The sequence below is a fragment of the Myotis daubentonii genome, chromosome 16 (genome assembly GCF_963259705.1).
Source record: "Myotis daubentonii chromosome 16, mMyoDau2.1, whole genome shotgun sequence".
Classification (NCBI taxonomy): Eukaryota; Metazoa; Chordata; class Mammalia; order Chiroptera; family Vespertilionidae; genus Myotis; species Myotis daubentonii.
The window spans coordinates 9,431,395-9,575,573 of record NC_081855.1 but is presented as its reverse complement, the minus strand read 5'-3'; the positions used below and the strand labels follow the sequence as shown (position 1 = coordinate 9,575,573).

General features: G+C 46.0%; 2 protein-coding genes and 3 pseudogenes across 9 annotated transcripts; 4 read left to right on the top strand and 1 right to left on the bottom strand.

The window, feature by feature from the left end:
* Positions 1 to 67,961: 67,961 nt before the first annotated feature.
* On the bottom strand, positions 67,962 to 92,339 carry LOC132217978 (zinc finger protein 286A-like). Of its 8 annotated transcripts, none has more exons than XR_009449063.1 (7): positions 92,184 to 92,336; positions 91,612 to 91,767; positions 90,606 to 90,694; positions 77,611 to 77,725; positions 75,629 to 75,716; positions 75,412 to 75,504; positions 67,962 to 68,035 (listed from the first exon to the last, which is right to left on the bottom strand). XR_009449063.1 is itself a non-coding variant. In XM_059668561.1 (7 exons), exons 1-7 carry the CDS (start codon positions 92,239 to 92,241, stop codon positions 68,013 to 68,015), a joined length of 645 nt encoding a protein of 214 aa, XP_059524544.1. In that variant the 5' UTR covers positions 92,242 to 92,337; the 3' UTR covers positions 67,962 to 68,012. The 8 variants fall into 8 exon arrangements, 4 of the variants coding, with proteins under 4 accessions (XP_059524544.1, XP_059524547.1, XP_059524546.1 ...); XM_059668561.1 differs by having other exon boundaries at positions 75,629 to 75,739; positions 92,184 to 92,337; XR_009449064.1 differs by lacking the exon at positions 67,962 to 68,035 and adding an exon at positions 73,787 to 73,868.
* Positions 92,340 to 101,462: 9,123 nt separating this feature from the next.
* On the top strand, positions 101,463 to 101,805 carry LOC132219383 (cyclin-dependent kinase 2-associated protein 1-like; annotated as a pseudogene).
* A 3,802-nt stretch (positions 101,806 to 105,607) lies between these two features.
* On the top strand, positions 105,608 to 109,240 carry LOC132219382 (pre-mRNA cleavage complex 2 protein Pcf11-like). The gene is made up of 2 exons (XM_059671735.1): positions 105,608 to 108,950; positions 109,162 to 109,240. Exons 1-2 carry the CDS (start codon positions 105,614 to 105,616, stop codon positions 109,197 to 109,199), a joined length of 3,375 nt encoding a protein of 1,124 aa, XP_059527718.1. The 5' UTR covers positions 105,608 to 105,613; the 3' UTR covers positions 109,200 to 109,240.
* Positions 109,241 to 111,490: 2,250 nt separating this feature from the next.
* On the top strand, positions 111,491 to 112,120 carry LOC132218705 (mitochondrial coenzyme A diphosphatase NUDT8-like; annotated as a pseudogene).
* A 5,258-nt stretch (positions 112,121 to 117,378) lies between these two features.
* Positions 117,379 to 117,721, top strand: LOC132219381 (cyclin-dependent kinase 2-associated protein 1-like; annotated as a pseudogene).
* Positions 117,722 to 144,179: the final 26,458 nt, after the last annotated feature.

Sequence of the window (144,179 nt, the reverse complement as noted above, 5' to 3'; positions counted from 1 at the left end):
AGCCTGACTGGAAGGTGACCTCTGACTAGACACACCCGCAGCAGATCATCCTCAAGAAGACAGCAGACCTCGGCAGACTCCTTGTAATCCTCCTGCTGTTGCTGACTTACAGCCCTTGCATTATTAACAGACTAGTCCAATTTGTCAAGAAGTGTATAAAAGTAGATAAGTTGATAGTTCAGTCCATCTCATGATTGAGCCGGAAGTTCCAAGACAAGGGGGGAATGTAAGGACAGAACAGGACTGATAGCTGTGCCTTATCCCCTCTTCCAAGAAAAAGCCACAGAATGTATCAGTTACTCAACCTGCACTTATCTCAGCGAATGGGAAAGCGGTGGAAACTAGCCCAAGGCCAAGGGTATGCTAGCCACCCCCCTGTCTTTGTGTAATCAGACCCTAGCTGCACCCTGCCCTTGCCTCACTAGCCCCCCCCCGCCCTCAATCAACCAACCGGAATCAGCCAAATCAATGGTCAGAGTATGCCCCCACCCCCCGAGCCCAATCCCTATAAATTCTTTGTTCCCTTGGGACTCAGGGCTCTCTCTTACTTCCAGTAATGGAGGCAGGAGGAGCACCAAGTCCCAGGCTTGAATAAAAGACTCTATGCTTTTGCATTGGACTCAGCTCCCGAGTGGCCTGTCTTGGGTGATCTTGAAATCTCGGCATAACATATGTACCTTGGAAACAAGTTAAACCCAGAAAGACATTGGTTTGGGGGAAGAAATTGGAGAATGATTTGGAAATGGGCTTGTAATAGAATGACAATGGATTGAATAAGGAAGTCTGTGTGGCCAAAAGGCACAAGGCCAGAATCTTGGGTTAGGAATTAAGAGGAAAAGGGGGAGCATTTTATTAAGGTATTCTGACCTTATCCACTTCTTCGTCATCCAGTTGAGAAACTGACATCTAATTCACTTTAGGACTTGCAGTTTCTTCATCCATCCTTGTGTTTGGAGTCTTATTCCTTATATCCACTAGTTTACAATATCTTCTTAGTAACTTTGGCTATCTTGAGGCAAGAGACACTACTCAAAGGGTCCTGGCCTCAATATACTCTCTAGGTCAATGATGAGCCACTCACTACAGATCTCATTACACAAAATCAGTGGTTGCCATGGTGTGGCTTGACATCACAAAGCCTCAGCTTGACCATCCATAAGGGGCGGGGTTGGCAGAAGATGCAGAAATCTCAGATGCTCTGGTTTTAGAGAAGAGACCTTCCTCTTGCCTCCTAAAATTTTTCCCAAACTGACCTCTCTCATTTCCTCCAGTTCCATTATAGTCCAGCATATGGCAGGAGGTGGTGTTTCCTCTAAGACAATTTCCATACTCCCCCGTCATTTCAGTGGTCCATTCCACTATGTTCAGTTGCTACCATTTCCTAGGATTTTGAGTGTTGTTTTAATAGATGTTTTATTTTAGAAGAGTTCAAGATTTACAGAAAAATTGTGAAGATAATAACCATATACACCCTACCCAATTTCCCATATTACTAACATCTTACGTATGTATGGAGCAAATGTAACATGAAGTGAATCATCAGTGAAACAGGGTGAAACCTCACTTCTCTAGTATCTCCAATATCCAGCAATGCTGTTCTAGACCAAGTTGTTAAAGGAAAAACTGGACCAGTTGTGGCATAAAACTTCAGATCTTGAGCTGACCATCCTTTCAATAGTTTAACAATATTCAATAGTCTACCATGTAAAAAGGAAATCAAATTCATTATTATACACTGCCAGCACTAAAACAACACCCTGTTCCTCATGACTACGGCCACCATCATCCATCCCACCCCCCAAATCCAAAGCTAAATTAAACATCAGCTTCTTTTTTCCTTGCCAGTATGAGAAAGTGTTGAGAAAAAAATCCCCATTCAGACTTCTCCTTGTCCCTTATTCTAAATGGCTGGCTCATTATGGAATGGCTTGTCTGGTGCCACAACTAAAGAAATCTACATTACGCCCTTCTCACATGCCTGCCCCCTCCTTAAGTCCCTCCCCATCAGTGAAACAGAGTCAAACCTCACTTCTCTAGTATCTCCAATATCCAACAATGCTGTTCTCGACCATGATATTAAAGGAAAAACTATACCAGTTGTGGCATAAAACTTCACATCTTGAGCTGACCACCCTTTCAATAGTTTAACAATATTCAATAGTCTGCCATGTAAAAAGGAAAACAATTTCTTTATTATACACTACCAGCACTAACACAACTCCCTGTTCCTCATGACTGTGACCACCAACATCCATCCCACCCACCCCCAATACAAACATAAATTCACTTTTGGAATTGCAGTTTCTTCATCCATCCTTGTGTTTGGAGTCTTATTCCTTATCTCTACTAGTCTAAAATATCGTCTTATTAAGTTTTGCTATCTTGAGGCAACAGACACTACTAAAATAGTCCTGGCCTCTACATATACTCTTTAGGTTAATGAGGAGCCACTCCCTTAAGCTCAGGTGGCCCAAAATCAGTGGTTGCCATGGTGTGGCTTGACATCACAAAGCCTCAGCTTGACCATCCAGGACGGGTGGGAGTGGCAGAGGATGCAGAAATCTCAGACACTCTGGTTATAGAACGGAGACCTTCCTCTTAACTCCTAATATTTTTCCCAGAATGACCTCTCTCATTTCCTCTAGTTCCATTATAGTCCAGCATATGGCAGGGAGGTGGTGTTTCCTCTAAGACAATTCCCATACTTCCCCGTCATTTCAGTGGTCCATTCCACTATGTTCAGTTGCTACCATTTCCTAGGATTTTGAGTGTTGTTTTAATGGATGTTTTATTTTAGAATAGTTCCAGATTTCTTTAGTTGTGGCACCAGACAAGCCATTCCATAATGAGCCAGACACTTAGAATAAGGACAAGGAGAAGTCTGAATGGGGATTTTTTCTCAACACTTTCTCATACTGGCAAGGAAAAAAGAAGCTGATGTGAAAATAAAATTGTGAAGATAATAACCATGTACACCATACCCAATTTCCCTTATTAATAATATCTTACTTATGTATTGGGCAAATGTAACATGAAGTGAATCATCAGTGAAAAAGTTAGAGTGAAACCTCACTTCTCTAGTATCTCCAATATCCAGCAATGCTGTTCTAGACCAAGTTGTTAAAGGAAAAACTGGACCAGTTGTGGCATAAAACTTCAGATCTTGAGCTGACCATCCTTTCAATAGTTTAACAATATTCAATAGTCTGCCATGTAAAAAGGAAATCAAATTCATTATTATACACTGCCAGCACTAACACAACAGCATGTTCCTCATGACTGCGACCACCACCATCCATTCCCCCCCCCAATCCAAACCTAAATTAAAAATCAGCTTCTTTTTTCCTTGCCAGTATGAGAAAGTGTTGAGAAAAAATCCCCATTCAAACTTCTCCTTGTCCTTATTCTAAGTGTCTGGCTCATTATGGAATGGCTTGTCTGGTGCCACAACTAAAGAAATCTACATTACTCCCTTCTCACATGCCTGCCCCCTCCTTAGATCCCTCCGCATCAGTGGAACAGAGTCAAACCTCACTTCTCTAGTATCTCCAATATCCAACAATGCTGTTCTAGACCATAGTGTTAAAGGAAATACTGTACCAGTTGTGGCATAAAACTTCACATCTTGAGCTGACCATCCTTTCAATAGTTTAGCATGTTTAGGTTCATTTTTTTTGCCTGCAAAAAGTTAATATTTAAAGCTATCTAGACTGCATTATAAAATTTCCAAGAAGTCTCCTAATTAAAGCAAAAAAAGGGGGATAGTGGAAAAATATACTGGAAGAATACCATGTAAGGAAATAGATCCTGTAACTAAATTACATTTAGAGAAAAAATATTTTCATTTATAATGCTAATAGTGAGACACCCAGAAAAAACACACATTATGCCAGGGTAAGCCAGGGAAAGACCATGTGAAAGAAAAGACCCCAAGTAAGGTTTTTGTTTTTTTTTTCCTTTAACCTTTGGTCGAGAATATGTTTGCATACTTTCAGAGAACAGCTACAAGACCATGTGGATTCCTCTAACAACGGATCACAGAAAGCCAGCCACAAAGACAGAAGAGACAGTTCAGAGATGGAGATGGTGAAGACGCCTTGCCATGCTAGCAGTCAGCAGCTGTGCGTCCCTGCAGGGTGCCCAGGACCAAACCGGAGAGGACCAGACCTGCATTTGTCCACCATCCAGAACCAGCATTTCATTGCTGGCATGTACACATGAACTGTCGGACATTGAAACTTGGACTCAGAACTGTTGGACATTGATTTTGGGACTTAAACATTTTTTGTTCTTATATGTTTATTTCTCGTTTTTTAAGGAAAAAATAAGGGGGAGATGTGGGAAACTGTTTATTGCCTTCTCTATCTGATAAGCATAGACAGAGAACTCCCCGAAACCCCCGGAAGGCTGGGTGCCTTTGAAGCCCTAGCCAAGGTCTGAGCTATGCGCCACCTCTGTTTGTCCAGACAGTGGTAGCTGAAAGAACTCCCCCATTTTTTATTATGTAAATCCTTGCTGATGGGCTAGTCTGCCTGTTAATGGCAGGTCGCCTGCCTAAGGGCTACTCCAGATCAATAAAAGATTGGAGCAGCCTGAGCATGGGTGGAAGTCCTTCGGGACTTGGCCGCCTGGTCCCCCAATATTGCAAAATTATCTCGTGTCTTTTTCTCTCATTTGTTGTGTGGCTCCTCTTTCAGATACCGAGCCCTACTCCACGCAGAACGTGGAGGGAGTCTTACTCAACACTTGTGCTTTTAATTTAAACTTCATCATGAAAAATTCATGTCTACCTTAAGATAACATGACTCCATTTTACAACTGCACAAGTATTTCATTATGTATGCACAATAATGTCTTTTTCTCTGTTGTCTATTGATAGAAGTTGCCGTAATGCCAAAATTTTATGGTGAAAATGTTGTCATAAATTTACTATTACTCATATATTTCAACATTTACACTGTGTCTTGAATTCCTATAAAATAAGTTCAAAATGGAATTGTGTCAAAAAGATTGAATATTTTAATTTGTATAGATGCTCCAAATCAGGGGTCCTCAAACTTTTTAAACAGGGCCCTCAGACTGTTGGAGGGCCGGACTATAGTTTAAAAAAAAACTATGAACAAATTCCTATGCACACAGCGGTGGCAAAAACACCAGGCAGGCCGGATAAATGTTTTCAGCAGGACGCATGAAGCCCGCGGGCCATAGTTTGAGGACCCTTGCTCTCAATTATTCTCTAATAAGCTTGTCCCAATAAAATGTTTCCCTAAAATGTATGAGTGGCCATTTTTTCACACTCTTTCCAGTACTCAACTTTTCCTATTGCTCATCTGCAAGTGAAATTATTTTTCCTGAACTTGTCAAAGGAAAGTGTGGTTAAAGTTGTTTCCCTGGCTTCATAATTTAAAAGCTCCTGACTTTGTTGCTTTGACGCAGCGTTCAAAGTGTGGTAACATTTTCTGACCCCCTGTCTTGGTTTTCATTCCCCAATTTTACTTTTATTGTGACTTTCCTTTGCCCTGTTTCCCTGTCTTACTCAATTGGATTCTATTATCAGTAGCGTCTCCTCTTCCAAATTCATACCAGCATCCAAGACTTATGCATCTAAATTCCTTCCTGCCATCTCCCCTGCTCACCTCTCAGGAGTTCAAACTCTTCCCCATATTAACCCTTTATGGACCCTCCTGGAGGTCCCCTAGTTTAAAATGAAGGGTCATCCTTGATTTTACCCTACCTTGTAACTCCAGGACCCAGTCCACCATTGACATGTCATGATTTCATCTCCAAGTGGAGTTAGTTCTTTTCCTACCTTTCCTGCTCTTGTCCTAGTTAAGGCCACCCTCCCCATCTGCTGGGCCTCTGCTCTCTCTGCTTCTGATCTTGTCCTGTCTTCAACCTGTTCTACTCCCTGCAACCAGAGTGATCCATTCAACTTAAAACCAGCCATCCTACCCTACCTGCTTAAGACACTTTAATGACTTCTCATTGCCCTTAAAACACAAAACAGAATGACTCACTGCCTTGTTTTGCCCCATGGACCCCCCAGCCCCAACTAGTGTCTCTCACAGCTTCACTCACAAAACACCAACACTCACTTCCTTTCAGTCCTTGAGACACACTTTTTTCTCTTTGCAGATGTTCTTCCTTCTCTTTGCAAAGCTCTTCTCCCAACTCTCTGAGTATCAGACACTCTCAGCTGTTTGACTCAGCTTAAATGTCTCTCAGAGAAAACCTCCCTGACCATCTAATCTAAGACGTTGCCTTTTCTCACCCCCCACCCCCCCTCGCCCCCCGCCATGACTCTCTATTCCAGATTACTGATTCCTTGCAGCATTTATTGGTTTGTGGTTATTTTGTCCTGTCTGCTTGCTTTGAGGAGCTCTCTCCTATGCTGGTTTACAAAGTCCATGAGGGGAAGCAACCCAGCACCTGGCCCAATCCCACCATCATAGACAATTATATTCTTACTAGAGGCCCAGTGCACAAAAATTCCTGCATTGGCGGGGGTCGGGGGGGTGTCCCTCAGCACCACTTGTGCCCTCTCACAGTCTGGGACCCCTTGGGATATAACGTCCTGCTGGCTTAGTCCCACTCCTGGGTGGCAGAGGGCAAGCCCAATCCCTAGGTGCCTGCCCCACTCAAGGCAGGGTCGATGGGGAGGTTGCAGCACCACCCCCTGTCACCCACAGAGCAGGGAGGATCAGGGGGTTGTGGTGCCACTCCTGTCACATACAGTGCCGGCCGATCAGGGGGTTAGAGCACTGTCCCCTGTCACCCACAGAGAAGGGCCCAGCAGGGGTTTGGGAAGCTCTCCCTTGTCATGCACAGAGCAGGGCCAATGATGGGGTTGGGTAGCTCCCGCCGTCATGCACAGAGCAGGGCCGATCAGGGGGTTGGGGAGCTCCCCCCTGTCATACAAAGATCAGGGCCGATCAGGAGGTTTTGATGCCACCCTCAGTCACACTCAGGGTAGGGCCAATTGGGGGATTGGGGTGCCGCCCCCTGTCACACTCAAGGCATGGTCGATGGGGAGGTTGGGGCACCGCCACGTCACCCACAGAGCAGGGCCGATCAAGGGCTTGGGGCACTACCCCCTGTCACACTCAGGGCAGGGCCTATGGGGAGGTTGTGGCTCCACCCTGTCACACACAGAGCAAGGCCCATGGGGGACGGTTGGGGTGCCGTACCCTGTCACACAGAGCAGGGCCGATCAGGGGGTTGGGGCACCACAGCCTGTCACACACAGAGACGCAGGGTGATCAGGGGGTTGGGGAGCTCCCCCCTATCAGGCACAGAGCAGGGCCGATCAGGGGGTTGGGGTGCCTTCCCCTGTCACGAACAGAGCAGGGAGGATAGGGAGGTTGCGGCCCTGCCCCCGTCATATACAGAGCTGCAGGGCGATCAGGGGCTGCCCCCTGTCACGCTGCTCCAGGGGCCAGGAGCCCTCGCGGCTCCGCTGATCCAGGTGCTGGGAGGCATATTACCCTTTTACTATATAGGATAAAGGCCTGGTGCATGGGTGGGGGCTGGCTCATTTGCCCTGAAGGGTGTCCTGGATCAGGGTGGGGGTCCCCACTGGGGTGCCTGGGCAGTCTGGGTGAGGGGCTGAGGGCCATTTTCAGGCTGGCTGGTGACTGAAGGTCCCAACTTCTCCTTTTTTATTTTTTTTTTATTTTTGGATTTATGGCTGTCACTGGAGCTGAGAGCTGGCTTTAGCTGTGAGACCTCGCTGCTAAAAGCAGGTTTCTGGCTTTGTTTACTTTCTGTATTTGACACTTTGTGGCGACTCCAGCTCTGAGATGCCGGCTGACTGAAAACAGGTTTCTGGGGTTTTGTTTAGCTTCTACATTTGTAACAATGTTTCTTAGCAGCTCAGAGCACAGCAGCGGCAGGCGAGGAACATTGGAGTCCTCCATCACTGAAGCAAGCAAGCCTCCTGTTCGTATCAGTAGCCTGGCTGCTGGCCGCCATCTTGGCTGGCAGTTAATTTGCATATTGCCCTTATTAGCCAATGGGAAGGGTAGCGGAAGTATGGCTAATCACCATGTTTCTCTTTTATTAGATAGGAAGATAAATTTCTAGAACTAGAATTCAATCAAAAGCATGTCCTTCTTATTTCTTTTTTTTTTCTTTTTTTTTTTAATTTTTTTTTTTTATTGCTTAAAGTATTACAAAGGGTATTACATATGTATCCATTTTATCCCCCCGCCCTAGACAGTCCCCTAGCCTCCCCTATCACCCAGTGTCTTATGTCCATTGGTTATGCTTATATGCATGCATACAAGTCCTTTAGTTGATCTCTTACCCCCCTACCTCCTACTTATTTCTTTATTTTTTAAAGTCACAAAATGGCAATGTTGAATGTATATTTTTCTCCTTTTTGGTGTGTGTGAAAAAATACTCAGTAATATGAATACCGTGGTATTCAAGAATAACAGAGAGAGAGAGAGAGAGAGAGAGAGAGAGAGAGAGAGAGAGAGAGAGAGAGAGTGACTGTGTAGCATACTTCCAAGACTTTCAAGAAATGTAAAATTAAATTTACAATAAACTGGAAGAACAAATATAAGCAGTTTGGTATTTGCTTCAGTGACTAATCTTATCACAATGATTTCTAGCATAAAAGCAAACAGTTTCTGGGTCTCATGTATCTGCAATAATTTTCTGTATCATTTATGATTCTTATCCTTGCGTCTTGGAGAGATACCTTTCTCAATATTTGTGATTTAGCTCCAAAAAGTTTCTTTTGCTATTTCCTTAAGATATTAATTTTTAAAAAACAACAACTTGTTTATCTTCACCATGATTTCCAGTAATGAGTGCTGTGAGAATTAAACCTGTTTCCCAGATCAGATTGGCAGGGCTGCATGAACCTGACAGTTTCCATGAACTTGGGGAATGCAAGTTGAAACTATCTCCCTGGAGGACACTCTGGCAATATGTATAACAATGAAGTGTGCTGCCCTTTGAATGTACCGAGAAATCTGTCCAAAAGTGATGTGCAAAGACATTTACTGATCCATTGTCTGAATAGGAAAGACAGAAAGAAAGCTAAATATCATCATCACAATATTGATTAAAAATATATATGATGCAATCACAAAATGTAATAGCATGCAGCCATTAAAAATGATGAAAATATTTACAGAGTATGCTCACCAGCACATTGAGTGAATAAAAATAATTTAGTAAGAAAACAAAAATTGGAAGAATTTTGTTAACAAGACCTGGGTGATTTTTACTTCTTTTACAATTTATATTTAACTAGACGCCCGGTGCACGAAAATTTGTGCCCTCGGGGGGAAGGAAGGGCCCCTCAGCCAGGCCTGTGCCCTCTCGAAATGTGGGACCCCTCAGGAGATAACGCCCTGCTGGCTTAGGCCTGCTCCCAGGTGGCAGAGGGCAGGCCCAATCCCTAGGTGCAGCCCCTGGTCGGGCTCAGAGCAGGGACGATTGGGGAGTTGGGGCACCACCCCCTGTCATGCACAGAGCAGGGCGGATCGGGAGGATGCGATTCCACCCCCAGTCATGCTCATGGTAGGGCCGATTGGGGGATTGGGGCGCTGCCCGCTGTCACACTCAAGGCAGGGTTCATGGGGAGGTTGCAGCACCACCCCCTGTCACGCACAGAGCAGGGCCAATCCGGGGGTTGAGGAGCTTCCCCCTGTCACTCAGAGAGTAGGGCCGATAGGGGAGTTGGGGCACCGCCCCCTGTCACACACAGAGCAGGGCAGATCAGGGGGTTGGGGCACCGCCACTCTCACACTCAGGGCAGAGCCGATGGGGAGGTTATGGCTCTACCCCGTCACACACAGAGCAGGGCCAGTAGGGGGGGCAGGGGGCAGGGCACCGCACCCTGTCACACACAGAGCCGCAGGGTGATCAGAGGTTGGGGAGCTCCCTCGTATCAGGCACAGAGCAGGGCTGATCAGGAAGTTGGGGTGCCTTCCCCTGTCACAAACAGAGCAGGGCGGATAGGGAGGTTGTGGCCCCACCCCCTGTCACACACAGAGCCACAGGGCGATCAGGGGGTTTGGGCACCGCCCCCTGTCATGCTGATCCTGGTGCCGGGAGGCATATTACCCTTTTACTATATAGGAAAGAGGCCTGGTGCATGGGTGGGGCTGGCTGGTTTGCCCTGAAGGGTGTTCTGGATCAGGGTGGGGGTCCCCACTGGGGTGCCTGGCCAGCCTGGGTGAGGGGATGATGGCTGTTTTCAGCTGGTCACACACCCTTCAGGGTTGGGGTCCCCACTGGGGTGCCTGGCCAGCCTGGGTGAGGGGATGATGGCTGTTTGCAGCTGGTACACACCCTTCAGGGTTGGGGTCCCCACTGGGGTGCCTGGCCAGCCTGGGTGAGGGGCTGAGGGTTGTTTGCAGCTGGTCACACACTCTTCAGGGTGGGGGTCCCCACTGGGGTGCCTGGCCAGTCTGCGTGAGGGGCTGAGGGCTGCTTTCAGGCTGGCGGATGACGGAAGCTCCCAACCACTCCTTTCTTCCTTTTTTTTTTGTTTGAATTCTGGGCCATCTTTAGCTCTGAGGCTCCAGCTCTTAGGCCTCCGCTGCTGAAAGTAATTAATCGAAACAATGTATAACTCCAGCTCTGACTCCAGCTCTGAGATTCCAGCTCGCTGAAAGCTGGTTTCTGGGGGGTTTTTTTAGCTTCTATATTTGTTAAAATGTTTCAAACTGCAGGCTCAGAGCCTGGCAAGGCAGGCGGGCAATGTTGGAATCCTCCATCACGGAAGCAAGCAAGCCTAATGTTAGTTTCAAGCTGCCTGGCTGCCAGCCGCCATCTTGGCTGACAGTTAATTTGCATATCTCCCTCATTAGCCAATGGGAAGAGTAGCAGTCGTACGCCAATTACCATGTTTCTCTTTTATTAGATTAGATGATGTCGAGTGTTTCCTTCCACGACCCGCATGGAGTAGGGTTCGGTACCTGAAAGAGGAGCCGCACAACAAATGAGAGAAAAAGACACGAGATAATTTTGCAATATTTGAGGTCCAGGCGGGCAAGTCCAACTCAAGGAGAGGGACTTCCACCCATGCACAGGCTGCTCCAATCTTTTATTGATCTGGAGTAGCCCTTAGGGTAAGGAAGTTTCAATGACACACAGATCAGCAAACAATTTCCAGGAATAGACAAAAGTATCTGATTAACTCATCAATAGATTTCCAAGTGTAGGCAGAGTAACTGATTAGCTCATCAATAGATTTCTGAGTGTAGGCAGAGTAACTGATTAGCTCATCAATAGACTTCCGAGTGTATCTGATTAACAAGAATCAACAAGGATCTACATAAGTATCTAAGGAATTAAGGGAACTAAGGTGGGGATGCTTCAACTATTATTCCTAAATTAACTGAGTGGTTCCTAGATTAACTGGGTGGTGCACAGCCCTGACCTTTGCTAGGACTTTCAAGCCCTGACCTTTACTAGGACTTTCAAGGGCTACTAGCTTTTGGGGGGTCTCTGTCTAAACTCAGCTAGTGAAGACAATGAATGGACTCCGGCAAGATGATATTACAAAAATTCAAGAAAATCCAAATAGTAGAAAATAAACATATGTGGATACAAATTTAATATGGAAGTTAATGCAACAGATATCATAATAAAAAGGAAGTTTAGCACATACAAAAACACAGCTGTGGACCAACTTATTAATAAATGTGACTAAGAGGACTAAACATGAGCATATCTACTTCATTAGTTTATACTGGAACACAAGTATGGTTTAATATTAGGAGAGCGTTTAAAAGCGCTACGCCTATGCTCTACCCCCATGTTCACTGCAGCATTATTTACAATAGCCAAGATAAGGAAGTAACCTAAGTGCCCATCAACAAATGAATGGATAAAGATGATGTAGTGCACATGTACAAAGGAATCTTACTGGGCCATAAATAAGAAGGAAATCTTACCATTTGCAACAACATGGGTGGGTCTAGAACAGTGGTTCTCAACCTTGGCTGAGCATTAGAATCACCTGGGAATCTTTTAAAATCCTGATTTCTGGGCCTCATCCCCTAGAAATTTTGTTTCTTTGTTATGGGGTGGGGCCACAACATTAGTAACAAAGAAACGGGATTTCTGGAGGATGAGGCCTAGAAATCAGGATTTTAAAAAGATTCCCAGGTGATTCTAATGTGCAGCCAAGGTTGAGAACCACTGGTCTAGAAGCTATTATGCTAAGTGAACTAAGTCAGGCAGTGAAAGACAATTACCATAGAGTTTTATTTATATGTGGAATCAAAAAAACAAAACAAAACAAAAACAGACTTATAAAAAAAGAGAGAAAAGATGTGGTTACCAGAAGGGAGGGTGTGGAGTGGGTGAAAAGGGGAAGGGAAATATAGTCAATAATATTGTGATAAGTTTGCATGATGACAGATGGTTATATGAATTGGTGAGGTGATAAAATTGTCCACTCACTATATCATACACCAGAAACAATATAACCATATAAGATTGTATATCAACTATACTTAAATTAAAAATAAATTAAAAATAAATAAATAAGTTTCTCAGATGCTATAGGTTTGTTAAGAAATTAAACCTAGGGCACTAACTGATTTGCATCAGTGGATAGAGCGTCAGCCTGAGGACTGAAAGGTCATAGGTTTGATTCCGGTCAAGGTCATGTATGTGGTTGCGGGCACATCCCAGTAGGGGGTATGCAGGAGGCAGATGATCGATGTTTCTCTCTCATCGATGTTTCTAACTCTCTATCCCTCTTCCTTCCTCTCTGCAAAAAAATTAATAAAATATATTTTTTTAAAAAAAGAAATTAAACCTAGGAATGAATATTCTAAAATAAAAACCGTGTCTTTATAAAAGTTAATAAGGTGTACTAGGCACTGAAAAAGCATCTGATCAAAAATGCAACAGCCAAATCTGCTTATTAAAGTACTATTTTCAAATACAAATAGAAAGATAGTTGCTAAATGTCTTTCACTTAAAATCCGCTAAAAGTCCTCATTGCACTTGGAATAAATTTTACAGCCTGAGCAAGACTCTGTAGGCTCGGGGACCCCGTTGGCCTGCACAACTTCCTGTCCCACACTCTCCTCTTTACTCCAGCCACCCTGGCCCCTATGTCATTCCTTCACCCCAGTGGGCTCTTTCCCACCTCAGGCCTTTGCACACACGCCTCTCTGTCTGCAAGGCTCTTTGCTCAGGACTTCATAGGACTGACCTTTTTTCTCCTTTACATCTCACCCAAAAAAGACATCAACATGTGGAAAGTGTTCTCTATATCATGGAATTAAATAGAGTTTATGTATATAATCTCATTTTTTATTTTTAAAATTTTGATTCCACCTTCATTCGATTTTCAGAAGGAAAAGACACAGTAAAATATATTAATCATAAATACATTAAAATGTCTTGGGTAAGATCTGAAATATTGATCTAAAGTTTTCCCCTCAATAATTGAGCAGCTGCCCAGTGCTATTTGCTGCCAAAGGGCCCCCACAATAATCCACTGAGTCTCATGTGTGCTGCGCCCTGTTCCTAATGTCGCTGCCCAGCTCCCAATACCTGCTCACTCCAACACCAGGGCCGCACTGCTTGAGAGTCCTTCCTAATTGACAGAGCAAGTCCCCTTCCTATATTCTTTTCAACTGTTTCCTGATTTGTTTGCATATTTATTTGTAGATAAAATTTAGAAGAGTATTTGTTTCCCCAAAATCCTATTATAATTTTTACTTTAAACTAGAGGCCCAGCACGCTATTGAAATTGCGGGAGGAGGCACCCCGAGGGCTGCCACAGGAGTTGGACCTGACCTGCGCTGCAGGCAGCGGGACCCACACCTGACTTCTGCCCCAGGCACCCACTGCTCCCCTGCCTGTGTCCGCTCTGGCTCAGGCAGGCCCCCTGTGTCTGTCTCCATCTCTGTCCCTGGCCTCACCTGCACAGGCAACCTCCTCCTGTCTGGTCGTGACACTTTAAAGCAGTGGTTCTAAACATTCCTAATGCTGCAACCCTTTAATACAGTTCCTCATGTTGTGGTGACCCCCAACCATAAAATTATTTTTGTTGCTACTTCATAACTGTAATTTAGCTACTGTTATGAATCATAATGTAAATATCTGATATGCAGGATGTATTTTCATTGTTACAAATTGAACATAATTAAAGCATAGTGATTAATCACAAAAACAATATGTAATTATATATGTGTTTTCCAATGGTCTTAGGCGACCCCTGTGAATGGGTTGTTCAACCCCCAAAGGGGTCGCAACCCACAGGTTGAGAACCACTGCATTAAAGCTTCCTAGCCTAATCTGCATATTACATATATATGTAAATTTTAGATTAATTCAGGAGAGTATGTGCCTTTGCAATATTTTATCTTTCTATCCAGAAATGAGTAAGTCCATGCATTTATGATTAAATGGAGAAATAGAGCATTGGAAGGCCCTGGGCAATTCCTGTTAACATCTTACTGCTTTAGATTATTTTGTGGATGTTACACATGGTATTTCACCTAGATGATTGTTTACATACATATCTAACCTAATAATAGACAAACATGCAAATTGGTCATACCTTTGCTATGCCCACCAGCCAATCGGATGAGTATGCAAATTAACCAAACAAAGATGGCGGTTAATTTGCATACATAGGCACGGTGCTGGGAGTCCCCTGCCCAGGCCTAATGCCTCTGCCACAGGTGTTAGTCCTGGGCTGGGGTGGAGCCACTGATGGTGGGGAGCATGGGCAGAGCCAGCCATGGCGAGGAGCTGGAGGTCCCCTGCCCAGGCCTAATGACTTGGCCACAGGCATTAGGCCTGGGCAGGGGCGGAGCCAGCAATTGGTGTAACTACAGAGGAAACACCTTTTCTGACTGCTCATTGGCTAAGCTCCCTGTATGCTACTGGTAATATTCTTAATAACTTGCGTAATGAGAATCGAATAAGGTGATCTAAGGTTTTTTTACCACACTCCTGGAGAAAAAAAGAAAGGTCTGCTACTGGAGGGCTAAGAAATGTCATATCCTGCCCTAGCTGGTTTTGCTCAGTGGATAATGCCTCGGCCTGCCCACCACAGGGTCTGGGTTCAATTCTGACTAAGGGCATGTACCTAGGTTGCTGACTCCTCCCTGGCCTGGGCCCAGGTCACGGCTCATACAGGAAGCAAACAATCAAAGTGTTCCTCTCACTTTGATGTTTCCCTCTGTCTTTCGCTTTCTCTTCCACATTCTCTAAAATTCAATGGAAACATATCCTCAGGTGAGGATAAAAAAAGGAACAAAGAAAGAAATGTCATATCCTATGAAAGACACATCTTGAAAATGCCTAAAGAAAGTTGTCTTTTTTTCATGGTGAAGGGACTGGAGTCCGTGTTGATGAAAACACCTTGGTGGCTGTGGTAACTGGCAATGGCTGCAACAGCGGGGTGATGGGGCTGGTGCCTTCCCCTGATGAGCCCGGTCGCCTCCCACAAAGAAAGGCCAGACTGTGGCTGAGGCCCGCTGCCCAAGGGGAACAGGGAGCAGGCCTAAGCCATCAGTAGGATATGCCTGAGAGCTCGCAGTATGTGATACGGGGGAGGTTGGGCTGAGGGACCCCCCCCCCACTTCCAGTGCACAAACTTTCGTGCACAGGGCCTCTAGTGTATTTATAATAGTAATGGGCAATATATTTTAAGTGCCCACCATATGCCAACTCTTTGTGTTAAGCACTTTATTATTCAATTTTATCCTTGCAACTCATTTTTCACGTGTAAAGAACAAGACTTAAAGAACTCAGCTAACATACCTGAGGTTTTAATACAAGTGGCAGAGTCATTCTTAGCACTAAAACTTTTTTTTTGTCAATCCTCACCCAAGGACAAGGTTCCCTTGCCCAGACCAGGGCCAAGATCTAGCCTGCAACTGAGGTATGTACCTTGAATGGAATCAAACCCAAGAACTTTCAGTCCACTGGTTCCCACTTCTGTCTATTTCTCTCACTCACAGGCTGCTCTAATTTCATTGAAAACATCCAGAATTTTCTTCTGGTCACTAGTATAAATAATCTTATTAAACTCATTGAAGTCACATGTCCACATACAACCATCATCACTGTGGTCTAGCCAGTTAGATGTGCTGATACCTCCACTCTGGGGCCCTGAATAACACCCCCCAGAAACAGCTGGATGTGGAAATTGGCAGCTGTTAGAAAGGGGAAAATGGAAGTCATGTCCACCACAGGCCATTGTCAAATAAGTATTTGACTTCTAGTTTCCACTGTGACATATAAGACCTTGGAAGTCTTTACTTCCATCCTTACAAGAAAAAAAAAGATGAACGATCTGAAAAACAGGAGCTCTTGTTAAATCCATCTGAAATTAACTATGACTATGAAATTAACCTTTGCTCCTGCAAACCGCAGAGATTTTGGGCTCTGTGAGAACAATACAACCTAGCCTGTCTTCCCGATAAGACGGAAAACATGTTTTTTACTCAAAGTGAGAGACAAGATCAAAGAGCATGAGAAGAGAAGACAGATTCGACCACATCAAAATGCAATGCGCCTATTTGGCAAAACACATATCAAATGGAGACAAATGGCAAGGTAGAGAAACCATTTGCAAGTTACATGGCAAAAAGGTGATATCCACGACAATTCAGATTTGCTAACAATCCAATGGAAAAGAGGGCAAAAGGTCTCAAACTGAAATTCCAAAAGAAGGGATAGGCCAAAAGCATGTGAAAGATACTCAACTGCAGTTTAAACCAGAATGAAAAATTCAAATGAAAATATTGCTCTTTCTCACCCTGGACAGGGTGCCTCATCAATTGGTTGGAGAGCATCCCATACACCAAAAGGATGCAGGTTTGATTCCCGGTCAGGACACATACCTCGGATGTGGGTTCTGAAAATGTTGTGGAACTGGAGAGTGTTTGTGATGTTATGGAACAGTTGTGAAAAATTATGAATATACTCGATGTTGGAATTTACATTTTGAAGGATCATAAAGTTAAAATTTATAAAATATAAATTTATTTTTAATATAATATTACTAAGTTTTATTTCAAACACATTTTATTTTACTCGATAGTGTAAGAAAAATACCCTAACCTTCTAAGTATGTGCAAGATAAACACAAAAAGTTTTTTAATAGCTATTATTGGGAGGGGAAGTCCTCTCTGCTGAGGCAGCTGATACAGGCTGCCTCCCAGGACCTGGGACCACAGGCCTCCCAGGAGCTGAGGCAACTGGCTCACAAGCTGCAGGTGGGTCCACATCTGGAAGTTCAGTGACAGCTGTGCCTGGAGTCTGCTCTGGCTCAGGAGAGGGCACCAGAGTTGGCATTTCCTCCTTAGATATTTCTTCATCTTGCTCTGGAGCTGCTTCTGTAGATCCATGAAGAGAACATGTTACCACCATGACTGCCTTCTGTGTGCCTTCCAAGGAAGAAACCTCCCATCTCCATCACTGAAGTCTCAGTTCAAGCCCCCACCCCAGGACATCCTCCAGACTGCAGGCCATGGGGCACTGACCTGAGCGGCTCTGTGCTCCTGCCTAAGCCCAGCCTCTGGGAGTTCTTCTCTGAGTGGTGCAGCCACGTATCCTCCCCCTCACACACACCACCCACTCCTCCTCCTCCTGTGACTCCGCCTCAGTGGGCTCAGGTGCTCCAGTTGTGAGTGGAGATACTTGGCCTGGGTTGGCACGTCTGGGACTGGAAAGGTGACCTCTATGGAGGCTAAAAGCATGATCAGGCTGGGACATTCTGGCGGCTAATAAAAATCTTCAGGGTACTGGTCCAGCCAGATGCCCAAGATGCAGGAGATGTCCTTGGGGAGAGAGATAGACAGACAGCAGGTTCTGACGCCAGGCCTTTTTTCCCAATGGCCCTCCCAGAGCACCACTCAGAGAGCCTGGGGTCCTGTGCCTGCTGCTCCTGCCCATCCAGGAGCCAGACCTATCCCTTGCCCACATTCAACCTGGCAGTCCTGGAAGAAATGTGCATGGTCACCCAGGAGGGGCTGGCAGAAAGCCCTCCGAACTGAGAGCTCTGCATCAATGAGGGAACTGCCTGTCCTCTTCTTCAGGGGAACCAGACATGCTCTCTCAGTGTCCTTGTACCCTCCCAATGCCCTCCCATCCGAATGTCAACTCCATGAGGACAGGGAGGGCTGGTGTCTATTAAGTTCCTGTCACTCATTGGCACACAGTAGGTGCTCCAGGTATGGCTGACCAATGAGTGAACGAAGAAAATCCGTCTGCACCTCTGGTGTCTAGAGACCTCCTAAGACCTCAAACTTTGGCTCCTGCTCCTACGTACTGCCTAATTCACTAGCGGCCCTGTGGGGTTCTTCTCCTCTAACTGACAGGTAACTCCCATGGGTAGAGAGCAACAGCCAAGCTGCCACTGAGGAGGTTCTACCAGATTAGTGAGCATGGTCCCTGGGTAGGGGTGCAGACTGGGTTGGGATTAGAAGCAGAAGGGTGTGAATTTTCTGAGGGGATCACTCTGTCCACTGACCTCCCCACTCACCCCCTCCACCCATATCTACATGCACAGCTCCCTGAGTCCTGCTCTATTTCCTAGGAGAAGCCCTCAGACCGCTGCCCTCTTGCAGAAATCCCACCATGCGTGGGATCCAGGGTTCTGCCGGCACAAAGAATTCAGGTCCCATACTCCCTTCATGGCTCTGATCCAAAGCCAAATCACCTTTTCTGCTGGAACAGAGGTCCACTGTCCTCTTCACAACATGGGAAGATGCAGCCATAGGTAGAGGAGGCCAGGAGGACGTCATATCGGCTGTCCTATGGACACTAGGAGCCTGTGCAGCCTAGTGTGACTGAATCACTCTCGACTAGAAGGAAGCTCTGGAGTGCAGGCTTGGGTTCTGTTCTGTGCACTGGATCATCGTCAGTGCCTAGAGACGTGTCTGTACCTGGCAGGGCTTCTCGTATATTTGCTGAATGAATGAACCCAAACCATGCCCATCTCAGACAGCTGGATGAGTCTGAACTCCACCGCTCAACTCTGGGGTTTCTGATCTGGCTTCACCCAGGACTGGGACTCATCATGGATCTCCAATCTCTTTATCTAATGAGAAAAGTGCTTAGCCCTGAGCCCTGAGGAGAATCACAAATTTGGCAGAGACTTTGTCAACAGAATGAAAAAAATGTCCAATTGGCTAAAACACAGCCCCTCCAGCAGACCTCTTCACTGTCCAGGCACCCAGAGGCACCCCACTGAGACCCTACAATAACCCTATAGGGCCTCACATTCTGGGGAACAATCACTTAGAGACATGCAGTGACCTGAAGATTCACAGCAAACAAGTGGCCAAATGACCACTGTGCTGTGCAGGGGCAGGAGCTCACCTGATACATGGTGGATCCAACTCCTGTTGTAGCAAATGCTCTATTTCAACAAAGAAAGTGGGGACAAAAGTGGGGTCCCTGCCCAGGAAGGTGGGCATCAGTTATTTGCCCAGTTTGTCCAGTCAGTGTGCCCAGGTGGTCAGTACCACATTGGTCCTTGGTTTTTCTCTTCTGTTCTGCCTCATGAGGATGGAGTTTATTGGACAGGATGAGAGGGTAGTGCTGGGGCCACTGGGATGGTTGGCAGTGGGGCCCAAGGCTGGCTGACCAGCCTCTGTTTTCAGTCAGGTGTCCCCATGGGAGGCCAGCGCTGAGTCAGGCAGAAAGTGAAGCTGACTCACTCCCCGGGGAAGCGGAGTCCAGGCTTCCAGGAGGGGCAGGTGTTGACACTGAGAAGCTTTCTCAATGACAGTTTTTGGGTCCTGAAGACCATCACCTTTCAATGATTTCCCAGCTCAACACTGTTGACCTCCCACTTGCCAGAGCATTCTAGGTAATAAGCAGAGCAGTTGGGGGCTCCCTGTGGGCACCACCATGTTAGTTTCCAGGTTATGAGCTTATTCACACTGAAAGGGTTACACTTTGTGTCTCAAGTCTGTCTCGGTGCTAAACCGAAATGTGAACAGAAAAGCAGCTCATCCTTCCCGGGCTTGGCCAGGGCAGAGGGAAGGGTAGGGGACGGGCAGGATCAAAGGTGGGGTTGGAGCTTCCAACTATGCAGGCGGGGAAGTGCTGGACTTGGGAGCTCCACGCTGTTCCACTCCACAGCGTCAACAAGGACCCACAGTTGTCCTGCTGGTGCTTGGCCCTGCTGAACAGGCGGCTGATGCCCTCCAGGCACTGGCTCTGGTTCTCCAGTTCCTTGTCCTTGGTTTTCTTGGGAAAACACATCACCTTCTTGTTCTCCTTGTCCATGACCTGGAGGGCGTGGCTACAGCCTCACCACTGCTGGGCAGCCTGCTCACCTGGAGAAACTGGAGGGGAACTTGAGGGTGTTGTTGTTGGTAGCCTGGGCTTTGTTCTCAGAGTCTCCTTTTCTGTCTGTGGGCTGGGCTGCCATCCAGGAATCCACCCGCAGCCTCATCAGCTCAGCTCCAACACCCTGGCTCAGGGAAGACTCATCTCCTCTCACTGACGGGGAGGAGAGAAGGATGTGTGATGCCTCCTTGTTTGCCGCAGACCTTGATGGAGGGTGGACAACAGCACTCTAGAGCCCAAGCGGGCCGCATAATCTGAGTGTCCTGAGGCGACCCAGAACGGTCTCACAATACCAAGCTCCACAACCCCCACAAAGGGAATGATGTTCAAGGACTCCTCTTGGGCCTCTTCTGTTTGTAGCTGAGTGTGGCCTCCATGATGGGCAGTTGGTGGACAAATTGGCTCCTGTGACGCTCTGTGTGGTTCTCAACACCATGGGCAGCATGTCCTGCACTGCCCTCTGGGCCTCCTTGTAGAACAGGTCCCGCCTGGGCAGGTTCTGGATGAAGCTGTTGTAGCGGTAATGCACGGAGCCCAGGCACCTGGCCACAAGGTAGGAACGCAACTGGATGACCAGGAAGTGCATGTAGCCCAGCCAGGTGGTGAGAGGCATACGTTGTAGGGCAGCAGCTTCAGGAAAACCCATAACACGGTGCTTAAGTACTGCTGTGCCCCTGACACCACGATCATCACAGGCTGGGGGGCTGGGAATTATAGAGATGGCATCTTTGTTTCCAGGAGATGATGGTGCTGAAGGCTGCCTGGACCTCAGCCTTGGAGAAGGTGCACACCCCGGGCAGCATGTGTTGCTGCTGGACTCAGACGGGAACTGCCCCTGCCAGTCAGGGGCGTTGGGGAGGAGGATGTTGTGGGGCAGCTGGCTGTCAGAGATGAGGAAGTGTTTCAGCTGGTCATATACCGTCTCCCTGGGTATATGCAGCTGGCTCAGGGGGTGGGAGCAGTGCTTGTTGTCCAGGCTGTTGTCCCGCTTGTTTCTGGCTCTGCCACCTGCTGCTCCTTCAGGGATGTGCTCCAGGCCCAGCGGCCAACGTGCTCCCCCTGGGATCTGGTGGAAGCGATGAGGAGAGACTCGGTCTTGGTGATGCGCCCACTGGTGGCTTTGAGCTCATCTTCTCTGTCACATGGGTTGGACCTGGAGGCTCCTCCTGGTGCTGGCACTGTGGATTCTCTAGCACTCCATCTGAGAGCTGGGCACTGTGGATGCTCTAGCTGGGCTGGGACAGGCCTTCCAAGTATGGCCTGAGCCAGGGCTTCGGGGTCCTGAGGACACTCTCATGGGCCACTGTCACGGTTCTCTAGTGAGTCATACAGCAGATCTAGGTCCTCCTCCACCTCAGGCACATGCTCCGAAGACTCCTGCTCTGAATCCAGGACCTCCTCCCACTCTTGCACCCTGAGCAGCTACGCCCCAACTTTCTTGTTGGCATCTTGTTGCCTGGTCATGAGTGGCGATCTTACTACACTTTGGCGCTGCTTTTTGGGCTCCTCAAAGTGGAAGTCCTCCGCCTCTTGGTCCTGCCCATGCCCGGGATGATAGCTACCCTACTGATCTGAGAATATTTCGTACTTCACCTCTGAGTAATGAACCAGGGACTTGGACTTGGGGCCAGCCTTCTGGGTGCTGTCCTTGGGGTCTATGGGCTGGCTGGACAGGGAGGAGATGCTGACCTCAGCCATGTGGGCAGATTCCTCCATGTTGGTGCTATGGAGTCTCAGCATCTGGCCACCCTCAAGGGATCGCTACATCACCGCTGCCATGTCGATGGTGCCCGTGGCGAGTGTCCGGTAACCCAGAATGGTCTGGTTGTTAAGGTGCTGCTTCTGCTGCAGCATGATCTGTAAGTTGTTGCCTTTTCTCTTGAGAGAGTGAGGGTACTGTAGGGAGATGGTCAGCACCAGGTCGGTCTTCACTTGACCACTAGGGGGCAGCAGAATCTCCTCAGACCTCAAGTTGTTTTAGGGGCCCTGCATTTTTATAGTGATCACCACAGCCCTGAGCTCCTTCTCCAGCTTCTTGTAGATGAGCAGCTTGGTTAAGGTGAGGCTACACAGCCTGGGTACGCAGGTGGGGCTGGAGCATTCCACTTCCCAGGTGGAGAACAAGTTCATGGGCACCTGTGTGTTGAGTGCGGCGGGCATGCTTTCCTGCCCGCAGGCACCGAAATGGTGGTCTGATTTCTATCCTGTGTTGGGAGAGGGTTACATGCCACCAGAGGCAGTTCATAAACTGCCAGGTGGGTTGGGCACTCCAGCTCAGACTAAACCCCAAGCACTCAGTGATTGGTGGCAAGAGATGGGACAGGTAAGATTCCAGGGACCACATGCTAAACTGGCGGCGTGGCAAACTCAGAGACCTAACGTAAATGAAAAGGTTTGTCTGAACTTATAGTGTTGTTTGTTTGTTTGTTTGTTTGTTTGTTTGTTTTAAATAAAAGCAGCTTATGGTGGGTACTGGTGTCCTAGGCTGTCATCTTCCCTGAAAAAGTCAATCTTTATCTTAACTGAGCCTGCCTATTTTTTTAATAAATATTTATTGTTCAGATTATTACAGTGGTTCCTCTTTTTTCCCCCCATAACTCCCCTCCACCCGGTACCCACTCCACCCTCTGCCCTTACCCCATGCCCCCCTCCACTGCCCTCATCCATAGATGTACAATTTTTGTCCATTCTCTTCCCGCATCCCCCACACCCCTTACCCCCTCAGAATAGTCAGTCCACTCCCTCTCTATGCCCCTGATTCTATTATATTCACCAGCTTATTCTGTTCATCAGTATTTGTTCACTTGATTTTTAGATTCACTTGTTGATGTGTATTTGTTGTCCATAATTTGTATCTTTACCTTCTTCTTCTTTTTCTTCTTCTTCTTCTTCTTCTTCTTCTTCTTCTTCTTCTTCTTCTTCTTCTTCTTCTTCTTCTTCTTCTTCTTCTTCTTCTTCTGAAAGGATACCTTTCAGCACTTCATATAATACTGGTTTGGTGGTGATGAACTTCTTTGACTTTTTCTTATCTGTGAAGCTCTTTATCTGACCTTCAATTTTGAATGATAGCTTTGATGGGTAAAATAATCTTGGTTGTAGGTTCTTGCTATCCATCACTTTGAATATTTCTTGCCACTCCCTTCTGGCCTGCAAAGTTTCTGTTGAGGAATCAGCTGAGAGTTGTATGGGTACTCCCTTGTAGGTAACTGACTTTTTTTCTCTTGCTGCTTTATGATTCTCTCTTTGTCTTTTGCTCTTGGCATTTTAATGATGATGTGTCTTGGTGTGGTCCTCTTTGGATTCCTTTTGTTTGGGGTTCTCTGTGCTTCCTGGAATTATAAGTCTATTTCTTTCACCAGGTAGGGGAAGTTTCCTGTCATTATTTCTTCAAATAGATTTTCAATATCTTGCTCTCTCTTCTTCTGGCACCCCTGTAATTCGTATGTTGGTACGCTTGAAGTTGTCCTAGAGGCTCCTTACACTATCTTCATATTTTTGGATTCTTTTTTCTTTTTGCTTTTCCGGTTGGGTGTTTTTTGCTTCTTCGTATTTCAAATCTGTGACTTGATTCTTGCTATCCTCTAGTCTGCTGTTAGAACTCTGTATAATGTTCTTTATTTCAGTCAGTGTATGTTTAATTTCTAGGTGGTCCTTTTTCATAACCTCGCGGGTTTCACTAGATTTCTTGAGGGTCTCACTAAGTTTATCGGTGGTCTCACTAGACTTATTGTGGGTCTTACTAAATTTATTGGAAGTTTTTAGAAAATTCTTGAAAAACCATATAAGTTGGGTTTTGAGCTCTATATCCAGTAATTTGCTTTCCTCCATTTCTGTCATTTGTGACCTGTTTCTTTGTCTCCGCATTTTTATGCTCTCCTGTGTTGATAGAGTGTTCTTTCTGTGCTAGCTGTCCTATAGGGCCCAGTGGCTCAGCCTCCCCAATTACCGGAGGTGGACACTCTGGGTGCACCCCTTTGTGGGCTTTGTACACAGTCTTGTTGGAGTTAAGCCTTGGTTGTTGTAGGTATCACTGGGAGGAATTGACCTCCAGGCCAATTGGCTGTGAGAATCAGCTGTGTCTGCAGTGGGAGAACTTCTGTGTTGAAGACACCCTTATAGGGCAAGACTTGCTTCAGTGGGGCTTTGGTGCTCACTGAGTCTGTACCCTGAGTGTGTCCCTTATGGATCTGAGGAGTTGTAATCTGGATGGTCCCACTCTGACCACTGTGTACAATGGCTCTTGGATCTCTAAGGAGGTACTAATTTAGCCTCTGCCTGAGGCTGTCCAGCAGGAGACCAGCTGTGAAGCAATGCAAGCCACTGGGGGCCTTGGGCCTTCTTTTGGATATTCTGGCTTTCTCTGACCCAGCTGCAGTTTTTCAGGTAATTTTAGATTGCAAAGGGCCAGGCCTTTCATATGCAAAAGGCTCTGTGCACAGCTTGGGTGGGGCGGGGTATCAGGATCAACAGGGCAGAGCAAGCAGCTTTGGCTTCTCCTCAGTCCTGCCCTAAGAGGCCCCGCTTCTCAGTGTCCCAGTAATCACTGCAAGCACCTCTGATAGAAAGCCGCCCTCGAGTTCCGACTGATGCCAGACAGTACAGTGTCTCCTGTGTGAGTCTGGGTCCCCAGAGACTCACCTGGAACTGGAGTCAGGGCTGTAGGGAGATTGTGCCTCCCTCCCGATTGAAAAAGACAACCGAGTACTCAGTTGGCAGCCCTTTCCATGTGCACCTCCGTACCTCTGCACTTTACTTCCGCACCTCCTCTGAGTCTCAGTGTGCTTTTCTCTTTCTTTCTAGTTGTAGAATTTCCACTCAGCAGCATTCCTGTGGTTCTGGATGATGTTCATTTTGTCTTTTAGTTGTATTTTTGAAGTGTTTGTGCGAGGCAGCAATTTCCAGTGTTTACCTATGCCACCATCTTGATTTTTCCCTGTCTATTGTCTTTTTACATCTATAACAACATATTTTTGTAATGTCAAAGTAATTTTCCTTTTTATTTAGACACTCGGAGCACAGGCACTGCTCTGCTCTCTGCAGAGACCACACATCCCCTCATTGTTATTGAGTTCATTGTTGGCTGTTTACTGACCCATACACACCTAAGTGAAAGAAGTGCATGTCTATCATTTTACCTTTGTTCCAGGCCCAGAGATTTCCCTGCTGTGCTTTCTCCTGCTTCCCTCATCTATCAGCAATGAATTTCATGAAACCACACAAGTCTCCACTTTTGATTGTAATGTTTAAAATGAGGTGCAAAGCTCCATTCTCCGGAGCATAATTATCTCATTCCATTGAGATTTTGCTTCACTGCAATTGTCTACATTTTGGCTCAATAAACTCAGAAAAATTCTGCACAGGTTTCCATGTTTTCTAGATGGACAAGAGAAAAGGTTCTCGGCAGGCAGGGTAGACTTGGGAGTGAGTTATGATGTGACACATTGGTATCTTAGTCATTTCGTAGTAGAGAATGGACAACAGCTCCCTGTGTTACCAAGGTCACCCTGGGATTTCTGACAGAAAATCCCATTCAAAGATGGGAACACATAGGCTTTTCCTTGGGTGGGAGAGTCTGGATATGAGGACAAGTGGGTTGTTCAGGGCAGCGCCATTGACATGACAATAGGAGGGGGTCACATCCAGGTCCCACAGCAGTGAACAGCTGGATCGCCAGCCCTGATAACAGGTCCCCCCTTGGTAAGTAGTGCAGCCCAGGTTGGCCCTAGCTCCTGACCTGGAGGGACCATGGGGATGTGGTTCTCTGGGAAGCAAATGGCAAAGCAACAGACTTGGTATCTTCAGCCCCACGTCCTTTTGGGAAAAGCATCCCTATTAGTCATGATGATGTGTAAGAGTGGGAGAAGGTTTATAATGATTATCAGGCCAACATGGACACTGGGAGATGGGCATTAAAACAGGAAAGTCTGTACAAATAATACAAAAATACCCTTCACTGAGCGTGACATGAAATGGAGCAGGTCTCTCTTCTGATATTCCTAAAACTTTGTGGGCAGTGACTTTGCATCTCATCTGAAGGGGGCTGGACAGTGAGAGTGGGTTGTGGGGAGGATACAGGCCCCAGATTCCTTTGGAAATTGGACTCTAGAAGGGACCTAGGAGAGTGGCAGGACAGTTACTGGAAACCAGGGCTACCTTTGACTATATCGGATACTGGAGTCTGGGTCACCTCAGCATCTGCACTCACCCTGCAGGAGTACAGGACGCTGGAGGATGTATGGGGCACCTATGCCTCCTGCAGAGGCATGGAGGTGAGGACCCCATCTTTCAGGTCCTCTCAGTTCTCCTGTGAGGAACTCTGTAAAGACAGTTCCCAGTCACAAGGAGGAAAGCCTCAGAGCCCTGTTTTGCTGGTTCTCTACCCCTGTAATCCTCCACTGCAGACACACACACACACATAGTGTGGTCTGCTGAGATCTCCACTGCAGAGGAAAAGGTGTGACAGCCTGAGGGTTAGGATTCCCATTGGCACCAATAAGGGACCCCTCTAGAAGCCCATCTCCACATGCCTGCCCTGTCTTAGTGGGTAATCACAGCAGGACCTCTAGGTGATCCACTGCCCCCGAAAGCTGTCCCAGCCCCAGGGTTCTCCCTTCAGGTCCCTCTTCCCCAACACATGAAGGGGAGGGGATGTGGGCTGTGCAGGGATGGCACACAGAGGTGGCCTGGCCTGAATGGGTCTGACCCCGGCCACCTTGTGTTACCTGAGGCCAAATTCTAGGAAGTGGACACATACGTCAGGGATGAGGGTTGAACCAATGTCTGCACCTTCTGAAAAAAGCTCTCACTGCGGGGACTCCGGAAGCAAGAGCAACAATCACCGGGAACACAGCAAGAGAACATGTTGCACTGGCAAATGCCTCCTGGCAAGTGAGCTGCCTGTTGGGCTACATGTGGGTGCCTGGTTACGGGGTTTCAAGTTATATTGGATATTGACCTCATACCTGGTATTGTCTTCCCTGAGTCCCCTCATCTCATGACAGCTATGCAAGTAGTCCTGTGGGCTGCTGTCTGCAGACACCTCTTCTGCATGAAACACCTTATCTGTACACAGTGGCACCAGCACAGCCCTCTGCCCAGCCCCCTAGAAGCTCTGGGTGCAGCCAGGGACCCAGACTTGAGGAAACCTACCTGGGTGCAGACTCAATCCCTCATTCTTACCTTTTCTTGATCCTGGATCAGTCATTGTGCCTGTCAGGGCCCGTCTCTGTCCTGCCTGCACAATGGGTTATGGAGCAAGTGCTTCTTATGGCTGTTCAGGCTACTGTGGGGGAGGAGCTACAAAGTAGGAGGAGGACTATCACATGTAGGTATTGCCTCCAACCTCTTTTTCCTTCCTGTTGTCACCTCCTCTGTGTCTGCTTCTTTCTAATCCCTCCCAAAGTCATCACATCTAGAGTGAATGTTGTGTGTGTGAGTGTGTGTGTGTGTGTGTGTGTGTGCACATGACAGTGCTCCCTTTCTGGACCCCAGAACAAATCAGCCCCCACAAAGGGAGGAACAGGCAGAAGCTGCCCAGTATGTCAGGATTTCTAAAGTCCAGACCAACTCTGTGGGGAGGTGGCAGCCTTGGCCTGGAAGGTGTGAACATTCCTGAAGTTTGCACTCTGAATGTCATGTACCCTGGCCAATCCCCGCCTGACCAAGGGCTTCAGTTTCCCAACTATCCAATGAGGGTGTGATCCTCAACTACGTAAGCGTGAGCTGAGCATAAGGGGGCCCGGCTTTCTCCACTGCGGGTGGGTTGTGGACAGAGGTGCACTTACGTGATTCCAGATCTGGGCGCCTTTTCAGACAAATACTGTCTAGGCTACCAAGTGCTCACAGTCTCCCCTGTGCCATCTCCATATCAGCACACGATTCAAGCGGCACAGCCTTTTCCAGAGCCCCTGAGCAAACCTGGGGGCACCTAGGATCCCCTCTTTGAGGACACAACTGGGTTTTTCTCAGGCTCTACATTCTGACCTTCTGTGATCCGGGGCAAGGCATGGACCTCTCAGGTCACTGGCTCCCTCCTCAGTGACTCCCCATGGTCTTCACCTTCCTCATGTGGTGTGAATGTGTTCCCTCCCTTTCAATGTGGGTGCTCATAGTGACTCCATAGAAGACGGCAAAGGTATCCAACACGACCTCCATGATTTGGTTCTAAAAGTCAGTGCCTGGGCCAGACAGAGTGGTTGAGCATCATCCTGTGCACTGATGGATTTGGTTCCTGGTCAGGTCACATATCTAGGTTGTGGGTTTGATTCCTAGTCGGGGTGCATACAGGAGGCAACCTATTGATGCTTCTCTCACACACTTTTGGTTCTCTCTCACTGTCTCATCAATTTTTTAGAAAAAAAATAATTTAACAATTTTTTAAAAAATATATTTTATTGATTTTTTACAGAGAGGAAGGGAGAGAGATAGAGAGCTAGAAACATCGATGAGAGAGAAACATCGATCAGCTCCCTCCTGCACATCTCCTACTGGGGATGTGCCCACAACCCAGGTACATGCCCTTGACCGGAATCGAACCTGGGACCCTTCAGTCCGCAGGCTGACGCTCTATCCACTGAGCTAAACCGGTTTCGGCTAATTTAACAATTTTAAAGCAAATTCATTTTATTTTTTTTATCTTCATTGTTGTAAATGTTACATATGTCCCCTTTTTACCCCATTGACCACTTCTAGCCCATCCCTACCCCGCACCCCAGGGCTTCACCACCCTATTATCTATGTCCCTGAGTTATGTATATATGCATACAAGTTCTTTAGTTGAATAATTCCCAACCTGATAAGATTTTAAAAGTTGATGCTTATCCACTTGCTCACTCTGATCTGTCCTCTCCCTCTCTCTCTCTCTCTCTCTCTCTCTCTCTCTCTCTCTCTCTCTCTCTCTCTCTCCCTCTCCACTGAGGAATAAGCCTCTGTGCTGTGAGTTGCTATCTGGACAGACCCATGTGACCCAGCACTGAATGAGACCAACAGAGAGAGGAAGTCAGGCCTTCCATCCAAACTGAATCCTAAAGACCCCCCCCCCTCCCCCGAGTGAGCTCAGATCCTCAGTGACAGAGATCCGGCCCCAGGTGAGACCACAGTAGTCCCAGCTGAGCCATTCGGGATTCCTGGTCACAGATGTGTGAGCTAATAAGTGTGTGTTGGTTAAGTCTCTAATGTGGGGTAACTGTCAGCAATAGATCACTAGCACAGTCGTCCCACACCAGGCCCTGGCCCTGCCCTCCTATCTCCCTCCTTTTTTCCTCCCAATTACCTCCAGCCCCCAGCCCCTCATTTCTCACACCCTCTGCCTCCAGTTTGGATGATGGCTGGGAACATAGGAAAGGACGCTGCAAAGTAGAGCCAAACTGAAAAGTGTAATTTGAAAGAAGAAACAGCACCTGTTGAGACCACAGTTCTGAGCTTCCAAGGTAAGGGTTCATGTCCCAGCATCAAGAAGGGTTCAAGAATCTGGAAAAGGCTGTGCGCAGATGACAGAAATCCAGAGACTGATAAAGAGTCCGGAGACGAGTTATAATTTTGAAAGGCATTGGGTGGCAGAGGACCTTCAGCTAAAGGAACTGAAGAGTACCTCCTTGTCTAGGCCCCTTGCTTTTATTAACACAATTTGTCCTAAGGCAAGGTGGAGATAATACACTTCAAAAGGTAAGGTTTCAAAGGGTACAGAGGCATTGTCAGTTTGGGGAATAGCCTAAGGCTGTTCAGGTGTTTGGCCAGTAGGAGGCAATAACATGTAGATTAAGATGCCTTTTAGCTGTCTGGCAACCACAATCAGTTTCCTATTCAGGTTTGGGGAAATGCCTTTAGCCATTCCCAACATGTGTGACTCAACCCTGTTTAGACCCCAAGTTTCATCAACCTTTCGATGAACCTCTTAAAATTATGACTTGCTGGAATTGGTCTATGGCTGAGACACTCCATGCAAGGCAGGCGGCTGCCCTTCCAGGCCCACTGCAAGTGCATGCAAGTGCACTGTCATCACCATGGACCTCTAAGGTAGACCTGCCCCTGATTTCCAGACCTCCTTTAATTTCACAAGCCTTCATCGGCTGCCATTGTGAAATCAGGATGAAGAGGGTAGACAAGTACTTATTCATCTTTCTGGTTTAGAAATCAGATCCTAAAGGGAGCCTGTGCAATGCCCCTGCGATGGGCTCACGTTCTCAGTGCTTATGGTCCTCAGGGGTCAGTGGGAGGTCTCATCATACTCCATTCAGATTTCCTTTCTCTCTGTGTCAACCAACAGGACAAAACTCCTTGAGAGCAGGGACCCTGGGTGAGGTCCCCAGTGAGTGCCCATTTATCCTGAGTCAGTGTAGCTTGTGCCATGGTGGGGTGATGTACAAGGCTGCTAGTCCATCCTCACCAGGGTGGTTCAGAGCACTGAGGAGGATTGATGTAAAAGGAGAAGCCAGGCTGTCTCCACAACCTTGTTCAGCCTTGGGGCGTGAGAAAGAATGGCTGCTGGGCTCTGGTGAGACAGAAGAGCCTCAGGAAAAAGCCCAGCTGAACCAGAGCCTAGGGTCTGAGGGCAGACAGACAGAGGCTCTGACCCCAGAGGAAATTTCGAAGCGGTGCCTCTGGAGGAGATGAGTGTGGACCCCGGGCCCTGGGACATTCCCTGTCCCGTCTTCAGTGCTGTGGGCCAACAGAGGAGATGCTCAGAAAGCTGTTCAGTGCGCGTGGAGCAGGGTGGACTTTCTGTCCAGGTGCAGGTGGCAGTCAGTGTTCAGGAACTGCTCTCTGCTGGTTAAACCCTACAGCATTCTGCAACGTGGACGCCAGGGGGTGCTTAAGGCCAGGCTTTGTCCATGTGCTGGTGGGAGATGAAGTCAAACACAATGTGGGGTTTGCAGCCCTGACATCAAGGGTCCCTGCCCCAATGCTGGTGGGTCAATTTCCCCCAAAGTCCCATTGTCTTGGGCCTCAAGTACATCACATCCTTAGAGCAGATGGCTCCTAAGAGACTCATTCTTCCCAACCTATGACTCATAGTAACACGACGCAGGCCCAGAAGAAACAGACTTGCTCAAGTCTCTGAAGGATTGTAGAGTTAAATTTTATGGAATCTAAATTAAATTTATATTTGAGTATTTCATTACATTTTCTTTAATTAGACTGAATGTGACTGAATAGTATGAAAAAATACATAAAGTTATAAACATATATATGATGAACACAAATATTTTAAAACTTCATATAAATGAGGGGAGGGAGCCCTCTCTGTTGTGGCAGCTGACACACGCTGGGGCCCAGGATCTAAGACCACAGGTTCCAAAGGAGGTGAGGTGCCTTGCTCACAAGCTGCAGGTGGGTCCACATCTGGAAGTTCAGTGACTGACAGCTGTTCCTGGAGCCTGCTCTTGCTCTGGAGAGGGCACCAGAGTAGGCATTGCCGCTTTAGGTGTTTCTTCATCTTGCTCTGGAGCTCCTTCTGTAGATCCAGGAAGAGAACATGTTACCACCATGACTGCCTTTTGTGTGCCTTACAAGAAAGAAACCTCCCATCTCCATCACTGAAGTCCCAGTTCAAGGCCCCACCCCAGGAAGCCCTCCAGACTGCAGGCCCTGGGCAATGACCTGAGTGGCTCTGTGCTCCTGCCTAAGCTCAGCCTCTGGGAGCTCTTTTCTGTGTGGGCCAGCCTGATCCCCACTCACCCACACCACCCAATCCACATGCACAGCTCTCTGACTCCCTCCCTTTTTTCTAGCAGAAGCCCTCAGACCTCTTCCCTCTGGCAGAAATCTCACAAGGCATGAGATCCAGGGTGTTGCCAGCTTCTCCAACTCACAGTCCCCATACTCCCCTTAAGGCTCTGATCCAAAGCCCATTCACTTTTTCTGCTGGTCTAGAGATCCACTTTCTGCTTCACAGTACGTGTAGATCAGCGATACTTTGAGGAAGAAGTCATATGGGGTGTACTGTGGATGCTACCTGCCTGCGCAGCCCAGTGTGACTGAAATCACTCCTGCCTAGAAGGAAGCGCTGGAGTGCAGCCCTGGGGTCAGGGCCTTTGCTGAATGAATGAGCCCAAACCACCCCCATCTCAGAAGCTTGGGTGAGCCTGGGGTCCCCCTGCTCACCCCCGGGATTTCTGATCTGGCTTCACCCAGGACAGAGACCCCTAATGGAATCTACAACGTCTTTATCGAAAGAGAAAATAGCTTAGCCTAAGTCCTGAGGAGAATCACAAATAAGGCACAAGTTTCTTTAAAAGAAGAGAAAATGGCCAATTGGAACAAGCACAGCTCCTCCAGCACAGCTCTCCAGAGTCCAGGCACCCAGGGGGACTTTTCCTGGGAGGAACCCCCCTCCCGCTGCCCCAAGTCCCTACAATAACCCTATGAAGCTGGGCCTAGGCTCTCCCCATGTTCAGAGAAACAAACACTCAGGGACATGCCGTGATCTGGAGACTCACAGCAAGCAGGTGGCTGAGTGACCACTGTGCTGTGGAGGGGCAGGGCTCACCTGGTCCATGGTTGGTCCCACACACGTTGGTGAGTTCCAAACGTTCTGTATTAACACAGAAGAGTCCGTGTGGACCAAGGTGGGGATGCTGCCCAGGAAGCTGGGCACCAAGTATTTGACCAGTTTTTCCATTAACTGTTCCTGGGAGGTCTGCACCTTACATGTCCATTTTTATTTTTAATTTTTTTTTTTTTTGCCCTGTGAAGGTCAAGCTTATTTGGAAGCCTGAGTGAGTGGTGTTGGGGACAACATGGAGGCCCAGGGGTGAGCTGACAGGCCTCCATGTTGGGCTTAGGATGCCCCCACTGGGAGGGCAGCTCTGAGTCTGGGCACAGCACAGGGTGGAGCCAGCTCCCTGGGAAGCAGAGTCCTGGCTCCAGGAAGGGCAGGTGGAGAAGGTGAGGGCAGTTCTCCCTGGGTGGGTCAGGGTCCAGAAAAACAGACTTGCTCAAAGCTTTGAGGGTTTTTAGGGTTAAATTTTATAGAATCTAAATTAAGTTTCTGTTTAGGAGTATTTCAGTATATTTTCTCTACGGTACACTGTATGTCATTAAATATCATAAAAATACAATAAAATTATAAACGTATCTAACAAGAATATTAAACATTTAACACTGTGTCTAAATGGGGTTAGAAGGGTGCCCTCTCTGCTATCGCTGCTGACATGCGCTCTGGCCCGGGAGCTAGCTCCACAGGCCGCACAGATGCTGGGGTGAGTTGCTCAAATACTGCAGGTGGTTCTTCTGCCTCTTGAAGTTCAGTGAAAGCTGGGCCTGGATCCGGCTCTGGCTCTGGAGAGGTCACTAGGGTGGCGTTGCCCTTGAGGGTTTTCCTGATGTTCTTCTGGAGCTGGTTCTGAAGATGCAAGAAGAGGACATGTTACCACCCTCACTGCCTTTTGTGTGCCTTCCAAAGGCACACTCACCCACGCCACCCCCGGAGGCCTCCTCCTCCTCCTGTCTCGGCCTCAGTGGGCTCAGGTGCTCCCGCTGGGGCACTGGGCCTGGTTTGGCAGGTAGGAGACTGCAAGTTGAGCTCTATGGAAGCCAACAGCATCATCAGGCTGGGAAATTCTGAAGGTGCTGGTCCAGCCAGATGCTCAGGATGCAGGAGATGGCCCTGGGGAGAGAGATAGGTGAGCAGCAGAATGTGAGGCCTGCCTTTCCCTTCCACACGGCCCTCCCACAGCACCACTCAGAGAGCCTGGGGTCCTGTGCCTGCTGCTCCTGCCCATCCAGAAGCCAGACCTACTCCTTGTCCACCTTCAGTCTGGCAGTCCTGGCAGAGATGGGCCTGGTCACCCAGGAATGGTTGGCATGAAGCCCTCCTACCTGACAGCTCTGGATCAATGAGGGAACCACCTGTCCCCTTCTTCAGGGGAACCTGACATGCTCTCCCAGTGTCCCTGTTCCCTCCCATTAGGACTGAGAGGGCTGGTGTCCACCCAGTTCATGTCACTGATTGGCACTGAGCAGGTGCTTCAGGAATACTGACCAGTGAGCAATCAAACAAACCCCAGGGCCTTCCTATCACCTCAAACTTTAGCTCCTGCACCTACATGCTGCCTCATTCACTAGCTGTCCTGTGTGGTTCTTTGCCTCCCACTGAAACTCAACTCCCACAGGGTGGGGTACCCCAAGCTGCCACTGCGGAGGTTCTACCAGATTAGGGAGCAAGGTCCCGGGATAGGGGTGCAGACTGGGCTAGAATTAGGAGTGGAAGGCTATGAATTGTCTGAGGGGCTGTCTGTCCACTGACCTTCCCAGTCGCCCACACCACCCATTTCCACTTGCACAGCTCTCTGACTCATGTCCTTTTTTCTAGGGAAGCCTTCCGACCTCTGCCTCTTGCATAAATCCCACCATGAGTGGGATCCAGGGTTTTGCCAACACCTTGAATTCACAGTCTCCATACTCCCCTCATGGATCTGATCCAAAACTGACTCACGTTTTCTGCTGAACAGACGTTTACCATCCTCTTCACAATACGCGAACATGCAGCCATAGGGAGAGGAGGCCAGGAGGACGTCACATCAGGTGTTCTGTGGACACTATGAGCCTGGGCCGCCTAGTGGGACTGAATCGCTCCCTCCCAGAAGGAAGCTCTGGATTGCAGGGTTGGGGTCTGCTCTGAGCACTGGGTTATGGTCAGTGCCTAGAAACATTTCTGTACCTGGCAGGGCTTCTAATATACGTGCTGATTGAATGAGCCCAAAGCAGCCCCATCTCAGATTGCTGGGTGACCCTGGGCCCCACTGCTCACTCCTGGCATCTCTAATCTGGATTCACCTGGGACAGAGACCCCTAGTAGTATCTCCAATCTCTTTGTAATATTAGAAAAGAGCTTAACCCAAGGCCCCAAAGAGAGACCAGTTGGTTCAATCACAGCCCCTCCAGCAGACCTCTCCACGGTCTAGGCTCCCAGAGAACACTTACCAGGGAGGAAACCAGCGAGTCCCTACAATAGCCCTATGAGCCTGCTCCCTGCTTCTCCGAGGTTTCAGAGTAACAAACACTCAGAGAGTTGCAGTGACCTGAAGGCAAACAGCCAACAGGTGGCCTGGTGAGCATGTGCTCTGGAGGGGGAGGGGCTCACCTGGTCAATAATTGGTTCCACTGCTGCTGGGTGGTAACAAGTGTTCTGTAGTAACAGGAACGAAGGTGGGTTCCCTCCTCAGGTAATCGACCACTTTGTCTAGCCAGTGTGCTAGGGCGATGTGCACCATACAGGTCTTTTTTCTTTCTGGCTGTGAGGCTGAAGTTCACTGGTAACCCTGAGTAGGTGGGGCTAGACCAGTTGGCTCTCCGGCAGCTGTTTCCCAGGCCTGGACTGATTGGACTCCAAGTTCTGCTCAGAAGGCTGCCATCAGAGGCTAGCCCTTGACCTCTGGCTGCCAACCTCTGAGTCTGGGCACATGTTGGAGCTGTCTCCCAGTGAAGCAGAGTCCTGGCTCCCTGGAAGGGCAGGTCTTCAAGGCCAGAACCCTTCTTACTGAGAATGTTGGGCATCCGGAGGCCAAAACACATCTTCCATGGTGCTCCAGCTCAACACTGCCCTCCTGAGTCCCACCTGCCACAGCGTTCTGGTTACTGAACAGAGCATTGAGGAGCTCCCAGTGAGGGGCAACCCCCTTAGGTTCCAGGCTGTGAGCACATTCTCTTTGGGTTCCCAGGGTCTGTGTCTGTAGTAAACTGAACTGTTCACAAAAAAGCAGCTGGGTCCTTCTGGTCTTGGCCAAGGCAGAGTGAAGGGCAGGGGGAGGGGCAGGGCTAGAAGGTGGGATTGTTGTGTCCGAAGATGCAGATGGGGAAGTGCTTGACGTGGGAGGACCACTGGGCTGACAACTGGAAAAATGCCAAGTCATTCCACTCCACGCCATCGATGACGACCGGCAGCATGCTCTGCTGGTGCTTGGCCCTGCAAACCAGGCGACCAATGCCCTGGATGCACTGGCTTTGGGACTCCACATCCTCGTCCGTGGTTTTCTTGGGCGCCTTCTTTTTTCTCTCCTTGGTGACCACAGTCATGGACATGGCAGGTGTTGCTGTGCCCTCACCACTGCGGGGCAGCCTGCTGACCTGGACAGACTGGAAGAAGCACTTGAGTGTGTTTTTGGTGGTAGGCAGCTGTTTCTTCTCTGCGACTCTCTTCGTATCTATTGGCTGGACTGCTGTCCAGTAATCCACCTGCAGCTCCATCATCTGTGCATGGACACTCTGGCTGGTGGAGGACAGGCCCCCACTCATTGATGTGGGGGAGAGTGTGTTGGGTGAGGCCTTCCCGGTAGGGGACAGAAGCTCACCGCACCATGAGAGGACTACATCATCTGAGCCTCCTGACATGGCTGCAGATGGTTCCACTCTTCCAACCTTCACTGCCCCCACAAAGGGGATGAGCTGTGTGGACTTTTCATTGGGGCGCTGCTGCTTAGACATGAGAATGGCCTCAGCAATGGGCAGCAGGTAGACACAGTTGGCCCCCGCAACGTACTCAGAGATTCTCGACACAACGTCCTGTGTGTCCTGCAAGGTGTTCTCAGACTCCAGGTTGTTGAACATGTCGCGCCAGTACAGGTCCTGGAACAAGTGGTTGTAGCGGCAATCCATGGAGCCCAGGTAGCTGGCCAAGGGGTGGGGACCCAGCGGGATGACCAGGAAGTGCATGTAGTCTAGGCATTGGGGTGGCTGCTGGGACAGCTGCCTCACGAAGACCCGCAGCACAGCGCTGAAGTAGGGCTGTGCCCCTGCCACCGCCATCTTCACAGGCGTCAGGGCCTGGGAATTGCAGTTGCAGTATCTCTGCATGTGGGAGACGATGATGCTGAAGGCCTCCTGGACGTCATCTGTGGAGCAAGTGCACACCACGGGCAGCGTGTGCCCCTGCAGGATGTCTAAAAGTAACTGGCCCTGCCAGTTGCAGGTGTTGACCAGGATGATGTTCTCGGGCATCTTGTCCTGGGAAATGAGGATGTTGCTGAGCTGGTCACGGACGGGCTTCGTGGGGATCTGCCGCTGGCTCTGTGGGTCTGGGCTCTCGTTGTCCAGTCTGTTGACCCACTCATTCCGGGCTGTGTCGCAGCCCCGGTGGCCAGCCTGCTTCCTCTTGGACCTGCTGGAGGGCAGGACCAGAGACTTGGTGAAGCGCACTATGGATGGCAGCTTCTTGGTGAACCAATGCTGGGCGGAGGACCCTGCCTCCCGGTTGTCCTCCAGCTGTGCCAGCTGCTTCCCAGGGGAGCAAATTCTGTGGGCCATTGAGTTAGAGCTGCTATCACTTGACATGCTGTCAAAGTATCGCCTGAGTTTGGGCTTTGGGGTGCTGGGGACACTGATATCGTCCTCCGTGTCTAGGCTACTGTCACTAGAGCTCAGCACAATGTCATACCGACGGTGCAGAGCCTTCTCCACTTTGGGGACATGCCTCACAAGGGCCTGTTCTGAGGATATGACCTTCTCCGACACTTGGGCCCTGAGCATAGATGCCACGGCTTCCTGGTGGTAATTGTGTTGACTGTTCATGCACCTCCTTCTTACTATGAGATTACCTTTGTCCAAGTTATTCTCCTGGGACTGCCTGTGGACGGCATTGTGGCTGGCCGGCTGCTCAGAGAAGCAGCTCTCAGATGTGCTGGCAAGGTCGTTATGCAAGGTTTGGACCTTGTTGCTGGCCGGCATGGTAGTGGCCTCCTGATCGATATGCTGGCGGGACAGGGAGGCCATTCGAATCTCAGTGGTGGGTGTGCTGTAGGCCACAAGTTGGGAGTCACTGTGGCTTGGCTGCTTGCCTCCCGGGGCCCTCGCATTCTCAGGCAGGTGGGCCAGACTCAGAGGCTCCTTTTGGATCCTGGTGCTGTGGAGGCCCCGCATCTCCATCGACAAGCTGGAGTCTGACAGGCCTTCCATGTATGGCCTGAGCTTGGGATTGGGGCTGCTGAGGACACTGTGATTGTCCTTCATGTCTGGGCCGCTAGACAGGCCTTCAAAGTATGGCTGAAGCTTAGGTGTGGGGGTGCTGAGGACGCTGCCATCGTCCTCAGTGTCTGGGCCACTGTCACTGGGGTTCGGCAGCATGTCATACAGGAGGTCCAGGTCCTCCTCCACCTCCGGGACATGCTCCCCATGGTCCTGCTCAGGGCCCAGGACCTCCTCCGACAATTGGACAGTGCGCAGCCATAACAGGACTTTCTGTTGGTAGTTCTGTTGCGTGGTCAGGCTGCTCCTTGTGAATATGAGATTCCCCTCATCACAGTCATCTTCCTCCTGGTCAGCGGTATGGTAGCTGGCCTCCCGCTGTGAGAAGAAGCTCTCACACATGCACTCAGAGTAGTTGTCCGAGGACTCAGCCTCGGGACTGGCTTGCCTGGCGCTGTCCTCGTGGTCGATGGGCGGCATGGACAGGGAGGAGATCTGGATCTTGTCCACCTTGCTGGTGGGTGTGCTGTGGGCCACAAATTCGTTGTCCCTCTCACTTGGCTGCTTGCCTCCCAGGGCCCACGAATTCTCCGGCATGTGGGGCAGACTCAGAGGCTCTGTTTGGGTCCTGTCACTGTGGCTGCCCCACATCTCTGTCTGCAAACTGGAGTCTGACAGGCCATCGAAGTATGGCCTGAGCTTGGGCCTGGGGGTGCTGAGGACGCTCTCATCATCCTCCAGGTATGGGTCACTTTTCCTGCGATTCCCCATCATGTAAGACCGAAGGTCCCTCTCTGACACTTTGGACCTGTGAAACAGCGCCAGGACTTTCTGCTTCAGCTTTCCTCGTATTGATGGCCGCTGCTTCTTTGGTTCCCCCTTCTCCAAGGCATCCTTGTCCAGGTCCTGTCTCTGCTTTCCCCTGCCGCTGGCCTGCAGCTCATCCTGCACCTCGTAGTTACCTGCCGACTTGGCCTTAGGGCTGACCTGCATGGCACTGTCCTCGTGTTCGATGGGCTCACTGCACAGGGAGGAGATCCAGATCTCGGCCACCGTAGTGGAGGATTCCTTGATGCTGCCTAAGAGGCTCACCATCTGGCCACACCTGGGGTTTCGCTGCATGACGTTAGTCATGCGGATGGCGCCAGAGGCCAGTGTCTCGTAGCCCAGGACGTTTCTGTTCTTAGAGCACTTCCTCTGCTCCAGCATGATCAGGAGCTTGTTACCTTCTCCCTTGAGGAAGTGGTTGTACTGCAGGGAGAAGGTGAGCGCCAGGTTGGTCTGCACTGGTCTACTGCGGGGCAGCACAATCTCTTGGGACCTCAGGATGCCCTTGGAGTCCCACATCCTCACGGAAATTGCCACGGAGTGGAGGTCCTTGGCCAGCTTCTTGAAGATCACTAGCTTCGTTACAGTGAGACTACACCACCTGGGCACGCAGCTGGGGCTGGAGCAGTCCACCTCCCAGGTGGCGAACAGGTTCTGGGGGACCTGTGTTTTGAGCACCGTGGACGTGCTGGCCAGGCCCACAGTTCGTGAGGAAGCTGCAGCTGCTGGCACCCTACCGGACCTTTTCCTACTCAGGGTTGGTGGTTTTTTCTCCTGTGGTGGGACAGAGGAGGGACATGATTGGTGGCAAGAAGTGGGGCATGAGTGATCAAAGGAGAGTGTGGCCACACAAAAAGTGGCCACTCGCTAATCTGTGATTCGGTCAGGGAAGGCCTGGGTGATGGTCTTTTAACCTCAGAGACCTAAAGTTATCACAAAGATGCTTTGAAATTAAAACGTTTTAACTAAAAGCTGTTTACGGTGGTCGCTGGGTCCTATGTTGGAATCTTCTTCAAAAAAGGTCATTATTTACCTTAACTGAGACTGTCTACTATCTTTTGGAATCTACAAGAACATAGCTTTGGAACGTCAAAGGAATTTTCCTTTTTATTGGATACTCTGTGCTCTGTGGAGACCACAAATCCCCTCATTGTTATTGAGTTCATTGTTGGCTGTTCTGTCCTATATCCCTCTATGGGAAAGAAGTATGTGTCTGTCATTTCACTTTTCATCCAATCCATCACCAATGGATTTCATGCAACTCACATACATCGCCACTTCTGACTGTAATATCTAAAATAAGGTGACAACTCCCATTCTCCAGAGCATTATTTCAATCCTTTGAGGTTTTGATTCAAGGCAAATGACCATTTGGCTCAGATAAAATCTCAACAATTGTTCACAGTTTTGAATGCTTCTTACATGGACATTTACTTGGCACAATACAGCAGGATCCCAGAAAATCTCACCCAGCACCACCCTGCAGACCTACACCTGGTGCTGGCATCCAGCAAAGGGCCCATTGACGCACCAGTTCCCTGCCTGCCGGTGAACTTGTGACACTTGTCTGTTGGATTCAGGACCTTCCCTTGCTTGTGTTGCTGACTTTATTGGAGCCATATTTTGTAATACTCTTGGTGGAACAAAGGTTAACAGTTGATAGATCCCAGGCTATGGAGAGACAGGAGGGAAAATGGGACTGGCTTTTACCCCTGGCTTTTCTATTGGATTTGCCTTTTGAGAGTCTGGGCAAACACCTTAGCTGTTTAAGTGAGAGCTGATCTTGTTCAGCTCAGAAGATAAAGGGGCACATCCTCCTTCCTGCATGAATCTCAGATGTTCTTAGACAACTGAGGATCTTTGCGGATGTGTCAGAGGTCATTCCTCATGACATGCAGGAGCCCCATAAGGAAATTCCCACACAACTGCAATTAAACTAACTGGCTCTTCAGGGGGAGCACTAATGAGGTTTAGTCCACCTCTGCTGGTAGCCCTTCTGGTTGTTGTAGTCAGCAAGGAGAGAAACTGAGGCACATAAGAAGGTTGAATGAGACTCTAGGTGAGTGAGCAACTTGCAGCTCAACCCATAAAGCAACAAACTTTAACCCACTACATAACACTCCTAGAAACTGTGCTGAGACTCTGCAGATACCAAACCATAAAAACAACAGCAACAAGCACACGTATAATTAACATGGGAAGTTGTGCCTCCATGGCTGGGAACTCCCAGGCCCCAGCCCTCATTAATATTCCTGATAGGAAGCCTTGACTTGCAAGTGCTTTACAGAAGTGTAAATGTAGGAAGATTTAACTACAAAATATCAACTGAAAAATGGCCAATATACAGTTTTCTTTGGGTGCCTAAATTAATTTCTCACAGGCAAAATAAAACAAAAGAAACAAATAACTATAACAGTGGCGGCCTGAAAATTGAACTGATTGAGTGTATAGGATGCATATCTTGATTTGGAAATTAGAAACTTCTAAGGAGAAGCACAGACAAATTCTCTTTAAAAAATAAATGAACAATAAATTTCAGAGATTATCTTCAAACTCTCCTGAAGCTAATACATGCTAACACCCCATCCTCCCCCTTCTATAGCACGTCCCCTATATCTTTTGCTCTCTGAGCTTCCTTGTCCAGATGTGTTCCTTCCCTTCCCTTCTTTCTTCCCCTTCTGTCCCCTCCACTGCCCCTCCCTACTAACTTAAGGGAAAATGAGATTAGGAATTCTGCCAACTCCCTTTGGAGAAAAGCTGCTCTCAGCCAGAGAGGAATCAGCAATCATCCTCCATTTTCTTTATGGCCCTGATTGGTTCACAGAGAAATTTAACTGATGGAACATGTAATCCTGGCTATTTTAACCTATTGCAATTAATATACTCCTGGTTTCTGGGAGCAAACGCAAGAGAATTACTCAATAAGGTTTATAGAAAACTCCCATAGAGAAGCCTCCACACTTTAGGGATATAGGAAACTGAAACAGGATTTAGAAAAAGGATACAAACAGAAACATGCCTAGGGCTGCTCCAAGATAGAGTGTCGCCTGCAGACTGAAGGGTCCCAGGTGTGATTCTGGTCAAGAGCACATGCCCAGGTTGGAGGCTTGATCCCCATTAGGGGGCGTGCAGAAGGCAGCCAATTGGAGATTCTCTCTCATCATTGATGTGTCTATCTCTCTCTCCCTTTCCCTTCCTCTCTGAAATCAATACAAAATCTATTTTAAAAAAGGGGGAGGGGGAGAAGCAAACATATAAACCCTGTATATATTGAGGCTATTTTATTTGTTTTTAACCACAAACAATTAATTGCTTTCACCATCGGAATAAAGCTTTCCTACAAATGTCTGTTTTTTAATCAAAACTGTTTCCTTCCAACTAGGGAATGTTATGAGAATATATATGGTTTGCTTATCAAATCTTCCCCAATTCCCCTGTTTAGTGAGTGGCTTGTTTTTTGTTTTTTTTTTACTGTTTAATGATATCAGTGATGCTGACATATGCTTTCTCCAGAATAGTAACATATATACTTAGAATAAATGAACCAGATACTGAACCAAAAGGGAAAGTAATGATTTTAAAGGAACCTTCCAGGAGGAAACTAAGCTTGAGACTGACCGAATGTTTGCTAATCATCTCTTCTTCAGTATTATCTTCCACAAGACCCTGAGAGATGGCTTAACAGGGTACCCACCCTACTGAGAATGGCCCCAAACAGCCCAGAGACATGCAGACATGCCTCTGACACTAGGCTTTCTCATATGTCTGCCGAAAGATGGGGGACCAGCCCACAGTGAAGTGAGAATTCTCTTTTGGGGTACATATTCACCAAATGGGAGTAACTTGACCCTGGGTGCCTCAAAGAAGAAGCCAATCTTCTTTTGTTCCACCAATTACCTGGTTGCAATATAAAGTGGGTAATAGAGAGGCTTTGGCACCATTAACTTTAAGACTATCTTGCACATGGGACCTGTGTTGCCATTCCCAGGGGAGACAGACGGAGGTTTCATATACCTGAAAGTCTTTATACCTCTCAGAGTTGTGAGCTTTCTGGAAACTAGAAGAATATTCCCAAATAGAAAGAAACAATCCAAAAATGGGTGAATGAATTTGTCAATCCCTTGCTAACATTTGTGGGGGGGGGGGGCAACCCAGTTCCTGAGGTATTGAAAATGACTATCCTTGTTTTACAAATGAAGTTTTCAAGGTGCCATAGGTTTTGCTCCAGAAACAATTCAAAGCCCACCAAGTCCTTTTACCTTCTCCAAACCTCCCCTATTCATTTTGAAGGCTTACAGGTAATTGGCTTCATGCAACCAAAGTCCCAGAACCTTTGAAGTGAAAATACCTGAGTTCACCAAGACGTCTTGTCTAGGCCATTTTTAAAAATACAAATCTCTGGAAGATATGACTTATCCCAATAGAAAAAACAATACCTTACCCACCTACACAAATCTCTTTAGCTTTTTCAACTATATCTTTCTAACTTAGTAAGTTTTAATGAAAGTTATTAAATATCTACACATTTTGAAATAACGTGAATACTGACACATTGATTGCTAGACAAGTCTGAAGTTCACTGCTTTTGGGGGTTTTTTAATTGCAGAAGGTCTGTAAAATGGATTTGGAGCTGTTGATGTAATGTTTTTTGCTTTGCTGAAGGTGTGTTTTTTGAAAGTAAGAGTTTGATTAAAATATGTTCATCAACGTCTATCTAAGGAATGCTGTTTGTTCACTTGTGTGCTTATGATTGGAAATTAATGCTCCTAACAGTTAAAAGTTCCAGTTAAGTTGGAAGAAATTATACAGTTATGAAAATAGAAGGCTTGAGGTATGGAGAGTCATATTTGAAGGAAAAGGGCAAATGTAAGTTTCTCTAAGGATAGTTATTTCTGAATGGGTAAGAAGGTTTGTAAAAGGTGAGGAAAGGTTTGTAAAAGGGGGTATAGGCTATACAACTTTGTGAAAGTTTATATAAAAATATTCTTTTATTTCTCTACCAAAAAAATAATTAAAATTGCGTGTACAGTCTTTGTGTGATATGTGTTCATCTATGTGTTATGTGTGGTGAATTGTCAGCCACCATATGACATTACTAGGATATAATCTTTTATTGGCCTACAAAGATTAAATGCTTATGTAAATTAAGGAGAATTCTGTAGTCTGGACAAAATACTTAATATTACAACTGTTTGCAAGTATGATTAATATCTTTTAGAGTTAGTTACCCTAACTCTGTGTTTGCTTTACGTAGATTTACAAAAAGTCCATGGTATAATCTTTTGCACAAGTATATTTGCAACCTTCCCAAAGTTTCTATTGTAAGAGACTTTTAAAACAGGAGATGACTTTGAGTCAATTCCAATGGGCCCTGGAGTACCTCAAGGATTTATTCTCTCTCCTTATTAGAGAAACGTTTTTAACTAATTTAGGACTACTTAATATGCTTGAAATTACCTGAGGAGCTTTAAAAAATTAAAAATATAAATAACTGTGCTATTTGTGTACCTATATTTTTATTAAAATGGATGTTCTAAAGATTTCAACCTGCTCTAGGAAGGAACGTACAAAGATTCAAGAAAATTTCAAATAGGAAACACTCCGGTGTAACAGTGGTCTTGGTGTCAGCGACACCAGGCCGGCCAAGAGGATCGTTCCCTGTGAGGGTGTCTGGCAGTTCGACTCCGGGTATTTGTGGCACAAACATTGGAAGTTTATGAATTATATCCAATTCTCAATACAAGAAGCCATGGACAATGTTTTAAAATCTTACATGCTATCTGTTCCTTTTATATTGAAATTATGTATTGAATCCAAATATATACATATACTTATATATTTTCATATCGTTCTCTGTAATTTTACAGTAATTTTTGTTACCCAAAAATTATTGCCTTGAAATGTTATATTTTACCAAAAAGGCAGTTTTTCATCAATTGCATTGCAATCAAAACTATAGCCATACCACTTTGTTTTGTCGTTCATAGATATTGTTTTACTTTACTGCATTTTCAAATATGTTACATCTTTAGAAAAATTCATGAAAAGGACTCTTGACTTTCTCTATTTTTTTATTCTTTTCATATATTTTATTGATTTTTAACAGAAAAAGAGAGGTATAGACAGTTGGAGACATTGATGAGAGAGAAACATCGATCAGCTGCCTCTGGCACAATCCCTACTGGAAATGTGCCTGCAACCAAGGTACATGCCCTTGACCTGAATTGAACCTGGGACCCTTGAGTCCTCAGGTCTAAGCTCCACCCACTGAGCTAAACCGGTCAGGGCTTGACTTCCTCTAAGTAACAGGTTTCTACGCAGGTCACATCTTTGAACTGAATGAAGAAGTATAGAACTCTAAGGAATGACTGAATTCACAAAAATACTAGCAAATAACCAGGATAAACAACAAAATGGGTAGGGAACTAAATGAAGAGAAGATGGTTATTATTGTTATGACTCTGTTTAAAATACTGCTGATTTTTAAATCATTTTGTTTTTCAAATATAAGGAAAACTAAAAGCAGAAATTCTACATTACTATCCATGACTCACTAGGAAGGTTAGAGGGAATGATACATTAGTGACACTCATTTCACAGTACTTCCAAGAGACAAAGACTTCAAGGACCAAAACGTACAACCAGGAGATTTTGTTTATTGAAACACATTAATTAAAGACTCTCTCCAATGTGTTACAAAGGACGTTACCTTATGAGAGGCCTAACCCTAAATGGATATCTGTCACTGACACTGCCCTCCATCCACCAAGGAGACTGAAGACTTTTCAAGGATGAGAACCCACGGGCTGTGGGGGCTGACAGCTTTCCCAAGAAGTCAACAAGGCCTGGATGCTGACAGCTTACTGCTGCTCAAACCTTGTTCTTCTATCTCCAAACTGTTATTGATTAAATGTACATCAACTGATTTTTATATTTTTATTACACACCTTATTACATATGAATAGTTGAATTTCGACATCTGCTAAGTTTTCCCACCTACTAGACAAGTACATTCTAATGATCAGTATGGTAAGGAAACAGTAGAGAGTCTTAATTCTTCAGGTCAAACATCGCATAAGTACAAGGAACAGTGGATGAAGAAGGAAACATAAAATTAGCTTAATAAACAATTATGTAAATACATGCAAAGGGTTTTTGGTTGGCTGGGATGCTTATTTTCCTTAGTCACTTTCTTGTCTAGTAGTAGACATTTTCTATTCCTAAGCAGTGTTCCTGCTTTAATGTTTTTGCTTTTGTTCCTGGTATGAAAGTGTTATACTAGCTGCAAAATACCAAAACTTAAGACAAGCAGCAAACGGACTCTGCTCATGTTAGCTCAAAATATAAAATTGATACAGAATATTTTTAAGAAGAACATATAGTATCTCTTGGCCTCCCATCCACCTTTTTATTTTGATTAATAATAAAAATTCCACTTTGAATGCCATTCAAGGTTAGAGTCTTACCTTATCCCGAATGGTCCATTGTTCAGCAAGACATAACACTAACACTCATCATCAATGCATAATTTGTATTGATTTCTGAATAAAAGGAGGATGTGTGAATGAAAAAAGGGGCCCCATGCTAACCTGACTTGCTCAGGGAAGTCCTGCAAGGCAGCCTTGCAAACTCAGAGACCTTAAGTAACTTCAAAGAATGGTCTGAAATTAAAACACTTACAGGAGCTCATGATGGGTCGTCAGATCCTTGTCTGGCATCTTCCCTGACAAAGGTCAATCTTTACCTTAACTGAGTGTGTGTACTGCCTTTTTGCCTCTATGATAACAATTCATTGGATTTTCCTTATTTTGGACACCTCATGCTCAGGCACTGTTCTGTGCTCTGCGGAGATCAGAGATCCCTTCGTGGCTATTGAGTTCATTGTTGACTTGAAACTATCCTACATCCACCATTGTAAAAGAAATATGTGCCTATCATTTTACCCTTTAACCAATCACAGAAGTGTCTCCAATTTGCTTTCTCCTGTCTCCCTAATCTATCACCCATGGATTTCATGCAACCCACAAAAGTCTGCACTTTTGCTTGTAGTGTATAAAATAAGGTGCAAAATTGTCATTCTCGGGAGCATTCTCTCAACCCATTGAGATTTTTCTCGCTCACAATTGTTGACACTTTGGATCAAATAAACACACACAAATTTTTCAGAGCTCTGAAAGTTTTTCACATTAATAAGAGAAAAGGTTCTTGGCAGGAAGAGTAGAATTGCAGGTGAGGAATATGAAGCACATTAGTATCTTAGGTCATTCTCTTAGCAGAGGACAAACAGCACATGCTTGTATTAACAGTGTCACCCATGCGATTTCTGACAGAACATCCCAATGTATGATGAGAACACCGAGGCTTTTCCTGGGGTGGAGGGTCTGGATGTTAGGACATGTGGTATGTTTAGTGTGGCACCGTTGTCATGACAATGGAAGGTTTTAAGTCCAGGTCCCACAGAAAAAAAGACATGGATCTCTGTGATAAGCAGTCCCGGTCCCCATACAATGTGCAGCCCTGGGAGGCCCCAGCTCCTGACATGGAGGAGATGAGGACCCAGATTCCTTTGGGAACTGGGCACTAGGAGGGATCTCAGGGGAGTAGCAGGGTGCCTTCTGGAACCTGAGTCCTGTTGACTCCCTGGGCTCCTGGAGTTTGGGTCAATTGGGCACCTACACTCACCCAGCGGCGGTGCTTCAGGCTGGAGGATATATCAGGTGTGTGTGCCGCCTGCAAGGGCATGGAATTGAAGACCCCATCTGTGGGCTCAGGTCCGCTTTCCTGTGCAGAGCTCTATAAAGACAGTTTCCAGGCACCAGAGGAAAACCTCAGAGCCCTGTTTTGCTGGTTCTCTAAAACTTGTGACTCTCCACTCCAGACACACAGAATGTGATCTGCTGAGTCCTCTACTGGCAAGGAAAAGGCATGACAGCCTGACGGCCTAGGACTCTCATTGGCATAGATCAGGGACCCCTCTAGAGCCCCATCTCCACCTGCCTTCCCTACCCTGGGGTGTGATCACAGCAGGACCTCTAGGTTATCCACTGCTCCAACCACTCCCACGATTCTCCCTGCAGGACCCCTATCCACCACATGAAGAGGGGGGATGTGGGCTGCACAGGGATGGCCCACAGAGGAGGCTGGCCTGGCGGGAATGGGTCTGACCCAGGCCACCTTCACTTACCTGAGGGGATCTTCTTGAAAACGGCCAGAGATGTCGGGCACGAGTGTTGAACCGTCTACAGAGTCTGGAACAACACTCCCTGCAGGGTCTCCGGGAACCAGAGACCCCCAAACTGGGAACACAACAAGAGAACATGTTGAACTGTCAACTGTCTCTTGCCAAGTGAGTGGCAGTTGGGCAGTTGCTAGAAAGTGGGTGCCTGGTTACGGGGGTTCCAAGTTCTATTAGGAAGTGACCTCACTTCCTGGAATTGCCTCCCTTACTCCCCTCACCTAATTACAGCTATAGATAGTCCTGTAGACTGCTGACTGCTCACCTACCTTCTCCATGGAACACCAACATTGTACACAGTGACAGGAACACACCCTCTCCACAAGGTTTAGCTGCAGCCAGGGTACTAGCTTTGAGGAGACAGACCAGGGCTCAGACTCAACCCCTCATTCTTACCTCTTCTTGATCCTGGATAAGTCATTGTGCCTGTTAGATCCTGTCTCTTCTCTGCCTGCACAATGGATTATTGCAGCATTTGCTTCTTAGCGATATTCACGCTCATGAAGGTAGTAGCTATAAAGTAGGAGGAGGAATGCCACAAGGCAAAAGTGCCTACAACCTCTTTTTCTTCCTATTGTCACCTCCTCGGTGTCTGATTTTCTTTTAATTCCACCCAGGGTCATTTGATTGCATGTGTGTGTGTGTGTGTGAGAGAGAGAGAGAGAGAGAGAGAGAGAGAGAGAGAGAGAGAGAGAGAGATTGTGTGTGCGCACACACACATATGCTAGCGCTAGGTTGTATTGTGTTAACAAATCCTGAATACAGTATTTTGCAGAGGCAAAGGTTAATTTCATAGCCATATGACTTCAATGATCTGGTGGAACTAAAAGGACTTCCTGATTTTTTGGATTATTCATCTTTTTTCTCATTGTAAGGATGAGAGTAAGAACTTACAAGGTCATATGTCAGAGTGGAAACCAGAAGTTGACATTTTATTTGACAATGGCTTGTGGGGGACATGACTTCCATTTCCCCCTTTGTAACAGCTGCCAATGTCCATATCCAGGTGGTCTGGGGAGTTTGGGTCAAGGCCCCAGAGTGGAGTTATCAGCACAGCTCACTGGCCTGGCCACAGTGATGACGGTTGTATGTGGACATGTGACTTCAGTGACTTGAATAAAATTCTTTTTGTTAGTCACAAGAAAAAAAGTTCTGTTTTCATATGTCTCATGGCCTTATGAAAACATGCTTTTAGTCAATAATCATGTGAGAGGTGCAAATGAAAACCAAAATGAGGGCCCTGGCCGGTTTAGTCAGTGGATAGAGTGTTGGCCTGAGGAATGAAAAGTCCCGGCTTCGATTCCGGTCAAGGGCACATGCCCAGTTTTGGGCATTGATACCCAATAAAGGCATGTAGGAGGAGGCTATTCAATGATTCTTTCATCATTGATGTTTTTCTCTCTCTCAATGAAATCAATAAAATATATTTTTTCAAAACACAATGTGATAGCATCTCACACTTGTCAGAATGGCTATCATCCACAAATCAAGAAAGGACAAAAGCTGGTGATTATGTGGAAAAAAGGAACCCTTGTGCATTGCAGGTGGGAATGTAGCCTGGAGCAGGCACTCTGGAAAACAGCATGGAGCTTCTTTGAAAAATTAAAAATGAAACTCCCATTTTACCCCGTAATTCCACTTCTGGAATATATCCCAAGAAAGCAGAAACACCAATCAAAAAGGATATATGCATCCCTGTGTTCATAGCAGCACAATAGCTAAGATTTGGAAACAGCCTAAATTCCCATCAGCATAAGTGCCCAACAGCAGCTGAGTGGAAAAAACCTGTGGTACATCTCCATAATGGAATACTATGCTGCTGTAAAAAAGAAAGAAGTCTTACCATTCACAACAGCTTGGATGGACATGGAGAGCATTATGCTAAGTGAAATAAGCCAGTCAGATAAAAGTAAATATCACACGGACTCATTCATTTGTGGAATATAATGAATAACATAAACTGATGAACAAAAATCGATCCAGAGACAGAGAAGCATCAAACAGACCCTCAAACCTCAGCAGGAAGGCAGGGGAGAGTGGGGGAGAGAGTAAGAGACCAAGCAAAGGTCTTGAATGCATGCATATAAGCATAATCAATGGACACAGTCATTAAGGGGGTAGGGGCATGTGCTGCAGGTGGGGGTGGGTGGGGAGGGGTCTAGGGGAAAAATGGAAACATATGTTATACTTTAAACCATAATAAAATAAAATGATACAAACATTTCTCTTAGTAAAAAAAAAAGAGAGCTAGTGCTCTTTCTGGGTCCCAGAACAAAGCGCCCCCTGACCCCTAGATACGGAGGAACATGCAGGAGCTTCCCAGTATGTCAGGATTTCTAATGTCCAGACCAACTCTGTTGGAGTGGTGGGAGCCTTGGCCTGGAAGGTCTGAACATTCCTGAACTCTGGGCTCTGAATGTCATGGACATTGGGTGATATCTGCCACTCTATGGACATCAGTTTCCCAATTTTCCATTGAGGGTTGGGTTCAGAACTGCATAAGCCTGACCTCACAACAAAGGGGCCCAGCTCCCTCCACCCTGGGTGGGCACTGGACAGAGGTGCATGCCTGTGGTTCCAACTCTGGGCTCCTATTCAGTCAAATACTGGCGAAAGGCTCATTTACCTGCTGAATGCTCACCATCTCCCCCATGCCTCTCCATGTCTGTGCATGATGCCACCAGCAGATCCTTTTCCAGAGCCCCCGAGGAAACCTGGGTGCAGCTAGAACCCCTACTTTGAGGACACACTGCTGTATTCATCTCAGGCTCTGTTGGGCTCAGTATCTTGTTCATTTATTTCTAAATACATATTACCCTTCTGGAAAAAGCATGTGTGGGTATCACTGATTTCATAAAACAAACAAATAAGCAAACTAAACACCTCTCCCTATCAGCTGATTTGGGGCATATTTTATTAGCAAAGATAGATATTTGCTAATATTGCTATAACATTCCCTAGTTGGAAACAGGTTTTGATTAAAAACAGACATTGGGTAAATATTCCTGCCATTTGCACAGAAGCTTTACTCTGAAGGAGAAGATAATTAGTTCGCTGTGGTTAGGAATAGAGTAGCCCCAGTGTCTACAGGGGTCTTAGTGGCTTCTCTTTCTATGATAATTTCACCTGCTCCCAAACTATCAGTGAGAATGCAAACACCCATGGATCAACCCTGTATCTGTGTGTGTGTGTGTGTGTGTGTGTGTGTGTGTGTGTGGTTTGTTTGTTATTGGTTTTCTACATCCCATTTCAGTGAACAGATTTCTCTACAGGAATTTTCTTGAAAGCCTTATTTAGAATTTGTGTTGCATTTGCTGACAAAAACCATTAGCTATATTAATTGGAATCAGTTAGAAAATCCAGGATTACATATTCTAAGAGTTAAATGCCTTTGTGAACCCACCAGGGTCATTGAGAAAATCAGGAACATTTGCTGGTCCCTCTCTTGCTGAGACAAGCTTTTCTCCAAAGGGAGTTGTTAGAATTCCTATTCTCATTTTCTCTTAAGTCAGTAGGAAGTGATAGTGGAGGGGACTGAAGGGAAAGGAAGAAGGATGGAAAAGGGTGCAGAATATAGTGGGGGAACTAGAGAAGGTGGAAGAATGGGGTGTTGGCAATTATTACCTTCAGAACAGTTCAGAGACAGTCTATAAAATTTCTAATTCCTCCATTGTTTTTAAAGGAATTTATATGTGCTTCTGAAAATCTCCTGATTTCCAAATCAAGATATGCTTCCATTCATTCATTCAGTTTAATGTTAGACCTGGCATTTTCCTAATTATTATTGCATGCCAAAAATTAATTTAGGCACACAAATAAAACTGCACTTTGGCCATTTTTAGGAGGACATTTTCTAATTAAATCTTCCCATTTCTGTAAAGCACGTGTAAGTAAAAGCTTCCTATCAGGAATATTAGTGAGGGCTGGGATCGGGCATCTCCTGGACTTGGAGGCACCACTTCCCATGTTAATTTTAGGTGTGTTTTTTTGTTGTTGTTTTGTAGTTGTGTGTATGTGTATGTGGTTTTTCTTTTCTTTCCGATATCTGCAGAATCTGAGCAAATTTTCTAGGATTGTTATATTATGTAGTTGGTCAACCTGTGTTGCTTATCGGTTGAGCTCCATGAGGCTCTCACCCCTCAAATCACATTCAAACCTCTGATGTGCCTCGGTTGATCTCCCTGCTGTCTCAAACAACCAGAGGGTCAGGGAATGGTTGACCAAACCTTATGGGTGCTCCCCCACCAGAACCAGTCACTTTAATTGCAATTGTGTTGAAATTTTGCTTTGGGGCTCCTGCACATCATGAGGAATGACATCACACATCCGCAGATATTCTTAGTCTCCTAAGAATACCTAATACTCGGACCTGAGGGAGAATATGACACTGTATTTTTGGAGCTGATTAAGTTCAACTCTAATTTAAATGATAATGGGTTTTGGTTTTTTTTGCTCTGATTCTCAGAAAGCAATTCCGATTGGAAAGCCACAATTTAACAACAGCCACCAATTTTTCCTACTGTATTGTCTTAACCTAATTTCCATCAACCCTTAATCTTAGTTCTATCTGGAGTATTTAAAAATACAGCTCAAATAAATCTAACCCTCTACCACCAGCAAGGGAAAAGTCATGGATTTAAGATACAACCCACCCAAGTTCACCCAATGGGTGGGGAACCAGCAGTTCAATGGGTCCTTTGTTGAATCCTAACACCATGTCCACGGGTTGGTCCTGGGTGAGCTCTTTTGGAATCCTGACCCACTACGTCAAGTAAATGTCAAAGTATGAAACATTCAAACTTGTCAAGAATTTTGGTCGTTTATTTAAGTCCCACTGTCAATAACTGGCAGGATGAAACTCTCAGCGGATTGAGATATTCTCTCTGGCAGTTTTGCACCTTATTTTATACATTACAATCAGAACAGGAGATGTATGGTGGTAACAGGAAACCCAGTGGTGATGCATTAGGGTTTCAGAGAAATCAAAGCAGCGAATTCTCTGTGACTGGATAAACAGTAAAATGACACAGACATACTTCTTTTACATGGTGGATATAGGATAGTTCCAAGTCAACAATGAACTCAGGAAGAACGAGGGGATTTGTGGTCTCCGCAGAGCATTGCCTATGTGTTGAGGGGCCTGGAAATAGGGAAATTCCTTTGACATTCCAAATTAAATGTTATTGTAGATGCCAAAAGGCAATAGACAGGCTCAGTGAAGGTTAAGATTGACCTTTGTCAGGGAAGATGCCAGCCTAGGACATGACTACCCACCATAAACTGCTTTCAGTTTAAAAGTTTTCATTTCAGAACATTCTTTTTGATAACTTTAGGTCTCTGAGTTTGCAAGAACACCACACAGGGCTTCCCTGAGTTAGTCAGTGAGCATGTGGCTCCTTTTCGCACACACAGTTCTTGGATCACTTGTGCCCCACCTCCTGACAACAGTCACTGAGTGCTTAGGGCAGTGGTCGACAAACTCATTAGTCAACAGAGCCAAATATAACAGTACAACGATTGAAATTTCTTTTGAGAGCCAAATTTTTCAAACTTAAATTATATAGGTAAGTACATTGTTATTAACTTTATTAGGGTACTCCTAAGGCTTAGGAAGAGCAACAGTTAAGGGGCCAAAGAGCCGCATGTGGCTCGGGAGCCGCAGTTTGCCAATCATGGACTTAGGGGATTGGTCCGAACTAAAGCCCCAACCCACCTGGCAGTTCATAAACTGCCCCTGAGGGAATGTCCCTCCTCTGTCCCAACACAGGAAGAGAAACCATCACCCCAGAATGCAGCAGGACCTGTATGTTGTAAGCAGATGCAGCTACCTTGCTGCCCACAGTCCTGGTCTCCACACCTCCCGCTCCCCCATCCCTGTGCCCAGGTTCAACACCAATGCCCAAGAACCTGTTTGCTACCCAGGAGTTGGACAGCCCCAGCCTCAGATTCGTTCCCAGATTGTGCAACCTGACCTTAATGAAGATGGTGGTGTTCAAAGAGTTGGAGAAGGACCTCCTCTCCATGGTGATCGCCATGAAGATGCAGTACTCCAACCTCATATCGATGGTGATCACGGTGAAGATGCAGGGCTCCAAGTACATCCTACGGGAGTGTGCTGTTCCCCAGTGACAGTCCTGGGGTTGACCTCACTGCAGGACCCCCACTTCCTCTGTGAGAAGGCAACAAGCTATAGGCCCTGTGGCACTGGAGGAAGTGGTTTAAGAACCAGACCATCTGGACCTAGAAGACACTCCCTGTGGGTGCCATCCGCATGGCCAAGGTCAGGCAGCAAACCCTGAAGGGTGGACAAAGTGGCCGAGGAGGCTTCTGCTAAACTGGCCGAGATCTGGATTGCTCCCTGTCCAACCAGCCCATCCACTGGGAGGACAGTGCCATACAGGACAGATGCAAGGCTAAGTCAAGGGTTAATTACTCCGAGGGGGTTCATCAGAGCTTCTCCTCTGAGCAACAGGCCAGCAACTATGCCACCTATGGACCGAACATGGCTGAGAAGGGCATTGACATGGGGATGCTCAAGAAGTAGAGGCCATGGATATTAGGAAAGATGTGCATTACCAGGCCACAAAATATCAAGGAAAAAGTGGTGGCGTGGCTGGGAAAGTTCAAAGTGTTGGAGGAGGCTGTGGACTCGAGCAGGACACAGCAGAGCATGTCCCAGAGTTGGAGTGGGACATGGACCTTCTATTTAACACACTGCAAAACCCCAGGGACAGTGGCCCAGACATGGAGGATGAGAACAGCACCCTCAGCACCCACAAGCCCAAGCTCAGACTGCTCTTTGAAGGGTTGGCACACTCCAGCTCACAGACACAGACGGAAGCATCCACAGGGCCCGGAGCCAAGAGGAGCCTGCAATTATGGCCAAAGTGCAAGAAAACACGTGAGCCCTCAGGCATCAAAGAGCCCAGAGACAGTGTTTCAGACTCGGCGGCCCACAGCACCTGCTCCCAGAAAGTCGCCTGAATCTGGACCTCTTTCATGTCTAGCCAGTCCACTCACCGTGTAGACAGCGCCATGTAGGCCGGCCCAAGACCAAGTCTACAAATCACTACTCTAAAAAGGAGTATGAGAGCTTCACTGAGCAGGAGGCCGGTGAAGATGCCGCCCATGGATAGGAACTGGATCAGGAAGCAGTGACTATTGAAAGTCACAACAAGGTCCATGACAAGCAGAATGTAGTGGCTTGGCTGAGCTGGGCCTAAGTGTCGGAGGAGGCCCTGGACCGTGAGCAGGACCCTGCAGTTCATGTACCCGAGTAGAGGAGGGCCCGCACCTTCTGTCTAACCTGCTGGAGAACCAGTGACAGTAGCCCAGACAGGGAAGAAGATGACAGCCTTCTCAGCACCACCAAACCCAAGCTCAGGCCATACTGCGAAGGCCTGTCACATTTCAGTTCAAAAATGGACATGGGGAGCATCCATGGTGCCCAGAGACAGGCGGAGCTTCCGAGTTTTAGCTGGTTCTGCTGAGGGCTAGTGTGTTGGCGCACGGAGTAAATGGTCCCGGGTTCAAATCTGGTCACGGGCACAACTGTGTTGATTACAGGCTTGATCCCCAGCCCTGGCCATGGCACATGCAGGAGGCAAGCAATGCATGTGTCTCTCTCACATCGATGCCTCTCTCCCTTTCTGTCTCTAACCGTCCCTTCAAGTTGCTCTAAAAATTCAGTGGAAAAATAACCTCTGCTGAGGGTTCACAAAACAAACAAAGCAAAACAAAGGAGCTTCCTAGTCCAGCTGAAGTGCCCAAAAAGACCAAGCTCAGTCAGCGACAGCCAAGTGACAGTGTCTCCCACTTAGAGCCCCAGAGCACGCCCACCCAGGGGAGCACCCAGCACCGCCCAAGGACAGCCCTGAGGCAGAGACCTCAGCCCTGGACATGCTCACCAAGAAGATGCTGCTCACTAGGCGCATCACCAAGACTGAGTCTCTCATCCCCTCCACCAAGGCCAAGGGGAAGCATCCCCGCCACCATGGCTGGGCAGGTTCCTGAAGGGGCGGCAGACGGCACAGCCATAGAACAAGTGAGCCAAGAGCCCAGACAATGAGCATGGCCAGACCCAGGGAGCCAGCTGCAGATCCCCAGGAAGACCACGTACAACCACCTGAACCACATCCTCATCTCTGATGACCAGCTGCCAGAGAACATCATCCTGGTCAAACCTCTGATTGGCAGGAGCAGTTCCCCCTCAGACACCCTGCAGGGGCTCATGCTGCCTGGGCTGTGCACCTGCTTCATGTATGACGTCCGGTGGCCTTCAGCTCCATCATCTGGTGGATACAGAGATACTGTAATGATAATTCCCAGCCCCTTAAGCCGCTGAAGATCCTGGTGGAAGGGGCACAGCACTACTTGAGCGCTGTGCTGCGGGTCTTCCTGGAGCTGCTGTCCTACAAGATGCTCGGCTGGCTGGGCTGTGTGCACTTCCTGGTCATCCCGCTGGATTCCAACTTCGTGGCCAGGTACCTGGGCTCCATGCATTACCGCTACAACAGCTTCTCCCAGGACCTGGCCTGATGGGACCTGTTCCATAATCTGGAGGCCCAGAGCACCATACAAGACACACTGGACACCGTGACGAGAATCACGCAATACATCATGGGAACATCTGTTCCTCTCAGCTCCCCATCGAGGAAGCCCTGCTCTCCTACAAGCAGAAGAGACCCAATGAGGATTCCTTATAGTTCCTTCTTTTCAGGGAGGCAGGTGGAAATTAGGACAGTGCAACAGTCCTCAGACACGTCGGGAGACTCAGATGTTGGACCCCCTTGGGCTGCAGCGTGCTTTTATCCTTCCCTTTGTCCCTACCTCTGTTCACCAATGAGGCCTTGTCATCCCACTCATCTTGTCAGTGAGTGGGGTTTGTCCTCCCCCAGCCAGGGCGATGGCACCAAGCTGATGGAGCGGCAGGTGGATTGCTGGACGGCAGCCCAGCCCACAGACAGGAAGAAAGACTCGAAGACGAAAGACCTGCCTACCGCCAACAACACCCTCAAGTGCACCTTCCAGTCTCTCCAGGCCAGCAGGCTGCTCAGCAGTGGCCAGGCCAAAGCAACACCCACCATGTGCATGACAGTACTCACCAAGGAGAAGAAAAAGAAGGTGTTGTTTTCGCCCAAGAAACCAGGACAAGGCATGGAGTCCAAAATCCAAAAGCCAGTGCTTGGAGGCATAAGCCACCTGCTCTGCAGGACGAAGCAGCAGGAGAACATTCTGCGGGTCCTCATCAAAGGTGTTGAGTGGAATGAAGTTCTTCCAGCCGGCAGCCCAGGGTCCTTCCGCATCCAGCACTTCCCCATGTGCATCTCCAGACATTCTGACTCCACCTTCCAGCCCTGCCTGCGGCCCTGCAGATGCCAAGCACGGGAGGGCCCACCTGTTTTTCTGTTCACTTTTCAGTTTAGTACAGAAACCGACCCTGGAAACACAAAGAGAAACCTTCTTAAGTACAAAAGTGCTCACTACCCGGAAGCTAATGTGCAGCCCCCATTGGGAGCCCCAACTGCTCTGCTGATTAACCAGAACTCTCTGGGGGTCAGGCGGGCAGTGCTGAGCTGGAGAATCATGGAAGGTGAGTTTTGGCATCAGGACCCCTAACACTCCCAGTGATAAGGGTTCTCCCTTCTCCACCTGCCCTTCCTGGAAGCCAGGACTCTGCCTCCACAGGACTCAGAGCTGGTGGTCAGATGCCAAGGACTGGCCTCCCATTGCGGGCATCCTGAGCAGAACATGGAGGCCAGTCAGCCAGGCCTGGGTCCCAGCTGCCAACCCGCCAAGTGGCCCCACACCATCCACTCGTGCTTTCCTAAAATAATAGGTGTGTGGTGCAGACCCCCAGGCACACCAGCTAGACAAACTGGTGCAATACCAGCTGCCCGCCTTCCTGAGCAGGGACTATGCTTTCGCCCTCATCTCTCTGTGTTATGACAGAACATTTGTTCCACCCAACAGGTGTGGGTCCACCTATTTACCAGGTGAGCACCCTGTCCCTGCACAGCACAGTGGTCACGTGGCCCCCTGCTTGCTGGGAGTCTTCAGGGCACTTCATGTCTCTGAGTGCTTGTGCCTCTAACCACAGGGTGAACCTAGGGCAGTAATGGCGAAACTTTTGAGCTCTGCATGTCAGCATTTTGAAAAACCCTAACTTAACTCTGGTGCCATGCCACATATAGAAATTTTTGGATATTTGCAACCATAGTAAAACAAAGAGTTATATTTTTTAAATTTTTTAAATATATTTTATTGATTTTCCACAGAGAGGAAGGGAGAAGGATATAGAGTCAGAAGCATTGATGAGAGAGAAACATCGATCAGCTGCCTGCTGCACATCTCCCACTGGGGATGTGCCCGCAACCCAGGCACATGCCCCCGATCAGAATCGAACCCGGGACCCCTCAGTCCACAGGCCGACTCTCCATCCACTGAGCCAAACCGGCTTTGGCAAGAGTTATATTTTTGATATTCATTTTATATACTTAAATGCCATGTAACAAAGAAAAATCAACCAATGAGTTTGCATGCCAGCTCTGACACATGTGTCATAGGTTCGGCATCACTGACCTAGGGTCAAGCTCACAGGTTTATTGTAGAAACTCAGTGGGGTCCTCCCTGGAAAGTGCTCTCTGGGTGCCTGGACAGTGGAGAGGTCTGCTGCACGGGCTGTGGTTGAGCTCATTGGCCATTTTCTCTTCCTCATGACAAAGCCTCAGCCTCATTTGATTCTCCACAAGGCCTTGGGCTAAGCTCTTTTCTCCTTAGATACAGATTGGAGATTCTATGAGGGGTCGGTGTCCTGGGTGAAGCCAGAACCAAAAATCCCAGAAGTGAGCCATGTGGCCCCATGCTAATTTTATTCTTGACTAAAATATTACAGAAAAAGAGTGGAAAAAATCTAAAATATTAGTGTCAGCACTGTGTAGTTGATGAGGGTAGAGGAATGATACTCAGGAGGGCATATTAAAGAGCATGTCTTGCTGAGGAAAATATAGATATGTGTAATAAATCACAGGGATACGTTTAAGTGCATGTATTTTAAGTTATGGGAAAGCACCTTGTCTTGCAAAATAGAATTCATTAATTTTAACCCTGCCTCCTGAAATAGGACCTATTAAATGAGAAGTAATAAAGGATTTTTTAAAATAAGAAGAAAATTTGACAAATGGAAGTTATTGTTTGCTTTGTTAGACATATTATATCAGACTAACAGATAATACCCAGTCTTTTAAACAAAATAAATCATTACCACATACCATGCCACATAGGAAGTCTCAATAAATTCCAAAGAAGATATATATGTTTTTTCTCCATTGATATGTTCATGAACCATCATGCATGATGCCTATATATTCTCTAACCATAATGCACTAAGGTAAGAAGTTAATAATAAAGAATAGCTTTAAAATCACCAAATATCTGGACAGTTTAGAAAATATAGCAGAAGCTGAAGTGAAGTATATTCTATACAAACCCTGAGTTCAAAGGAAATTATGAGTAAAATTATGGAATACTCCCAACTAAAAAACAATAAAGAAAAGCTGCATATCAAAAGCAGCCATAAAAGACAGAGTTTTTGTTTTAAATAGACTTCTAAGGAAAGCATTACAGCTGGGAAGAGAGATTGAAGTATCCAAATAGTAAATTACAGAGAGCAACAGAGTGACTTAGAAGGAACAAGGAAAGGGGGAAACATAATGGCAGAAATCAGTAAAACAAAGAATTTGAAAAAGCCTTCAACAAACCAGAAAACTGCTTCTCTAAAAATACTGGTAAAACAAACAGATTTCTAGCCAGACTGACCAAGAAACAGAGAAAAACGCTGTGCGCATATAGCTAACCAGTTAGGCAAAACGGACCAATACCTGGGAGGAAACAAACTATACAATCTTCCTCAAGAGAAAGTGATGCCCTGACTAGTCTATCAAAGAAGTTGAATTTGTAGTTAAAGCATCTAAGGAAGGGAACCCAGGCCCAGGTGTTTCACTGGAGAATTAAACAGAATAAATGAACAGACACTTCACTGAAGAGGCTATAACATGTCGCATGAGCACTTGAAAACTTCAACATCATAAGCCATTAGGAAAAGGTTATTTAGACCACAAGGAGACTAACTGAAAAAAAAGACTGTGATAACACTTGATGGTGGGGAGGATGTGGAAAAACTCACTCATACAGGGCTGGTGGGAATGTAGACTATTACAGCCACTGGGGAAAGTACTTTGGTTGTTCCTTATAAAACTAAACATACAACTAACACGCACCGAGCAATTGCACTCCTGGGCATTTATCCCAGAGAAATAGAAACTTTCATCCACTCAGAAACCTGAGCACAAATGTTTATGGGAGCTTTATCTTAAAACCTGCAAGTGATCTCTGAAATCCCTTGTTGCGATTAATATCTACATTTTATCAGAAATGTCTGTCACATAAAAATGGGTAGAGTATATGAAAAGGGAATTTCATAAAGGGAAACCCAAAATGTTAACAAGGTATGAAGAGGTATTCAATTGCACTTGTAGTAAGATATGCAGAGATGTTGAATTGTACTTGTAGTCAGAGAAGTAATGAGGCCCTCTTTAAACCGATTTGCAAGACAAATTAGAGTGGGATGATGGGAAGTGTTGGTGAGGCTATGGGACAAATGGGAACATCATGGGCTATGATGGGGGTGTAAACTAGTACAGGCACCCAGGTGGGCCATCTAGAAGTACTTAGCAAAATTAAATATGCTCTTATATATTTGAATATTCATATGTATAATTTTGCTAAGTCCGAAGAGCAAAAGAATCACCATAGGAGAACCTAGAACATAGGCCTCTCATTCTCAATCCTGAACTGATCATTTTTTTTTCTTTATTGAATAAGATATTAAAATGTGTCATTACCCCACCAATATCACCTTATCCCCCCAATCCTGCCCTCTGCCTCTCCCTTCCCTCATGTTGTCCACATCCATCACCTATGCCGATATGCATTCATACAAGTCTTTTGGTTGATCTTTCCCCCTCACCGCACCCCCCAACCCCCGCCTTCCCGCTGAGTTTTGAGCATCTGAAAGATGCTTCCCTGTCTATGGCCATACCACCCTCAAAGCGCCCAATCTCATCTGATCACTTTTTGAATAACATTTTCTTGGCTGGGATACAGGGGGGAGAGCAGGCCTTCTGTGTCAAAATATAACCCCTCAGAGTCTAACAGCATGAATCTGGTTCTTCTGATCAGCATCACTGGGTGGGAATGGACCACTGGAAATATTGGCTAGAATAGATAGCAAAGAGATACCTGGAATAAGTGGGTTCCCAAACCTTATCCTGTCAATTCCACCTAAAGGACATTAGCCTTTTTTATGAGTATTTCCCCACTGACATAAATATCCTTATGTGATGTTAATTGCATTGTATATGAACAGCATGGCTAACAAATTCCTGTGACATGATGAAATGTGGCAAAGAGCTGTGATGGAGTCTAAACAGAGAAAATGGATCATCTGTGTACTTTCTTCTGCTATCGTCTGAAAGTAAAATGATAGTATAGGGAAAACAAAAAGACAAAAGTATCACTCAAGGTGTACATAAGGCCACATGAATATTTTCTGTAATTTTTAAAGTGTGACTATTAAGGATTAAATGTAAAAGAATAAAATCTATGTAGAATAAATTGTGATCACCTGTGTTCCTGTTAAATCTTAAATTCTGCCATTGCCTGTGTGTCTTTAAATAGAACATTAGGGTGACAGTTGGGAGACCTTTGAACTCCTGATTCCATCCCAGTTTTCCTTCCCCAGAGCTACTTACTATCATCCACTTCGTGCTTGTCCCTAAGTAGGTTTCTATAATTTTACTCAAAAGTTGTGTACACACAAGTTAATTTAGAGTGGATTTTGCATTTTTGAAATTTTATTTCAATAGCATCATTCAGAATGTACCCTGACACTTTCTTTTCCACACAAATCATGCTTTGAGATTTGTCCACGTTGCCACACATACTGCAGTCCATTAGTTTTACCGCTTTACTAGGCATTTACTATGATAACTTTATTCTCCTGTTGAAGGACATTTGGGTTATTTCTAGTTTTCCACCATCATAAACAATGCTGAAATGGACTTTCTTGTATCCTTCATGGGCACATGAATGAAGCTTCTCTAGAGTATGTTGCTAAGAATGAATTTCTAGCAGGAAGGCCATACACACCTTAGGTTTTACTAGTGGATGCAACTTCACTGGCTGGTTCAGCCATCCCCCCTCCCAGCTGCTGTGGATGTTGGCTGCTCATGGCTCCTGATGGCCCTTCCCCTGTCCTGAGCGGGTAGGTGCTCCCAGTCCACTACCCTGGGAGGCCAGTAATGACTGGTACTGGGTAGATAAGCCTGGCTCCTTACCTAAAATGGGAATCACTCAATGGGTGCAATTCCTCTTCCAGATCCCCTCTCAAGACCAGGCTGAACGTAATGTGCTGAGTCCACATCTCTGCTCACTTCCCTCCATCTTCTTTTTCTGAGGTCATTCCTTCACTAAACTCTGTCCCACTTCCCAGGAGTCACTGCTGCCAGGGAACCTGGCCCAAGATGACTAATATTGCCAAAGTCTCTCCAGAAGGGCTGCACCAATGTTCACAGGTAGGAGAGGCTTGAAGGCTGAGAAAGAGAAAGCCCATCCTAGAGATGAGGTGGGGGAGGGGGAGAAGGCAAAGGTGCTGAGATGAAAGAAAGAGTTTTGTGAATTCAGCAAACTGAATGAAAGCCAGTGTGGCTGAAGTGTGGGGAGCAGAAGAAAGAGAAGGACACTGGTTGAGGTTGGAGATGTATGTAGGAGCCGACAAGGAGACCATAGGCTGGTTTCCAATTTTTTTTTTCTAATTGTAAATGGAAGTTTTGAAATGGTTTAAGCAGAAAGTGATAGGGTTCAATTTAGACCAAGAAAATTTGTGTGTAGAGAGAATGGTTTGGTAAAAAAGATAAAATAAGCAGGGATTTGAGTATTTACACAGCAAGGAGAGTGGATCATAAAAATTAGTGTCAACATAGAAAGTAAGAAACACAATGGGATTTTTAACACAACACTTCCTGTGTCTATAAAACACACAGACATACAAAGACATAAATTCTTTAAGCATACATGCCAATTTTGAAGTGGCTACTATGTGGAGGGAGAGGAAGGGAATGGAGATTAGAGGTAATAAGAGACAATAAAACCTGGAAGTTGTCTTGCAAGGAATGGTGGTGAAAAGGTGGGATAAATTGAAGCATGTGATTTCTGGAGCCCTGAACCAAGAAAACAAAAATCAAAACAACAGCTACCACCCACCTCCCTACCCATTATTTCCCTTCACCCTGTGGAGACCCACATCTGCGATGGGGAACAGGTTTTCAGAGAGACCTTCCAAATAATCCAACTTTAACCTACTAAGTGGGTGGAACTGGATGGCAGAGGCCTTCCTAGTGATTAATGCAGCATCTGAGTCAAGGAACCTGGAGGGAAGAGGAAGCAGAACCTCCCTGGAGCCTCATTAGTAAGGACACAGATGGGAGCCCTGAGGCAGTCTCATGCCTGACCTGGTGGGGGGCTCCTGATGCTCCCTCTGAGCCTAGTTCCACATTTCCCTGGGGCTCCATGGTGGCAGGTCTTATCTCTGGGATCAGAGATAATCCAGGTTAACATGTCTTGTTATTTCCCCTTTGCACAAGTTTATGACGTGGTCCCAGGAGATCTGGGGACCAAACTTCCACCATGTCTGGTCACTCTGTGCCTGGGTGCCCAGGGCAGGAGTAGACACCCATTAGGTCTCAATAAACGCCTGTGGATCAAAAGTGATCGCTTGAATCCTTCCTTGATTGGGGGCAAGGACCTTGGGCTTTCCCTCCACGTTTTTCTTCAAGTGCCCAGAGAAGCACAGGGCATGCTCTGCAAATGCATTTGTCAGTTGGTGTTCAAAGAGTTTGTTGAGGTGGTTTCTTTGGTTCCCTGTCTGGCCCTGAGAGACAAACTCTCAATGGCTAGAATAGAGTGGATGCTGGCTTTATCCAATGGCCTGCTTCTCTGAGGTGCTCTAGAGCAGTGGTTCTCAACTTCCTGAAGCCGGGACCCTTTAATACAGTTCCTCATATTGTGGTGACCCCCAATTTCATTGCTACAAATTGAACATGATTAAAGCATACTGATTAATCACAAAAACAATATGTAATTATAAATATTTTTTACGATGGTCAAGGCGACCCCTGTGAAAGGGTTGTTCGACCCCCAAAGGGGTCGCGACCTACAGGTAGAGAACCACTGCTCTAGAGTCATATTCTCAGACACTGTTCAGGGAGATCCAACACCCAATGTTACTTACTGAGCAAGCTCATTGGTGGGGAGTATTTTCTTACAGATTCGTATCTGAATGAGCAGCTTGGGGGAAGCCAATCCTTCCTGGAGGCTTAGCCACATGATCTCCCCTTAGACAGACAGTACTCATGTCTTCTGGGCCCCAAGACCTTGCCTCAGCCCTTGGGACATTGAAAGGAAAGAGTAATTCTTACCCAGGAGCAGTCCTGGATCTCAGTCCACTGACAAACAGACAGAAGTAAAATCACCTCAGATTCCATCACCCAGAGACAATCACATGCAACATATTAGTATATTTGTTCCTAGTATTATCCTGTGAATGTTGACATAGTTTCCATCTTGTCATTCTTATCTCATCTGTTTCAGTACCATCATGTGCTTAAGTATTGCCTAAATGGGTCTTTATGCTCTTTTTGTTTTTAAAATACATACGTAATGCTGTGATGGATATCTTTCTTTATAAAATTTATACCATTTTGAATGATTTATGAGGATCTCTATCAGTGGAAATAAACTTATAGAATCAAATTATATGAACAATGATTCTTTTAATATCTTGTCATTTAAAAATAAAATCCTGATGTAATAATTTAGTAATGGACTTGCAGGTTTTTCTGGTAACATACAAGCACACATATAGGTAATTTAAAATAGGATCACACAAACTTGTGCTTTTAATTTAAACTTCATCTTGGAAAATTCCTGTCTAACTTAAGATAACATGACTCCTGTTTACAACTGCTCAAGTATTTCATTATGTATGCACAATAATATCTTTTACTCTGTTGTCTATTGATAGATGTTGCAGTAATGCCAAAATTTTATGATGACAGTGTTGTCATAAATTTACTAATATTCATATATTTCAACGTTTACACTGTTTCTTGAATTCCTATAAAATAAGTTCAAATTGGAGTTGTAACAAAATGATTGAATATTTTAATTTTTATGGATGCTCTAAATCAGGGGTCCTCAACCTTTTTAAACAGGGGGCCAGTTGAAGGTCCCTCAGACCGTTGGGGGGCCGGACTATAGTTTAAAAAAAACTATGAACAAATTCCTATGCACACAGCGGCGGCAAAAACACCCGGTGGGCCGGATAAATGTTTTCGGCGGGCCGCATGTGGCCCGCGTCCCGTAGTTTGAGGACCCCTGCTCTCAATTATTCTCTAATAAGCTTGTCCCAATAAAATGTTTCCCTAAAATGTATGAGTGGCCATTTTTTCACACTCTTTCCAGTACTCAACTTTTCCTATTGCTCATCTGCTAAGGAAATTATTTTTTGTGAACTTGTCAAAGGAAAAGTGTGGTTAAAGTTGTTTCCCTGGCTTCATAATTTAAAAGCTCTCCACTTTGTTGCTTTGACGCAGCGTTCAAAGTGTGGTAACATTTTCTGACCTCCTGTCCTGGTTTTCATTCCCCAATTTTACCTTTACTGTGACTTTCCTTTGCCCTGTTTCCCTGTCTTACTCAATTGGATTCTATTATCAGTAGCGTCTCCTCTTCCAAATTCATACCACCATCCAAGACTTATGCATCTAAATACCTTCCTGCCATCTCTCCTGCTCACCTCTCAGGAGTTCAAACACTTCCCCATATTAACCCTTTATGGACCCTCCTGGAGGTCCCCTAGTCTGAAATGAAGGGTCATCTTTGATTTTACCCTACTTTGTATCTCCAGGACCCAGTCCACCATTGACATGTCATGATTTCATATCCAAGTGGAGTCAGTTCTTTTTCTACTTGTCCTGCTCTTGTCCTAGTTCACGCCACCATCCCCATCTGCTGGGCCTCTGCTCTCTCTGCTTCTGATCTTGTCCTGTCTTCCACCTGTTCTCCTCCCAGCAAACAGAGTGATCCATTCAACTTAAAACCAGCCATCCCACCCTACCTGCTTAAGACACTTTAATGACTTCTCATTGTCCTTAAAACATAAAACAGTATGACTCACTGGCTTGTTGTGCCCCATGGACCTCCCAACCTCAACTAGTGTCTCTCACAGCCTCACTCACAAAACACCAGCACTGACTTCCTTTCAGTCCTTGAGACACACTTTTGTGTCTTTGCAGATGTTCTTCCTTCTCTTTGCAAAGCTCTTTTCCCAACTCTCTGAGTATCAGACACTCTCAGCTGTCTGACTCAGCTTAAATGTCTCTCAGAGAAAAGCTCCCTGACCATCTAATCCAAGACGTTGCCCTTTTCTCTCCCCCCACCCCGCCCCGCCATGACTCTCTATTCCAGATTACTGATTCCTTGTAGCATTTATCGGTTTGTGGTTATTTTGTCCTGTCTGCTTGCTTTGAGGAGCTCTCTCCTGTGCTGGTTTACAAAGTCCATGAGGGGAAACAACCCAGCACCTGTCCCAATCCCACCATCATAGATAATTATATTCTTAAGATAAATTTCTAGAACTAGTATTTGATCAAAAACATGTCCTTTATGTTACTTTATGTTATAAAGTCACAAAACGACAATGTTGAATGTACATTTTTCTCCTTTTTGGTGTGTGTGGAAAAATACTCAGTAATATGGAGACAGTATTTTTAAAGAATAACAGAGAGTGAGAGAGGGAGAGAGAGAGAGAGAGAGAGAGAGAGAGAGAGAGAGAGAGAGAGAGAAAGAGAGAGAGAAGTGACTATGTAGCATACTTCCAAGACTTTCAAGAAATGTAAAATTAAATTTACAATAAACTGGAAGAACAAATATAAGGAGTTTGGTATTTGCTTCAGTGACTAATCTTATCACAATTTCTCGCATAAAAGCAAAGAGTTTCTTGGTCTCATGTATCTGCAATAATTGTCTGTATCTTATCCTTGCATCTTGGAGAGATACCTTTCTCAATATTTGTGATTTAGCTCCAAGAAGTTCCTTTTGCTATTTCCTTAAGATATTAATTTTTTGCCAAACTGGTTTGGCTCAGTGGATAGAGCATCAGCCTGCGGACTGAAAGGTCCCAGGTTCGATTCCGGTCAAGGGCATGTACCTTGGTTGCGGGCACATCCCCAGTAGGAGGTGTGCAGGAGGCAGCTGGTCGATGTTTCTCTCTCATCGATGTTTCTAACTCTCTATCCCTCTCCCTTCCTCTCTGTAAAAAATCAATAAAACATATTTTAAAAAAAGATATTAATTTTTTAAAAACAACAACTTGTTAATCTTCACCTTGAATTACCAGTAAGGAGTGCTGTGAGAATTAAACCTGTTTCCCAGATCAGATTGGCAGGGCTGCATGAACCTGACAGTTTCCATGAACTTGGGGAATGCAAGTTGAAACTACCTCCCTGGAGGACACTCTGGCAATATGTATAACAATGAAGTGTCCTTCCCTTTGAATGTACCTAGAAATCTGTCCAAAAGTGAGCTCACGGGGAGGGAGCTTCAGGAGGGCCGGTGAGGTGCAGAGATGGCGTCACTGAAGAGTCCTGTCTTGAGCTGAATTTAAAAAAAAAAACCAACACGTTTTTATTAATTTGTTTTTCAGAGAGTGTGGAAGGGAGAGAGAGAGAGAGAGAGAGAGAGAGAGAGAGAGAGAGAGAGAGAGAGAGAGCCATTGATGTGAGAAATATCTATCAGTTGCCTCCCACACACACCCTGAGCAGGAATCGAACCGGTAACATTTCAGTGCAACCTTTTGGTTGACTGGTTGGTGTTAGTTGGGAGCTGGGGAGCTCTGAAGAGAGCTCCAGGCAAGAGTAGCAACAGAGTCATGAGATGAGCTGGTCAGGGGACCGTCCCTTTAGGGGGCTGCAGAGGACGCACACCGAGACTAGGCAGGGAGGACTGGTGGAGGCCTGGTCATACAGTCCTGCTGGCTGTGCCAGGGGACGCTGACTTTATTCCGTACACCAGGGCCCCAAAGCTTTGTCTGTAAAGTACCAGAGGGTGCTACAAAAGCAGCCACGGACAGTGTATAATGTGTGGGCGTGGCTGTGTTCCAGTGGAAATAGCCTGTAACGTGGCAAGAGCTTGCGTGCCCATAACAGAGGATGGGCGGCCCCACCAGTGTTCCTTGGAGAGCAGCAAAGAACATTGATGAGGGGGAAGCTGATTGAATGATTCTCTCATCACTGATGTTTTTCTCTCTCTCCCCCTTCCTTTCTGAAATAAAAACAAATACATATAAAAAATGCCCGAGTAAACAGTATTATTGTTATTATTTTTTAATCCTCATCTGAGGACATGCTTACAAATAGAAAGGGAGAGAGAGAGAGAGAGAGAGAGAGAGAGAGAGAGAGAGAGAGAGAGAGAGAAACATCAATCGGTTAACTTTACTGGAGATCAAACCCACAACCTCCCAGGTAGGTACCCCGTGCAGGAATCAAACCTGCAACCTTTTGGTGCACAGAATGATTCTCAACCGAGTCACTCCAGCTGGACAACAGTAAACATTATTAACTTTTAAAAACTTCAAACCTTGAGAACATGCCTTTTTAATATTCTGGATTGATGAAATAGGACATATTCATAAAGCAATGCTAGTCATGTCACAGTATGATGGTTGTCTTGAAGATAACCACTCATGAGATAGTTTGAGTTGTGAGCTGAACTAGCCATCTTTTTCATGGACCACATATTTCTGGAAAGAACACCTGACAGACAAGTTATGTTACCCGTGTTGGATATTTGGCAGATATTTTCTATAGATGAATGAAGTGAGCCTGTCACGTCAAGAAAAACAACTGACAGTGTTTGATAAAATTTGAGCTTCCAGTAATAAATTACAATTTTGAAAAACATTTAACTACCATTGATAGATAGCCTGATAGCTAGTCAGGGGCCGACAGCTGGTATTCGGAATACTTAAAATTGACTTTTCTGACAATGTCAGTGGTGACATCGAAAATTGTCTAAAATACCTTTATTAATTTGAGAGAGGGAGAGAAAGAGAGAAACATCAATTTGTTGTTCCACTTACTTATTGGCTAGTCCTTGTATGTGCCCTGACTGGGGATCAAGCCCACAATCTTGGTGTATCCAATGATGCTATAACCAACTGAGCTGCCTGGCCAGGACTGTTATTTTTTAAATATTGTATAATGTAATGTGCCAATATTTGGACGATCTCCATAACTCAGTGGACCAGTATTTTCCAAAATATCAATTGGGGTTTTTTTTTCATATATTGATTTCTGAGAGGAAGGGAGAGATAGAAACATTAACACCAGAAAGACTGAAACTTAGTATATACCTATATTGCCCAAAAGCAGTCAAAATGACTGCATTGTGAAAGATTAACTAATGTGTAAAGAAATTTGTTTAAAATTAAGTTTTAATATTTTGTATATTATTTAGTTATATAACAAGTTATTAACAAGTAAATACAGTTATATAACAAGTAAATATTAACAAAAAAATTTACTTCACTTGGAAAAATAATTTATGATTTGTACATTTTATGCAAATGAAAGTGGAAATCTTTTTATGTGTACATCTTCCGCAAACATACTTTTGACATTTTCACATATATTATTTGTTTTGTTGTTGTGGCAAAGTTGTACTTGACAAATTTGGCGTTTGTTAAAATGGGTTGCATTTGATGATGTTGCAGTTGATCTTTGTGGGTCTTCATGTTCTGATAAATTTTTCTGTCTTCCAGCTCTGTATTCGGTGGAAAGCTGTTCTGCTAATTGAAACAAGAACTCTTTTCGTTCTATTTGTATTCCTGTCATTTCTTTGTAAAAGATCCAAGCATTTATAGCAGCCAAATCTAAAATATCGAAAAATATTTGGAGGGGCCATCTACGAGAACTAGCTTTTACTGTGTATTTTCTGGCCATTTGATCCGCCATATGAACTCCAAATTTTGTGCTGTTATAAAATTGAATGGGCCCTAACCGGTTTGGCTCAGTGGATCGAGCGTCGGCCTGCAGACTGAAAGGTCCCAGGTTCGATCCCGGCCAAGGGCATGTACCTTGGTTGCGGGCACATCCCCAGTAGGTGTGCAGGAGGCAGCTGATCCATGTTCCTCTGTCTTCGATGTTTCTAACTCTCTATACCTCTCCCTTCCGCTCTATGAAAAATCAATAAAATATATTAAAAAAAATTGAATAGATTCCGGTAACATTTTTTTATTACTTTTATCAATTTTCACAAATTTATGCTTAGAACTTAGAACAGCTACTCTTTTATTTGGTTTGCTTTTATATATTGTAAGAACACAATTCTCTGATTTATATAGCAGAGTGGAAAAACGAGGCATGTTATCCTTCGTTTGTTTGGCTGCTTTGGGTAGTTCTCTTTTGTTTCCTCTAATAGTTCCAACTAGAGTTGTTTGTTTGGCCAATAATTTTGTTGCGAGTGACATGCTAGTGAAAAAGTTATCAGTCGTGATATTTCTTCCACAGCCTGTATATGGCTAGACAAGTTTCAGAACAACGTGTTCACTGAGAAGCACTGACGATGGTTGTTGTTCATCTTTCCCCAAATAAGGAAAACCATTCAAAACATATTTGCTACTAACATCTGATGCAAGCCAGAATTTGATGCCAAATTTGTTGGGTTTATTAGGCATATACTGTGTAAACCTGCACCTGGCTTTTGACGGAAATAATTGCTCGTCAACTGTTATATTTTGCCCTGGTTGATAGCAAGCTTGACTATTTTCAATGAACTTGTCCCCTACTTCCGAAACCAAGGCAAACTTATTTGTTTGTAGGTGCCTACTTCTTTCGGTTCTTTTGTCAAAACGAATAAATCGTAGGATTTGCTTGAACTTTTCTCTCGCCAGTTTTCCTGAAGAATTCGGGACCCCACTTTGCTGACCATAAATAACTGAGTTTTAAATTTTTTGCCTCGTAGGCTCCACGAGCATATGAAATCCCAGTACATGTTCCCGGTAACGTTGTTGTCCAGTCGTTCCTCAGAATTCGGCGGCCTTCTTCCTCTGTGCACTTCTTTATGTTTGATAACATAGTTATCTACTATCAGGGAGAACGCACTGATAGGATTATCTGCCATAATGTTCCTTTCTGCGTAGCCTGTTGGCCCTTTCATACCCTTGAAAATACAAGTAGATGGTAACCTTCCAGAAATACCACCTTCGTTAAATTTTGACCACACAGTACCATTGGCAGCTGTTTCGGTCTCCTGAAAGGTGTGTTCAGTTTCTTCATCAGAGTCTGAACTACTTAGCACCCTACACCTTTTCCTGGGCATATTGATGGCACTTTCCTTTTCATCATTGGTGATCGACTCTTCATCGCTATCTTCAGTGTCAGATATTTCACTTTGAATATAATCCGCTTCATTTTCAGATGATAGTTCAGAATTTGTTGCATCTGATTCTATATCGGTGCACTCTTCACTTATGTTCGTTAGCTTTTCCAATAACTCCCTTCTATTCGACATTTCTTTCATGAATTTAGGGAGCAAAAGAAATAAAATAAACAACTTATTAGAACAAGTATCACTGCATAAAGATTCGAATAACAAGTACTAGTTTAGCTTATTGAGCAACTGCAACTTATCAAGTATCGACAATTTATCATGTACTTGTATGTTATCATGTGATGGTAATCGAAAAAAAATGAAAACTGTTATTTCAATACAGAGCCGAACTGGTCATATAAGAAATTTACTCAATTCAATAATAAGAGTCATTTGATTATTTAAAATTTCCCCAAGCAGTCAAAATGACTGCTTTGAGGCAATATAGGTAGAATATATATATATATATATATATATATATATATATATATATATATATACCAGAAATGAAGGAGAGGGGAGGTAACTACAATTATTAATAAACACATTTATATATTGTACAAAAAGTCACAAAATTCTAAGACATTGTGTCCTTATATACATAATTGTTTTTCTAATTGAAATTAAAAAGCAGTCAAAATGACTTCCTTGGGCAATCTAATGTTAATAATGAGGGAGAATCATTGATTAACTGCATCCTGTATACCCCTACTGGGGATTGAGCCTGCAACCTGGGTAAGTGCCCTTGACTAGAATTGAACCTGGGACCCTTCAGTCTGCAGGCTGACACTCTATCCACTGAGCCAACCCAGCTAGGGTGAAAATATCAATAGGTTTTAATGTAAGAGTATGAAAAACCATGGATATAGTTTCAGATGCCACACTGTTAACTAATCTTTAAGAAACTACCACTTCCTCAGTTTTGGTGTAGTATCAGAACAGCCACAAGTACCAGAAGAGACCATAAAATCCTCCTCCCTTTTCCTACTATATACTGGGGGTGAGGCTGGATTTTCTTTCTTTCCTTTTTAAAAAAAATTCTTTATAATTATTTTTTTAAATATATTTTATTAATTTTTTACAGAGAGGAAGGGAGAGAGATAGAGAGTTAGAAACATCAATGAGAGAGAAACATCAATCAGCTGCCTCCTGCACATCTCCCACTGGGGATATGCCCGCAACCCAGGTACATGCCCTTGACCAGAATCGAACCTGGGACCTTTCAGTCCGCAGGCCGACGCTCTGTCCACTGAGCCAAACCGGTTTCGGCATTTTTTAAATTCTCACCGAGCATATGTTTTTATTGATTTGGAGAGGAAGTGAGTGAGTAAGTGAAGGAGGGAGGGAGAGGGAGGGGAACAGGGGAACAGGGGAACAGGGAGAGGGAGAGGGAGAGGGAGAGGGAGAGGGAGAGAGGGAGGGAGGGAGGGGGAGAGAGAGAGAGAGAGAGAGAGAGAGAGAGACATTGATGTGAGAGAGAAGCATTGATTGAACCCACAACCTGGGTATGTGCCCTGACTGGAATTGAACCTGCGACCAGTTGGTGCTCGGGACAACGCTCTAACTGACCGAGCCACACTGGCAGTGTACTTTGGGGATCTTTTGACAATATCTACCAAAAGTGAACATGATCTACCCTCCAACCCAACAATTCTACTTAATGTATATATCCGACAGAAATGCATACATGTGCTCATCAAAAGAGAGAATATACATAAGCAGCATTACTCATATAGCTAAAAACTGGAACTACTCAAAAATCTAGTATACTGACATAATGAAAGACTATATAACAATGAGAATGAACTATAATTAAATGTTACAAAATGAATGTATCTCACAGTAATCTTTAGTGAAGGAAGTCAGGCACAAGAGTATATACAATGTGATTCTGTTTATATAAAACTAAATCAAAACTAATCTGGGTATTAGAAGTTAGGATAAGGTTACTCTAGGAAGGAGGGCAGTGACTTAAAGAGGGCACAGGGTATTTCTAGGGGTGCTGGAAAGGTTGTTTCTTGATTCGGGAGCTGTGTTCAACTTGTGAAAATTCATGGACCTGTAGTTATATTTTTATTTATATTGAAAAAAAAGAAGAAAAAGAGGCAAAATGAAGCAAAATATTAGCATGTGTTTGATTTTTTTCTCGACTTTTATATATATTTAAATTGCTATCTACATTTAAAATATCTTAAAAATAGTCCGGCTGGTGTGTCTCAGTGGTTGAGCTTCAACCTATGAACCAGGAGGTCAAGGTTTGATTCCTGGTCAGGGCACATGCCCAGGTTGCGGGCTCGATCCCCAGTAAAGGGCGTGCAGGAGGCAGCTGATCAATGCCTCTTTCTCATCATTGCTGTTTCTATCTCTCTCCCTTCCTCTCTGAAATTAATTAAAAAAAAAAAATATATATATATATATATCTCCTATATAATAAAACCCTAATATGCAAATCGACTGAAAGGCGGAATGGCTGATTGCTATGACACACACTGCCCCCCAGAGGGAGGTGATTGGGGCTGGGCGGGCCAGCGGATGGTGCCAGACCACCAGCTGGGGGCCCCCTGCCCCCCAATTGCCCTGCCTGCTGGTCGCCCTGCAGATGGACCTGATCGCTAGTCAGGCCTAGGGACCCTACCCTATATACTGGGAACAGGTTCTTAGATTTAAAAATTAAAACCTGGCAAGGCTACTCTAACACTGAAAAAAACAGGATGATGCAGTGATGACATGCATGGGCTCTGGCTTGCACATTTTGTGCTCAACCCTGATTCTGACACTTATAATAACTGTGTGACAAAGCCAATTAGTTACTTAACTTCTCTCTGCTTCAGTTTTCCACCCATAAGATGGGGAAAATGGTACTACTGCCACAGAAGGATCATGCTATGTACTATTTTTTATAATTAGGGCAAAAAAATGTAGCTGCCCATACAACAGTAAGATGCCTTTCACCTGTGGGAAAAGTATGGTCATTGGTGCATGCAGCAGCCTGGATTGCGAGAGGGATGTCTGACTGCCGGTTTAGGCCCGACATCCCCTGAGGGGTCCTGGATTGTGAGACTGTCCTCTCACTCCTGCACCCCTCTGTGGGAGGTGACCAGGCGGGCAGATCAGAGGATGGTGCTCCCCCCTCCCCCGCCCCGCCACAGGCCTCCCTCAGCGGGAGGCAACTGGGCCAACAGGGGAAGGCGCCACCCCCATCACCCTGCCACTGCCGCTGCCACCAGCCTCCCTCTGCAGGAGGCGACTGGGTCGCTGATCAGGGGACAGTGCTGGCTGGCACAGGCACCCCATCACACCGCTGCTGGTCACTGCTGCTTCCCCCCACCCCCTTCCCGCCCCATCACCATCCCTTCCCTCTGCCCACTGGCATGCGCCTTGGCTGGCCTGGTGCCACCTGCTCGCCCGCCCGGCCCCCCTGCCGACGGGTGGTTCTCTTGTTTGGTCGATTTGCATATTACGCTTTTATTATATACGTCCTATATTATAGGATAAAGCATGTAGGCACTGCTAATATAGTCTTTCTTAAGCACCGAAAAGTGCCAATTCTTCACTGTCCTGCGGGGCTATTATTTCCGAGGACTCCCATCTATTTGACTCACCTGAATAGCTGCTTCTGGGGACTTTTCTCTCAAGCATCAATGTTTCCTTTCCATTCTCCAAATTGTAGTTCTCAGGCTTGGAAACTGGAAGCCCTGCTCAAAACAAAGAAAGGAAGAAAGAAAGAAATGGGACTTACTAATAGCTATTTGTGATGGGCAAACATCTATCGTAGAGCATAGTGCCAAATCCCTGATCTACAAAGAGGACGGGAATTACAGGAAGATCTGGAGTGAGGGAAGATGGACCTCCACATGAAGCTTAAAACATCTGCAGGAATCTGGGCCTGGTAAGGAGTTTCTATGCACTGGAAAACACAAGTGTTCATGCCTGTCAAAAGAGGAGAACTTATCTTTCTTCACTGAGGACGTTCCAGAGAGACGCTGCAGACCGATCCTCAGCTTAGGGAAGGAACTGGAGAAAACAGGACCCCAGGGGCAGCACCACACGTTGTGACTGTGGTAACTAGAATTTTTGTCTTCTGCTTTTCCTTTCTTCCTTCTTTAGCTACTAGAACCCACTTTCGTAGGGAATTTATTACATGAGGTTGGGGAGGGGCTAACATAGTTCTTACCACATCCATACAAACACATAAATGCACTTGTACACGTGTGTGCACACATATGCACACAGGTACACACAGGCTCCAAACTGCCCAGAGTAACCTATTTCCCTGGTTCTAGTCGTTGTTTCATTAGCCAACATGTGACCCTCTTTGCTGAAACTCCTAGGATAGAAGCACTGCCTTTTTTACCTTAGTTCTCTAATTGGAAGAATAATATAACCCTAGAGCTACTAAAGGCCATCTTTGCCACATGGGGAGACCCTAGGAATAAAGCCAGTAGGGCAAAGCCAAGCCACAGGATTTAAAAAAGAAAAAAGAAATTCCTGGTTATATATTGGATTCCCTGAATCAAGATTTTTCCCATGTGGGGAATGGAATCCAATACCTAAACCCACCTCTCTTCATTAACAGAAGCCTTCATCGCCAGGGGATGGGCTCCAACACTGTTACCTGAGGAAAGTGGCGGAAACCCAGTGCAGCTGGGAGAAGTATTCACCCCTGGAGGAAAGGTAGGGATACGTATGAGGCCCAGCATTATGACTGAAGGAAGACAGAAATATTTATAAGTCCACACTTAATCCAGGTTCACAATGCCTACGTAAGAGCAAGCTTAATCAGATAAAAAACACCCCATCTTTCCCACCTCCCATCAATATGCCAATGGATTTAACTGTTTTGTAGAAAGACAGGTAAATAACCCAATTTAACTTCAAAAGCCACATTTTGAAGGCAGAGATGAGCAATAACATTTGGGCTACAGTACAGAAGCAAACGTATGTTGTAGTATTCATTTTCACCTTGATGATACTTCCAGATCATGGTGTGGGGCAATCAAGTACAAGTAAAAAGCCAAAGTCTTACTGCTGCTGAGAAAGTGCAATTTAGTTCTATCAAAGGACTACCAATAGAGAAAGTAACTATGGAGGAGCACCAAAATCTATATACAAATACCATCCAATCTTTTCGAGTCCTGAGCTGCGCATATGAAAAGCACAACGTTAAGTAGACCACAACAGCTGGGGGGTAACATGCTGAGGACAGACTTTAGAAATGACAGATTTCTAGAAAGTGAGGCTGTACTTATCCCATATCAGTATCGACAAGCTGTTAATGTGGGCTTTTAGTTGAAAATTCATAAGGCCACAAACTTCAAAGAAGAGAAATACCTTAAAAAGTAATTTGCCCTCTCTAGGGGTAAGCACTGCACCTTAGGGATAAGGGGAAAACGAAAACAGAACCATCTGAAAAAAAAAAAAAATTAGGCAGGATCAACGGTTACTCAATTCCAAAAGATACCCAGGAAAATGTTATCTCTTTAAAAAAATAGATTAATTTACTTAACTTACAATAAATATGGTGGGTTTTTTTTAATCAATGGAAAAAAAGAAGACTCCCTGCCCCCTAAGCTAGTGTGAATTAGGTTTCTGTCACTTCAATCCAAAAAATCCTAATACAAAACAAGCATAGGCAGTTCACCAAGAACCTAGAACAGGAATAGATTGTCTCTGGGTCCAACAGGATTCAGACTTTATGACTCCTGAATGGAAAAGCGAAGGCTTTGTGAAGCTATTTCACTGTCAATAAGGAATGCTGTCCCTGAGCAGACTGCAGAGGCACAATGAGAAGCCGTCCTTACAGAGCGAGACCAGGTTCCTATAGTTCTCCAGCATCACGTCCCTCTGTGCAGGATCCAGCTTCCCCCACTCCTCGGGGGTAAGGTCCATGGCCACATCCTTGAATGTCACGGACGCCTAAGACACAAAACATACTTCTGTTCACCATCTTTCACTTGACAGCATCCCTCGCCCCCCGCAGTTCTGGTGGCCCTGGAGCAGAGCGACTGAGTACATCTAAAGTGACAGCGATACATGACAAGTGTTCTAATAGTATTCAGAGTCTGAATATTCTATGTAAAGCCACTGGCATCAGTTATGTGCCATGCGCGCTCTGCTAGGTTCAATATGAGAGTTTCTCCATTGAGAGACATCACTTTTCTGGGAAATAAAGAGTTAAAAATAAAACATGAACTAATGAGTTGATGATGCAGTTTGGCAAAGTAGACAAAATAGAGGAGGAAAAAAAGCCTGTCTGCATAACTCTCCTTGTGCGTCCTCAATAAAAACTTGAAGAATCAATCTAGCCAATCAGAAGATGAGTTGAAATACAGACCTTATTAGTGGATAAGTCATGGAATGAAATAAATGACTGGCAGTGAGCACCAAATCCAATTAAGCACGGAAATAATTTAAAGCAAAAAGCAGTAACTGAAAAATGATGGCAACAGACTGAGTAAGGGAACAGAAAGAACTGAGGTTTATGTGTAAATACCATAGAATTAAGTTTCTATAAGACAAAAAAAAATACAAAACTGTAAGGAGGTGAACACATATAAGTATTATTATATGCCTTTTTGTTTACTTATTTAAAGAATATGAAGTTTATTTTTACTTTTTAGAGAGTGAGGGAGAGAAAGAACAAGAGCGAGAGAGCGAGAGAAACATTGATGTGCTACAGACACATCGATCCCTTGTCTCCTGTATGTGCCCTGACTGCAACCTAGGTATGTGCCCTGACCATGAAATGAACCCGTGACCTCTGGTGCATGGACGACACTCCAACCAACTGAGCCATACCAGCCAAGGCATTACATGCCTTTTAAAATAAAACCATACAGAATGTGAATAATATTCCAAGGTTATTGAAATAAATATATATCAAATGCCTTAACTGGATAGAAAACACCTATTTAAACATTCATGAAGCATTTGCAAAAGTAACAAAGTAAATTTAAATAGATTCCAAGCATAAATAGAACAGAGCAAAAACTGATAATTGAAATAAACATCCGAATGTCAAAATAATAAAATGCAAAACCAATGCCAAATCACTAAAACTGTACTCAGAGGTGATTTCATAGCTTTAAACACTTCCATTTCATTAAAAAATAATGCAAATAAATTAGCAAAGCATACAGGTCAAGTTAGAGAAAGAACAACAAACTAAGAGAAACAAAGAATTACAGGATAAAAGCAGAAATTAAAGGTGGGGGGAGACAAGAACAATAGGTTAGCTGGGAGGTCTAAATAAGGTCAGTAGGTTGTAGTACTGTATCAATGCTAGTGTCCTGATTTTGGAAAATGAGAATAAAGTGAGGTAAAGTGTTATCTTTTGGAGAATATGAATGGAGGGTAAATCCTAACCCTAACCCTAGTATGTAAGAAATCTTTCTACCATTTACATTTCTTTAAACCTTAAATTATTTCAAAATAGTTTTCAAAAACGGAAATAATCTGAGACTTAAAAACATACAACAATCATCCTTGGAAAATAAAATAAAATGTAAATCTCTAAGTAGACAAGGAATTTTGAGGAAAAATGACTGAGATCTTACAGCCTGCATACCCCCAGCTAAATTGACACTCAATGAAAATTAACTTTCAGACGATTAGAAGAAAAAAATCGGGACACAACTGCAAACCAATGCACAAAAGGCAGAAACACACACACAAGAAACAAGGAAAGCATAGTAAATAGAACTATAAAAATCACATGGCAAAAAAAATTTGAAACATACGATCATATTAATGCAAATGAGTTAATTTCCCTTTAAAAAAAACAGTAAACTTTTTTTTTTTAATTGATTTCAGAGAGAAGGGAGAGGGAGAGAGAGAAACATGGATTGGCTGCCTCCTGTTCATTTTCTACTGGGGATTGAGCCCCCAACTCAGGCATGTGTCCTGACCAGGAATCAAACTATTGACCTCCTGGTGCATGGGACAACACTCAGCTAACTGCGCCACACTGGCCGGGTGAATTAATTTCCCTTAAAAAAAAGCCAAATCCTGTTTATTCCATAACCCTCCTAAAAACACCCCAAAGTTGGGGACTGGCAGTGGGAGAAATCAAAGGAAACATTACATGTCTGAATATAGGAGTGCAAGTTCACCAAGAGCATATGGAGAGATATACTGGGAAATCAAACTGTTACCCTCAGTAGGGAGAAGAAGGGGACTGAATTTGAGGAGGAAGTAATATTAGTTTTACATTTATATATGTCTGTGCTATTCACCTGGTTACAACCAACTAAGAATTAAAACTTTAATACTTTTAAAAAATGGAATACACGAAACACACAGTCCAGGCAAAGCATCACACCACACCTAATGCAATGCAAAAAGGACAAAAGTTTTTAAAAATTTCCATAAAAGGTTTAATCTACCCGAGGCTCTAACAGTCTTGAATCTAACATCAAAGTGTTCCTCTGGCACTTGTAGTTGGATTTTCCTTGGCTACTATGCTGGCCAGTGAGTTCAGGTAGGATTAATTGTATCTGACTCATGGGTGGTATGTGTACTTCCATGTGTGGGTGCAGGTATATTCCATAGTTCTGTCCAAATTGGTCCAAGAATGGGCCTAATAGCCGTTAAAGAGTTAACCCCTGGACTTCTGCTGGAATGACCAGGAGGGAAGCTGCCCTTTGTCTGGGGTCTTCAGCGTGGGAAGCTGTAAGCCTAGATGTGGTAGGGGCCAGCACTAGGAAGAAAGCTTGCTTGAGAGGAAAACCCACAGAGAGAAAAGAAGAAGTCAGTGAAATGGAGGAAATAGGTCCTAATGTTATTACTTGAGCTTATTTCTAGTTAGACCTGGATTTCTCAGTCATGATAGCCCATAAATACCTTTTTTTTTTTATTGCTTAAAGTATTACAAAGGGTATTACATATGTATCCATTTTATCCCCCCGCCCTAGACAGTCCCCTAGCCTCCCCTATCACCCAGTGTCTTATGTCCATTGGTTATGCTTATATGCATGCATACAAGTCCTTTAGTTGATCTCTTACCCCCCTACCTCCTGCCCCCCAACCCTCCACGGCCGTCCTGCTGCAGTTTGACAATCTGTTTGAGGCAGCTCTGCCTCTGTATCTATTATTGTTCAAAAGTTTATAATGGTCTCTATTGTCCATGAATGAGTGAGATCATGTGGTATTTTTCCTTTATTGACTGGCTTATTTCACTTAGCATAATGCTCTCCAGTTCCATCCATGACGTTGCAAATGGTAAGAGTTCCTTCCTTTTTACAGCAGCATAGTAGGCGTCCGGCCCGGGCAGCGGGGACCCACAGCTGCAGCGGCCCCGCGATCGTGGGCTTCGCTTTAGGCCCAGTCAAGGGACCCCTAGCTCTTGGGACTGCCAGCTTCGACCGTGCCCAGCTCCCATCGCTGGCTCCACCCCTACTTCCTGCTATCACTGGCCAGGGCGGCAAAGGCGCCTGATTCTCCGATCATGGCTAGGGGGCAGGGCAAAGGCGACCCCAGGGCCACCTTTGCCCTGCTCCCCAGCTCTTAGCTCCCCCCTGGGTTTCTGATCACTGTCAGTGGCAGGGGGCTTCTTCCTGCTTTCCCTTTCGCCTCCCTGCATTGTGCCTACATATGCAAATTAACCGCCATCTTGTTGGCAGTTAACTGCCAATCATAGTTGGCAGTTAACTGCCAATCATAGTTGGCAGTTAATTTGCATATAGCCCTGATTAGCCAATGAAAAGGGTATTGTCGTACGCCAATTACCATTTTTCTCTTTTATTAGTGTATATATATATATATGAATGAAGTAGCTATTATTAATAAAAAAGAAAAAAAGAAAGAAAAAACTGGTTAGCTGATAAAATTGTCAAATTACAATATCAAACACCTGAAACACTATAACCATATAAGATTGTATATCAACTATTCTTAAAGATAAATTTCAAATGAAAATAATTACATTTCTCAGATGTTGTAGGCTTTTTAGAAAATTAAGCCTAGGAATGAATATTCTAAAATTTAAAAAGGTACCTTTATAAAAGTTAATAAAAAGTGACAGGCATTGAAAAAGCATGTGATCCAAAATGCAACAGCCATATCTGATTATTAAAATATCTTCATAAAATACAAATAGAAAGATAGTTGCTAAATATCTTTCACTTAAAATCTTTCACTTAAAATCCTCTAAAACTCCTCATTGCACCTGGAATAAATCTTACAACCTGAACAAGACTGCAGGCTCTGGACCCCTTGCTCTGCACAACTTCCTGTCTCACTCTCCTCTTTACTCCAGCCACCCTGGGCTGTATTTCATTCCTAAAACCCGGGGAGCTCTTTCCCACCTCAGGGCCTTTGCACACACATCTGTGTCTGCAAGGCTCTTTGTTCAGGACTTCATAGGACTGACCTTTTTTCTCCTTTACATCTCATCTCCCCCCCAAAAAATCAACATGTGGAAAGTGTTAGATCTATCTCTACATCATAAAATTAAATAGAGTCTATTCATATTCTCTCATTTTTTGTTTTCAAATTTTTCATTCCACCTGCATTAGACTTTCAAAAGGAAAAAAAGTTGCAGTAAAATGTATTCATCTTAAATTCATTTAAAATGTTTTTGGTAAGATCAGAAATACTGATCTAATATGTTCCCCTAAATTAGTGGTTCTCAAACTTAGCTGCACATTAGAATCACCTCAGAATCTTTTTTAAAATCCTGATTTCTGGGCCTTATTTCACTTAACATTATGGTCTCTAGTTCCATCCATGCCATTGCAAATGGTAATAGTTCCTTCCTTGTTACAGCAGCATAGTATTCCATCCTGTAGATGTACCACAGTTTTCTAATCCATTCATCTACTGATGGGCACTTAGGCTGTTTCCAGATCTTAGCTATGGTGAATTGTGCTGCTATGAACATTGGGGTGCATATATACTTTCTGATTGGTGTTTCTGGTTTCTTGGGATATATTCCTAGAAGTGGGATCACAGGAATAAATGGCAGTTCCATTTTCAGTTTTTTGAGGAAACTCCATAGTGTCTTCCATAGTGGCTGCAACAGTCTGCATTCCCACCAGCAGTGCACAAGTGTTCCTTTTTCTCCACATCCTCTCCAGCACTTGTCGTTTATTGATTTGTTGATGATAGCCAGTCTGACAGATGTGAGATGGTACCTCATTGTTGTTTTGATTTGCATCACTCGGATGATTAGTGACTTTGAGCATGTTTTCATATGTCTCTTGGCTTTCTGAATGTCCCCTTTTGAAAGGTGTCTATCTAGGTCCTTTGCCCATTTTTTGATTGGACTGTTTAACTTCCTTTTGTTAATTTGTATGAGTTCCCTATAAATTTTGGAGATTAGGCCCTTATCAGATATGTCATTGGCAAATACGTTTTCCCACACAGTGGGTTTTCTCATTGTTTTGTTGATGGTTTCTTTTGCTGTGCAGAAGCTTTTTATTTTGATGTAGTCCCATTTATTCATTTTCTCTATAGTTTCAAGTGCCCTAAGAGCTGTATCAGTGAAGAAATTGCTTCGGCATATGTCTGAGATTTTGTTTCCTTTGGATTTTGCTAGTATTTGTATGGTTTCCCGTCGTATATTTAAGTCCTTTATCCATTTTGAGTTTATTTTTTGTGTATGGTGTAAGTTGGTGGTCTAGTTTCATTTTCTTGCATGTATCTGTCCAATTTTCCCAACACCATTTATTGAAGAGACTATCTTGGCTCCATTGTATGTTCTTGCCTCCTTTGTCAAATATTAATTGAGCATATTGGTTCAGGCCGATTTCTGGGCTCTCTATTCTATTCCATTGATCTATATGCCTGTTCTTGTGCCAGTACCAGGCAGTTTTGAGAACAGTGGCTTTGTAATACATCTTGATATCTGGTATTTAGATCCCACCTACTTTGTTCTTTTTCAGGATCGCTGCAGCTATTCGGGGTCTTTTTTTTTTTATTTATTCCGGATGAATTTTTGGAGAGTTCGTTATAGATCTGTGAAGTATGCCATTGGTATTTTAATGGGAAGTGCGTTGAATTTATAGATTGCTTTGGGTAGTATGGACATTTTAATGATGTTGATTCTACCAATCCATGAACATGGTATGTTCTTCCATCTGTTTATGTCTTCCTCTATATCTTTTTTCAATGTCCTGTAGTTTTCTGAGTAGAGGTCTTTTACCTCTTTAGTTAAGTTTATTCCTAGGTAGCTTAATTTTTTGGGTGCGATGGTAAACGGGATTGTTTTTATAATCTCTCTTTCTGAAAGTTCACTATTGTTGTATAGAAATGCCTCAGATTCCTTGGGGTTAATTTTGTATCCAGCTACATTGCCAAACTCATGTATTAAGTCTAGTAGCTTTTTGATGGAGTCTCTAGGGTTTTGTATGTATAATATCATGTCGTCTGCAAATAAGGACAGTTTTACTTCCTCTTTTCCAATTTGGATGCCTTTTATTTCTTCTTCTTGCCGAATTGCAATGGCTAACACTTCCAGTACTATGTTGAACAGGAGTGGTGAGAGGGGGCATCCCTGTCTTCTTCCTGTTCTTAGGGGAAATGGTGTTAGTTTTTGCCCGTTGAGTATGATGCTGGCTGTGGGCCTGTCATATATGGCTTTTATTATGTTGAGGTATGATCCTTCTACTCCCACCTTGCTGAGAGTTGTTATCAAAAATGGGTGTTGAATTTTGTCAAATGCTTTTTCTGCATCAATTGATATGACCATGTGTTTTTTTTCTATCAGTTTGTTTATGTGATGTATCATGTTTATTGATTTGCAGATATTGTCCATCCTTGCATCCCTGGGATAAATCCTACTTGGCCATGGTGTATGATCTTTCTGATGTACTGCTGGATCCAATTTGCTAAGATTTTGTTGAGGATTTTGGCATCTATGTTCAAGAGGGATATTGGCCTGTAATTCTCTTTTATTGTGTTGTCTTTACCTGGTTTTGGTATTAGGGTGATGCTGTCTTCATAGAATAATCTTGGAAGTGTTCCTTCCTCTTGAATTTTTTGTGGTAGTCTGTGGAGGATAGGTTTTAGATCTTCCTTGAATGTTTGGTAAAACTTCCCTGTGAAGCCATCTGGTCCTGGGCTTTTGTTTGATGGAAGCTTTGTGATGACTGCTTCAATTTCTTCCATACTTATTGGCCTGTTGAGATTATTAGATTCTTCCTGATTGAGTTTTGGAATGTTGTATTTTTCTAAGTATTTGTCCATTTCCTCCAGGTCGTCTAGTTTGTTGGAGTAGAGCTGTCCATAGTATTTTTTAACAATCATTTGTATTTCTGTGGGGTCTGTTGTTATTTCACCTCAATCATTTCTGATTTTTTTTTATTTGGGTCCTCTCTCTTTGCTTCTTGGTGAGTCTGGCTAGAGGTTTATCAATCTTGTTTATTCTTTCAAAGGACCAGCTCTTGGTTTCATTGATTTTCTGTATTGCTGTTTTGGTCTCTATGTCATTGTCATTTATTTCTGCTCTAGTCTTTATTGTCTCCTTCCTTCTGCTCACTCTGGGGTTTTCTTGTTGCTCTCTTTCTAATTCTTTGAGTTATAGAGTTAGATGATTTACTACCATTTTTTCTTATTTTTTGAGATAGGCCTGTAGAGCTATAAACTTCCCTCTCAGGACTGCTTTCAATGTGTCCCATAGGTTTTGGATTGTTGTGTTTTCATTATCATTAGTTTCCAGGATGTTTTTAATCTCTTCTTTGATCTCATTGGTAACCCAATCAATATTTAATAACATGCTATTCAGCTTCCAGGTGTTTGAGTATTTTGAGTTGTTTTTATTGTAGTTTAATTCTAATATTATGCCATCGTGTCTGCGAAGATGCTTTTTACGATTTCAATCTTCTTGAATTGGGGGATACTTTGCTTGTGACCCAATATATGGTCTCTTTTTGAATATGTCATATGAGCAGTTGAGTAGAATGTAAATTCCGTGGCTTTGGGTTGAAGTGTTCTGAAGATGTCTATTAAGTCCATGTGATCTAGTGAGTCATTTCGGATTGCTGTTTCTTTGCTGATTGTTTGTCTAGAGGACTTATCCAGTGCTGTCAGTGGTGTATTAAAGTCCCCTACTATGATTGTATTGTTGTCGATCTCTCCTTTGATATCTTCCAGGAGATTTTTTATGAATTTGGGTGCTCCTGCATTGGGGGCATATATGTTTACCAGGGTTATATCTTCTTGTTGTATTGATCCCTTTATTATTATGAAGTGGCCTTCCTTATCTCTTGTTATGGCCTTCACTTTGAGGTCTATTTTGTCCAATATAAGTATTGCTACCCCAGCTTTCTTTTCCTTTCCATTTGCCTGAAAGATATTTTTCCATCCTTTCACTTTCAGTCTGTGTGAGTCCCTTCTAATGAGGTGGGTTTCTTGTAGACAGCAGATGTATGGGTCATGTTTTTTTATCCACTCAGCCACTCGATGTCTTTTGGTTGGAGCATTTAGTCCGTTTACGTTTAAAGTTATTATTGAAAGGTACTTGTTTGTAACCATTTCTTTTTTTGTGTGGCTGTTTTCTTTCTGAGCTTTTTATTTCTTATTTTTATACCAGTCCCTTTAGCATTCCTTGCATTGCTGGCTTGGTGGTGACAAACTCCCTTAGCCTTTTTTTGTCTGTGAAGCTTCTTATTTCCCCTTCAAGTTTGAATGATAGCCTTGCTGGATAGAGTATTCTTGGATTCAGTCCTTTGCTTTGCATCACTTTGTAAATTTCAGTCCATTCTTTTCTGGCCTGATGTGTTTCTGTTGACAAATCATTTGACAATCTAATGGGAGATCCCTTGTATGTAACTTTCCGTCTCTCTCTTGCAGCCTGTAAGATTCTCTCTTTGTCCTGAACATTTGCCATGGTGATTATGATGTGTCTTGGTGTGGGTCTTTTCGGGTTCACCTTGTTTGGGACTCTCTGGGCTTGTGTGACTTTTTTCTTCCCCACCTCAGGAAAGTTTTCTGATATTATTTCTTCAAGTAGGTTTTCTAATCCTTGTTCATCCTTCTGTTGTTCTGGTACTCCTATTATTCGTATGTTGTTTCGTTTCATGTTGTCCCAAAGCTCCCTTAGGCTCTCCTCCTGTCTTTTAATTTTTTTCTCCAATTGCAGTACATTCTGGGTGTGTTTTGCTTCCTTGTCTTCTAATTCACTAATTCGGTCCTCCGCTTCTCCTAGTCAACTGTTGATACTTTCAATGGAGTTTTTCATTGCAGCTATATCACTCTTCATTTCTTCTTGGGTCTTACTTAGGTTGTTGATTTTTTCATCTGTTTCTTCTAGCTTCTTCCATATGTTATCGATTTTTTCATCTGTTTCTTCTAGCTTCTTCCATATGTTATCGATTTTTTCATCTGTTTCTTCTTGCTTCTTGCAGAGGTTGTCGATTTTTTCCTCCATCCGGTTTATGCACTCTAGGATCCTTATTCTGAATTCTTTATCTGTCATGTTGCATGCCTCTGTACTACTTAGCTGCTTTTCTGGAGAGTCCTCCTTCTCTTTCCTTTGGGGGTTTCTTTGTCTACCCATGTTTGATCTCACTGACATATCTAGACGTTGAGTCGTTCAGTGGTTGCTCCCTTGGTGACAGTGACTCCTTGGTCTGTGGTTGCTCTTCGGGCGGTTGCGGTAGCAGCTGCTCTTCAGTTGTCAGCAGCTCCTCTGGTGGGTGCTGTTCACAGCTGTGGTGGCTCTTCTGGCTGGTGGGGCGAGGTTTCACGTACAGCTGCTTTTCCTCAGCAGAGGATGTGGTGCTCAGGAGGTTGCTGTTGCTTGGATCTGCTGCGTTGATTTAAAGGCACAAAATACAACACAACAAGGCACCACGTACCAGGCACTATACACAAATATATTCACGATATTAATAACCCCAATTAAAGGTGACCACCTGAATTAAGAGAATTAGGGGATAAGGAAGAAGGAAGAGAAAAAGATAAAAGAGAAAAAGGAAAAGAAAAGTAGGGACCAAAAAAAGGGAGTGCAAAAATGAAATTAGTTAAAAGGAGGGGGGGAAATAAAAGCGAGAAAAGAAAAGAAAAAAAAAGAGCGAAAAGAGAGAATGAAGTGGAAGAGGGGAAGAGACTTTTTATATGAGGAGAATACTCCTATAGAACAGCCATTAATCCCAATAAATTCCAGCAACAGCTCCCTGGATATGAATGCAAACTAGAAACAACCAATAATATAACGATGAAAATAGAATGGTGAACACTAATCCCAAAATAAAATAAAGAAAAAATAAAATGGCACTTTAAAAAATGGTAAAATGGTAGCAGTAATAATACTGGTTAAAAATAAGAAGGTAGTAATTGAAAGGGTAAAATCAGGTGATGGAAAAAGAAGAAAAGAAAAAAAAAAAAAGAACAGAAAAAAAAAATGAAGAAAAATTGGTTTCTTAGTTAAAAAGTGAAAAAAGAAAAAAAAATTGCAGTTGTGAAGGTCCTTCGTTTCTTCTATTCTTCAGTGTGGATCGCCTTAGACCTTCCAGGTATTCAGGAGAGTGTTAAGTTTCCCTGCGATATACTGTTCCTCTGTGTTGTAAACCACAGTCCTTATTTTAAAGCATGCCGCATTTATTTCCCAGACTGCCTTATTTTGTGTTTAGCAAAGAGTCAGTTTGTGGGTCAGCCTCTGGGTGGCAGTGTTCTGGCGTTGGCCTCTGAGGCTATAGGGCCTCTCTGTCCAGTGGAAGTTCACTGCCCAGAGCTGACTGCGTAATAGTTAGTTACTGGCGCTATGTTGTTGCTGGGATTGAAAATCCCCCTATAGGCCAGACCCTGTTAACTCCCAGGGACTGATCAGGTTATCTTAATCCTTGATGTCGTACAGGGTGGAATCTGGGTGTGGCTGTGCTCCTTGCCTGGGGGCTGGGGGGAGGAGTCTCATTCTCTGGAGAGGGTGGCTGCCCCAGTCCTGGGCTCAGGGGTGTCTCAGCACTCAATTCACTACCACCTCTCCCAGCTCCCCCTCTTTCCCCAGTCTCTCCCCAGATTCCACTCCTCAGCACACTCTCCCTCTCTTCAGCACAGGTGAGTGTCTGTATCCGAAATGTCCCATGAACAGGATTCAGTGAAAACAAACAAACAAATGCCGGCCGCGGAAACGGGGAAGGCTTGGTTTCTGTAAGCTTCTTCTCTTACCGGGACTGCATGGTCAGGTCAGCTCTTCAGGCTGCCCCCTTTAGGCTCAGTCCTCCGTGATCACAGAACCCAGCTCTCAATTTCCCTGGCGGCGCCAGGAATCCCGCGGTTCTCCTTTCCCCCGTCAGGGGCTGTGCCTGTCCCAAGGGACGCGGCTGTCTGCCACGCGGTCTCCCTCCGACTCTCTGGGCTCAGAGGTCTGGCAAACTTTCCTGCCCAAATCCCTGTTTTTTTTTTACCTTTCCAGGGGAGTTCTGCTCTTCCCGGCTGCAAACCCTCTCACCAGCTGAGCAATTTCGCCAATTCGGTGTGAGTGTTACTAGCTTCAGCTGCTCGCTCCATTTGCTCTGGGACACGACCTGGGACACGTCTGCGTATATCGCCGCCATCTTGGTTCTCTCTAAATACCTTTCCCTTACATCAGTTTGAGTTGAGTTTTATCATCTGCAACTTAAAGCTTCTTGACTAATAGTCTTCAATACTAATGTAAGGCAGTTGAGAAACCAATGAATTCAGGCAAGTATATAAGGACCCCAAGAAGTCACTTTTACAAACAGTACCAATGTACAATATGGACTTTTTACACTTGGAATCACAGTAGCAAAGAAAAAGGCTAATTTAGGAATCGTGGGTTGTGGCATGCCACACACATCATGAAGAGCTCTTTTCTCTTACCTAACTTCTTTTAATAAAAATTTCAAACATACAAAACGTTGAAAGACCAATACATGAATCACCCATAGAGTACGACCACCATTTAAATTTTTTCTTTTTTTTCTTCTTTATTTCAGAGAGGAAGGGAGAGGGATAGACAGAGATAGAAACATCAATGATGAGAGAGAATCACTAATCAGCTGCCTCTCGCACACCCTCTACTGGGATAGAGCCCACAACCTGGCATGTGCCCTTGACCGAAATTGAACCCGGGACCTTTCAGTCTGCAAGCCAACACTCTACCCATTAAGCCAAATCAGCTAGGTCAACCACCACTTAGATTAATTCTTAATATTTGCCTTTGTTAAGACAGATTGGAAAATTGTTTCACTTTCTAAACTTGTGCATTCATCATCTTGGAGGGCTGGATTTTAACTCTTTAAGTTAAGCCTTCCATAGGCTTTCCTATTCAAGTGCTCTTCTGAACTTTTGAGCACTTACTATTTTCATAACTCACTTCAGCTCTAAAGAAAGGTGCTTTCTTAATTTCTTACATAACAGTCATGTGTATGTTGATTCCCTTGCAGAAACATAAATGTTAAGATATACCCCGAAGATTAAAAATGGTGGCAGGGTAAGTGGATGCTACACAGACACGCTCCCAGGACCAAATTGGAATTACAACTAAAATACAAAAGAATCCTGAATAATCAACTAAAGATTAAGATATGCCCCATATGTTCTATTAAAATAGTTTCCTACGTTACCAAGCTCAGCAACTAGCACAATAGGCAAAGAAGGGTAATTACGCTACTTACCTGCCTGTTGACTGACAATAAGTATAACTAGATGGAGAAGATGCCATGGGTTAGCAGAAAACATTTTCTACTGAGTCCATTAGCCACCCGAGTAGTCTTAGATTAGAACTCAGCTCTCCAGATGGGCTCTAGTAGACAAAGGAACTTGACATCAAGAAGAAGGGTGCGCCTGTACTCTGAGAAATAAGGTGGAATTTCAATAATCAGTACAGACTCACCTGGGATCTGGCTGTGAGGTGGAGAGCTGCCACTTCTCCCTTTTCTGTGCTCTTCTCTTGGGAATAGAAAGAATCCTGGAAAGACGTAGCTACGGGCAAGAAAGCGGTAACTGTGGGATCTAAATCTATGCTGTGCTTCAGATTTACAAGACAAAGATTCCTCCCTCTAGGAATGATGCTCCCGCAGGTACTGCACCTGAAGGCAGCCCAGACAACCCTTGACCCTGGGGTCATGGAGAAAGTCCAGGAACGTTGCCACTGGGACAGAACACCTACTGGCAGGTGTACCCTCTAATCGAGAAATGAGGATAAGCCAGTTTATTTCCAACCTTAATGTACATTAAATTAATATAAGAAAAATAGGCTCAGTTCTCAAAAATCACCCTGCAAGCTTATTTACATGTAGATCACTAGATTCCCCTTCCTAATAATTGCTACTAGTAGTTGGGTCTGAGGTGCACTCCAGAAATCTCATGAGCAGGCCATGGGTCAGGAGAAAACATTTTCTACTGAGTCCATTAGAAAAGGCTGACATGAAGTCACAGACCAAACTTCAAGAAAGACCGGGCTAGTCAACTACCGACCTCCGCGCCTGTTCTCCAAGATGCAAAACAGCAGTATCTGCGCGACGGACATAATACGAATGTTGTGCCACGGGAATAACAGAGGTGGGGAGGTATTTTCTGCCAGCCAAATAAGCTACGTTCCCAGACACACTGACAGCTGGGGGAAAAGAACGTGGGAGAAAAAGTGACTGAGGCTGTGCTCTGGCCTGAGCTGCTAACATTTTGGGGTGGCTTTCCAGGACCCACTGTGCACCAGCTCAGGGGGAGAGGGGGTGCCCCACACCAAGCCGTGCATTATCATGCAAGGAGCCCAGCCATGCCCCAGACAAAGGAGACTGGCAGAGCCGCCCGACAAGGGCCACCTCCCCGGGGGCAGCCCATTTCCTTTCGGGGAGGAAGGGCCACTTCCGCACACAGTCCAACAGCCCCGCAACTCTCACCTCTCTTCTCGGGCACCTCGGCCCAATCTGCCTCCATGATCCCCAATCCTCCCGGTTCCGAAGATTCGGAGCTCCCGTCTCCGCGCTCCTCCATCTGGACCTCTCGGCACGTCACAGCGAGAAGCCCCGTCCTCCCGCCGGCCGGCCCTCGGGGCGCTGCGGAAAGGCCGGGTCAGGTCAGGCCCCGCTTCTTCCTCGGGCCCGGGCCCTCGGCACCTGGATCCCGCGGGGGGCCAGGTCCCCCAGACCGATCCTCGGATGCCTGTTCCGGCCGCTCAGCACTGTACCTGCGGGGACCGAGCAGCTTGGAGGAGATGGCGCCGGGTTCGGGCTCTCTCTGAAGCCCGCGCCGGCCCGCGCCCCGCCCGTCGCGCCCGCCAGCACCGCGCTCGCACCCGCGTCCCCGGGAGGCGGCAGCCGCCAGAGGGAGTCCGGCCGGAGCGGGAGATGGGCTCATGGTCCGCCCTCGAGGCCCCTTCCACAAATGCGCGCTCCGGGCCCGGCACAGACTGCTGCCCCGGGGGCCGCCCCGGGAGCCGAGCGCTGAAAAGCGGCCTCCGAACCCCACTCACCTCCCATCCGGGCTTGACAAAGGCTCCGAACCTCTGGGGCCAGCTCGGAGCCGCGCATGCGTAAGAAGGGGATGGGGCGAGGCTGGCGAGCCTCATCCAGCCCAGAACTACGATTCCCAGAAGGCCCCGGGCACGGCCAACCTCCGTTTCTCAGCAGGTGGGAGCACACGTGGCGCTGTCGGGGGTGGGGTGGGGGGTGGGGGTGGGAATTGGGGTCGGGATGTGAAGAAGCCGACCTGCTCCTTCTCGGGAGAGTACAGGCTGCATCACCCACGTGAGGTCCATCGCCCTGGAGAGCGCTGACATCAGGGACTCGGAGCCTAGTCTGTGAGGCGCGGCTCTGGAGGGACCAGGGTCCGGTGCTCAGAGCCGCTGAGGAGTTCCATCTGCGTTAACCTAACGTAAGATGTATGCGAGCAGCCTATGCCTTTTCCGTATATTTTACCTCAACACACTCCTTGGCCTTCAAATAACACGAAAGGTGTACTTTTAGGAACAGTGGGGTGTACAGGGACACCGATGTCCGTGCGTCCATAGACGACTTGTAACACTGACAATTCACCAGTGAGGGAGAGAAGTGGAAAGTTTTCAAACAGTGCCGGTAAATCTGAGCAACATGTCCTTGTAAGCAAGCGTAACATCAACTTTATCAGAAGAGGCGGTTCCCTCAAAGCATGGTTAGTCTCTCCTCACCTACCCGCCCCGACTCAATGTTTCAGCTGCCTCCTCTTCACACGCCCATTTGCAAAAGCAGGAGTGCGAATATCCTCAGCTCTTCTCCCGCTGCGGTTACCGCCAAGTCCTGTTTCTTATTTCGTAAAGAACTCTCCCACGTGTCCATCTCTCTCTGGCCACTGGCTTTACCTTCGTTTTGGCCACCGCCCTTTCACTAGGGTGATGGTCAGCCTCCCAACTGATTTCTCTGACTCACTCAGCGTTGCTTTACACCAATCTGTTCTCCACCCTTTGCGGCCAGTGACCATCCTAAAGCAAGAACGTAACAGCACTTTACTGCTTAAAACTTGTCAGTGGCTTTTGCACACCTTGGGGAACGATGGTTTTTAGTTCCCACAGGATGGCACCCTTTGTCCAGCTCCCATTGTCTGTGCCTCCTGGTATTCACACCCTTATTTACCCCCCTTCCCACATCCCCCCCACCCTGCTCCCTGTGCAGCCCACATCCCCTCCCCTTAATGTGTTGCAAAGAGGGACCTGTAGGGAGAAACCAGGGGCAGGAACAGCTTTCTGGGCAGTGGATCCCCTAGAGGTCCTGCTGTGATCAGACCCCAGGACAGGGCAGGCAGGTGGAGATGGGGTTCCAGAGGGGTTCCTTATCTATGCCAATGGGAATCCTAGCCCTCAGGCTGTCACACCTTTTCCTCTGCAGTGGAGGTCTCAGCAGATCACACTGTGTGTGTGTGTGTCTGGAGTGGAGGATTACAGGGGTAGAGAACCAGCAAAACAGGGATCCGAGGCCTTCCTCCTGGTGACTGGGAACTGTCTTTATAGTTCCCAGTCCTGAGCTCTGCACAGGAGAACAGAGAGGAGCTGACTGATGGGGTCCTCTACTCCATGCCCCTGGAGGAGGCACAGGTGCCCATACATCTTCCAGCGTGCAGCATGGCCGCAGGGTGAGTGCAGGTGCTGAGGTGACCCAGACTCCAGGGTCCCATATAGTCAAAGGGAGCCCGAGGTTCCAGAAGCTGCCCTGCTACTCCCCTAGGTCCCTCCTAGAGTCCAATTTCCAAAGGAATCTGGGGCCCGTATCCTCCCCACAACCCACTCTAACTGTCCAGTCCCTTTCAGATGAGATGAAAGTCACTGCCCACAAAGTTTTAGGAATATCAGAAGAGAGACTTTGTACCATTTCCCATCATGTTCAGTCAAGAGTGTTTTTTGCATTTTTCTACAGATTTTCCCTTTCTAATGCCCATCTCCAAGTGTCCATGTTGGCCTGACAAGCCTCACACACCTTCTCCCACTCTTACACATCATGGTGATTAGTGGGGATGCTTTTCCCAAAAGGACATGGGGCTCAAGGTACCAAGTCTGTTGCTTTGCCCTTTGCTGCCCTGAGGACCACATCCCTGTGTCCCCTACAGGTCAGGAGCTGGGGCTTCCCTGGGATGTACAGCATACCAAAGGGGGGACCTGTTATCAGGGCTGGCGATGCAGCTGTTCATTTCTATGGGACCTGGACATGACCCCCTCCTGTTGTCTTGTCAACGGTGCTGCCCTGAACGCCACACTTCCACCCCAGGAACCCTCTGTGTTCCCATCTAAGAATGGGATGCTCTGTCAGAAATCCCGGGGTGTCCTTGTTAACACAGGGATGTGTTGTCCATTCTCTGCTAGGAAATGACTAAGATACCAGTGTGTCTCTTCATAACTCACCTCCAAGTCTCTGTTGCCTTCTGAGAACCTTTCCTCTTGTCCATGTAGAAAACGTGGAAACCTGTGCAGAATTTTTGTGAATTTATTTGAGCCAAAGTGTAGACAATTGCAGTGAAGCAAAATCTCAACCGAATGAAATAGTAATGCTCTGGAGAATGGCAGCTTTGCACTTCATTCTATACATTACAATCAAAAGTGGAGACTTGTGTGGTTTTATGAAATTCATTGTTGATAGATGAGGGAAGCAGGAGGAAGCACAGCAGGGAAATCTCTGGGCCTGGAAAAAAGGTAAAATGATAGACATGCACTTCTTTCACTTAGGTGGGTATGGGACAGTTAACAGTCAACAATGAACTCAATAACAATGAGGGAATGTGTGGTCTCTGCAGAGAGCAGAGCAGTGCCTATGCTCTGAGGGTCTGAATAAAAAGGAAAATTTCTTTGACATTCCAAAAATATGTTGTCATAGATGCAAAAAGACAATAGACAGGCTCAGTTAAGATAAAGATTGACTTTATTTCAGGGAAGATGACAGCCTAGGACTGTGGTCGGCAAACTCATTAGTCAACAGCCAAATATCAACAGTACAATGATTTAAATTTCTTTTGAGAGCCAAATTTTTTAAACTTAAACTATATAGGTAGGTACATTGTTATTAACTTAATTAGGGTACTCCTAAGACTTAGGGAGAGCCACACTCAAGGTGCCAAAGAGCCGCGTGTGGCTTGCGAGCCGCAGTTTGCCGACCACTGGCCTAGGACACTAGTACCCACCATAAGCTGCTTTTAGTTAAAAAACAAAAGCAAACCACCACACTTTAATTTCAGACCATCCTTTGTGGTTACTTTAGGTCTCTGAGTTTGCAAGGCTGCCAGTTTAGCATCTCGTCCTGAGATCACTCCTGTCCCACCTCTTGCCACCAATCACTGAGTGCTTGGGACTCAGTCTGAGCTGGAGCCCCCAGCCCACCTGGCAGTTTATAAGCTGCCTCTGATGGCATGTACCCCTCTCCCAACACAGGATAGAAATCAGACCACCACCTCGGCGCCCGCTGGCTTGGACAGCATGCCTGCTGCATTCATCACACAGGTGCCCATGAACTTGTTTTCCACCTGGGAAGTGGAATGCTCCCGCCCAGGGGTGGGCAAACTTTTTGACTCGAGGGCCACAATGGGTTCTTAAACTGGACCGGAGGGCCGGAACAAAAGCATGGATGGAGTGTTTGTGTGAACTAATATAAATTCAAAGTAAACATCATTACATAAAAGGGTACGGTCTTTTTTATTTTTATTTCAATAGATTTATTCAATTCAAACATTTTAAGAAGAAGAATGTAAACACTAATTATTATAATTTGAAACTTCAAAAAATGGAGGAATCATAGCACAATAACATACCTTATATTGAAGATGGCAAAGGCAAATAAAATTGCCTAACAAAGGAAAGGTATAAAAGCCTTTCAAATTAAACTTAAATATAATAAAATAACTTAAAACTAAAACAAATAGAAAAGAACAAAATGTGTAAACAGTAAATTAAACATTTTCTTTGGTGCAACTTCTAAATTATGCCCGGGACGTAGTTGTAGATGGCAATGTAGAATGGGTTGAAAGGTTTTTGGTCTTTAAAACATCAACTTCAGTGGGAACAGTGTTGTTGGTCTCCTTTTTTAGCTAATGCATCAAAGTCTTGAGTTAGTTTTGTTGTGGCTATTCTCAGGATAGACCTGAGGTGGTCGTCAGTTAAGCTGGATCTGTGAGGGGCTTTGTTGATGTTCATGATGCTAAATGTCTGCTCACAAACATAGGTTGACCCAAACAGCACCAGTGTCTTCTGTGCTATCTTCCGTATGTTTGGAAAAGTGGCTTCATTAAGTGAAGCATAAAAGTCTCTTAGTTCAGGAGAGCTGAATTTCTCCTTTAGGACAAAGTCAGACTGAAGATCGATGAGTTCCAGTTGCACCTCTTCTGGTGCTGTTTCAGGGTTTTGTGACAAAGGACAGGCCACCAGTTGAAGTGACTGGTCAATTTTTTCAACATCAGAAAACCAATGACAGAATTCTGCATTCAGGTCATCCAGTGATTTGCTGTATTTCTTCACGTTTTGGATGGTCTCCTTCTGTGTGGCTAGTGTGGCAAAATGAGTGAAGACTTTGTCTGAAATTTGTCTGGAAAAGAAAATCAGCTTCGATTGAAAGGCTTTCACATTAGTGTATATGCCATGTACATACTGATCTTTTCCCTGTAGCTTCACATTTAGCTCATTCAAATGTGAAAATATATCTATAGCAAATGCAAAGTCACACAGCCAATTCTTGTCACTCAGCTCAGTAAATTCGTCAGACTTGCCCTTTAATTTCAAAAATGCACCAATCTCTTCTTTGAGCTCCCACACTCGTTGGAAAACTTTGCCCAAACTCAACCAGCGGACACGATAGTGGTAAAATAAGTCGTGGTGATCCGCATCAATTTCCTCCAGAAACTTAGTAAACTGATGGTGCTGAAGTCCCTTTGCTCGAATGAAATTAACAAGCTTTACGACTGGATTAACAACATGATTAAGTTGTGATATAGACTTGCACAATGATTCCTGGTGAATAATACAGTGAAGAAAAATAACATCTTGGTTAGGGTTCTCCTCTTTCACTTTATCCTGAATTCTTTTTAGCAGTCCAACATTTTTTCCAGTTAAATTTGGAGATCCATCTGTCGTGACATTAGCAAGTTTACTCCATGGTATCTTCCTTTTCTCGATGACAGTAGACACCGGTCATACAAGTCCTCTCCCCGTGTTTTTCCTTTCAGTGGCTCCATGGCTGAAAACTCCTCCGTAATTTCAAAATTGTCACTAATCCCTCGGATAAAAATTAAGAGCTGAGCAGTGTCCTTTACGTCATTACTTTCATCCAATGCTAGTGAATAAAACTTAAAGAACTCTGCCTTACTATTTAACTTGCTGGCCAAGTCTTCATCAGTCAGTTCCACTCGACGAGTCACTGTCCTGCGCGATAAGCTGAGTTTTTCAAACTTGCCTTTGCTCTCTGGACACAAGAGACCTGCTGTCTCTATCATACATTCTTTCAAAAACTCGCCTTCAGAGAGAGCTTTGCTAGCTTTTGCTAATTTGAATGATAGCATAAAACTTGCTTTGGTAGTTGTCTCTTGAATTGCAGTTTGTCTGTGAAAGACATTTTGCTGAGCCTGTAATTTAGCCATCAACCTCTGTGCAGTAGCCTCCCGTTCTTGAGGTCACTGCTTGCTAGCATAGTTGCCATGCTTTGTGGCAAAGTGACGGCTGAGATTGTACTCTTTGAAGACTGCAAGTGTTTCCTGGCATATCAGACATACCGGCATTGATTGGACTTCTGTGAAAAAATATTTTGTTGTCCACTCCCTCTTAAACACTCGGCATTCACTGTCCACTTTCCTTTTCTTTGGTCCATTCATGTTTAATATTGGGCTAAAACCAACAGTACCGTTTTCTTATTAAATTCTTTACTAAAATAAGACAGTAAAGTATAAAAACAAGTGATTAAATTTGCTCTACTATAAGATTTTTGGTCTAAAAATATATATATATAACAAAATCATCTGAAAAAGTTCATACATGGGACAGAGGCACACCCTGACCATAGAGAACAACCCCTTTCCTCCATAGAAAACCTGTGTATCTTTCACACAGGCCCTTTGTTTATGATAACACACATAGCTGCACATTGCTGTGTCTTCCAGACACACTTGTATGGGAGGTGCTAGGGCAGTGCAAAACATGGGTAACCAGTAGTTACCACTAGCACTTCCGTTACTGACAAAAAACAGCCGCAGTGCACATAGTGTGAAAGAGCCCATTATAATGTCAGATTGCATCCACTGGACTCTATAAAAACAACCAGGTGCCACTTTTAAATGCCCATTGCAACAGTTTTTCTTATTAAAAGCTGGAAATGGCAGGATATTTATATATATACCCCTACTGTGACAGCCTGGCAGAGCATTACAAAGGAGAAAACCCAGCATCTGGTGATGTCCATAAGTACAAGACTTCAGGCTGTCATTACCAGGAAAGGGTTTCATCCAAGTATTAGATATGAACATTTGATTTTCAGTTTTTCATTTGTCCAATTGCTTCTGAAACCCTGAAATTAAGCGATTTTGTAATAAAATCTTTAGTTCATCACATTTCTATACAATCTTTTTGTTCAACCCACTGAATTAGGGTTTGTTCACACTAGCCATGCTGCCATGGCAGTGTGGTGCAGTACTGCAATGCAGCGCAGTTAGGGTTAATGCAGGGTACATAGCTTTCCATCGTGTTTGCGTTGATGCTAATGTGCAGTGGTGCATGTTAACACAAATGCCCTGTAGCAAGCATTTTTACAGCTGAAAGTCTTTGTTGTTTTATTAACAAGTCATTGTGATGTACAGAATGTGGGAACAGGAAAAAAATTGTGTTTGAGTAGAGCTCTTAATCTTACCTCAGAAAGGCTCTGATACTGTGCTCTCCAGGGGCGTGTCTCCCTACATCACCACGATAACGTGTCTATGCATTCCCAGGGTGATATCCGGAGACGCGTCCGCGGGAATTACAAGGAGCCACTGGAAGATTGAGAGGTTGTTCTTTCTACTGAATGGGCGGATCTAAATCTGCCCACTCAGAAGAAGGAGCTGCGGCTGTGTTTCCCGACGTTGCCATGTTAACACTGCTGCTGGTGAAGGAGTGGCGGGGAGAGCAAGAGAACCCTCGCTCTTTCGGATCCATGGGCCCGATAGAACAGCCGGATGGGCCAGATCCGGCCCGCGGGCCGTAGTTTGCCCACGGCTGGGCTAGGTTGTATTGTTCTAACAGAGCCCTAAATCTCCACGGTTTGCAGCAGCAAAGGCTAATTTCATAGTCATAGTTAATTTCAGATGGATTTAACAAGAGCTCCTGCTTTTCAGATTGTTATTCTCTCTTTTTTTTTTCTCTTATAAGGATGGAAGTTAGGACTTCACAATGAAAACCAGAAGTCAAATACTTATTTGACAGTGGCCTGTGGTGGACATGACTTCCATTTTCCCTTTTCTAACATCTGCCAATTTCCAAATCCAGCTGTTTCTGGGGGTTGTTATTCAGGGCCCCAGAGTGAAGGTATCAGCATATCTAACTGTCTAGACCACAGTGATGATGGTTGTATGTGGACATGTGACTTCAGTGAGTTTAATAAGATTATTTTTACTAGTGACCAGAAGAAAATTCTGGATGTTTTCAATTAAATTAGAGCAGCCTGTGAGTGAGAGAAAGAGATAGAGCTGTTTGCCTGTGAGAGTTGTGAACCAGTGGACTGAAAGGTGTTGGGTTTGACTCCAGTCAAGCTAACTGCCTCAGTTGCAGGCTAGATCCTTGGCCTTGGTCTGGGCCAGGGAAACTTACCCTTGGGTGAGGATTGACAAAGAAAAAATTTAGTGATAAGTATGGCACTGCCACTTGCATTAAAACCTCAGGCACGTTAGCTGAGTTCTTTACGTCTTGTTCTTTTCACGGGAAAAATGATCTCACTCATTCATGGATAATAAAGACCATTATAAACTTATGAACAATAATGGATACAGAGGCAGAGCTGCCTCAATCTGATTGTCAAAGTGCAGGGGGAAGGCCAGGGAGGGTTGGGGGGCAGGAGGGAGGGGGGTAAGAGATCCACCGAAGGACTTGTATGCATGCATATAAGCATAACCAATGGACATAAGACACTGGGGTGTAGGAGAGGCCAGGGGATTGTCAAGGGCGGGGGCAAAAAAAAGGACACATATGTAGTACCCTTTGTAATACTTTAAGCAATAAAACAATAAAAATAATGTTATGAAAAAATGAGTTGCAAGTATAAAATATAATAATAAAGTGCTTAACATAAAGAGTTGGCATGTGGTAGGCACTCAATATATATTTCTCATCCTATCTAATAATAGAGAAACATGGTAATTTACTGTAACTTCGCTACCCTTCCCATTGGCTAATCAGGGCAATATGCAAATTAACTGCCAGCCATGATGGCGTTTAACCGCCAACAAAGATGGTGGGTAATTTGCATATGTAGCCACAATGCTGGGAGGTGAAAGGGATCTGAAACCCAGGCGGCAGGCAAGAGGTGGGGGCAGGCAAAGGCGGCCGGTGATCGGTGATTGCATTGTGGATTGGAGGCAGAGAGAGCCCCGGCGCAGGCCAGCCGGCACCCTTGGACCCCTGGGGCTGTGGGTGCTGGCTGGCCTGCTACCCCGTGATCGCCATGGAAAAAAGACCTTCAAGGCCTGTCCAAGGCAGGTTTGCATTTAAAACTAAGTGGGGTAGTCCGGAACTGCGCGGCACTGACAACCAGGGCAGTCTCTGCGTCGGTGGCACATCTGCGGCTCCAAGTGTGGAGTGTGAGGGCCATGTAAGCCAGAGACTTTGGCTGCAATGGTCAGATAATTTCAGCTCCAATGCAGGCGCAATCAGGGAAGCCATTGGGACCTTCACAAAAAAAAAAAAAAAAAAAAGAAGGCTGAAGAGGAAGGATACTTCCCAGAGCGGATTAAAGAACAGCTGGCAGCCTTGAAGAAACAACATGAAGAAGAGATCCCTCATCATAAAAAGGAGATTTGAGTGTCTGCAGAAAGACATTGAGCAGCACAGGCAGAACATCAAGAAACTGAAAGATCATGATACTGCGGCAGTGTCAGGGTGAGGGGACAACCATATTTGCCAGTGCGCTCGAGCTGTCAACAACAAAAAGTGTGTGGGAGCTGGGCAGGCACACAGACAGGGACACAGACCCAGGCCCACCTCACCACCGCCTGGCCTCACTGCCACCGCTGCCGATGCCGTCTTATGGGGCCTGCGCCCCGCAGCGGGAGACAGGGGGCGGAGGGGGGGATGTCTTACAAACTGAACTTGACCATGCACATGCCCGCCACCTCCATCAAGGCCTCTGGGAGCGTTCATCCGCCTTCCACCAGCATGGCAACGTCTTCCCAGTACCGCCAGCTGCTGAGTGACTAGGACCAACATCTCTAACATGCAGGGAACAGAGAACAGCCAGGCGCCCCAGAGCAAATATGCTGAGCTGCTGGTCATCATCGAAGAACTAGGGAAGGAGATCTGACTCACGTACGCGGGCAGCAAGAGCGCGATGGAGAGACTGAAACGAGGCATCATCCACACGACATGGCTGGTTCGGGAGTGCTTGGCCAAGATGGAGCAGAACACCAGGTCCTAGCCCCTAAGTCCACGTGAAAGGCTTTCCTTCTTCTTCCAAGAAGTGACAGCTCATGCTTGCATCCCCTTCAGATGAAACTTGGTTTCAAAATGGTAACAGCTTGGTTTCTCCTCCCCGTGCCCCTCCCGTGGTTCATCAGGCTCTGAACCTCCCATCGCTGAGATGGAGAAGAGATTTTTGCAGTTATTAGATTTAAGCGTTAGTTCAGAACTACCCAGGGCATTTTGTGTGTTTTTTTAAAGCATTGATTTACAGGATGCATGTCAGTTACCTATCACAGCAAGCTGCAGTTGGCCTCCCAGATACGTGTTTCTTTTCTGGATACATTTCTGTTACTCACATGGTTCTTTATGTTTCTCTTCTGAGCTGATCCAACTCTGAGGGTTTGTTTCAGTGAGTCCTGAGGCAGCACTATAGTAGCCAGTGCCCATTCACCACACAGTCTAAATTCTTTTCAATGTAACTGTTCTGTGTTTTTTTTTTTTTGCTTAAGCATTTGCATGACTATTAGTACTTTGAAGTCAATCTTTAAAATGCACAAGTTATAAATACAGAAGGAAGAGCAATTTATAGAACCTCGCCTGACAAGGACCCTTGAAATTTCCCCTAAGGATGTATGTACATTTCAGTTCCGCCTTTCCCATCAGTGGATCCAAACATGTGGAAGACAGTGACTAATACTGTTTGCATCTTTGTATGTATTTATTACTTGATGTAATAAAGCTTATTTTCATTAACAACCACAAAAAATAAATTGAAAGATCATGCTGATGCTTAAGTGCACACAGTTCCCAATAGAATGGCTACATACTGTCCACTTCTATGGAGACATAGTTCTGGTAACTAATATCTATCTATGCTGCCAACAGATTATAGTAAATTGTCATCAGTGGGGAAAAAACCACCAAAACCCAGTGGGGTGACATTGGAATTACCGAAGCGTACCCCCAACCCCTTCACCTGCCCAGACGCCTAGGGGCCCTTTACAACTGGGCTGAGCCCAGTGCCGCCCAGTGGCCTGGACACCAGACCCGACCACCTCTCTGGTTTGGCCCAAACACCTGAAGTTCGCATTAGTTGCCAACTTAAGAAATTGGAGCATTCACGTAAAATCAGGATTCCCCACTTCTCTTTCCAAAGTGGCCAATTGGGCTACCAACCAAGGGTGGTCGGTATCACTTCAACCCTAAGAGGAACCCCCAGCTTGGGGGTGTGGTGAGGAGGAAGCTATCTGTGCAGACAGTTCAGTTGTGTAAACTCTCACTGACAGTAGCACAGCCCAACAGTGTGGCCATACAACTGCGAGGCAGCACAGCCATGAGACAGTCCGGCTGTTAAACAAGGCCCCTCTCCAGCTTTCAGGGGGCTTCACCTACTCCAACCCACTGCACCCCACTCTGCCCCAGTGAGGCAGCTTCAGTGTTTCAGCTCCAGCAATCAGAACACGTCCCAGTGGAAAGGGAAAGTGTATCCATAGCCAGTGTTGCTCAATGGATAGAGCCTCTGCCTGAGGGCTGAAGGGCCCCAGAGTTCAATTCCTGGTCAGGGCACATGCCTGGGTTATGGGTTTGATCCCCAGTGTGGGGCGTGCAGGAGGCAGTCAGTCAATGATTCTCTCTCATCATTGATGTTTCTATCTCCCTCCCTCTCTGAAATCAATCTATACTAATAAAAGGGTAATGTGCTAATTAGACCAAACAGCTTCCAGGCAACTTTCTGGATGTCCTTTTGGACAAAGCCATGGTGGCGGGCCGAGGCAGAGGCGGTTGGGGCGATCAGGCTGGCAGGGGAGAGCAGTTTGGGGATCAAGCCGGCAGGGGAGAGCAGTTAGGACAATCAGGCTGGCAGGGGAGAGCAGTTAGGGGGGTCAGGCCAGCAGGGCGAACAGTTAGGGAGAACAGGTCGGCAGGCAGGTGAGCAGTTAGGAGCCAGTGGTCCCAGATTGCAAGAGGGATGTCCGGCTGCCAGTTAGGGGGATCCCAGGGATCGGGCCTAAACCAGCAGTCGGACATCCCCCAAGGGATCCCTGATTAGAGAGGGTGCAGGCTGGGCTGAGGGAACTCCCCCTTCCCCCCCGTGCATGAATTTCGTGCACTGGGCCACTAGTCCTATCTAATAAAAGAGAAACATGGTAATTAGCCGTAACTTCGCTACCCTTCCCATTGGCTAATCAGGGAGATATGCAAATTAACTGCCAACCAAGATGGCGGCCGGCAGCCAGGCAGCTGATGCGAACAGGAGGCTTGCTTGCTACAGTGACAGGGGAAACCAACGTTCCCCGCCTGCCGCTGTTGGGCTCTGAGCTGCAACTCTAAGCAACTGTGTTGCAATTATAGAAGGGAAACCTGCCTCAGAAACCCGATTTCAGCCAGCCGGGCTTCAGCCAGCAGGATCGCAAGAGTGTTACAATTATAGAACCCAAACAAACCCAGATACCTGCTTTCTGCAGCCGAGGTCTCAGAGCTGGAGCCCAGCCTCAGAGCTAAAGACGGATCTCAGCTCCAGTGACAGCCATAGAAGGGAAATAAATCCCAGAATGAAAAGAAAAAAGAAAAAAAGGGAGGTTGGGAGCCTCAGTTGCCCGCCAGCCTGAAAACAGCTATCATCCCCTCACCCAGACTGGCCAGGCACCCCAGTGTTGACCCGAAACCTGCAGCAACAAGATGGCAGCTAATTTGCATACTGAAGGCAGGGGACAGCTCTCAGAGGTGGAGGAGGTTCAGGAAACAAGCATGGACACAGATCCTAAGCCATAGGCCAGCGCTCGCCACTCCCCAGCTATTGAAGTAGCAACACGATGTTAGTGTGTTTAGCATTCGCTGTGCTCCTGAGACATTTAAAGTTGTGACAGTGAACTAGTTTGCTTTGACATGTTTATGTACAGTTCATTCATATTTCTTCACACAAAGGAAAAAATATATATAAAAATTAATAAAATAAAGTAAAATAAAATAAAATAAAGGGTGTCTGTCAGCCCTCTCTGGCTTGGCTCAGTGGTTGAATGCCAGAAGCTGGTCCGTCCTTGCTGCTTGACACAGTCGCTGCAGGGAAGAAACATCTGCCCAGTGTATCTTTCAAGGGACTTGGCGTATATGTATATGCCATACTGTTCTTAATACATTGGCTCCCCTTCTTGGCGCTATGTGTTTTAACTGAGGTCACCTCTCCGAGATAGGTTGTTTCCCCAGGTAGGGATTTTCCCCTGAAGCTAGGGAGGGGATAAAACCCCTTAACTAAGCGCCAGGCGGGTAGTTAATCACTTTAACTACGACCAATCACGCTTAAGCTACATAATCTTTACTTCCTGGAATGGAGAAAAGAAACGCCCTAACCTTTGCAATAGAAATTGAGAGGATTAAAATCAACTGGTATAAATGCAGATGTAAGAAGGCAATAAAAGACAGAACGTGGCTGGAGATCCTGGCTAGAGAACCTGGCTCTGATGATCAACTGAACGCTGCTGTCTGTGTCCTTCCTTCTTCGCCGACTCCGTCCACACCTTTGGGAACCCCTGGACCTGTTCGGGCAGGACCCAAACAGAGGGCGCCCAAACAGGATTCCCCTAGGAGCTGCAGCCACCTGCGCCGGCACCCTTTTGTTCCTGTGGAGAAAGAGGCTCCTGAGGTGGCTGAAAGTGTGTGGAGATCACTGTGCGAAGGCAGCCTTGAGTACCTGGCGTTCCCCCCGTGTCGTCCCCCAATACCCCTCCGCGGTCAGTCAGCACGTGGTGAGGCCGGAGTGGGGAGAGGAAGCGCGGTCGGCAGTGACACGGGGTGTCAAGAGCGGCTGCAGCTGCGGCCACGGCACAATGTCAGAGCCCACCCTGGCCGAGGCCGGTCCCTTGGGGGCCCGGGAGGACGCCTGTCGGGATTATCAGTCATCCCTCGAAGACCTGACCGTCAATAGCAAACCGCACATCAATATGCTGACCATTCTAGCCCAGGAGAACCTGCACTTCGCCAAGGATATCGTCTCTCTCATCGAGGCCCAAACCGCCAAGGCTCCTTCCTCAGAGAAGCTTCCCGTTATGTACCTTATGGATTCTATCGTGAAAAACGTTGGCCGAGAGTATCTCACCGCCTTTACTACAAATCTAGTTGCAACATTTATTCGTGTGTTTGAAAAGGTGGATAAAAATACCAGAAAAAGTCTATTTAAATTACGTTCCACATGGAATGAGATATTCCCATTGAAGATTCTTCATGCCCTGGATGTCAGAGTCAATTCATTAGATCCTGCTTGGCCTGTTCAACCTCTACCCCCCAATCAGAATACATCTAGCATCCATGTGACTTCTACATTTCTAAATAAATCGCCTGCAGAGCCTTCAGCTGGAAAGATGTGCCACTCTGGATGTAAGCAGTCACATATGGAAGACTTTGTGCCACCTTCCAGGGAAGAAAGAAATGCTAAGAGAAGTGCTGAACAAGATGTTCGAGATCCAAAGCGAATAAAAAAGACTGAAGACGAACGACCACAAGAAAATAAAAGCTTACAACAAGGTGAGGACCATAGTAAATCTCCTCATCTAAGGCGGAGGGAAAGCTGGTCGAGCGCTAAAGGGGTTGTGTCACCTCGAGCCCCAAAACAACAGCATCGATTAAGCGTAGATGCCAATCTTCAGGTTTTCACAGAGTTAACTCTCGCAAGCAAAAGAGAATTACTTCAAAAGACGAGTGAACATTTAGCATCTGGTGAAATTACACAGGATGAGTACCTTGTTGTTGCGCCTCAAATTCGACAGCTATTTCAGTATCAAGAAGGTGTACGAGAAGAGCAGAGGTCACCATTCAATGATCATTTTCCACTTAAGCGACCTAGATGTGAAGATGCAGGTGAACCATTTGTAGATACCTCAGCATCACGACTCGCCGGCCTAGATACAAATCAGCGCCTTACAGTGTTAGCTGAAGACAGACCGTTATTTGATGAACCTAGTAGGCCATCGGTAACAAGAGATGGCCCGACCAAGATGATTTTTGAAGGACCTAATAAATTAAGCCCTAGGATTGATGGACCTTCTGCACCAGGTTTTCTTCGATTGGATGGGTCACCTGGACAAATGGGGGCCGGTGGTCCTTTGAGATTTGAAGGTCCTCCGGGACCAGAAGGGACACCTCTGAGGTTTGAAGGGCCAGTTGGTCAAGCAGGCAGAGGTGGTTTTCGGTTGGAAGGTTCCCCTGGTCTGAGGTTTGAGGGACCTCATGGTCAGCCTGTGGGTGGACTTAGATTTGATAATCCCGGAGGTCAGCCTATACGTGGACATAGATTTGAGGGGGGTCGTGGTCCATCAGGACCTGCAATTAGGTTTGATGGACCTCATAGTCAGCCAGAAGGTGGGATCAGATTTGAGGGCCCTTTGCTACAGCACGGAGTTGGAATGAGGTTTGAGGGCCACCATGGCCAGTCAGTCGCTGGCCTGAGGTTTGAAGGACAACATAATCAACTTGGTGGAAACCTTAGGTTTCAGGGTCCACATGGTCAACCAGGGTTTGGGATCAGGTTTGAGGGACCTTTAGTCCGACAAGGAGGTGGAATGAGGTTTGACGGTCCTGTACCAGGAGGTGGACTGAGACTTGAAGGGCCTCTGGGTCAAGGTGGTCCAAGATTGGAAGGTTGTCATGCTTTCAGGTTTGATGGGAAGCCAGGTCAGCCATCACTCTTACCAAGATTTGATGGATTACATGGCCAACTAGGTCCTAGATTTGAAAGAACTGGTCAGCCAGGCTCACAGAGATTTGATGGACCACCTGGACAGCAGGTTCAACCAAGATTTGATGGTGTTCCTCAAAGACTTGATGGTCCACAACACCAGCAAGCATCAAGGTTTGGTGTTCCCCTTGGTCTTCAAGGCACACGATTTGACAATCATCCTTCACAAAGGCTTGAATCCGTTTCGTTCCGTCAGACTGGTCCATATAGTGAGCCACCTGGCAATGCTTTTAATGCCCCATCCAAAGGACTGCAATTCCCAAGACACGAACAAATATTTGATTCACCTCAAGGACCCAATTTTAATGGACTGCGTGGCCCTGGAAACCAGAGTTTCTCAAATCCCCTTAGCAGAGCTTCTGGACACTCTTTTGATGAAAAGAATCTTCAAAGTCCTCAATGTGGAAACTTTGGCAATTTAGCTGCTCAGATAACAGCGGGAAACATGCAGGTGTCTCAACAGGTTCTCACTGGTGTTGCTCAGCCAGTACCGTTTGGCCAGGGACAATTTTTACCAGTTCATCCAAAAAATCCTGGAGCATTTGTTCAGAATCCTTCCGGAGCCCTTCCTAAGGCATATCCTGATCATCACCTCAGTCAGGCAGATGCCAATGAATTATTTTCAAAACTGCTAAGAACAGGAATTCGCAAATTGTCCCAGCCTGATTCAGCTACAGCACAAGTAAATGAAGTTGCTGCTCAGCCTCCCACTGAAGAGAAGGAAGGTCAAAATGAAGATCGAGATGTTCCCGATCTTACCAATTTTACAATGGAAGAGTTAAAACAACGTTATGATAGTGTTATAAATCAACTGCACACTGGTATTCAGTGTTACTCTTGTGGAATGAGGTTTACAACGTCACAGGCAGATGTATATGCAGATCACTTGGACTGGCATTATCGGCAAAATAGAACTAAAAAAGACGTTAGCAGAAAAGTTACTCATAGACGTTGGTACTACAGTTCAACAGACTGGATAGAATTTGAGGAAATAGCTGATTTGGAAGAACGGGCAAAGAGCCAGTTTCTTGAAAAGGCGCATGAAGAAGTTGTGCTCAAAACTCAGCAAGCTGCTAAGGAAAAGCAGTCCCAAAGTGTACCGGCAGGGCCAGCTGGAGCAGTGGAGAGTTGTGAAATCTGTCAAGACCAATTTGAACAATACTGGGATGACGAAGAGGAGGAGTGGCATTTAAAGAATGCCATCAGAGTGGATGGAAAGATTTGTCATCCATCATGTTATGAAGATGATCAAAATACATCTTCATTTGACTGTACACCATCTCCCAGCAAGAAGCCAGTTGAAAACCCTCTGAATATTATGTTGAACATGGTCAGAAATGAATTTCAGGAACCCTGTGAGAGTACCAATGTTAAGGAAGAACAAATTGATACCCCACCAGCTTGTACAGAGGACAGCATAGCAACATCTCAGAGCTGCTCCCGAGACATGGGCTTTACTCGTAGGAGGGTGGTGTGGGCACCTAGTGGGAGGCCATCAGCAAGTGCCTGGCCTGTCTGTGGCTCTCAACATCAGTTCCCTTCCTCTCCAGGCAAAGATGGGAACTGCCCAGTCACGTTACCTGAGCAAGCCCCTCCCCTTCTTAGGTTCCGGAGGGTACAGGTGACCCCTGCGCCAGGTCCATTAAATTAAAACGGAAGATGATATAGTTGAGTCAGTTTAAATAAAATGAGAAAAGTATGTTTTTCTTTTTTAAAAAAGCTGCTGTTTGGATCTAGGTGAAGATTTTTTTTTTTTATGTATATATAGAACTATCTGTATAAATTGCCTAACTGAGGCAGGGCCTTCAGCTATCATTTGGTTTATAAATACATTTTAGTATTTGCATAGCCTACTGCCTGCACAGTTTCCGGTGCTTGTTGTGTGAAAGTTATACAGATGTGTGCAAATTTAACAAAACAAAATTGTTATGTGTAAAAATGTACGATTTTCACTTGTGAAACTGTAAATTGTAAATAAAAAAATATTTTTGCTACCCATGGAGTGTAATATTTATGGACACCATCAAATAAAGACAGTGTTTCTGTACTTTTTATTGGGTGAAAATGGAATTAAACAGCAACCTCAAGAAAAATTTTTTTTCTGGTAGTTCTGATGATTAAAGCAAAGTCTAAGTTTTATCCTTCATAGGGGGGTTGTGAGAGAGCGCGGCAGGCCTTTTCTCAAATAGGAAAGCCAGATTTGAAAAATTTTTAGAAACAATAGGACAATTATGCATATATATATATATACATATACATATACACACACACACTAGAGGCCAGGTGCACAAAAGTTTGTGCACTCGGGGGCGAGGGGGGTCCCGCAGTCCGGCCTGTACCCACTTGCAGAGTCTGGGACCCCTCAGGGGATGACCACCTGCTGGCTTAGGCCCGCTCCCCAGGGGATTGGGCCTAAGATGGCAATCAGACATCCCTCTGGCAGGCCGGCAGCCCTCGGGGGATGCCCACTTGCCAGCAGGGTGTAGACCTAAGCTGCAGTCGGACATCCTTAGTGCTGCTGAGGAGGCAGGAGAGGCTCCCACCACCACTGCTGTACTGTAGCCATCAGCCTGGCTTGTGGCTGAACAGAGCTACTCCCATGTGAGAGCGCCCTGACCACCAGAGGGCAGCTCCTGCATCGAGCGTCTGCCCCCTGGTGGTCAGTGTGTGTCATAGTGACCAGTCATTCCCAGTCCTGCTGTTAGGGTCAGTTTGCATATTCCCCTTTTACTATATAGGATAGAGGCCTGGTGCACGCGTGGGGGCTGGCTGGTTTGCCCTGAAGATTGTCCCGGATCAGGGTGAGGGTCCTGCTTGGGTGCCTGGCCAGCCTGGATGAGGGGATGATGGCTGTTTGCAGCTGGTCACACCCCCGTCAGGGTGGGGGTCCCCACTGGGGTGCCTGGCTAGTCTGGGTGAGGGGCTGAGGGCTGTTTTCAGGCTGGTGGGCAACTGAAGCTCCCAGCCTCTCTTTTTTTTCTTTTTATTCTGGGATTTATTTTCCTTCGATAGGGGTAACTGGAGCTGAGAGCCTGCTCCAGCTCTTTGCTCCAGCTCCGAGGCCTTTGCCGGCTGAAAGCAGGTACCTGGATTTGTTCAGATTCTATAATTGAAACTCTGTTGCCATCACTGGCCGCTCTAAGCTCTGAGGCCTCGCTGGTTGAAAGCAGGTTTCTGGGGTTTGTTTAGGTTCTATAATTGCAACATTGTTTCATCCGGAGCTCAGAGCTGAGGTGCGGCAGGCAGGGAATGTTGGCTTCCTCCATCACTGGAGCAAGCAAGCGTCATGTTCACTTCAGCTGCCTGGCTGCCGGCTGCCATCTTGGCTGGCAGTTAATTTGCGTATCTCACTGATTAGCCAATGGGAAGGGTAGCGAAGTTATGGTTAATTACCATGTTTCTCTATTATTATACAGGATATATATATATATATATATATATATATATATATATATATGTATATATACAGATATATATATATATCCAGCTATAGAGAACCACCCAGATGTCCTTTTTGAAAAGTATCGAATGAAGCAACATTTATTTTTTAACTTGGAAATTGATGCCATCAAATAATTAATGAATTTATTTAAGTACTAAAGGTGACTTTTTTTAATGACATTTTTTAAGTTTGTCACAATTTAATGCAGTGAACATATTTCTATTTTAAGTTACAGGGGAGTCTGTAAGAATGTTCATTTGAAAAATCGTTAACCTTTTTCATTTGTTGGTTTTGACTGAATTAGATGGATACCATGAGATGTTAATATTCATCCATGTAATAAATAGAATGATGAAGAAAAAAAGAAGAGTGGGAGAGACATGTCCTTCATACCCTGCAGGTTTCAGGGTAGTAAAATTAAGGGAAGGTTGTTCTAAGTGGAGGGAAAATCTGCGAAGGCCCAGAGGCCTGAATGGGGGACCTGAGTCGGTCAGTCTGGCTGGAGTGAGCCCCACGCAGGACTGGGGTCAGATGGACCTGGCCTTGACTGCTAATGGCCTCTGGATGGCAAGGGTGGGGTCTCCCTCTCAGCCTCCCTTCTCCAGCCCCAAAGGCCTGCCAAGGCCATGCCTCCCTTGACGGCCTGCCTCCTTGGCCCAGGCAAAGAGCACGGTGGTGTTGGTGGTCGCTGGAGTGGGCCCGCTGGATCCCCAGAGCCTCCAGTCCAACCCAGAGGAGGTGAGTTGGGGCAAGGATGCCGGGAATGGGATGTCCCAATGGGGGAAAGCTGCCATGGTCAGTCCTCTGTCCATCCTCCCCTGCCTCCTGTCATAGTTGGAGGAAGTGTTTGCACTGCCACTGGTCCACCTGCTGCAGGTGCAGAACCAATGCTGCACCCAATTCTGCAAGAGTGGCCACTTCCGTTACACAATGCCTGTCTTCCTGCTTGGGCCACACCGCATCTGGGGGCTCACTGCTATCATTACCGAGTTCACCCTGCAGGTCTTGGTACCTGGTGCCTACCAGTCCAGCCTGGATGTCCCTGGGGCTGAAGACTGGTCCCAGGCAGCCCCTGCCCTCACCCTGCTGGACCAGCGCGACCTCAGGACTGAATAAAGAGCCTTTACCAACTCTTGGGCAACTGCATCTTCGGCACTAGGGCCCTGACCTCGAGCAGACCCCATGGGAAAGCTGGTCTCCTGGCTGGGGAACCCCCGTCTAAGCACTCAGTCACTCACAGCAGTGGGCACTTACCCTGCACCAGGTACTTGGCATCATTTCACCCTCACCTCAGCCCTGTGAGTGGGGCTAGCACTGTCCCTGGCTGGTGATCTGGGCTCAGAGAGGACAGACAGCTTGACTGAGCTGGGATTTGAACCGGGCCCTCTCTGAGTGGAGCCCAGACCCTTAGCCACTGTAGGTTCCTTCCTCTGTGCCTGGCTGACCATGTGCTGGGCCTCAGGAATCTGGAGAGGAGTCCTGCATGAGACTAATGAGCATGACTGGGGGTGGCATCGCAACCTCCGGATCCACCCTGCTGTGCATGACAGGGGGCGGCGACAGGGGGCGGCACACCAACTCCCCAATCGGCCCTGCTCTGAGCCCGACCAAGGGCTGCACCTAAGGATTGGGCCTGCCCTCTGCCACCCGGGAGCGGAGCGGGCCTAAGCCAGCAGGTCGTTATCTCCCGAGGAGTCCCAGACTGTGAGAGGGCACAAGTGGGACTGAGGGACAAAACCCCCTCCCGTCAGTGCACAAATTTTTGTGCACCAGGCCTCTAGTCACATATAAATACTAGTGGACTGATACAGGGTTCTGTGAAAGAATTCAGTGGGGGAGGATTCAATCAGCAAATATATGAGAAGCTCTTCCAGGTACAGACACGTCTCTAGGCACTGACCATAATCCAGTGCACAGGGCAAGCCCCAAGCCTGCACTACAGAGCTCCCTTCTAGTCGGGAGCGATTCAGTCACATTAGGGTGCACAGGCTCAGAGTGTCGACAGAACAGCCGATGTGACGTCCTCCTGGCCTCCTCTACCTATGGCTGCACCTTCCTGTATTGTGAAGAGGACAGTGAATCTCTGTTCCAGTAGAAAACGTGATTTGGCTTCGGATCAGAGTCATGAGGGGAGTGTGGGACCTGAATTCAAGGTGCTGGAAGAACCCTGGATCCTACTCATGGTGGGATTTCTGCTGGAGGGCAGAGGTCTGAGGGTTTCTCCTAGGAAAAAAGGCAGGAGTCAGAGAGCTGTTCATGTGCACATGGGTGGTGTGGGTGATTGGGGAGGTCAGTGGACAGAGTGAGCCCCTCAGAAAATTCACACCCCTCTGCTTCTAATCCTAGCCGAATCTACACCCTTATCCAGGGACCTTGTTCACTATTCTGGTAGAACCTTCTCAGTGGTAGCTTGGTGGTAGCTCTCTCCCCATGGGAGTTAACTGTCAGTTAGAGAAGAAGAACTCCACAGGGCAGCTAGTGAAGTAGGCAGCACATAGGTGCAGGAGCCAAAGTTTGATGTGTTAGGAGGTGTCTGGACACCAGAGGATTTTCTTTGTTCACTCATTGGTCAGCTATACCTGGAGCACCTACTGTGTGTCAGTGAGTGACAGGAACTTAATAGACACCAGCCCTCCCTGTCCTCATGGAGTTGACATTCAGGTGGGAGGGTAGTGGGAGGGTACAGGGACACTGAGAGAGCATGTCAGGTTGCCCTGAAGAAGAGGACAGGCGATTCCCTCATTGATCCAGAGCTGTAAGTAAGGAGGGCTTTCTGCCAGCCCCTCCTGGGTGACCAGGCACATCTCTGCCAGGACTGCCAGGTTGAAGGTGAGCAAGGAGTAGGTCTGCCTTCTGGATGGGCAGGAGCAGCAGCAGGCACAGGACCCTAAGGCTGTCTGGGTGGTGCTCTGGGAGGGCCATGTGGAAAGAAAAACCAGGCCTCAGACGCAGCTGTCAGTCTATCTCTCTCCCCAGGGTCATCTCCTGCATCTTGGGCATATGGCTGGACCAGTACACTGAGGATTTTTATCGGCCGCCAGAATTTCCCAGCCTAATCATGCTTTTGGCCTCCATAGAGCTCCTGTTCCAGTCCCAGACCTGCCAACCCAGGCCCAGTATCTCCACTCAGAGCTGGAGCACCTGAGCCCACTGAGGCGGAGACACAGCAGGAGGAGGTGTGGTGTGTGTGATGGGGAGGGCATGTGGCTGCGCCACTCAGAGAAGAGCTCCCAGAGCCTGGCTTAGGCAGGAGCACAGAGCTGCTCAGGTCAGTGCCCCATGGCCTGCAGTCTGGAGGATGTCCTGGGGTGGGGGCTTGAACTGGGACTTCAGTGATGGAGATGGGAGGTTCCCTTCCTTGGAAGGCACACGAAAGGCGGTCATGGTGGTAACATAGTTCCTTCCTGGATCTACAGAAGCAGCTCCAGAGCAAGATGAAGAAACACCTAAAGAGAAAATGCCAACTCTGGTGCCCTCTCCTGAGCCAGAGCAGGCTCCAGGTACAGCTGTCACCGAACTTCCAGATGTGGACCCACCTGCAGCTTCTGAGACACTAGCCTCAGCATCTGGGAGGCCTGTGGTCCCAGATCCTGGGGGGCAGCCTGTGTCAGCTGCCTCGGCAGAGAGGACTCCCCTGACCTCCCAGTAATAGCAATTTAAGAAATGTTTGTGTTTCTCTTGCACATACTTAGAAGGTTAGGGTATTTTTCTTACACTATTGAGTAAAATAAAATGCTTTTTTTAATAAAATTTAATACTATTATCTGAAAAATAACTTTACATTATATAAATTTTAACTCTATGATCCTTCAAAGTGTAAATTCCAACATGGAGAATATTCACAATTTTTCGCAACTGTTCCATCACATCACAAACACTCTCCAGTTCCACAACATTTTCAGAACCCACATCTGAGGTATGTGTCGTGACCCGGAATCAAACCTGCATCCTTTTGGTGTATGGGATGACTCTCCATCGAACAGGTGAGGCACCCTGTTCAGGGTGAGAAAGAGCAATATTTTCATTTGAATTTTTCATTCTGGTTTAAACTGCAGTTGGGTATCTTTCGCATACTTTTGGCCTATCCCTTCTTTTGGAATTTCAGTTTGAGACCTTTTGCCCTCTTGTCCATTGGATTGTTAGCAAATCTGAATTGTCATGGATATCAGGTTTTTGCCATGTAACTTTCAAATGGTTTCTCTAGCTTGCCATTTGTCTCCATTTGATGTGTGTTTTGACAAATAGACACATTGCATTTTGATGTGGTCGAATCTGTCTTCTCTTCTCATGCTCTTTGATTTTGTCTCTCACTTTGAATGGAAAACATGTTTTTGATCTTATCGGGAAGACTGGCTAGGTTGTATTGTTCTAACAGAGCCTTAAATCGCCACGGTTTGCAGCAGCAAAGGTTAATTTCATAGTCATAGTTAATTTCAGATGGATTTAACAAGAGCTCCTGTTTTTCAGATTGTTATTCTCTCTCTTTTTTTTTTCTCTTATAAGGATGGAAGTTAGGACTTCACAGTGAAAACCAGAAGTCAAATACTTATTTGACAGTGGCCTGTGGTGGACATGACTTCCATTTTCCCTTTTCTAACATCTGCCAATTTCCAAATCCAGCTGTTTCTGGGGGTTGTTATTCAGGGCCCCAGAGTGAAGGTATCAGCATATCTAACTGTCTAGACCACAGTGATGATGGTTGTATGTGGACATGTGACTTCAGTGAGTTTAATAAGATTATTTTTACTAGTGACCAGAAGAAAATTCTGGATGTTTTCAATTAAATTAGAGCAGCCTATGAGTGAGAGAAAGAGATAGAGCTGTTTGCCTGTAAGAGTTGCGAACCAGTGGACTGAAAGGTGTTGGGTTTGACTCCAGTCAAGCTAACTGCCTCAGTTGCAGGCTAGATCCTTGGCCTTGGTCTGGGCCAGGGAAACTTACCCTTGGGTGAGGATTGACAAAGAAAAAATTTAGTGATAAGTATGGCACTGCCACTTGCATTAAAACCTCAGGCACGTTAGCTGAGTTCTTTACGTCTTGTCCTTTTCACGGGAAAAATGATCTCACTCATTCATGGATAATAAAGACCATTATAAACTTATGAACAATAATAGATACAGAGGCAGAGCTGTCTCAATCTGATTGTCAAAGTGCAGGGGGAAGGCCAGGGAGGGTTGGGGGGCAGGAGGGAGGGGGGTAAGAGATCCACCGAAGGACTTGTATGCATGCATATAAGCATAACCAATGGACATAAGACACTGGGGTGTAGGAGAGGCCAGGGGATTGTCAAGGGCGGGGGCAAAAAAAAGGACACATATGTAGTACCCTTTGTAATACTTTAAGCAATAAAACAATAAAAATAATGTTATGAAAAAATGAGTTGCAAGGATAAAATATAATAATAAAGTGCTTAACATAAAGAGTTGGCATGTGGTAGGCACTCAATATATATTTCTCATCCTATCTAATAATAGAGAAACATGGTAATTTACTGTAACTTCGCTACCCTTCCCATTGGCTAATCAGGGCAATATGCAAATTAACTGCCAGCCATGATGGCGTTTAACCGCCAACAAAGATGGCGGGTAATTTGCATATGTAGCCGCAATGCTGGGAGGTGAAAGGGATCTGAAACCCAGGCGGCAGGCAAGAGGTGGGGGCGGGCAAAGGCGGCCGGTGATCGGTGATTGCATTGTGGATTGGAGGCAGAGAGAGCCCCGGCGCAGGCCAGCCGGCACCCCTGGACCCCTGGGGCTGTGGGTGCTGGCTGGCCTGCTACCCCGTGATCGCCATGGAAAAAAGACCTTCAAGGCCTGTCCAAGGCAGGTTTGCATTTAAAACTAAGTGGGGTAGTCCGGAACTGCGCGGCACTGACAACCAGGGCAGTCTCTGCGTCGGTGGCACATCTGCGGCTCCAAGTGTGGGGTGTGAGGGCCATGTAAGCCAGAGACTTTGGCTGCAATGGTCAGATAATTTCAGCTCCAATGCAGGCGCAATCAGGGAAGCCATTGGGACCTTCACAAAAAAAAAAAAAAAAAAAAAGAAGGCTGAAGAGGAAGGATACTTCCCAGAGCGGATTAAAGAACAGCTGGCAGCCTTGAAGAAACAACATGAAGAAGAGATCCCTCATCATAAAAAGGAGATTTGAGTGTCTGCAGAAAGACATTGAGCAGCACAAGCAGAACACCAAGAAACTGAAAGATCATGATACTGCGGCAGTGTCAGGGTGAGGGGACGGCCATATTTGCCAGTGTGCTCGAGCTGTCAACAACAAAAAGTGTGCGGGAGCTGGGCAGGCACACAGACAGGGTCACAGACCCCAGGCCCACCTCGCCACCGCCTGGCCTCACTGCCACCGCTGCCGGTGCTGTTTCATGGGGCCTGCGCCCCACTTCGGGAGGCAGGGGGCAGAGGAGGGGATGTCTTACAAACCGAACTTGACCATGCACATGCCTGCCACCTCCATCAAGGCCTCTGGGAGCATTCACCCGCCTTCCACCAGCATGGCAACGTCTTCCCAGTACCGCCAGCTGCTGAGTGACTAGGACCAACATCTCTAACACGCAGGGAACAGAGAACAGCCAGGCGTCCCAGAGTAAATATGCTGAGCTGCTGGTCATCATCGAAGAACTAGGGAAGGAGATCTGACTCACGTACGCGGGCAGCAAGAGCGCGATGGAGAGACTGAAACGAGGCATCATCCACATGACAGGGCTGGTTCGGGAGTGCTTGGCCAAGATGGAGCAGAACACCAGGTCCTAGCCCCTAAGTCCACGTGAAAGGCTTTCCTTCTTCTTCCAAGAAGTGACAGCTCATGCTTGCATCCCCTTCAGATGAAACTTGGTTTCAAAATGGTAACAGCTTGGTTTCTCCTCCCTGTGCCCCTCCCGTGGTTCATCAGGCTCTGAACCTCCCATCGCTGAGATGGAGAAGAGATTTTTGCAGTTATTAGATGTAAGCGTTAGTTCAGAACTACCCAGGGCATTTTGTGTGTTTTTTTAAAGCATTGATTTACATGATGCACGTCAGTTACCTATCACAGCAAGCTGCAGTTGGCCTCCCAGATACGTGTTTCTTTTCTGGATACATTTCTGTTACTCACATGGTTCTTTATGTTTCTCTTCTGAGCTGATCCAACTCTGAGGGTTTGTTTCAGTGAGTCCTGAGGCAGCACTTTAGTAGCCAGATATTTAGTGATTTTAAAGCTATTTTTTATTATTAACTTCTTACCTTAGTGTATTATGGTTAGAGAATATATAGGTATCATGCATGATGGCTCATGCACATATCAATGGAGAAAATACATATATATCTTCTTTGGTATTTATTGAGACTTCCTATGTAGCATAGTATGTGGTAATGATTTATTTTGTTTAAAAGACTGGGTATTATCTGTTAGTCTGATATAATATGTCTAACAAAGCAAACAATAACTTCCATTTGTCAAATTTTCTTCTTATTTTAAAAAATCCTTTATTGCTTCTCATTTAATAGGTCCTATTTCAGGAGGCAGAGTTAAAATTAATGAATTCTATTTTGCAAGACAAGGTGCTTTCCCTTAACTTAAAATACATGCAGTTAAACGTATCCCTGTGGTTTATTACCCATATATATATTTTCCTCAGCAAGACATGCTCTTTAATATGCCCTCCTGTATTTCATTCCCCTACCCTCATCCACTACACAGTGCTGACACTAATATTTTAGATTTTTTCCACTCTTTTTCTATAATCTTTTAGTCAAGAATAAAATTAGCATGGGGCCACATGGCTCAGTTCTGGGATTTTTGGTTCTGGCTTCACCCAGGACAGCGACCCCTCATAGAATCTCCGATCTGTATCTAAGGAGAAATGAGCTTAGCCCAAGGCCTTATAGAGAATCAAATGAGGTTGAGGCTTTGTCATGAGGCGGAGAAAATGGCCAATGAGCTCAACCACAGCCCGTGCAGCAGACCTCTCCACTGTCCAGGCACCCAGAGAGCACTTTCCAGGGAGGACCCCACTGAGTTTCTACAATAAACCTGTGAGCTTGACCCTAAGTCAGTGATGGCAAACCTATGACACATGTGTCAGAGGTGGCATGCAAACTCATTGGTTGATTTTTCTTTGTTACATAGCATTTAAGTATATAACATAAATATCAAAAATATAACTCTTGCCAAAGCCGGTTTGGCTCAGTGGATGGAGCGTCGGCCTGTGGACTGAGGGGTCCCGGGTTCGATTCTGATCGGGGGCATGTGCCTGGGTTGCGGGCACATCCCCAGTGGGAGATGTGCAGCAGGCAGCTGATCGATGTTTCTCTCTCATCAATGTTTCTGAATCTATATCCTTCTCCCTTCCTCTCTGTGGGAAATCAATAAAATATATTTAAAAATTTTTAAAAAATATAACTCTTTGTTTTACTATGGTTGCAAATATCCAAAAATTTCTATATGTGGCATGGCACCAGAGTTAAGTTAGGGTTTTTCAAAATGCTGACATGCAGAGCTCAAAAGTTTCGCCATTACTGCCCTAGGTTCACCCTGTGGTTAGAGGCACAAGCACTCAGAGACATGAAGTGCCCTGAAGACTCCCAGCAAGCAGGGTGCCGCGTGACCACTGTGCTGTGCAGGGACAGGGTGCTCACCTGGTAAATAGGTGGACCCACACCTGTTGGGTGGAACAAATGTTCTGTCATAACACAGAGAGATGAGGGCGAAAGCATAGTCCCTGCTCAGGAAGGCGGGCAGCTGGTATTGCACCAGTTTGTCTAGAGGGTGTGCCTGGGGGTCTGCACCACACACCTATTTTTTTAGGAAAGCACGAGTGGATGGTGTGGGGCCACTTGGCGGGTTGGCAGCTGGGGCCCAGGGCTGGGCTGACTGGCCTCCATGTTTTGCTCAGGATGCCCGCAATGGGAGGCCAGTCCTTGGCATCTGACCACCAGCTCTGAGTCCTGTAGAGGCAGAGTCCTGACTTCCAGGAAGGGCAGGTGGAGAAGGGAGAACCCTTCTCGCTGGGAGTGTTAGTGGCCCTGAGGCCAAAACTCACCTTCCATGATTCTCCAGCTCAGCACTGCCCGCCTGACCCCCAGAGAGTTCTGGTTAATCAGCAGAGCAGTTGAGGCTCCCAATGGGGGCTGCACATTAGCTTCCGGGTAGTGAGCACTTTCGTACTTAAGAAGGTTTCTCTTTGTGTTTCCAGGGTCGGTTTCTGTACTAAACTGAAAGGTGAACAGAAAAGCAGGTGGGCCCTCCTGTGCTTGGCATCTGCAGGGTCGCAGGCAGGGCTGGAAGGTGTAGTCAGAATGTCTGGAGATGCACATGGGGAAGTGCTGGATGCGGAAGGACCCTGGGCTGCCAGCTGGAAGAACTTCATTCCACACCACACCTTTGATGAGGACCCGCAGAATGTTCTCCTGCTTCTTCGCCCTGCAGACCAGGTGGCTTATGCCTCCAAGCACTGGCTTTTGGATTTTGGACTCCATGCCTTGTCCTGGTTTTCTTGGGCGAAAACAACACCTTCTTTTTCTTCTCCTTGGTGAGTACTGTCATGCACATGGTGGGTGTTGCTTTGGCCTGGCCACTGCTGGGCAGCCTGCTGACCTGGAGAGACTGGAAGGTGCACTTGAGAGTGTTGTTGGCGGTAGGCAGGTCTTTCTTCTTCGAGTCTTTCTTCCTGTCTGTGGGCTGGGCTGCCGTCCAGCAATCCACCTGCCGCTCCATCAGCTTGGCGCCATCGCCCTGGCTGGGGGAGGACAAACCCCACTCACTGACAAGATGAGTGGGATGACAAGGCCTCATTGGTGAACAGAGGTAGGGACAAAGGGAAGGATAAAAGCACGCTGCAGCGCAAGGGGGTCCATCATCTGAGTCTCCCGACGTGTCTGAGGACTGTTGCACTGTCCCAACTTTCTCCTGCCACCCTGAAAAGAATGAACTATAAGGAATCCTCATTGGGTCTCTTCTGCTTGTAGGAGATCAGGGCTTCCTCGATGGGAAGCTGAGAGGAACAGATGTTCCCGTGATGTACTGCGCGATTCTCGTCACGATGTCCAGTGTGTCTTGTATGGCGCTCTGGGCCTCCAGACTATGGAACAGGTCCCATCAGGCCAGGTCCTGGGAGAAGCTGTTGTAGTGGTAATGCATGGAGCCCAGGTACCTGGCCACAGGATTGGAACCCAGCGGGATGACCAGGAAGTGCACATAGCCCAGCCAACCGAGCATCTTATAGGACAGCAGCTCCAGGAAGACCCACAGCACAGCGCTCAAGTAGTGCTGTGCCCCTGCCACCAGGATCTTCAGCGGCTTAAGGGGCTGGGAATTATCATTACAGTATCTCTGTATCCACCAGATGATGGAGCTGAAGGCCACCGGACCTCAGCCATGAAGCAGATGCACAGCCCAGGCAGCATGAGTCCCTGCAGGGTGTCTGAGGGGGAACTGCTCCTGCCAATCAGAGGTTTGACCAGGATGATGTTCTCTGGCAGCTGGTCATCAGAGATGAGGATGTGGTTCAGCTGGTTGTACATGGTCTTCCTGGGGATCTGCAGCTATCTCCCTAGGTCTGGCCATGCTCATTGTCTGGGCTCTTGGCTCACTTGTTCTACGGCTGTGCCGTCTGCCGCCCCTTCAGGAACCTGCCCAGCCATGGTGGCGGGGATGCTTCCCCTTGGCCTTGGTGGAGGGGATGAGAGACTCAGTCTTGGTGATGCGCCTAGTGAGCAGCATCTTCTTGGTGAGCATGTCCAGGGCTGAGGTCTCTGCCTCCGGGCTGTCCTTGGGCGGTGCTGGTGCTCCCCTGGGTGGGCATGCTCTGGGGCTCTAAGTGGGAGACACTGTCACTTGGCTGTTGCTGACTGAGCTTGGTCTTTTTGGGCACTTCAGCTGGGCTAGGAGGCTCCTTTGTTTTGCTTTGTTTGTTTTGTGAACCCTCACCAGAGGTTATTTTTCCACTGAATTTTTAGAGAAACTTGAAGGGACGGGGAGAGACAGAAAGGGAGAGAAGCATCGATGTGAGAGAGACACATGGATTGCTTGCCTCCTGCATGTGCCATGGCCAGGGCTGGGGATCAAGCCTGTAATCAACACAGTTGTGCCCGTGACCAGATTTGAACCCGGGACCATTTACTCCGTGCGCCAACACACTAGCCCTCAGCAGAACCAGCTAAAACTCGGAAGCTCCGCCTGGCTCTGGGCACCATGGATGCTCCCCATGTCCATTTTTGAACTGAAATGTGACAGGCCTTCGCAGTATGGCCTGAGCTTGGGTTTGGTGGTGCTGAGAAGGCTGTCATCTTCTTCCCTGTCTGGGCTACTGTCACTGGTTCTCCAGCATGTTAGACAGAAGGTGCGGGTCCTCCTCTACTCGGGTACATGATCTGCAGGGTCCTGCTCACGGTCCAGGGCCTCCTCCGACACTTAGGCCCAGCTCAGCCAAGCCACTACATTCTGCTTGTCATGGACCTTGTTGTGACTTTCAATAGTCACTGCTTCCTGATCCAGTTCCTATCCATGGGCGGCATCTTCACCGGCCTCCTGCTCAGTGAAGCTCTGATACTCCTTTATAGAGTAGTGATTTGTAGACTTGGTCTTGGGCCGGCCTACATGGCGCTGTCCACACGGTGAGAAGACTGGCTAGACATGGAGGAGGTCCAGACTCAGGCGACTTTGGGGGAGGGGGTGCAGTGGGCCGCCGAGTCTGAAACACTGTCTCTGGGCTGTTTGATGCCTGAGGGCTCACGTGTTTTCTTGCACTTTGCCCCTAATTGAAAACTCCTCTTGGCTCCGGGCCCTGTGGATGCTTCCGTCTGTGTCTGTGAGCTGGAGTGTGCCAACCCTTCAAAGAACAGTCTGAGCTTGGGCTTGTGGGTGCTGAGGGTGCTGTTCTCATCCTCCATGTCTGGACCACTGTCCCTGGGGTTTCGCAGTGTGTTAAATAGAAGGTCCATGTCCCACTCCAACTCTGGGACGTGCTCTGCTGTGTCCTGCTCGAGTCCACAGCCTCCTCCAACACTTTGAACTTTCCCAGACACACCACCACTTTTTATTTGATATTTTATGGCCTGGTAATGCACATCTTTCCTAATATCCATGGCCTCTACTGCTTGAGCATCCCCATGTCAATGCCCTTCTCAGCCAGGTTCGGTCCATAGGTGGCATAGTTGCTGGCCTGTTGCTCAGAGGAGAAGCTCTGATGTACCCCCTCGGAGTAATGAACCCTTGACTTAGCCTTGCATCTGTCCTGTATGGCACTGTCCTCCCAGTGGATGGGCTGGTTGGACAGGGAGCAATCCAGATCTCGGCCAGTTTAGCAGAAGCCTCCTCGGCCACTTTGTCCACCCTTCAGGGTTTGCTGCCTGACCTTGGCCATGCGGATGGCACCCACAGGGAGTGTCTTCTAGCTCCAGATGATCTGGTTCTTAAAGCACTTCCTCCAGTGCAACAGGGCCTGTAGCTTGTTGCCTTCTCACAGAGGAAGTGGGGGTCCTGCAGTGAGGTCAACCCCAGGACTGTCACTGGGGAACAGCACACTCCCGTAGGATGTACTTGGAGCCCTGCATCTTCACAGTGATCACCATCGATATGAGGTTGGAGTACTGCATCTTCATGGCGATCACCATGGAGTTGAGGTCTTTCTCCAACTCTTTGAACACCACCATCTTCATTAAGGTCAGGTTGCACAACCTGGGCACGAATCTGAGGCTGGGGCTGTCCAACTCCTGGGTAGCAAACAGGTTCTTGGGCATTGGTGTTGAACCTGGGCACAGGGATGGGGGAGCGGGAGGTGTGGAGACTAGAACTGTGGGCAGCAAGGTAGCTGCATCTGCTTACAACATACAGGTCCTGCTGCATTCTGGGGTGATGGTTACTCTTCCTGTGTTGGGACAGAGGAGGGACATTCCCTCAGGGGCAGTTTATGAACTGCCAGGTGGGTTGGGGCTTTAGTTCGGACCAATCCCCTAAGTCCATGATTGGCAAACTGCGGCTCTCGAGCCACATGCGGCACTTTGGCCCCTTGACTGTGGCTCTTCCTAAGCCTTAGGAGTACCCTAATAAAGTTAATAACAATGTACTTACCTATATAATTTAAGTTTAAAAAATTTGGCTCTCAAAAGAAATTTCAATCGTTGTGCTGTTATATTTGGCTCTGTTGACTAATGAGTTTGTGGACCACTGCCCTAAGCACTCAGTGACTGTTGTCAGGAGGTGAGGCACAAGTGATCCAAGAATTGTGTATGTGAAAAGGAACCACATGCTCACTGACTAGCTCAGGGAAGCCCTGTGTGGTGTTCTTGCAAACTCAGAGACCTAAAGTTATCAAAAAGAATGTTCTGAAATGAAAACTTTTAAACTGAAAGCAGTTTATGGTGGGTAGTTATGTCCTAGGCTGGCATCTTCCCAGACGAAGGGCAATCTTAACCTTCACTGAGCCTGTCTATTGCCTTTTGGCATCTACAATAACATGTAATTTGGAATGTCAAAGGAATTTCCCTATTTCATGGCCCCTCAACACATAGGCAATGCTCTGCGGAGACCACAAATCCCCTCATTCTTACTGAGTTCATTGTTGACTTGGAACTATCCTATATCCACATGTAAAAGAAGTATGTCTGTGTCATTTTACTGTTTATCCAGTCACAGAGGATTCGCTGCTTTGATTTCTCTGAAACCCTAATGCATCACCACTGGGTTTCCTGTTACCACCATACATCTCCTGTTCTGATTGTAATGTATAAAATAAGGTGCAAAACTGCCAGAGAGAATATCTCAATCCGCTGAGAGTTTCATCCTGCCAGTTATTGACAGTGGGACTTAAATAAACGACCAAAATTCTTGACAAGTTTGAATGTTTCATACTTTGACATTTACTTGACGTAGTGGGTCAGGACTCCAAAAGAGCTCACCCAGGACCAACCCGTGGACATGGTGTTAGGATTCAACAAAGGACCCATTGAACTGCTGGTTCCCCACCCATTGGGTGAACCTGGGTGAGTTGTATCTTAAATCCATGACTTTTCCCTTGCTGGTGGTAGAGGGTTAGATTTATTTGAGCTGTATTTTTAAATACTCCAGATAGAACTAAGATTAAGGGTTGATGGAACTTAGGTTAAGACAAGACAGTAGGAAAAAAATTGGTGGCTGTTGTTAAATTGTGCCTTTCCAATCGGAATTGCTTTCTGAGAATCAGAGCAAAAAAAACCCAAAAAAACAACAACACCCAATATCATTCAAATTAGAGTTGAACTAAATCAGCTCCAAAAATACAGTGTCATATTCTCCCTCAGGTCTGAGTATTAGGTATTCTTAGGGGACTAAGAATATCTTTGGATGTGTGATGTCATTCCTCATGATGTGCAGGAGCCCCAAACAAAATTTGAACACAATTGCAATTAAAGTGACTGGTTCTGGTGGGGGAGCACCCATAAGGTTTGGTCAACCGTTCCCTGACCCTCTGGTTGTTTGAGACAGCAGGGAGATCAACCGAGGCACATCAGAGGTTTGAATGTGATTTGAGGGGTGAGAGCCTCGTGGAGCTCAACAGATAAGCAACACAGGTTGACCAACTACATTATATAACAATCCTAGAGAATTTGCTCAGATTCTGCAGATATCGGAAAGAAAAGAAAAACCACATACACATACACACAACTACAAAACAACAACAACAAAACACACCTAAAATTAACATGGGAAGTGGTGCCTCCAAGTCCAGGAGATGCCCGATCCCATCCCTCACTAATATTCCTGATAGGAAGCTTTTACTTACACATGCTTTACAGAAATGGGAAGATTTAATTAGAAAATATCCTCCTAAAATGGACAAAGTGCAGTTTTATTTGTGTGCCTAAATTAATTTTTGGCATGCAATGAAAATTAGGAAAATGCCAGGTCTAGCATTAAACTGAATGAATGAATGGAAGCATATCTTGATTTGGAAATCAGGAGATTTTCAGAAGCACATATAAATTCCTTTAAAAACAATTAAGGAATTAGAAATTTTATAGACTGTCTCTGAACTCTTCTGAAGGTAATAATTGCCAACACCCCATTCTTCCACCTTCTCTAGTTCCCCCACTATATTCTGCACCCTTTTCCATCCTTCTTCCTTTCCCTTCAGTCCCCTCCACTATCACTTCCTACTGACTTAAGAGAAAATGAGAATAGGAATTCTAACAACTCCCTTTGGAGAAAAGCTTGTCTCAGCAAGAGAGGAACCAGCAAATGTTCCTGATTTTCTCAATGACCCTGGTGGGTTCACAAAGGCATTTAACTCTTAGAATATGTAATCCTGGATTTTCTAACTGATTCCAATTAATATAGCTAATGGTTTTTGTCAGCAAATGCAACACAAATTCTAAATAAGGCTTTCAGGAAAATTCCTGTAGAGAAATCTGTTCACTGAAATGGGATGTAGAAAACCAATAACAAACAAACCACACACACACACACACACACACACACACACACACACACACAAACACACACACACACACAAACACACACACACACAAACACACACATACACACACACACAGATATAGGGTTGATCCATGGGTGTTTGCATTCTCACTGATAGTTTGGGAGCAGGTGAAATTATCATAGAAAGAGAAGCCACTAAGACCCCTGTAGACACTGGGGCTACTCTATTCCTAACCACAGCCAACTAATTATCTTCTCCTTCAGAGTAAACCTTCTGTGGAAATGGCAGGAATATTTAACCAATGTCTGTTTTTAATCAAAACCTGTTTCCAACTAGGGAATGTTATAGCAATATTAGCAAATATCTATCTTTGCTAATAAAATATGCCCCAAATCAGCTGATAGGGAGAGGTGTTTAGTTTGCTTATTTGTTTGTTTTATGAAATCAGTAATACCCACACATGCTTTTTCCAGAAGGGTAATATGTATTTAGAAATAAATGAACAAGATACTGAGCCCAACAGAGCCTGAGATGAATCCAGCGGTGTGTCCTCAAAGTTGGGGTCCTGGCTCCACCCAGGTTTCCTCGGGGGCTCTGAAAAAGGATCTGCTGGTGGCATCATGCACAGACATGGAAAGGCATGGGGGAGATGGTGAGCATTCAGCAGGTAAATGAGCCTTTGGCCAGTATTTTACTGAAAGGGAGTCCAGAGTTGGAACCACAGGCATGCACCTCTGTCCAGTGCCCACCCAGGGTGGAGGGAGCTGGGCCCCTTTGTTGTGAGGTCAGGCTTATGCAGTTCTGAACCCAACCCTCAATGGAAAATTGGGAAACTGATGTCCATAGAGTGGCAGATATCACCCAATGTCCATGACATTCAGAGCCCAGAGTTCAGGAATGTTCATACCTTCCAGGCCAAGGCTCCCACCTCTCCAACAGAGTTGGTCTGGACATTAGAAATCCTGACATACTGGGAAGCTCCTGCATGTTCCTCCATATCTAGGGGTCAGGGGGCGCTTTGTTCTGGGACCCAGAAAGAGCACTAGCTCTCTCTCTTTTTTTTTTTTTTTTACTAAGAGAAATATTTGTATTATTTTATTTTATTATGGTTTAAAGTATAACATATGTTTCCATTTTTCCCCTAGACCCCTCCCCAGCCACCCCCACCTGCAGCACATGCACCTACCCCCTTAATGGCTGTGTCCACTGATTATGCTTATATGCATGCATTCAAGACCTTTGCTTGGTCTCTTACTCTCTCCCCCACTCTCCCCTGCCTTCCTGCTGAGGTTTGAGGGTCTGTTTGATGCTTCTCTGTCTCTGGATCAATTTTTGTTCATCAGTTTATGTTATTCATTATATTCCACAAATGAATGAGACCGTGTGATATTTACTTTTACTGACGGGCTTATTTCACTTAGCATAATGCTCTCCATGTCCATCCAAGCTGTTGTGAATGGTAAGACTTCTTTCTTTTTTACAGCAGCATAGTATTCCATAATGTAGATGTACCACGGGTTTTTTACACTCAGCTGCTGTTGGGCACTTACGCTGATGGGAATATAGGCTGTTTCCAAATCTTAGCTATTGTGCTGCTACGAACACAGGGATGCATATATCCTTTTTGATTGGTGTTTCTGCTTTCTTGGGATATATTCCAGAAGTGGAATTACTGGGTAAAATGGGAGTTTCACTTTAATTTTTCAAAGAAGCTCCATACTGTTTTCCAGAGTGCCTGCTCCAGTCTATGTTCCCACCAGCAATGCACAAGGGTTCCTTTTTTTCCACATAATCACCGGCATTTGTCCTTTCTTGATTTCTGGATGATAGCCATTCTGACAAGTGTGAGACGGTATCCCATTGTGTTTTGAAAAAATATATTTTTATTGATTTCAGAGAGAGAGAGAAAAACATCAATGATGAGAGAATCATTGATTAGCTGCCTCCTACATGCCCCTATTTGGGATCAATGCCCAAAACTGGGCATGTGCCCTTGACCGGAATCGAAGCCGGGACTTTTCATTCCTCAGGCCAACACTCTATCCACTGACTAAACCAGCCAGAGCCCTCGTTTTTGTTTTCATTTGCATCTCTCACATGATTATTGACTAAAAGCATGTTTTCATAAGGCCATGAGACATATGAAAACAGAACTTTTTTTCTTGTGACTAACAAAAAGAATTTTATTCAACTCACTGAAGTCACATGTCCACATACAACCGTCATCACTGTGGCCAGGCCAGTGAGCTGTGCTGATAACTCCACTCTGGGGCCTTGACCCAAACTCCCCAGACCACCTGGATATGGACATTGGCAGCTGTTACAAAGGGGGAAATGGAAGTCATGTCCCCCACAAGCCATTGTCAAATAAAATGTCAACTTCTGGTTTCCACTCTGACATATGACCTTGTAAGTTCTTACTCTCATCCTTACAATAAGAAAAATGATGAATAATCCAAAAAATCAGGAAGTCTTTTTAGTTCCACCAGATCATTGAAGGCATATGGCTATGAAATGAATCGTTGCCTCTGCAAACTACTGTATTCAGGCTTTGTTAACACAATACAACCTAGCACTAACATATGTGTGTGTGCGCACACACAATCTCTCTCTCTCTCTCTCTCTCTCTCTCTCTCTCTCTCTCTCTCTCACACACACACACAGTCAAATGACCCTGGGTGGAATTAAAAGAAAATCAGACATCGAGGAGGTGACAATAGGAAGAAAAAGAGGTTGTAGGCACTTTTGCCTTGTGGCATTCCTCCTCCTACTTTATAGCTACTACCTTCATGAGCGTGAATATCGCTAAGAAGCAAATGCTGCAATAATCCATTGTGCAGGCAGAGAAGAGACAGGATCTAACAGGCACAATGACTTATCCAGGATCAAGAAGAGGTAAGAATGAGGGGTTGAGTCTGAGCCCTGGTCTGTCTCCTCAAACCTAGCACCTTGGCTTCAGCTAAACATTGTGGAGAGGGTGTGTTCGTGTCACTGTGTACAATGTTGGTATTCCATGGAGAAGGTAGTTGAGCAGTCAGCAGCCCTCAGGACTATCTATAGCTGTAATTAGGTGAGGGGAGTCAGGGAGGCAATTCCAGGAAGTGAGGTCACTTCCTGATAGAACTTGGAACCCCCGTAACCAGGCACCCACTTTCTTGCAACTGCCCAACTGCCACTCACTTGGCAAGAGACAGTTGACAGTTCAACATGTTCTCTTGTTGTGTTCCCAGTTATGGGGGCTCTGGTTCCCGGAGACCCTGCAGGGAGTGTTGTTCCAGACTCTGTAGACGATTCAACACTCGTGCCCGACATCTCTGGCCGTTTTCAAGAAGATCCCCTCAGGTAAGTGAAGGTGGCCTGAGTCAGACCCATTCCCGCCAGGCCAGCCTCCTCTGTGGGCCATCCCTGTGCAGCCCACATCCCCCCCTCTTCATGTGGTGGATAGGAGGTCCTGCAGGGAGAACCGCGGGAGTGTTTGGAGCAGTGGATAACCTAGAGGTCCTGCTGTGATCACACCCCAGGGTAGGGCAGGCAGGTGGAGATGGGGCTCTAGAGGGGTCCCTTATCTATGCCAATGGGAGTCCCAGGCCCTCAGGCTGTCATGACTTTTCCTTGCCAGTAGAGGTCTCAGCAGATCACATTCTGTGTGTCTGGAGTGGAGAGTCACAAGTTTTAGAGAACCAGCAAAACAGGGCTCTGAGGTTTTCCCCTGGTGACTGGAAACTGTCTTTATAGAGCTCTGCACAGGAGAGCGGACTGGAGCCAACAGATGGGGTCTTCAATTCCATGCCCTTGCAGGCGGCACAGACACCTGATATATCCTCCAGCCTGAAGCACCGCCGCAGGGTGAGTGTAGGTGCCCAATTGACCCAAACTCCAGGACCCCAGGGAGTCAACAGGACTCAGGTTCCAGAAGGCACCCTGCTACTCCCCTGAGATCCCTCCTAGTGTCCAGTTCCCAAAGGAATCTGGGTCCTCATCTCCTCCATGTCAGGAGCTGGGGCCTCCCAGGGCTGCACATTGTATGGGGACCAGGACTGCTTATCACAGAGATCCATGTCTTTTTTCTGTGGGACCTGGACTTAAAACCTTCCATTGCCATGACGACGGTGCCACACTAAACATACCACATGTCCTAATATCCAAATCCTCCACCCCAGGAAAAGCCTCGGTGTTCTCATCATACATTGGGATGTTCTGTCAGAAATCGCATGGGTGACACTGTTAATACAAGCATGTGCAGTTTGTCCTCTGCTAAGAGAATGACCTAAGATACTAATGTGCTTCATATTCCTCACCTGCAATTCTACTTTTCCTGCCAAGGACCTTTTCTCTTATTAATGTGAAAAACTTTCAGAGCTCTGAAAAATTTGTGTGTGTTTATTTGATCCAAAGTGTCAACAATTGTGAGCGAGAAAAATCTCAATGGGTTGAGAGAATGCTCCCGAGAATGACAATTTTTCACGTTATTTTATACAATACAAGCAAAATTGCAGACTTATGTGGGTTGCATGAAATCCATGGGTGATAGATTAGGGAGACAGGAGAAAGCAAATTGGAGACACTTCTGTGATTGGATAAAGGGTAAAATGATAGGCACATATTTCTTTTACCATGGTGGATGTAGGATAGTTTCAAGTCAACAAGGAACTCAATAGCAACGAAGGGATCTCTGATCTCCGCAGAGCACAGAACAGTGCCTGAGCATGAGGTGTCCAAAATAAGGAAAATCCAAAGATATGTTATCATAGAGGCAAAAAGGCAGTACACACACTCAGTTAAGGTAAAGATTGACCTTTGTCAGGGAAGATGCCAGGCAAGGATCTGACTACCCATCATGAGCTCCTGTTACTGTTTTAATTTCAGACCATCCTTTGTAGTTACTTAAGGTCTCTGAGTTTGCAAGGCTGCCTTGCATCACTTCCCTGAGCTAGTCAGGTTAGCATGGGGCCCCTTTTTCATTCACACATCCTCCTTTTATTCAGAAATCAATACAAATTATGCATTGATGATGAGTGTTAGTGTTATGTCTTGCTGAACAATGGACCATTCGGGATAAGATAAGACTCTAACTTTGAATGGCATTCAAAGTGGAATTTTTATTATTAATCAAAATTAAAAGGCAGGCGCATGGGAGGCCATGAGATCCTATATGTTCTTCTTAAAAAATGTTCTGTATCAAATTTATATTTTGAGCTAACATGAGCAGAGTCCGTTTGCTGCTTGTCTTAAGTTTTGGTATTTTGCATCTAGTATAACACTTACATACCAGGAACAAAAGCAAAAACATTAAAGCAGGAACACTGCTTAGGAATATAAAATGTCTACTACTAGACAAGAAAGTGACTAAGGAAAATAAGCATCCCAGCCAACCAAAAACCCTTTGCATGTATTTACATAATTGTTTATTAAGCTAATTTTATGTTTCCTTCTTCATCCACTGTTCCTTGTACTTATGCTATGTTTGACCTGAAGAATTTAGACTCTCTACTGTTTCCTTACCATACTGATCATTAGAATGTACTTGTCTAGTAGGTGGGAAAACTTAGCAGATGTCGAAATTCAACTATTCATATGTAATAAGGTGTGTAATAGAAATATAAAAATCAGTTGATGTACATATAATCAATAACAGTTAGGAGATAGAAGAACAAGGTTTGAGCAGCAGTAATCTGTCAGCATCCAGGCCTTGTTGACTTCTTGGGAAAGCTGTCAGCCCCCACTGCCCGTGGGTTCTCATCCTTGAAAAGTCTTCAGTCTTCTTGGTGGATGGAGGGCAGTGTCAGTGACAGATATCCATTTAGGGTTAGGCCTCGCATAAGGTAACGTCCTTTTTAAGACATTGGAGAGAGTCTTTAATTAATGTGTTTCAATAAACAAAATCTCCTGGTTGTAAGTTTTGGTCCTTGAAGTCTTTGTCTCTTGGGATTACTGTGAAATGAGTGTCACTAATGTATCATTCCCTCTAACCTACCTAGTGAGTCATGGATAGTAATGTAGAATTTCTGCTTTTAGTTTTCCTTATATTTGAAAAACAAAATGATTTAAAAATCAGCAGTATTTTAAACAGAGTCATAACAATAATAACCATCTTCTCTTCATTTAGTTCCCTACCCATTTTGTTGTTTATCCTGGTTATTTGCTAGTATTTTCGTGAATTCAGTCATTCCTTAGAGTTCTATACTTCTTCATTCAGTTCAAAGATGTGACCTGCGTAGAAACCTGTTACTTAGAGTAAGTCAAGCCCTGACCAGTTTGGCTCAGTGGGTGGAGCTTAGACCTGAGGACTCAAGGGTCCCAGGTTCAATTCAGGTCAAGGGCATGTACCTTGGTTGCAGGCACATTTCCAGTAGGGATTGTGCCAGAGGCAGCTGATCGATGTTTCTCTCTCATCAATGTTTCCAACTCTCTATACCTCTCTTTTTCTGTAAAAAATCAATAAAATATATGAAAAGAATAAAAAAATAGAGTAAGTCAAGAGTCCTTTTCATGAATTTTTCTAAAGATGTAACATATTTGAAAATGCAGTAAAGTAAAACAATATCTATGAACGACAAAACAAAGTGGTATGGTTATAGTTTTGATTGCAATGCAATTGATGAAATCCTGCCTTTTTGGTAAAATATAACATTTCAAGGCAATAATTTTTGTGTAACAAAAATTACTGTAAAATTACAGAGAACGATATGAAAATATATAAGTATATGTATATATTTGGATTCAATACATAATTTCAATATAAAAGGAACAGATAGCATGTAAGATTTTAAAACATTGTCCATGGCTTCTTGTATTGAGAATTGGATATAATTCATAAACTTCCAATGTTTGTGCCACAAATACCCGGAGTCGAACTGCCAGACACCCTCACAGGGAACCATCCTCTTGGCTGGCCTGGTGTCGCTGACACCAAGACCACTGTTACACCAGAGTGTTTCCTATTTGAAATTTTCTTGAATCTTTGTACATTCCTTCCTAGAGCAGGTTGAAATCTTTAGAACATCCATTTTAATAAAAATATAGGTACACAAATAGCACAGTTATTTATATTTTTAATTTTTTAAAGCTCCTCAGGTAATTTCAAGCATATTAAGTAGTCCTAAATTAGTTAAAAACGTTTCTTTAATAAGGAGAGAGAATAAATCCTTGAGGTACTCCAGGGCCCATTGGAATTGACTCAAAGTCATCTCCTGTTTTAAAAGTCTCTTACAATAGAAACTTTGGGAAGGTTGCAAATATACTTGTGCAAAAGATTATACCATGGACTTTTTGTAAATCTACGTAAAGCAAACACAGACTTAGGGTAACTAACTCTAAAAGATATTAATCATACTTGCAAACAGTTGTAATATTAAGTATTTTGTCCAGACTACAGAATTCTCCTTAATTTACATAAGCATTTAATCTTTGTAGGCCAATAAAAGATTATATCCTAGTAATGTCATATGGAGGCTGACAATTCACCACACATGACACATAGATGAACACATATCACACAAAGACTGTACACACAATTTGAATTATTTTTTTGGTAGAGAAATAAAAGAATATTTTTATATAAAACTTTCACAAAGTTGTATAGCCTATACCCCCTTTTACAAACCTTTCCTCACCTTTTACAAACCTTCTTACCCATTCAGAAATAACTATCCTTAGAGAAACTTACATTTGCCCTTTTCCTTCAAATATGACTCTCCATACCTCAAGCCTTCTATTGTCATAACTGTATAATTTCTTCCAACTTAACTGGAACTTTTAACTGTTAGGAGCATTAATTTCCAATCGTAAGCACACAAGTGAACAAACAGCATTCCTTAGATAGACGTTGATGAACATATTTTAATCAAACTCTTACTTTCAAAAAACACACCTTCAGCAAAGCAAAAAACATTATATCAACAGCTCCAAATCCATTTTACAGACCTTCTGCAATTAAAAAACCCCCAAAAGCAGTGAACTTCAGACTTGTCTAGCAATCAATGTGTCAGTATTCACGTTATTTCAAAATGTGTAGATATTTAATAACTTTCATTAAAACTTACTAAGTTAGAAAGATATAGTTGAAAAAGCTAAGGAGATTTGTGTTGGTGGGTAAGGTATTGTTTTTTCTATTGGGATAAGTCATATCTTCCAGAGATTTGTATTTTTAAAAATGGCCTGGACAAGACGTCTTGGTGAACTCAGGTATTTTCACTTCAAAGGTTCTGGGACTTTGGTTGCATGAAGCCAATTACCTGTAAGCCTCCAAAATGAATAGGGGAGGTTTGGAGAAGGTAAAAGGACATGGTGGGCTTTGAATTGTTTCTTGAGCAAAACCTATGGCACCTTGAAAACTTCATTTGTAAAACAAGGAGAGTCATTTTCAATACCTCAAGAACTGGGTTGCCCCCCCCCCCACAAATGTTAGCAAGGGATTGACAAATTCATTCGCCCATTTTTGGATTGTTTCTATTTGGGAATATTCTTCTAGTTTCCAGAAAGCTCACAACTCTGAGAGGTATAAAGACTTTCAGGTATATGAAACCTCCGTCTATCTCCCCTGGGAATGGCAACACAGGTCCCAGGTGCAAGATAGTCTTAAAGTTAATGGTGCCAAAGCCTCTCTATTACCCACTTTATATTGCAACCAGGTAATTGGTGTAACAAAAGAAGATTGGCTTCTTGTTTGAGGCACCCAGGGTGAAGTTACTCCCATTTGGTGAATATGTACCCCAAAAGAGAATTCTCACTTCACTGTGGGCTGGTCCCCCATCTTTAGGCAGACATATGAGAAAGCCTAGTGTCAGAGGCATGGCTGCATGTCTCTGGGCTGTTTGGGGCCATTCTGAGTATGGTGGGTACCCTGTTAAGCCATCTCTCAGGGTCTTGTGGAAGATAATACTGAAGAAGAGATGATTAGCAAACATTCAGTCAGTCTCAAGCTTAGTTTCCTCCTGGAAGGTTCCTTTAAAATCATTACTTTCCCTTTTGGTTCAGTATCTGGTTCATTTATTCTAAGTATATATGTTACTATTCTGGGGAAAGCATATGTCAGCATCACTGATATCATTAAACAGTAAAAAAAAACAAAAACCCACTCACTAAACAGGGGAATTGGGGAAGATTTGATAAGCAAACCATATATATTCTCATAACATTCCCTAGTTGGAAGGAAACAGGTTTTGATTAAAAAACAGACATTTGTAGGAAAGCTTTATTCCGATGGTGAAAGCAATTAATTGTTTGTGGTTAAAAACAAATAAAATAGCCTCAATATATACAGGGTTTATATGTTTGCTTCTCCCCCTCCCCCTTTTTTAAAATAGATTTTGTATTGATTTCAGAGAGGAAGGGAAAGGGAGAGAGAGATAGAAACATCAATGATGAGAGAGAATCTCCAATTGGCTGCCTTCTGCACGCCCCCTAATGGGGATCAAGCCTCCAACCTGGTCATGTGCTCTTGACCAGAATCAAACCTGGGACCCTTCAGTCTGCAGGCGACACTCTATCTTGGAGCAGCCCTAGGCATGTTTCTGTTTGTATCCTTTTTCTAAATCCTGTTTCAGTTTCCTATATCCCTAAAGTGTGGAGGCTTCTCTATGGGAGTTTTCTATAAACCTTATTGAGTAATTCTCTTGCTTTTGCTCCCAGAAACCAGGAGTATATTAATTGCAATAGGTTAAAATAGCCAGGATTACATGTTCCATCAGTTAAATTTCTCTGTGTACCAATCAGGGCCATAGAGAAAATGGAGGATGATTGCTGGTTCCTCTCTGGCTGAGAGCAGCTTTTCTCCAAAGCGAGTTGGCAGAATTCCTCATCTCATTTTCCCTTAAGTCAGTAGGGAGGGGCAGTGGAGGGGACAGAAGGGGAAGAAAGAAGGGAAGGGAAGGAACACATCTGGACAAGGAAGCTCAGAGAGCAAAAGATATAGGGGACCTGCTATAGAAGGGGGAGGTTGGGGAGTTAGCATGTATTAGCTTCAGGAGAGTTTGAAGATAATCTCTGAAATTTATTGTTCATTTATTTTTTAAAGAGAATTTGTCTGTGCTTCTCCTTAGAAGTTTCTAATTTCCAAATCAAGATATGCATCCTATACACTCAATCAGTTCAATTTTCAGGCCGCCACTGTTATAGTTATTTGTTTCTTTTGTTTTATTTTGCCTGTGAGTAATTAATTTAAGCACCCAAAGAAAACTGTATATTGGCCATTTTTCAGTTGATATTTTGAAGTTAAAACTTCCTACATTTACACTTCTGTAAAGCACTTGCAAGTCAAGGCTTCCTATCAGGAATATTAATGAGGCCTGGGGCCTGGGAGTTCCCAGCCATGGAGGCACAACTTCCCATGTTAATTATAGGTGTGCTTGTTGCTGTTGTTTTTATGGTTTGGTATCTGCAGAGTCTCAGCACAGTTTCTGGGAGTGTTATGTAGTGGGTTAAAGTTTGTTGCTTTATGGGTTGAGCTGCAAGTTGCTCACTCACCTAGAGTCTCATTCAACCTTCTTATGTGCCTCAGTTTCTCTCCTTGCTGACTACAACAACCAGAAGGGCTACCAGCAGAGGTGGACTAAACCTCATTAGTACTCCCCCTGAAGAGCCAGTTAGTTTAATTGCAGTTGTGTGGGAATTTCCTTATGGGGCTCCTGCATGTCATGAGGAATGACCTCTGACACATCCGCAAAGATCCTCAGTTGTCTAAGAACATCTGAGATTCATGCAGGAAGGAGGATGTGCCCCTTTATCTTCTGAGCTGAACAAGATCAGCTCTCACTTAAACAGCTAAGGTGTTTGCCCAGACTCTCAAAAGACAAATCTTATAGAAAAGCCAGGGGTAAAAACCAGTCCCATTTTCCCTCCTGTCTCTCCATAGCCTGGGATCTATTAACTGTTAACCTTTGTTCCACCAAGAGTATTACAAAATATGGCTCAAATAAAGTCAGCAACACAAGCAAGGGAGGGTCCTGAATCCAACAGACAAGTGTCACAAGTTCACCGGCAGGCAGGGAACTGGTGCGTCAATGGGCCCTTTGCTGGATGCCAGCACCAGGTGTAGGTCTGCAAGGTGGTGCTGGGTGAGAGTTTCTGGGATCCTGCTGTATTGTGCCAAGTAAATGTCCATGTAAGAAGCATTCAAAACTGTGAACAATTGTTGAGATTTTATCTGAGCCAAATGGTCATTTGCCTTGAATAAAAACCTCAAAGGATTGAAATAATGCTCTGGAGAATGGCAGTTGTCACCTTATTTTAGATATTACAGTCAGAAGTGGCGATGTATGTGAGTTGCATGAAATCCATTGGTGATGGATTGGATGAAAAGTGAAATGACAGACACATACTTCTTTCCCATAGGGGGATATAGGACAGAACAGCCAACAATGAACTCAATAACAATGAGGGGATTTGTGGTCTCCACAGACCACAGAGTATCCAAAAAAAGGGAAAATTTCTTTGACGTTCCAAAGCTATGTTCTTGTAGATTCCAAAAGATAGTAGACAGTCTCAGTTAAGGTAAATAATGACCTTTCTTTGCAGAAGATTCCAACCTAGGACCCAGCGACCACCGTAAACAGCTTTTAGTTAAAACGTTTTAATTTCAAAGCATCTTTGTGATAACTTTAGGTCTCTGAGGTTAAAAGACCATCACCCAGGCCTTCCCTGACCTAATCACAGATTAGCGAGTGGCCACTTTTTGAGTGGCCACACTCTCCTTTGATCACTCATGCACCACTTCTTGCCACCAATCATGTCCCTCCTCTGTCCCACCACAGGAGAAAAAACCAACAACCCTGAGTAGGAAAAGGTCCAGTAGGATGCCAGCAGCTGCAGCTTCCTCACGAACTGTGGGCCTGGCCAGCACGTCCAAGGTGCTCAAAACACAGGTCCCCCAGAACCTGTTCGCCACCTGGGAGGTGGACTGCTCCAGCCCCAGCTGCGTGCCCAGGTGGTGTAGTCTCACCGTAACGAAGCTAGTGATCTTCAAGAAGCTGGCCAAGGACTTCCACTCCGTGGTAATTTCCGTGAGGATGCGAGACTCCAAGGGCATCCTGAGGTCCCAAGAGATTGTGCTGCCCCGAAGTAGACCAGTGCAGACCAACCTGGCGCTCACCTTCTCCCTGCAGTACAACCACTTCCTCAAGGGAGAAGGTAACAAGCTCCTGATCATGCTGGAGCAGAGGAAGTGCTCTAAGAACAGAAACGTCCTGGGCTACAAGACACTGGCCTCTGGCGCCATCCGCATGGCTGACGTCATGCAGCGAAACCCCAGGTGTGGCCAGATGGTGAGCCTCTTTGGCAGCATCAAGGAATCCTCCACTACGGTGGCCGAGATCTGGATCTCCTCCCTGTGCAGTGAGCCCATCGAACACGAGGGCACTGCCATGCAGGTCAGCCCTAAGGCCAAGTCGGCAGGTGTCTACGAGGGGCAGAATGAGCTGCAGGCCAGCGGCAGGGGAAAGCACAGACAGGACCTGGACAAGGATGCCTTGGAGAAGGGGGAACCAAAGAAGCAGCGGCCATCAATACGAGGAAAGCTGAAGCAGAAAATCCTGGCGCTGTTTCACAGGTCCAAAGTGTCAGAGAGGGACCTTCGGTCTGACATGATGGGGAATTGCAGGAAAAGTGACCCATACCTGGAGGATGATGAGAGCGTCCTCAGCACCCCCAGGCCCAAGCTCAGGCCATACTTCGATGGCCTGTCAGACTCCAGTTTGCAGACGGAGATGTGGGGCAGCCACAGTGACAGGACCCAAACAGAGCCTCTGAGTCTGCCCCACATGCCCGAAAATTCGTGGGCCCTGGGAGGCAAGCAGCCAAGCGAGAGGGACAACGAATTTGTGGCCCACAGCACACCCACCAGCAAGGTGGACAAGATCCAGATCTCCTCCCTGTCCATGCCGCCCATCGACCACGAGGACAGCGCCAGGCAAGACAGTCCCGATGCTGAGTCCTCGGACAACTACTCTGAGTGCATGTGTGAGAGCTTCTTCTCGCAGCGGGAGGCCAGCTACCATACCGCTGACCAGGAGGAGGATGACTGTGATGAGGGGAATCTCATATTCACAAGGAGCACCCTGACCACGCAACAGAACTACCAACAGAAAGTCCTGTTATGGCTGCGCACAGTCCAATTGTCGGAGGAGGTCCTGGGCCCTGAGCAGGACCATGGGGAGCATGTCCCGGAGGTGGAGGAGGACCTGGACCTCCTGTATGACATGCTGCCGAACCCCAGTGACAGTGGCCCAGACACTGAGGACGATGGCAGCATCCTCAGCACCCCCACACCTAAGCTTCGGCCATACTTTGAAGGCCTGTCTAGCGGCCCAGACATGAAGGACAATCACAGTGTCCTCAGCAGCCCCAATCCCAAGCTCAGGCCATACATGGAAGGCCTGTCAGACTCCAGCTTGCCGATGGAGATGCGGGGCCTCCACAGCACCAGGATCCAAAAGGAGCCTCTGAGTCTGGCCCACCTGCCTGAGAACGCGAGGGCCCCAGGAGGCAAGCAGCCAAGCCACAGTGACTCCCAACTTGTGGCCTACAGCACACCCACCACTGAGATTCGAATGCCCTCCCTGTCCCGCCAGCATATCGATCAGGAGGCCACTGCCATGCCGGCCAGCAACAAGGTCCAAACCTCGCATAACGACCGCGCCAGCACATCTGAGAGCTGCTTCTTTGAGCAGCCGGCCAGCCACAATTCCGTCCACAGGCAGTCCCAGGAGAATAACTTGGACAAAGGTAATCTCATAGTAAGAAGGAGGTGCATGAACAGTCAACACAATTACCACCAGGAAGCCGTGGCATCTATGCTCAGGGCCCAAGTGTCGGAGAAGGTCATATCCTCAGAACAGGCCCTTGTGAGGCATGTCCCCAAAGTGGAGAAGGCTCTGCACCGTCGGTATGACATTGTGCTGAGCTCTAGTGACAGTAGCCTAGACACGGAGGACGATATCAGTGTCCCCAGCACCCCAAAGCCCAAACTCAGGCGATACTTTGAAAGCATGTCAAGTGATAGCAGCTCTGACTCAATGGCCCACAGAATTTGCTCCCCTGGGAAGCAGCTGGCACAGCTGGAGGACAACCGGGAGGCAGGGTCCTCCGCCCAGCACTGGTTCACCAAGAAGCTGCCATCCATAGTGCGCTTCACCAAGTCTCTGGTCCTGCCCTCCAGCAGGTCCAAGAGGAAGCAGGCTGGCCACCGGGGCTGCGACACAGCCCGGAATGAGTGGGTCAACAGACTGGACAACGAGAGCCCAGACCCACAGAGCCAGCGGCAGATCCCCAGGAAGCCCGTCCGTGACCAGCTCAGCAACATCCTCATTTCCCAGGACAAGATGCCCAAGAACATCATCCTGGTCAACACCTGCGACTGGCAGGGCCAGTTACTTTCGGACATCCTGCAGGGGCACACGCTGCCCGTGGTGTGCACTTGCTCCACAGATGACGTCCAGGAGGCCTTCAGCATCATCGTCTCCCACATGCAGAGATACTGCAACTGCAATTCCCAGGCCCTGACGCCTGTGAAGATGGCGGTGGCAGGGGCACAGCCCTACTTCAGCGCTGTGCTGCGGGTCTTCGTGAGGCAGCTGTCCCAGCAGCCACCCCAATGGCTAGACTACATGCGCTTCCTGGTCATCCCGCTGGGTCCCCACCCCTTGGCCAGCTACCTGGGCTCCATGGATTGCTGCTACAACAACTTATTCCAGGACCTGTACTGGCGCGACATGTTCAACAACCTGGAGTCTGAGAACACCTTGCAGGACACACAGGACGTTGTGTCGAGAATCTCTGAGTACGTTGCGGGGGCCAACTGTGTCTACCTGCTGCCCATTGCTGAGGCCATTCTCATGTCTAAGCAGCAGCGCCCCAATGAAAAGTCCACACAGCTCATCCCCTTTGTGGGGGCAGTGAAGGTTGGAAGAGTGGAACCATCTGCAGCCATGTCAGGAGGCTCAGATGATGTAGTCCTCTCATGGTGCGGTGAGCTTCTGTCCCCTACCGGGAAGGCCTCACCCAACACACTCTCCCCCACATCAATGAGTGGGGGCCTGTCCTCCACCAGCCAGAGTGTCCATGCACAGATGATGGAGCTGCAGGTGGATTACTGGACAGCAGTCCAGCCAATAGATACAAAGAGAGTCGCAGAGAAGAAACAGCTGCCTACCACCAAAAACACACTCAAGTGCTTCTTCCAGTCTGTCCATGTCAGCAGGCTGCCCCGCAGTGGTGAGGGCACAGCAACACCTGCCATGTCCATGACTGTGGTCACCAAGGAGAGAAAAAAGAAGGCGCCCAAGAAAACCACGGACGAGGATGTGGAGTCCCAAAGCCAGTGCATCCAGGGCATTGGTCGCCTGGTTTGCAGGGCCAAGCACCAGCAGAGCATGCTGCCGGTCGTCATCGATGGCGTGGAGTGGAATGACGTGGCGTTTTTCCAGTTGTCCGCCCAGTGGTCCTCCCACGTCAAGCACTTCCCCATCTGCATCTTCGGACACAACAATCCCACCTTCTAGCCCTGCCCCTCCCCCTGCCCTTCACTCTGCCTTGGCCAAGACCAGAAGGACCCAGCTGCTTTTCTGTGAACAGTTCAGTTTACTACAGACACAGACCCTGGGAACCCAAAGAGAATGTGCTCACAGCCTGGAACCTAAGGGGGTTGCCCCTCACTGGGAGCTCCTCAATGCTCTGTTCAGTAACCAGAACGCTGTGGCGGGTGGGACTCAGGAGGGCAGTGTTGAGCTGGAGCATCATGGAAGATGTGTTTTGGCCTCAGGATGCCCAACATTCTCAGTGAGAAGGGTTCTGGCCTTGAAGACCTGCCCTTCCAGGATGCCAGGACTCTGCTTCCATGGGAGACAGCTCCAACCTGTGCCCAGACTCAGAGGTTGGCAGCCAGAGGTCAAGGGCTAGCCTCTGATGGCAGCCTTCTGAGCAGAACTTGGAGTCCATTCAGCCCAGGCCTGGGAAACAGCTGCCGGACAGCCAACCGGTCTAGCACCACCTACTCAGGGTTACCAGTGAACTTCAGCCTCACAGGCAGAAAGAAAAAAGACCTGTATGGTGCACATCGCCTTAGCACACTGGCTAGACAAAGTGGTCAATTACCTGAGGAGGGAACCCACCTTCGTTCCTGTTACTACAGAACATTTGTTACCACCCAGCAGCAGTGGAACCAATTATTTACCAGGTGAGCCCCTCCCCCTCCAGAGCACATGCTCATGGGGCCACCTGTTGGCTGTTTGCCTTCAGGTCACTGCAACTCTCTGAGTGTTTGTTCCTCTGAAACCTCTGAGAAGCAGGGAGCAGGCTCATAGGGCTATTGTAGGGACTTTCTGGGTTCTTCCCTGGTAAGTGTTCTCTGGGAGCCTAGACCGAGGAGAGGTCTGCTGGAGGGGCTATGATTGAACCAACTGGTCATTTTCTCTTCCTGTTGAAGAAGCCACTGCCAAATTGTGATTCTCTTTGGGGCCTTGGGTTTAGCTCTTTTCTAATATTACAAAGAGATTGGAGATACTCTTAGGGGTCTCTGTCCCAGGTGAATCCAGATTAGAGATGCCAGGGGTGAGCAGTGGGGCCCAGGGTCACCCAGCAATCTGAGATGGGGCTGGTTTGGGCTCATTCAATCAGCACGTATATTAGAAGCCCTGCCAGGTACAGAAATGTTTCTAGGCACTGACCATAACCCAGTGCTCAGAGCAGACACCAAGCCTGCACTCCAGAGCTTCCTTCTGGGAGGGAGCGATTCAGTCCCACTAGGCGGCACAGGCTCATAGTGTCCACAGGAAACCTGATGTGACGTCCTCCTGGCCTCCTCTCCCTATGGCTGCATCTTCGCGTATTGTGAAGAGGATGGTAAAGCTCTGTTCAGCAGAAAACGTGAGTCAGTTTTGGATCAGATCCATGAGGGGAGTATGGAGACTGTGAATTCAAGGTGTTGGCAAAACCCTGGATCCCACTCATGGTGGGATTTATGCAAGAGGCAGAGGTCGGAGGGCTTCCCTAGAAAAAGGGACATGAGTCAGAGAACTGTGCAAGTGGATTTGGGTGGTGTGGGCGAGTGGGAAGGTCAGTGGACAGACAGCCCCTCAGACAATTCATAGCCTTCCACTCCTAATTCTAGCCCAGTCTGCACCCCTATCCCGGGACCTTGCTCCCTAATCTGGCAGAACGTCCGCAGTGGCATCTTGGGGTACCCCACCCTGTGGGAGTTGAGTTTCAGTGGGAGGCAAAGAACCACACAGGACAGCTAGTGAATGAGGCAGCATGTAGGTGCAGGAGCCAAAGTTTGAGGTGATAGGAAGGCCCTGGGGTTTGTTTGATTGCTCACTGGTCAGTATTCCTGAAGCACCTGCTCAGTGCCAATCAGTGACATGAACTGGGTGGACACCAGCCCTCTCAGTCCTAATGGGAGGGAACAGGGACACTGGGAGAGCATGTCAGGTTCCCCTGAAGAAGGGGACAGGTGGTTCCCTCATTGATCCAGAGCTGTCAGGTAGGAGGGCTTCATGCCAACCATTCCTGGGTGACCAGGCCCATCTCTGCCAGGACTGCCAGACTGAAGGTGGACAAGGAGTAGGTCTGGCTTCTGGATGGGCAGGAGCAGCAGGCACAGGACCCCAGGCTCTCTGAGTGGTGCTGTGGGAGGGCCGTGTGGAAGGGAAAGGCAGGCCTCACATTCTGCTGCTCACCTATCTCTCTCCCCAGGGCCATCTCCTGCATCCTGAGCATCTGGCTGGACCAGCACCTTCAGAATTTCCCAGCCTGATGATGCTGTTGGCTTCCATAGAGCTCAACTTGCAGTCTCCTACTTGCCAAACCAGGCCCAGTGCCCCAGGGGG

What these genes read in the sequence shown, in the direction of transcription:
- LOC132217978 (XM_059668561.1), bottom strand. Translation starts at nt 92,241, where the DNA reads ATGCGCGGCTCCGAGCTGGCCCCAGAGGTTCGGAGCCTTTGTCAAGCC. An exon ending in TTGTCAAGCCCGGATGGGAG is followed by an intron (nt 91,768 to 92,183) that starts GTGAGTGGGGTT and finishes GCCTTTCCGCAG; the next exon opens with CGCCCCGAGGGCCGGCCGGC. An exon ending in CGAGGTGCCCGAGAAGAGAG is followed by an intron (nt 90,695 to 91,611) that starts GTGAGAGTTGCG and finishes TCTTGCCCGTAG; the next exon opens with CTACGTCTTTCCAGGATTCT.
- LOC132219382 (XM_059671735.1), top strand. Translation starts at nt 105,614, where the DNA reads ATGTCAGAGCCCACCCTGGCCGAGGCCGGTCCCTTGGGGGCCCGGGAG. An exon ending in CAGCATAGCAACATCTCAGA is followed by an intron (nt 108,951 to 109,161) that starts GCTGCTCCCGAG and finishes GCCAGGTCCATT; the next exon opens with AAATTAAAACGGAAGATGAT.